The 144,179-nt window shown below is 39.1% G+C and overlaps 1 protein-coding gene and 1 long non-coding RNA gene across 2 annotated transcripts; both read left to right on the top strand.

Moving 5' to 3' along the window:
• Positions 1 to 35,851: 35,851 nt before the first annotated feature.
• LOC115265163 (uncharacterized) lies at positions 35,852 to 95,688 on the top strand. The gene is made up of 3 exons (XM_062847846.1): positions 35,852 to 37,338; positions 89,243 to 89,306; positions 93,772 to 95,688. The coding sequence occupies exons 1-3, from the start codon at positions 35,852 to 35,854 to the stop codon at positions 95,434 to 95,436; spliced, it is 3,216 nt and encodes a 1,071-aa protein (XP_062703830.1). The 3' UTR covers positions 95,437 to 95,688.
• A 38,505-nt stretch (positions 95,689 to 134,193) lies between these two features.
• On the top strand, positions 134,194 to 134,697 carry LOC134285942 (uncharacterized). Its single transcript, XR_009996823.1, has 2 exons — positions 134,194 to 134,332; positions 134,399 to 134,697. It is a non-coding gene; the product is annotated as an uncharacterized LOC134285942 (long non-coding RNA).
• Positions 134,698 to 144,179: the final 9,482 nt, after the last annotated feature.

The following is a 144,179-nucleotide window of genomic DNA, read 5'->3' as shown; positions in this document are numbered from 1 at the left end:
TACATATTGCCCATTTTAATGGCATTTTATCAGATTTGGTGGTATGTCTGAAGCATACTGGAAAAACTTGTAATTAGAAGGCACGAAATGTTGCTAATTGACAAATTGAGAGATGAAATTTGTGAAAAAAAATCGCGTTCTGGTGGGATACGAACCCACGACTCCGTATTCGCTAGACCGCGATTTTTTCATAAATTTCATCTCTCAATATGTCAATTAGCAACATTTCGTGCCTTCTAATTACAAGTTTTTCCAGTATCTGTATCACTCTTTTCAAAAATTTGTATCCCATACAACATTTCGGTGAAAAATCTGTATTCCATACAAAAATAAAATAGCCCCTCTACTTCAAAAGTCTGTATTGCATATAAAACGAAATCTGTACGGATGCTCTAAAATCTGTATGATACAGATAAATCAGTATATGTGGCATCCCCGGACGATAGTGGCGTAGTTCAGAGATTTTGTGTGCCCATGGGCCTTTTTGCTGCAGGGATGGGGCACAGGCATTTTCACTGTGTCCTGGCTAAAAAGCCCAGGCTTAAGCGCCATTATTCGCTCTCTGAAACGATAAGAAACACGTTTCTTATGTGGATGGGAAGGGATGATAGTAAGAGGGATGACAGGAAAGGATGATATCTATTTATCGAGATGCCAGCGACTTACCGACGCACCATCTGATAGCGGGTTAACTTTTCATAAATAAATGGAAATACGTTCATAAATAAATGGAAATACGTTGTTCCGCCTTTTTCAAATGTTGATCTAGAATTAATTCTTTATTTCTAAAATATGGTTCAGAGCTCGTCAAACTATAGCAGCGAGTAAAGAATGCCGGAGAAGGGGTGTCATAGTAATTGTGGTCTACAGAAGACAGTAGATGGCAGCGGAAGTGGAACCGGTTAGCGCAACTGAAGCTGACAAAGATTGAAAATGAACCAACATCTGATCCGCAAGCAGGGATGGCTTGGGGATGGCGTTCCGCACTGGAAATGTTCACAGTGAAGATCATTTTCATATTAAAACCTCGCACACTTGCACCCACACTGAGGAGCATGCCATGATGCAATCCCTCACAAGTACGCCATAACTCATACTGTTCGAACTGCTTCGTTTTCACTGCCGTTAGCTTTAGTTTCCAAAGTGTTCTGTTCAGAGCCAAAAACATCCTTTGCTGCGGGTTCATGATTAGCATTAGCATTAGCATTAGCATTAGCATTGAGCAAGTCGCACAAATTCGTAGGTGGTACAGTCCTGGATCGCTGTTATGAGGGTTGCATCCTTCCTATCCGTTACCAAAGCACAAAGATTTGGGACTAATCTCTGACTCTTAGACAAGACTGACGCAATCCTCCAACGGTCGAGTGCTGTCCTGGCCACGTCCTTGCGACAGCTGAGGGATGGGAAAGGAAGATTAGTTGGACACCTATGAAAGTACATAGAGACCTCTACATTCTTTCAGGCCTAGGCGTCACGGGAATTTGGGTGTTAGTTGAAGGGTAAAGTTCAAAGGAAACGTTTGGTCAACGTTCAGGTGCACATTTTTTTTTTTTGTTTGATGCCTGGTTCTTTTCCCAACTTGATCCTTGTTGGGTGTTCAATTTCAAATCTGAATCCTCCTGAAATAAAACGTTTGTAAAAGGTAAACTATGAAGTAAACTATAAAACAGAACGCGAGAATAGAGCAAATTATATGAAATATTGATCAAATAGGGAATCGCGCCACTTGGGCGGTGGCTTCTATATTCGTCTGTTTTCCACTATAACTCAGTCAATTTTGAACCAATTGACTTGAAATGTTGTACACGAGTAGATACTATACCTATCTCACAACATTCCAAAAGTTGTGTCAATTGGTTCAAATTTGACTGAGTTATAGTGGAAAACAGACGAATATAGAAGCCACCGCCCAAGTGGCGCGATTCCTTATATCCTTCTGGAAACAGCCAGATCGAAATTTAAGTTTGAATTCTATGATTTCCATAAATTACATGAAACATTCTGAAGGTTATCTAGGATACTCAACTGGTATGCCACTAAAAAGCTGCCCACGCCAGCGATAACAATGTACTACTGAATCAAACGCATGCTGTGAGATTTTGACTTTTACCTCGAGTACTGTGTTCAAAATCCCTGTGAGAATGAGCAGAACAGCACCAAAACAAAACTCGCAGTAAAAGTAAAGAAACGAAAGAATGTTGCCAACATACACTGGCTAATCACCACCTTAGAATTATTGCTGTAATTTACCTAGTTACATGCAACAATGCCACTCTGATCTGCCGGAGACAAGTTGCTGATGACCGAATTATCCCTTCCCCCATCATACGCATCGAACAGTCTTCAGAAGTGCCGTCGTCGAGCCCCGAGAGATGAAGAGATACTCTCCTCTCAACAAGTTCTTCATTATAACAAAGATTGGAAATTTCTCACCCGGATAGCGTTTACTTGTCGATGATCCACCAACCACACCGGTGCCGTATGCCGATGTTTCCCCGGTTCACCAGACACAGACAATGCACCCACAATTTATAGTAGCAAACACCATCCTATCAAACTGATGTCTGAACAAGCAACTTTATGAAAACGGAGGTATTGAATTGCATAACCATTAAAATCACTTTATTAGACGTTTTCCAAAAAAAAACGGATGCCGTAAGCTATTCCACTTTTTTCATGGGCCGAATTGAATTGTTCCAAGAAAACCTCACTAGGAAAACGTGTCACCTTGGAAAACACTACCGCCAGTCCCCGTTAGGCCGCAACTATGCTAACAGTTGACAATTCGCAAATTCTGCTCACTAAAAGCTTCTTAGGGACGCAATTTGAACTCCCATCACCCGAAATTCTTAAAAACGCCGATAATTTCAGCATGGGCAAAAACACGACGCGAGAAAATTGTTGACGTCCGTATTCGCGCGCGGCACACTGCGATCTCCTTTGCTGCGGGTTCATGATATACACTTAATACCAAGCTTAGTAGTGAGTGTGTTTACGCCAATAGCGAAAAGGCACAATATCAAAAAGAATCAGTGGAGTATGAAGAAATCTCGGGATACATTTTTGAACGAACTTCTGTGGAAGAATCTCTGGAGAAACCTCCAAAAAGCTCAAGAGCTCACAAAATTACCTGAGGAATTACAGAACCGAACGCATCAGGCATTCCTGATAACATCTATAAAGTTATTTCTCAATTATAGAGGAAATTCCGGAAAATCCCCCGAGTAATTTCTAAGCAAATTTATATTGCAGTTTTCGAAGGAATCCCTAGAAATCTATAGAAAAATCTTGGATAAAGCCCTTGAGCAATTCTTGTATTAATTGTTTGAACAATTCAGCTGAGAAATGTAGAATTTGAAACCCCTGCATTAATCCCCGGTACCATTTCGAGAAAAAGAAAATACAGCAGACATTTCTGAAAGAATCTCTAAGAAAATCCCTAGACATAATCCAAGGATAAATCCAACAAATAACTCTAGACGAGATTATTGGAGGAGCCCCTAGAAGAGTTTCTGAAGAAATTCCTGGAAAAAATATTGCAGAAATACCAGCAAGAATTCCTGGAGGAAGTTCTGCAAGAGCTTCTGAAGAAATCCCAAGGAAAACTTCTGAAGGAAAGTCTGCAAAAAATCTTAGGAAAATATCCAAAGAAATTATAAAAACCCCCGAAGAATTCCTGGAGGTAATTCCGAAGAAACTCTTGCAGGAACACCAACAGAAATTCCAGGACAAATCGCAGAAAGAATACCTGGAGGATTTCCAATAAACATTCTTGGAGAAATCCCATGGCAGCATCTCTTGAAATAGAAACCTCGAAGAAAATTTTGAAAAAATATCTGAATGTATTCCGGCAGCAATTCCTGCAGCAGTAAATTTACAGCTTAAATCTTAGTACAGCCATACTTCGATATAACTGTAGCCGCATGTTTATTTTCGTTTTATCGAAGTTACCTTTCGTTTTAAATGTATATTTTGAAAAGAAAATTACCCTGAAGATCATGATCGAATTCATAGCATGCCTCTTTATATCAAACTATTTCACCTATATCATAAATATCAAGATTCTTTTTCATTTTTGCATCTGGTTTGATAACCTCAAACATTATCTGCTGGTTCGATTATAAGTAAGAAATCTATGTGGCGCAGGGTGTCCGGCCATTTAACCGATTGCTGTTAAGACGAATGTCGTATGACCGAACGCCATTTGGCCGAATGCTATCTGACTGAAAGGGTTGTTTGGCCGAGTTATAATCAAAAGGATTAAAAGAGGCACAGACAAAGTCTGGATAACATTCAAGCTGTCAATGTAATCAGGCGCTGTCTATAAACTACGTAGGCTCGTTTTGGGAAATCTCACGACCCCCAAGTTTTACTGATATAGATCACAATGACATGATAACTTAACTACATCACTTTTCGGCCAAACGATATTCGGCTTAATGACCCGGAACCTTGGCGCAAGGGTTTACATCATGTCACTTAGGAGCCGTACACAAATTACGTCTCGCTTTTGTGAGGGGTGGGGGGGGGTGGGGGGTTGGGGAGTTGTTTGCAAAACATGATGAACATGATGAATCATCAGATTTTCACATGAGGCGCTGAATTTCGTAAAATTATGAGATTTATCCAAGGATCCTTCTATCTTCTATGATTCCACCATAATTTCTGTCTTACTGCTAGGATTTTTCTAGAAATGCATGCTGTTGTTGCTCCAGAAGCACTTGATATGATTTCTCTAGGAATTTCCTCTGTGGTTTCTTAAGAGATTTCTGTAGGATTCCCCAAAGAGATCTGTCCAAGATTTATCAAAGATTAATGCTATCGTTCCTCCAAAAAAATTTACTTACTTGTCTGAAATTACCTTGAAACGCTTCTAAAACCCCCTGAAAATTACTTAAACCTCATATGAGAGTCAATGACGCCCCCTGAATCCCCCTGAAACCTCCGCTCGAAGCGTCAAGAAACTCCCCGAAACGTTTAGAAAGGTTTAGATCTGGTCCGTTGTCGACCGGCCGTCGATGAAACCGGCTTGGTGACTTTCCACGATCTCATTTACTTTAGGTGACAGACAACGGCAGATGATCTGGGAAAGCACTTTGTAGGCGGCATTCAAAATGGTGATCGCTCGAAAGTTCTCACACATTAACTTGTCGCCTTTCTTGTGGATGGGACAGATTATCCCTTCCTTCCACTCCTCCGGTAGCTGTTCGGTTTCCCAGATCTTGACTACTAACTGGTGCAGACAGGTGGCCAACTTTTCCGGGCCCATCTTGATGAGTTCTGCTGCGATACCGTCCTTACCAGCCGCTTTGTTGTTTTTGAGCTGGTGGATGGCATCCTTAAGGCCTTTTCTTGTGTCATCACAAAATGGCTTCTTCAGAATCATCATCCAAATTCAACTTTACACAGTATTGCACTAATACATTTACGTAAGAAAATCGACGCTTAAGTTTTCTTTAAAATTTTCCACTTCACGCAAGATATTTTGAAAAGAAATATAGAACACACTATACCAATTAAAATTCTCATTCGAACTATCTATACCACAAAGAAATATTTTCACTCAAACTTGAAAATTATTCAAATTTGTCTCAACCGCACCAAGAGTTCGACGGGAATGTTTACCACCCACCACAGTACAACGACGACGGCAGCAGCGCGACGCGACAGTGCCGTCCGGCGCACAATCATCGATCATTGAACGCAGTGATGTCAATCTTGCGGGCCAATTCATCAATAAAATGAATCAAAATCATTGAAATGGTCAACTCCAATTTATCGATTATACGTCGTAAAATCGAAAACTATTTTTCGAATGATTATTGTTGTACTTTGAATTACATATGATAGTAATAAAAGCAAATAATTTTTATTTGTGAAATCTCCTCCGCACTGTCCGCCAACACTGCTACTGCTTGCAAACATCCACAGCGGAAGAGCATACTAAGAGCATAAGAGTATTCGATCATTTTTAGCTTAGTACACATAAAATTCGGTGTTTTTCGTAATATTGAGACATGTTTCATTGTTATTTAGCAAAACAGAGTAGTCTACTGCTTGAATTGCATTTAAATGATTAATAATCTTGAAATGTTTACTTTGGTAAAAGCGAGACAAAAAGGTGCTGTTTTTGTTTGTTTGTTTATAGAACAAATGTAAAAAGGCAACACCACTACTGTTGCGCTCGATGATTGTTAGATATAAGAATCGAAAAAGAAGTGCAGAAATAGGAGTGATACAGGGAGTCACCTTAACTTCCCTCGGCATGGGAGTTGGTTCGTTCCCGTCCTCTGCTGCACCAACATAGTCATTTCCTTCGCTGCCTTGGTCCTCCGTGCCTACTTTCTCTTCGCCATTCAGGTGCTCGTCGAAGTGCTGCTTCCACCTTTCGATCACCTCACGTTTGTTTGCAGATTTCGGCTTGCGGCACGTAGCCTTTGCGGGATGCGTTGAGCTTCTGGTGTTTCTTGTGAACGGCACAGCTGTTCCATTTCTTCACACTCCGCTTCTTCCAGGCGGCGCTTTTTCTCCCGGAAGAGACGGGTCTGCTGCTTCCGTTTCTGTCTGTATCGCTCCACATTCTGTCGGGTTCCATGCTGCAGCATTACCGCCCACGCTGCATCCTTCTCCTCCAGAACCGCTCTGCACTCCTCGTCGAACCAATCGTTTCGTCAACTCCGTTCTACGTACCCGATAGTGCTCTCGGCTGCGTTGTTGATGGATGTTTTGACTGTTCTCCAGCAGTCCTCTAGAGGGGCCACATCGAACACACCCTCGTCCGGTAACGCAGCCTCGAGATTCTGCGCGCATGCGGCGTTGCTTCAGTTGCTCTAGATCGTACCGGGGCGGCCGCCGGTACTGTACATTGTTAATAACGGAAAGTTTTGGGCGCAGTTTAACCATCACCAGGTAGTGATCAGAGTCGATATTAGCGCCACGATAGGTTCTGACGTCGATAATGTCGGAGAAGTGCCGTCCATCAATCAGAACGTGGTCGATTTGCGATTCTGTTTGTTGTGGTGATCTCCAGGTGTAACGATACGGGAGGCTGTGCTGGAAAAAGGTGCTAAGAATGACCATGTTCTTGGAGGTGGCGAAATCGATGAGGCGTAGGCCATTTTCGTTCGTCAGCTGGTGGGCGCTGAACTTTCCAATCGTCGCACATTGGAGTAAATCACATCAAAACCTGATCATAAGTGGAAAAACTCAAAATGAAGTAATTGGGTTTTCCGTTGTGTTTTTGCCAAGTGTAGTTATCGTGTAATCGTTTGACAGCTAAGCAGTGTACAAATGTTTTGTTTACCCTTATCAGAAGAGGTTAAGTGAAGCTGAAGTTTAGCCGTTTTCTTTGATATAACTTACAGCGCGTGCTAGTTTTGACCGTACAAAGTGAATGAAATTAATAGTCAATCAATTAAACAATGCAGTTTGTTAAAGAAGGTTAATGTTGTTATTCTGTTAATTTGAAATCCAAACAAATTGACGATGAATTTACCTACAATATATGAAAATATTGAAAAAAATATTTGATGGAATCCTTTACCGTACATTCAAAATGAAATAAGTTGATTTTCCGGCTGTTTCCGGAAAATCTGCGTTTAGTGTATGATAAAACTATTGTTCCTCTTTCAAATGCAGAAAGAAAACCTTCCGGATGTTTCCGATTTCAAAAGTTGCAACCTAGGTTGCAACACTTTGAAAAAATCGTGATAATTATATTATTATATGATATTATTTGCCTTAAAACACCATTTGGCCCTCTGAACGTATTTTTGGTGAAAACTAGAACTCAACAGCTTTCAAGCAAAAAAAGAAATTTAAAATCGGTCAACTGGTTCAAAAGTTGTGATTTTTTGAAAAAAAAAGTTTCGAAAAATCTTGACTTTTACAATCATAAAATTGGTCACCCTAATGACGAAATAAAAAAATACTAAAACTATGAAATACGTTTCATTACTAATTTGGGTTGCATTTGGGTTGTGAAAATGCGTCAAAATAATTTTGATCAGTTTTGATGTACTAGGTGCTCCACTGTGCGTCGGTCTGAATTCCTCCTCCTGGCCTACCTGAGCGTTCAAACCACCTATAATGATCTTGACGTCGTGCTTTGGGCAGCGGTCGTACTTGCGTTCGAGCTGCACGTAAAATGCGTCCTTGTCATCATCAGTGCTTCCGGAGTGAGGGCTGTGCACGTTTATTATGCTAATGTTAAAGTATCGGCCCTTGATTCTTAACCTGAACATTCTTTCGTCGATCGGCCACCAACCGATCATGCGCCTCTGCATGTCGTCCATCACTAAAAAGGCTGTTCCCAGCTCACGTGTGTTACCGCAACTCTGGTAGATAGTATGATTACCTCTAAACGTTCGTGGTCCCGTTCTCCCGAACCCGCGGTCCTTCAGTATATCGGCGAGTATGCGGGTGCTCCCGATGAAGTTAAGAGATCTGCAGTTCCACGTACCGAGCTTCCAATCGCAAGTCCCTTTTCGTCGCTGTGGTCGTCGCCATTGGTATCGGTTCGCATTCTTTTCTTTTTGGTGCTAGTCTTTTTTACGGCTGGCTCGCAGGGCCTGACACCAACCCACTAACCCAGGGAGCTGAGCTTACCTTCCCGGAAGCTACGGGTTCTGCATTGGCATTTCCTCCAACTACAGTGCTAAATAGCTAGGCTCAAGCACCATCAGTCTTCGCCGGGGGTGGTGCTTTTATTGGGCGCCCAGGAGATAATATTTTACCTGAGCTTCCACCCCCCAAAAAACATGCATTTTGGGATTTTTATAAGATTACTGAACGAACTTTTCAGATGAAATTATCATAACATCAAATTTAAAACATTTGCAAACATGTCAAGATAAAATTTTGAAATTGATTTGGTTTGTGCTGCAAAAACTGTAAAAATAAATGTATTGACAATTTTCGATGTATATAAGATATAATCATTTAAAACCAAGTTTTAGTGTCAATCTTGAAAAAAAGAACAAATTTACTAGCAAAAGCAAAAACTGTTGTGCAATGAATTTTATATACCTTAAAATAACTCCAGTAGTTTATGTGGAAATTTTAGTTTTCTTCTTCGGAGTCTTAATCAAACTTTAAAAATATTGAGCAGTCCTTAATAATAATAATATAATCCATCTTGATCTGCAACAACTCCCAACAAAGCTCATTGTACACTATCCAGCAGCTTTGCCTGGCTATGCACTAATCCTTTCAATCCCTGTCTCTATTAGATCATTGTTCCCATAATCATCAGACGAGAGAAGCTTATCTCATTCTTCTCTTCCGGGTGGTGTGTGCTAGCGGCAGCAGCCAAGTGGCAACATCAATCCATCTGTGTCTCCTGGAGCAATTTTCCTGTCACCAACATAGCCTTCCGGATCAGAGCCAAGGCACCCGGAGCAAATCTGTTCCCATCTTAGGAGGGCCCAACAACGAAGACAGGACGACATACCACGCACGTTTGCCGGATGCTGCTGTGCTGATGCTTGTATGTTATGAAAAATAATTTACCCATGTTTAAAACACCTGAGATCATTTACCGACGACGACGATGACGATGGAATGTTTGCACCAGGTTGGAGGCGATATCTAAGACATCCGTTATTGGAGGAAATTGCGAACGAGATTATTTTCAATGCATGTAATCCATCTTCCTGATCCGGTGAGACCCTGCTGGGACTGCAACCTATTGAGTGCGTCGTAATTGTCCTTCGGCCTCTGAACACCAATCTGCAACTTAAAAAAATGTGGGAATAAGCCAGTCACTTTTTAAAATTCGACTATAGTGGACTGCAATTCTTCAGATCAATTGTTCTATGGTTCATTAGAGCAGTACTACAATAGTTCATTGATTTAGTAGTTCGGTAGATCAAGAGATAATTGATTCAATTGATTCACAAGTGTTACATATTTAAAGTTCTTAACTTTTATTCACTTTGTTTTAAGCTTCTGTTCACTTGTTCACCTGTTCTACTGGCCACCTGTTTACATGTTCACCAGTTTTCTCCTGCTCACTTCTGTTTATCTGTTTTCTTCTGTTCATCATGTGCACAGAAAAAAAATATTCATGTAAAATTCAGCGAGAAATCATGCACATAAAGGAAATGCTAGAGTTAGTGCATATTTACATTAGATACCATTTTGAATTACGTTACAATCGTGTAAATTTCCGCTAATAGTCACGTAACCGGTTAGGGACCATGATGGTTTACGCGATGGTTGGCGGAAATTTACACGATGGTAATGTAATTTTGCATTATATCTCATGTAAAAGTGCACTAAATCTAGCATTCCCTTTATGTGCATGATTCCTCGCTGAATTTTAATTACATATTTTATTCTGTGTGGGCTTCGTGGCCGAGCGGTTAGCGGCGTCAGTTGTTTAAGTGTCTCGTAAGCCTCGGAGTGTGGGTTCAATTCCGGCTCCAGTCGGGGAAAACTTTTCGTCAAACGGAAAATTCTCCACTGGGCCACTGGGTGTTAAATGTGTTGTGCGTTGTCAAATGTTTGTAATTTTCAGTCTGTAGAGGCCGCAAGGTCGAAGACGGTGTAATTGTATTTTACAACAGAGGTGAACAGCGTTTAATACCTATATTTACCTGTTCATCTCTTGTCACCTGTTCATCTATTGTCATGTCTGTTCCCCTGTTCACTTTTGTTCATCCTTATTCCTCTGTTCAGTTCTTTAATTTTTTGAAACAAACACGTTTTCAATTTCACCAAAAACTATTTGCCATACAATCTATCTGAAATCAATTTAAACCTGCCCCAAGATTTCCTCTATCCCAAGCGGAAAGATAATCACACAACAGGACACCGAGAGATATACAGACTCGGTTTCGTCATCAAATGAATTTTAAATTAAGATTAAAGCGAATTAATTCACCGTGACGACAGATATTTGTCACACTTCAAAGGTTGCCAACCAACTTGGCGACGCTTGGCTGGCTCCTGGGAGGATCAGGTGGAATAATTTATCGCCTACCCCCACCCGTTCGATTATTGGCGTCGCCACGCCGTTGTTGGTTGCTCGGTCGGAAAAGCAATGTTCGCTTTTGTTGTACGATGGTGGCGCTTAATGGTCGCTTGGTTGGTTGGATGCACAAGAAGGATTTGCTACCAAGTGCCAACTGAAACAGACAGCCACACGAAAGCCACGGGTGGGAAAAGCGGAAATCCAGAACAGATGGTAAACTGCCCGAAGCAATTTCGGGAAAGTAATTAGACGCTCATTTGATGTGCAGCGAAATGAATCGATTAAATGCTTAGCTTGTGGGAAAATGTCGGGACACGTGATGAATAATTATCCGGTGGCAGAAGAGATAGGTACTGGTCGCATTGATGGTGTGTCATGGATCAGTGGAAAAGCGATTCATCAAGATGATTGGGCATTTTACATATGGAGAGGATTAATTGATAGCCTGTGGAATAAGAAATTAATTTACAAACATTCTTCGACTCAATACAATTATAAGCTTCAAGCTTAAAAGAAAACTATTTCTAAGCTCTAACATTAACTGATTTGAAATCATTTGTAATTATTTTGTTCGCATCTGTTCACCTATCTGTTCACTTCTTTGTTACCCTCTCTGTTCACTTCTCTGTTCATCTCTCTGTTCTCCTCTCTGTTCAACTCTCTGTTCGCCTCTCTGTTCACCTCTCTGTTCACCTCTCTGTTCACCTCTCTGTTCACCTCTCTGTTCGCCTCCCTGTTCACCTCTATTTACCTCTGTTCACCTTTTCACCTTTGTTTAGCTTTTTCGATTTGCGAGCACATGTGTTCAACTTTTTTCTCAGCTTCTTGGGTACGGCCAAGCGTTACGACTCATACACAAGTTTTGGGATTTTCAAAAAAACGCCGCGAAAGAAGGAGAACAGGTGAACAAATTAACTTCAGCGTGACATAAAATATGCCTTGTTCATCTACTTGTTCACTATATTAATATTCCTCGAATGAGTGTAATCAGTTTTGTACCTTTTAATTCCGCCCTATTTTGCTTATCCTTTGACAGATACGCGTATTTCGACTACCACTTGCAATCTTCCTCAGTGTCAGTTATTCATATTCTTGTTAAGCTTGTGCATCTTTTGGTTTTTCCCCATGATATCTTTATATGCTCCATAAAATTTGCAACAATTCAACAGAAGGTTTCTTTTTTATTTTTACTTTTTTTATTTATTCTAGCAAATTCTAGCTTAATGCTAATTCTTAACATGAACGCTTTTTTCACATTTTCACACTGACAATTGGCGACCAACTAAAAACACGATCAACCACTGCGATTTCAAGCAAATGTTTTTTTTTATTTTCCTTCTAATTCAATTCGACAATTCATATCACTATTCTTGTTAATCATGATCACGTTTTTATCTACGTTGTACCTTGTACTTGTTCATCATGTTCACCTTGCTTTATTTGGTTTATCTTTGTTAACCTTGTTTACCTTGTCTAACTTCTATTTTACATTTTCACCTTCTTATTCTCATTTTTCCTTCAATTTGACACTTTTGACTTCAGTGATCACTTAATTCACATCCTGGATCACTTACTACTTAACTTTGTTCACCTTTCGATATACTTTACCACCTCTCTTACCTTCTGATTCACTTTGTTCATCTTTGGTTCACTTTGTTAACCTTGTTTACATTGTTCACCTTCTTTATTACATTTTCCACCTTCTTATTCCCGTTTCTTATTCACATTTTTAACCTTTTGAATCATTTTGTTCACCTTTTGGTTCTGTTTGTTCACCTTCTGGTTCTTTTAGTTCACCTCTTAGTTCCCCATGTTCACCTTCTGTTGCAATTTGTACAACTTCTGATTATTCTACTTCATCTTCTGGTTCACTTTGGTCACCTTTAACTTTTTTGTGTTCATCTTCTGGTTTAATTTGTCCATCTATGGTTTTATGCTTACTTACTGGTTCCTTAAGTTCACCTTCTGGTTCTGTTTGTTGAACTTCTGGTTCACTTTGTTCATCTTTCAAGGTTTTTCTTCCTCGGATTATTTTCATTCATTTTCTGGTTCACTTTGTTTTCCTTTTGCTTCACTGTGTTCACCTTTTGCTTCACTTGGTTGAGGTTTTGGCTCACTTCGTTCACCTTCTGGTTGTTCTGCTCATTTTATAGTGTGATTTGTCACCTTTTGGTTCCTTTAGTTCATCTTCTGGTTACTTTGTTCACTTTCTAGTTTTTTTTGTTCATCTTTTGATTCTTTTTATTCATATTCTGGCTCTCTTCGGTTTCGTTTTCCACCTGGTTCATTTTGTTCACCTTTTGCTTCACTTGGTTGACCATCTGGCTCACTTGGTTCACCATCTTGTTCACTCTGCTCAACTTCTGCGTCACTAACAAAGTTAAGCAAAAGGAGAACAAAGGTAAATATAAGGTGAAGAAAGTGAAACAGAAGATGAAGACAGTAAACCAGAAGCTCAACATACTGAAGCAGAAGGGGAACGAAGTTAATCAAAAGGTGAACAAAGTGAAGCAGAAAGTGAACAATGTGAACGAGAACAAAAATCATGTGAAACAGAAGTTGATAGAAGTGTAGGAGAAGAAGAACAAAGTAAACTAGAACACCTTGTTCACCTTCTGGTTCATTTTGTTGAGCTTCGTGATGATTTTGTTCATCAATCACTTTTTTGAACTTTTGATTCACTTTGTTTTCCTCTTGATCCATTTTATTCACTTCATGGTTCACCTTCTGTTTTTTTGGTCATCTCTTGGTTTACTTTGTTCACCATCTGTATCACTTCGTTCACATTCTGGTTCTTTAAGTTCATCTTATGGTTAATTTTGTTGCTCATCTTTTGTTCGTTTTAGTTCACGTTATGGTTTACTTTGTTCACTTTTTGTTTAACATTGTTCATATTATGATTGTTTTAGTTCACGTTTTGATTGACTTTATTTACCTTATAGTTCTTAAAGTTTACCTTCAGGTTCACTTTGTGCACCTTCTGTTTTATTTTGATGATATTGATTTTTTTAGTTCATCTTCCGATCAACTTTATTCACTTTCTAATTCTTTTTGTTCATCCTATGGTTCATTTTGTTCACCTTCTGCTTCTCTTTGATCAGTTTCTGGCACTTCAAGTTCATCATGTGATTCACTTTGTTCAACAAAGTGAAACAGAAGATAAATAAAATCACAGAAACTTAACAAACTTACGCAGAAAGTGAACAAAATCTAACAGAAAGTGACCAAAGTAAACCAGAAGGTGATCAAAATGAACCAGAAGGTTAACAAGGGCCCATATAGCCGAGGCGGTAAACGCACGGGTATTCAGCATGACCATGCTGAGGGTGACAGGTTCGATTCCCGGTCGGTCCAGGATCTTTTCGTAAAAGGAAATTTCCTTGACTTCCTTGGGCATAGAGTATCTTCGTGCCTGCCACACGATATACGCATGCAAAATGGTCATTGGCAGAGGAAGCTCTCAGTTAATAACTGTGGAAGTGCTCATAGAACACTAAGCTGAGAAGCAGGCTTTGTCCCAGTGAGGACGTTACGCCAAGAAGAGAGAGAGAGAAGGTTAACAAGTGAAACAGAAGGTGAATAAAGTGAAGCAGAAAGTGAACAAAGTGAACCAGAATAAAAACTAAGTGAACCAAAAGGTGAAAGAAATGAAACAGATGGTGAACAAAGTGAACCATCTTTTCATCTTTTCCTTCTTGTGGTTCACCTTTTGATTCACTTTGTTAAACTTCTGGTTCATTGTTCTGTCTTCTAGATTTCTTCGTTCACCGTCTGGTCATTTTGTTTACCTTCTGCTTCACTTTGTTTTCTTTCTGATATTTTGTGTTGATCTACTGGTTCTTTTTTGTATATCTTTTGGTTCACATTGCTCACCTTCTGTTTCACTTTGCTGAGCTTCTGGCTCACCTTTTTTACCGTCTGGTAGCTCAACTTCTATTTCACTTGAGAAAGTGAGGCAGAAGAAGAGCAATGTTAAACAGAAGATGAACAATGTGAAACAGTTAATGAACTAAATCAACAAGAAGTTCAACATACTGAAGCAGAAAGTGATCAAACTGAGACAGAAAGTGAATAAAGTGAACCAGAACCCGCTCTGATTCACTTTGTTAAACTTCTGTTTCATTTGACAACAAAGTGAATGAAGGTGGACAAAGCAAACCAGTAGGAAAACAAAGTGAACCAGAAGATGAACAAAAAGAACCAAAAGATGGACAAAAAATTAGAAGATGGACAAAGTGAAGAAGAAATGGAACAATGTAAACCAGAATAAAAATAAGTTAACCAGAAGCTGAAAGAAGTGAAACAGTAGGTGAACATAATAAACCAGAACACCTTGTTTACCTTCTGGTTACCTTTGTTAAGTTTCGAGACAATTTGGTTCACCTTTCACTTTGTTGACCTCCTGATTCACTTTGTTTTTTTTATTCACTTTGCACACTTTATGATTCACTTTGATCACCTTCTGCCTCACTTTGTTGAGCTTCTGGTTCACTTTTTTCACCAGAAAGTGAGCGACAAAAACTTGTAGACGAACAAAGTGAACCAGAAGAAGAATAAAAAGAACAAGAAAGTTAACAAAGTGAAACTGAAGGTAAACAAAGTAAACAGGGAAATAAACAAGTAGAACCAGACGGTGAACCAGAAGGTGAACGAAGTACCCCAGAAGATGTACATAAAGAACGAAAAGTTAAACACAGTGAACCAGAAGGAAAACAAAGTACACCATAAGAAAACAAAATGAAAAAAGAAGGTTATCAAAGTGATCCAGATGGTGGACAAAGTGAAACAGAAAGTGAACAAAGCAAACCATAAGCATGTTCACCTTCTAATTCACTTTATTGAGCTTCTAGATCATTTTATTTACCTTCTGATTCATCATATTTTCCTTCTGGTTCATTGTGCTTACTTTCTGCTTCACTTTTCTCAACTTCTACTGCCTTTGCTGAGCTTCTGATTCATTTTGCTAAGCTTATCCTTCGCGTTGTTCACGTTCTAGTTCACTTGTTTTTTTTCTCCTAGTTTACCTTGCTGTTCATCTTGTTTTCTTACTTGTTCACTTTATTGTTCACCCTGTGTACATGTTCAAGGTCACATACTCAAATTTAGGTAAAAAGGTTTTAATTCACCACCAGATTTTTTTTCTTTAGTTTTAAATGTTAAGATTTTTTTAACTGTGATACCAGACCATTAAACATTGAAAAATGCCACCTAATATTTTGTTCATAAATGCTTGATGAGTCTTTGAATCTTGAATCTTTCTACAACTGCTAGACAAACTCGCCACTTCCTCATCCATGCATATCTCAACCACTCTCGTCCATTCTGAGCCTGTAATGGAGATGCCATGTCTCCTCCATTAACCCAGTTGTCCTCTCTTCCCGGTCGGTCAGTCATCACCACAATTGTTCACACACAGCCACACGTATATACATACACCCATACAAACACTCTCACATGGTGGCGCTCCGGTCTGATTAGTTTCCATTCCAGTGACCACCCGATAGCAGAAGCGTTAGCACAAGCTGTCACTCTTTGACCACAAACATGAACTCTCTCTCTCTCTCTCGCTTACTTGGTCTGCTGCATACAAACATGCAGTCTTGGTCAAAACATTCGCTACTTGGGGATTTTTTTTATTACCGTACGAGTTTGGGCCGAAGGGTCTCAGATTTTCATGAAACTTTTTCCACAGGCAGGGCTCATGGATATATGAACAAAAAATTGAGAAAAATTCAGGGTCGCCTATTTTCCCGAAAAAATCAGGTGGAAATTCTTTGTTTTCCCCTGAAACTACTTATTTTGAAAAATCATAACTCAAGAACGAAGCATCGTAAAAATAAAACTTTTTTTTAGAAAATGAAGAAAGCAAATTTTCTCAGAAATCCAAAAAAAATATGAGCTGGAAAAAGTTTTCCACAAAATTTTCCACAGTTGAGAAAATTCGTAAAGACAAGCCGAAAAAACTATGCACGAACTCGTGGAAAATTTTCGAAAAAATATTTTTGAGATGGTTATTTTATAAGCTTTAATCGCTGAAATTTTTGAAATGCACTATTTTTCGTTTTTGAGTTATGGCCAATTTTGTTGAAAAATGTCCAAACGTGCCATAACAGCCTTTTTTGAAAAATCATAACACAGGAACGAAGCATCGTAGAAACAAAGTTTTCAATGAAAATGAAAGCAAATTTTCACAGGAATAAAAAAAAATATGAAATGGAAAAAGTTTTCCACAAAATTGTTCACCGTTGAGAAAATTTATAAAGAAAAGCCGGATAAACTATGTCGGAACTCGTGGAAAATTTTTAATAAAATATTTTTGAGAAGGTAATTTCATAAGCTTTAATCGCTGAAATTTTTGGAATGCACTTTTCGTTTCGTTCCTGAGTTATTGCAAATTTTCTGAAAAATGACCATATAATATAGGCTTACATGGTCATTTTCACATAATTGACCATAACTCATTCACAAGAAAAAAAGAACATGCCAAAAATTTCAGCGATCAAAGCTTATAAAATTACGTTCCCAAAAATATTTTTTTGAAAATTTTCCACGAGTTCAGACATAGTTTTTCCGGCTTTTCTTTATGAATTTTCTCAACGGTGGAAATTTTTGTGGAAAACTTTTTCCATTTCATACTTTGTTTGGATTCCTGAGAAAATTTGCTTTCATTTTCATTATACAACTTTATTTCTACGATGCTTCGTTCTTGAGTTATGATTTTTCAAAGAAAAGGCTTTTATGGCACATTTGGACATTTTTCAATAAATATGGCCATAACTCAAAATCGAAATGAAAAACGCATCCCAAAAAAATCAGCGATTAAGGCTTATGAAATAACCTTCTCAGAAAAAATTTTTCGAAAATTTTCCACGAGTTCTGGCATAGTTTTTCCGGCTTTTCTTTACGAATTTTCTCAACTGTGGAAAATATTGTGGGAAACTTTTTCCAGTTTATATTTTTTTGGATTTCTAAGAAAAGTTGCTTTCATTTTCTAACAAAAATTTTGTTTCTACGATGCTTCGTTCTTGAGTTATGATTTTTCAAAGTAAGTAGTGTCAGGGGAAAACAAAAAAAAATACCACCTGAGTTTTCCGAGAAAATAGGCGACCCTAAATTTTCCTCATTTTTTTTTGTTCATATATCCATGAGCCCTGCCTGTGGAACAAGTTTCATGAAAATCTGAGACCCTTCGGCCCAATTTGTACGATAACTTAAAAAAATGCCCACTTGTATGATTATTTATTCAAAACTGTCAAAACTGTTCAAAACTGTTTAGGGTTACTTCAAGAATGAAAGCTCTTGAAATGTCGAAAATACACAAAAAATTAGATTAAATATATTTAAAAAAAGCTTTCTAAAGAAAAAAAAAAAATCATAACAGTATTAAATACCTAACTGTTTTACCTTATACAAAATTTAATCTAGTTCTTTTTATCTTTATTAGCGAGATTTTTACCCCGGGGCTACTTCATCTCGGGACCCACGCTTTATTTTCCTCCTCAAGGAAGAGCTTATATTTTTGCGAGTTAGTCGGGAGTGGAAATCGATCCCAGATCCTCGGCGTGATATTTACTTGCTTTAATCATCACTCCTGGTCCGCTCCACTTCTAGTTCTTTAAAATGGTCTGAATTTGTGGGTAAACTTTGAAACAATTTCTAAAGTGTCGACCCACACTGTCCCTGCTGGGATCGAATCGCACGCATGCTGCTTTTCCAGGATATGAATGGTATCCCACAATAACAAAAGTCGGAATCGTTCCATTTTCCCCAACTTCTGTTGGTCGGGTTTATTCTCCAGAATCTTGTGGGCAGCAAACTCCATTTGGATGCCGAAGGAAGTTAAACGTTAAACACAGATGTGCGTTTATGTGGAGAAGGAAGGATTGCAAGATCCAGACCTCCTTCCAGCTTGACCTCTCCGTTCTATTCAGTAGTCTACACTATAGCCTAGCTCTAGTGTATAGAGAACGGAAGGCGAACGCATTGACTTGAGGTAAGCTTGCGTAAGATGATAAAGGGAAAGGCATGAATTGGGTTGAATTTATAAATAATCGTTTGCTGCTCCGCAGAATGTGGCCATCTTGACCAATGAAATCATGCTGAAAGATTTCTTTGGGATTGAGTGAGAAAAGGAAAGCTCAACCGGCTAGCAAACATGTGCACTTCGTAAGTAGTGGAAGGGTGATTCTGCTCAATACCTAGCACTGGTTAGTTTAAGAGAATGATCTACGGTACAGACCTTTATTATCTAGAGGTTTATTTAATAAATCTCTAGGGACTCCTTAAGCGATTTCTTCAGGGATTCCCTCACTAGTACCTTTAAGAAATTCGGAAAAATGATCAAAGTCAAAGATTCCTCTGAAAATTTGCCTTAGGGATTCCATTGAAAATTCCCGCATGGATATGTCCAGAAATTTCTTCAGGAAAGCATCTAGAAAATCCTCCAGAGATTCTTACTTGCAGTGATTTAGGCAGTAATTTCCCCATAGATTTCACCAGGAGTTAATTCATCACGTTGCACAGTGGTCCACGAATCAGATTTACGAGGAAAGATGCATGCAGCGCCTTCAAATGATATTTTAGACAAATATGGTCTTCTACAAAGTTGTTCCTGAAAATAAGGCCATTTTATCAATATACATGAAAATTAGGGTGGTCCATATTTTCAAAGAAATTGGTAACCAAACTTTTTTATTTGCAAGAACAACTGTATACGTTCTTCGGGAAAGTTGTAGATTTATCAATTTTGAGCAAGTTTCCTGAAGACACTTTTTATGTAGCTTTAAAATTGACCGATCTAGAGGTATTTTTCTGAATAAGCTTAGGGTGGTTCAAGAAAAACCGGTTTTCTGGCGTTAACTTTTTCAGTTTCGATTTTTCATCAAAGTCGCCCAAGAAAATTTCAAATTTCTCTTCAAAGTTGTCTAAGAACCAGTTTTAGAGCTTTAAGGTGAATCGGGACGCTGTGTTATTTTTCCTATCTTCCCTCTCTTTCTAACAATTTGCCTCGCGATTTTGAAGATGGTAATCTCGATTTCTATCGCACAGATGAGGCTGAAAAACAATCAGCATATGCACTGCAAGTGAGCATACACAATGATAGATTTTTGTTCCATTATATGAAGTAGAATCTGAGATTACCATCTTAGTAGAAACAGAGCAATGGCGGATATTTCCTCGACCGTCCCGTCCGCCCTTAAAAAACGCACATTTTCGTACGCTGAAAATGTTGCTACGTCATTCCGTTCAAAAGATATTGATGATTTTCTAGAAAAAATAGGCACTTTTCAAGTATTTTTCACTTGAGTTACAAAAATAACACCCCTCTAATTTTTTGATATGTTTTATAACAACATTTCTTCTTTTGAATGCGGGCAAAAGATATTTTTTGTTTGCCCCAACCCGGCTTAACACCTTTTTAAAAAACTATGATTGTTTACGAAAAATGCCTATAACTTTTGAACCAAAAGAGATAACGATCATCTCAGCGCACGAAACGACGCGTCTTTAAATGCTCTACAAGTGTTTCTTGGGCGACTTTGATGAAAAATCAAAACTGAAAAAGTTAACGCCAGAAAACCGGTTTTTCTTGAACCACCCTAAGCTTATTCAGAAAAATGCCTCTAGATCGGTCAATTTTGAAGCTACATAAAAAGTGTCTTCGGCAAAGTTGCTCAAAATTGATAGATCTACAACTTTCCCGAAGAACGTATACAGTTGTTCTTGCAAATAAAAAAGTTTGATTACCAATTTCTTTGAAAATATGGACCACCCTAATTTTCATGTATATTGAAAAAAGGGCCTTATTTTTAGGAACAACTTTGTAGAAGACCATATTTGTCTAAAAAATCATTTGAAGGCGCTGCATGCATCTTTCCTCATAAATCTGGTTCGTGGACCATTGTGCGTTGGCAGCAGCTCGCTGACGTAGTGTACGGCTTGGGTCAAAAATGACCCTAATGCCAAAGGAGGGTTAAGAAATAATACAAGAGTTTTTTTTTTCTAGGGAACTTTTTAAATTCATATCATACCTATGCGTTTCTCCAGGTATTCAGGATTTTATTCAGAAATTCATACACAAATTTCCCCAAGAATACATTCAGAAATCCTCCAAGATTGTTACTGAAGGATTTCTACAGGAGTTTTCCTATTAATTCCTCAAGGATGTTGTGTCTGGAATTCCACCAGCAATTTCCCGTGAAATTTCTTTTAAAAAAATCTACCTGAGATTTCTCCAAGAATTTCACTGAGATTTCTTCGGATATTTCTCTAGAGATTCATGCAAGAATACTTCCTTAGATTTCTACTGGGATTCTACTGGAGTTTTCTTTAGCAATTCAGAAATTCACGCGGGACTGCTTCTGAAACTTTGTTGAGGGGACATTTTTAACTCCAGAGACTTCTTCAGAGTTTGAGTGTATAATTAACCCAAGTTAAAATACACTCAATTCTGTTTGTATACGACTTTTTTACGCGATTTTATTCTGCACGATTTTTTACGCAATTTTCTCGAAGTTACAAAACGGTTTTGACGCGATTTTGGTCATTTGTGGAGGACAAGCTAAAGTTACGTCTAAAAGAATAAGTAAAACGAAAATCGGATTAAGTACTGTTTCTTGTAATTCCACTAAGAATTTGCATCCTTTGACAGATAGAGGGGCTCGGTAGTCTAGTGGCTACCGCTTCTGATTCGCATGCAGAAGGTCATGGGTTCAATTCCTGGCTCGTCCCTTTCCTCCTACTTTGTATCTAACTATCTACTTGCTCTTTCTCTACATATACAACTCATGTATATATTCATAGCTAAAACCAGAATCGAATTTATTAAGTCGTTTCTCTTCCTTCCAACTTCCACAGCACAGTAACGCTTACAAATTATGTAACCAAAGCAAACTGTGCCGCTTGACCTTCATAGTATTCACCACACAATCTATCACTTTACAAACACTATAAATATCCCCTATCCATGGATCGCATCACCGACCCAACGGTGACTCCCAGATCTCCCAATCCTTTTCATTTAACAAATACCCCAGTCCGTGTTAGTTGTGGGGACGCGGAGGTGCTCTCGGTCTCTAGTAGCAACAACCAGCACACTCTAACATTCCTTTCCCTTCCCAGCTGACAATAAGGACTTGGCCGGCGCCGTTATTGATCAAAAAGGTATGAGCTTTGAGAATAAGTGGAGTGTCCCAGCCCTTATTCATTTAGATCTCAGTACAATTGGTACCAGCTCAGATAAATCACGGAGAAGCAACCATTGCATTGACATATATAGTCAGAATTGATACTTGGTAGTGATAGATAAAATTTACATCCTTTGACAAATACGTATTCCGAGATCTCAACTGTAAGGTCGTCTTCAGTGTCTCGTTCTTGAATCGACTTTCTTCCCTTTTTATTTACAGGTATTCCACTTACACGCCCAGGTTCATTATCATTATTCTAGAAGAATGTCTACAGGAATTCCGAGAGAAATTCCAAGCGAAATTCCTTAACCCATATCCGCCCAGCGTCCAATAAATAATACAATGGGTAACTCTCGCTGAGACCGTCCCACTATTTACACCATGTCTTCAAAAATGTTTAAGGTGGCGATTTTCTGAAAGTCCTCCTCAAAAAATTAAGGAAAATGCATTTGGTTAATCAAATTGGTGGACCCCCCGTTAGTTAGAGCAACAAGCATTTTGACGGACCCCTCGATTTTTGTCAATTGTTGGTTCATTTAAACTGTTATAACTCGAAAGTTTCACCAGAAACCACCTAAAAACTATAGGTTGTTGAAAAAAGAGAAGATAGGGCTACTATTTACAGTTAGAAAAAGTTGGGTCGGCCATATTGATTTTGGCCGCCATCTTGGATTTTTATACCTAAACTGTTTTTTCACCATATTGGCAACCACCGATTTTCAAAATTTTTGCGTCAATCGAAAGCGGGGACATTTTTACACAACATATCAAAAATTTAGAGATGTATCTTTTTCCTATCAAAAGTTATCTGCACTTTTGTGAATCATGCCACTTTTGCGTACTGGGCCAGGTGCCGATTGTTTACATAAATGCAGCGTTATTTCACAGTGTGTGTTTCACGAACATTTATTCTAAATCTGAATCCACTAATGAAAAGTTGAAAGTTTCAGCTTTTCAAAACACCAAAAAAGTTTAAAAAGCAATTCCCGCATCGTTGAGAAACCGTTAAAAATGAGAACGAACCTCCGATTTGCCCTAATTTTGCTGCAGGTGCGTTTGTGTATACAAGCAGGCGCCAACTTTGATGCTGTTGCGTGTCATTGCCGGTGCGCATGGAAATGTATGGAGAAAACGTGTCATGATTTACAAAAGTGCAGATAACTTTTGATAGGAAAAAGATACATCTCTAAATTTTTGATATGTTGTGTGAAAATGTCTCAGCTTTCGATTGACGCAAGAAATTTGAAAATCGGTGGTTGCCAACATGGTGAAAAAAATGTTTTGGTAGATAAATTCAAGATGGCGGCCGAAATCAATATGGCCGACCAAACTTTTTATAACTGAAAAGAGTACCTTTATCTTTTCTCTTTCCAACAACCTATAGTTTTCAAGAGGTTTCTGGCGAAACTTTCGAGTTATAACGGTTTAAATGAGCCAACAATTGAACAAAATCGAGGGGTTCACCAAAATGCTTGTGGCTCTAACTAACGGGGGGTCCACCAATTTGATTAACCAAATGTATTTTCTTTACTTTTTTGGGGAGGACTTTCAGAAAATCGCCACCTTAAACATTTTTGAAGACATTGTGTAAATAGTGGGACGGTCTCAGCGAGAGTTACCCAATCCTTTTGATGTGAATATCTCCAAAATTACGCAAAATATCAGAATACTTTCTTCAGAGAAGATGTTCTCCATACCCATACCTTGCTCATAATGGACAATATAGTTTGTGACTGGTTCACTAGGTGGCGTAAACGATGCTGCAAAGAATACATATTGCCACGATCTATGAGCTTCATTTTCAATTCGAAAAAAAAAATTCCATGGAATCTTGACAATGGGTTATAATTTACAGTTCATTTCTTCGGCAGAGTTGTTATTCAATATATATAAAAGTCGATGTGTATGTATGATTGCATGTTTTGCTTATATGCTTGTATGTTTATATGTTTGTATGTTTGTCTATTTGTATGTTTATATGAATGTACGTATTGATATATGTATGTATGCCGGAACATAGGCATAACTCTGGAATGCGTCAAGAAATTTCAATCAAATCTGGCATACACATTCCTGCAGATGTGAAGGTGGTAGTAGGGGTATTGGAATTCAAGATGGCCGCTTCAGTTCCAAGATGGCGGTCAAAACTCCAGAATACATGCTTTTAAACGGCAATGCTGCTTCGGATACTATGCAACATGGGTATCTATCGATCAGGCTTCATAAGTAGAACTCAAAAATAAATCTCCGACGCCATTTTGAAATCCAAGATGGCGGACCATATCAAAGATGGCGGACACGGAATAGTAGTTTGAACTAAGATACCATGCAATATGGGTATTAATCGATCGGGCTTGGGGGCCGTTCATAAACCACGTAGACTTTCGGGTGGAGGGGGTCTAGCCAAAGTCTACGCTCCATACAAATTTCAAAATTTTTGTATGGACAAAAGTCTACGAGGGGGGGGGGGAGGGGTGGTCTGAGATTGCCAAATTTTGGTCTACGTGGTTTATGAACAGCCCCTGGATGAGTAGAAGTCAAAAATCGATATTTGACCCTATTTCGAAATCCAAGATGGCGGACCATATCCAAGATGGCGGCCATGGAATGGTAGTTTAAGCTATAATACCGTACAATATGGGTATCAATCGATCGGGCTTGATGTGTAGAAGTCAAGAATCGATATTTTATGCCATTTTGAAATCCAAGATGGCGGACCATATCCTACAGTATGGTAGTTTGAGCAAGCATGCCATGCAAAACGGGTATCTATCGATCGGGTTTGGTAGTTGATAGGGTAGCGGGTAGAGTAAACGTGGCGCAGACGGTCGGTTAGAGGGTTTGGGTGAAGGATAGAGTAGAAGAGATGTAGTAGAAGGAGGAATAAAGGATAAGGTAGAGGATAGGGAAGAGGGTAGAAAAAAGGTTAGGGTAGAGAATAGGGTAGATGGTACGATTAAGCATTATATCCCTTTCGTGACGGAGCGCAAAAAATTGAAATCTCCATACAAATGGCTTAACTTTGACTCTCCAGAATTCTTAGATTTCCCAACAAAACAACAACTGTTTTACCTAATATGAAAGAACTACTCTTTATCTTTCGATTTCTTGCTTTGACTACCTAGACAAATCGAAAATGAAAATTATGCGACAGACAAAACTTTTTCATGTTTTACGGTTTTTGTCCACTTTTTGTTTACCTCGTTGTGATAAATCTCACAGGCAACGTAAACAAAAGTTTGCTTACACACAAATGAGTATAAGTAATGGCTGAATTATTGAAACAGTTTACATCACATAAAACAAAGTATAAACAGATGAAAAAATATGCAAAAATGCTACCGCTCAACAGCACAATTGTGCTGGTTCGTCACGAAAGGGATATTGACTAGAGAGTACGGTAAAAAATAGGGTAGTGATTTTGGTAAAGGATAGGGTAGATGGTAGGGCAGATGGTAGGGTTGAAGGTTATGATAGAGCGTAGGATAAAGGGTTAGAATAGAGGGCAAAAAAGACAGTAAGATAGAGGCTAGAGAGTAGGGTGCGAAATTGAGATGAGATTAGATGAGCTGAGGTTTTTCTTTCGAGATACATACCTTCAGGAATTTTTTCCAGGATTTCTTCATGCATTCCTTTCGAGAATCTTCCCAGATTTATTCCCAGGATTTCTCTGAATATTGCTTCCGAGATTGCTGTATGGATTGCTCCGAAGTTCTCTTAAGGGTTTTTTTTTTGCTGGGTTTGCTTTGGAAAACCCTGAAAAGATTCTTTTAGTTATTCTTTTCTGCATTCCTTCAGAGATTTGTGCTGGAATTCCTTCAGAGATTCCTTCCAGGATTCCTGCTGTGATTCCTTAAGGATTTCTTTCCGAAAAAAATATGAAAAAATATATATCTTCCGAGATTTTTTTTTCAGGTAATCCTAAATCATGGAGATATCTTTCATGGTTCATGGCAGAAATACGAGCTCAGCTTCTGGCCAGCATTCCTGTCAAGATTTCTCTAAGGGTTCCATCAGGTATTCTTCAGGGATTTCTGCCAGAGTTGTTTATAAAAATCCTGAAATAATTCGTTCAGAAATTTTAACAAGCATTCTTTCATGGATTTCTGCTGGAATAACTTCACAGATTCATTTTAGTATACTTTCAACTTGTTTTGTCAAAACATATTCAGAGAATCCTAATGGAATTCTTTCTACGAGCCAGGATCCTCGCTCGGGATTTTTTTTTTTTTACCCGCCACTTTCCCCCATACCAAAAGCCTCATTCCTGAGACTCCTGGTAATGGACGCTACTAATTCAGCTCTGCAACTGGCAACAATCGAAAATTTATTACGGAACAATAAACATAAGCTGAGTTATTATGATATTCGAAAAATAAATTACATATGGATGGGAAAATTGGTAAAGTAAATTAATTGGATGCCCAGTGGAGATTATCTCCTTTTAAGGGATCCATTAATAACTTCTACTAAATACAAAATACGAGAATAACAGAATTTCAACTATAAATTATAAAGTTAAAGTTATGGCTTGAACGGTTAGAGTAAGAAATCATTGATTTTTCCTTTGAGGTACTTTTTGATTTTAAATTTAAACAGGTTTGAATTTACGATAAGCTTCAAATCATTTGGTAAGGCATTATATTTCAGTGGTCCTACGTATGAGAAACGCCGTTGCCCTTGATTCGATGCGGCCCGAATAAGTGCCAGATTTCCAGCTTGCCTGGTAGTGCGAGTTTGTGGAATGGTGTTCAAAACAATGTTAGAATGTGTCCTACAGAATGTGTTATACAGCAATTCCTCCCGGGATTTCTTCTATGATTATTTCAGGGATTCCTACCACTAGATATGCTTCTTAGCATTCCTTCAGTAAATCCTCCCGGGATTTCTTCCTGGAATGTTCTTCCTCAGCAGCGTTATGTTTTTCAGACTTTTGTACGTAATTTTAAATTGCAATTCGTAGATCGAATAAAATTGAATTTTTGGGAGATTTATCATTTTTCATGTAGCCGAAAGACACATTAGGGTAATTGATCCGATCATGGAGGAGTTAAGCGCTGGGTTCATGTTTAAACCACAACTGTATCGCCTCAAGCAAACTTTTTACATGGATTGAATTGAAAATAATAAAATCCATCCTTAATCTACGGGAAAATAACGAAATATTTCCACTTTGATGTTGTTATGAGCATTTTATTCGTTTTTATCTGAAAGAACATTGTGTTCCTAATGTTGCGGTATGTGTTCCTAATGTTGCGGTATTTTGTTCCTATTGTTGCGGTATCCCATTGAAATCATATGGGATACCGCAACATTAGGAACACTACCGCAACAATAGGAACACAGCAGCAAACACATTTAGGAAAATATTTTTTTAAAATAGGTTTTTGGGCAAATCTTAACCAAACAAATGGTGCAATCTCATAATTTAAGCACCATACATCTATTAAAAATACCTTTTGGTAACATTTCAGTCGAAAAAGTGCTCAATTGCCATTACCGCAACAATAGGTACTACCACAACGATGGGAACAATTGCCCTATCTTTTCGATATAACTTTGATAGTGCCCAGAATAACACCATAAAACCCGCATATTGTACACGAATAAAAAATCATGGAGTAGTACAAACATAAGTGAAGAAGCCGTGTAGAGTGGTTGAAATGTTATATCAACATCATTGATGATGAACCAGGGCGTGTTGGAATACTTGTAAGTACGATACACTGAAGACGACCTTATAGTTATGGTCGAAATACGTATCTGTCTTCTAATTACTTTATTAGAAATCATTGTCTGTGTAAAATCTAACTTCTACAGTATTTCAACTCTCACTCTTTATTTGATTTGTTAAAAAAAATAAATTTGAGAAATGTTGAACACTGCAGTCGCAACTACTTGAAATTACAAGAACCATGCATTGCATACTTTTAGGCGTTTATCGGGTTATATTTCTGCCCCATTTTATAAGTCCTTTTTTTATTCTTTTTGAGTGGTTATCATCTCTCTCACTTGTTTTAGAGCTGTATTGTATTAATACGGAACAGAATATAACAATAGCGTAGAAGTTGTGCTGAAATAGAACTCGAGATACCGTCGATGGGGTGACAATGGGTCTGGGGGGTGAGATTGGGTCACAACGGAGAAACATCAAATTTGAAATAGCTCATCAACTATCGTTAATTTATATTTAAAACTTTATATTATTTCAAAGAGGAGATGTTTTTACACGTCATGATGCAGAATAAGATGTTTTGCAATAATCTTTTTTTGTTAAATTTGTGGCTGAACTTATATGATGAAACTACTAGAAAATCACTCTGAAAAAAATTCTCCTTCGTAATGTTTAACACAAGTACCTAACTATATATTTTCTTATAAGTGGTTTGCTGTAGGTATTACCTGATTGATGTAATGAAAAAAGCGGGCTATCATTGCTCTTTTTATTTAAAAACTCAATATTTTCGACCCCATGTCTAAATATTAAGAATGGGGGTGAGATTGGGTCAAGAAAGTTGTCGAGTGCACATAACCTTAACTAAAAATTCAACTTGTTATCCAGTCCCCATTTGACGTTAGAGTGGTGACATGTTCACCGTATCTTCATAAAATCACGCTTTCTTTCAAAAGTATGTCGAGAAGTGTCAAGCGAGTGTATTAATACGTTTAGTGCCTAAAATCATTTATAACAATACACCCAAGCGTTTGAACAGCTCCTCTAATCATCAGCTAATCTTTGGTGTACTGCAATATCGTAAGCTCACAAAATAATCTACATAATATTTGAACGACCCTCTATCTTGAGATGGAGTGATTTGCTTTAGCAATATAGAGGCTAAACAGGGCCCATATAGCCGAGGCGGTGAACGCACGGGTATTCAGCATGACCATGCTGAGGGTGACGGGTTCGATTCCCGGTCGGTCCAGGATCTTTTCGTAAAGGAAATTTCCTTGACTTCCTTGGGCATAGAGTATCTTCGTGCCTGCCACACGATATACACATGCAAAATGGTCATTGACAGAGGAAGCTCTCAGTTAAAAACTGTGGAAGTGCTCATAGAACACTAAGCTGAGAAGCAGGCTTTGTCCCAGTGAGGACGTTACGCCAAGAAGAGGAGAGAGGATATAGAGGCTAATGATCATGTAAGAGTTTATATCGGAGAGTTTGGTTAAACATTTCTTATGCAGTATACTAAAACTATCATGTTTTTTTTACAATTAATCTTTCAATGCGCTCCTCCATCATTGTAATCTCTCCTCCTCTAATGGAGGTTGAAACTCTTAATGAGGATGACTATGATGGCTAATAATGGTGATACAGTATACAAACGTTATTTTTTCAAATTTCAACCATTTTTTCGGTTGTATTAGCCCTTTTAGGTGGATTAATCATCTTTTAAAATTACCTAAGTTTTTATTCGTCATGATAACATTATGTTTTGAGTAGGTTTACTAGATATGATCAATAAAATTAGCTTATATTCTTAGATAGGTGATTTCGAATACTTTGACCTATTCTCACCCCCTCTAAGGGGTGAGATTGGGTCAATTTTCAATCATTTATAGTTTAGTAAGCAATTCATATAACGTGATACTTTCTTGCTAAACTATCATTACCACATAGGAGAGTATACATACCAAATAAAAAGTTATTCCGACTTCAATTACATTTGTTATTTAACAAACAATCTTTGAGTATCCTTTTTTGACCCATTCTCACCCCCAACGACGGTATTGAGAACTCAGATATTGAGGGCCTACAATGAAGAATTGTTTTGTAAATACACCATAGACTTTCAATTTTTTCGTCAAATCATACTTATTTTATTGGAACTTGACCTTTAAAAACAAATTTATTTAAAGATTCAAATTGTCAGACACCTTGGGCGATAACGGGTTAAGCAGGAAGACCACAAAGAAACCCTGGAGAAATGTCAATAAAATCCCATAGAAACCCAAAAGGCCTTTCGGAAAATCTGTAGAACAATTCTGGAGAAATAACCTTACCACTTGTTTTGGTGGGATTCGAACTCACGACTCTTATCGCTAGGCCGGCGCTTTAATTAACTATGTAATAGAACAAGTTACGATTCTGTGAAATAGAAAGTCAAACTGGATTCTGCGGCTGACTGAATTAATGAAGGCAATGCTGAGTGAAATACAATTTTATTTTCTTTGTTCAAAGAAGGTTAAAAAATCGATTCACCAGTGTATTAATATTGAAATATTTCAGAAAAATGGCATAGTATCAACTGAAACAACAGATCAAATATGAACCTGATAACAGATACGGTTCTGTACAAGCTGATTGCATGGATTAGCGTTAGCGTTAGCGTTAGCGTTAGCGTTAGCGTTAGCGTAGTTACGGTATACTTCGTAGATTGGATACTAACAACATTCATGTACCTTTTGCTAATCTTGCTCAGATTACTTTTCGGAACAAGGCTGGGGAGTTAACTTCGCTCCAATCTTATGCAAGAATACCAAAAGCACAAATGTCATTATTCCCGGCCACGCCCATCTTTACCGTAACTTGGGATAGGGGAAGGAAATGTTGATGTAGCACTTATATAAGAGGCCTCCGACTCAGTGACACTCCCATAAGTACTACGGAGTGGGTGGTTGGGAGATGTATTATGTAGGTCAAGGATTCGCCTGAAAAGCTGGCGATGGACCCACGGCATTGGTTGTTTAGTTGGTTAAAATTTAATCTCTTGAAAGCCGGCAATCAAAAGAGATTTTTTTTCTATTTATTGTTTAAATAATTATGTTCCTGCTCAGTAAGAGGCCCAAGCAGAACCGATCCCTCCAGGGTCATCGGAACATCACAGTAAATGTTTGAAACGCGTGAAAAAAAAACAAATTTGGCGATCCGAGAAAAAAAAAACGCGAAAACAAAGAAAAAAAAAACATTTCAATTTATTAAAAAAAAAAATACGTAAAACGAGTTGAACAAAATAAAATCAAAAGACATTTTTTCTATTTATTGTATAAATAAGTATGTTTCGGCTCAGTGCGAGGCACAAGCAGAACCGATCCCTCCAGGGTCATCGGAACTTTGCATTAAATGTTTAAAACGCAAGGAAAAAAAAAAAATGGTGACTCGAAAAATAACAAAAAAAAAAAAAAAAACAAGATCGCGTGAAACGAGTAAAAAAAACATGGTTGGCAATCCGAAAAAAAAAACACAATTTTTCTAAAAAAAAGAAACGCGTCCACACCCGCGACATTACGACACTTGGCTCGAAGAAAAACGACGCGGACAACGTGGTTGTACAAGCTGATTGCATGGATTCCCCATTTACTGATATTATTGCGGTGGTTGTTTAGTCAGAATAGTGGTGGCTCTATTTGGCTGCACGAACTGGTGGCGATCTTGTCTAGGGGAACAAAGCCCAAAATGCCAAGATGGGGTAAAATGGCCCAACTCATAAAATCATTCCTGAATGGGACTTGATCATTACTATAGGTGAATGGTGTCAAGATATGTTTGCATCGAACATTCTTCTAGATGCTAAGCCATCAAACCCACGGAAAATCTTTTGATTTCCCAATGAAAATTGGCAACTTCCGGTTTTTCGTGCTTGCAATTAAGGTTTTCTGGTTATTTTATTACCAGCCAAATGTTTCCAACGAGATTGAGGCACACATGGAGACGCATGGTTGTTGATGTCTACGTTTTCCATGTTAGGGGTCATTCAAATATTACGATCATCGTTTTGTGGAGAGGGGGGTAACACTCCATTTATTGAGTATACGAAAAAAGCGGGACAGAGGGGGGAAAAGGAGTCGGAAATGCCCGAAAACTGATGGACGTAATTTTTGAATGCTTTCATGAAGTGGCATCTTACCCCATGGCAGATGGTCGTTTTGCACCACTTCCGTTTTACGAACCAGTTTTTGGAATAGCTATAAATCGATGTAAATGAAATAGTTTAGTGAATATTTTTGCTGAAATATCGAGCAAATATTGTCTAGTTGCTGTTACCACTTTGAAAGCCTAACAAATCAGGCTAATTATCATTGAAAACGATGAAAGTTTGAAAAATGGCATTTTACCCCACTTGACCCTATAGCGATCCAGTTGGCGTAAACCTAGGCGTAAACTTATCACCTTAAGGCGAAACTGTATCCATTTCCTCATTCTTCCGTTTTTAATTTTTTTATTAAATAAAGAAACTCAGTTCATGTTGAGCAGCCGAAGATAGCAGTCGTTCTGTTTAACATCTCTGTGTCTGGAAGTTATTTCTATTTCCCTAGTGAAAGTAGAGCTACGCCTCCCGGCAAGAAACTCTTTAGCGCTACGCCCCGTGGCGGTAAAACCCGTGTTACACGTAACAGTGACTATCGCGTAACTATCGCGTCTCGAAGTGAGCCTGATACCAGGGTACCATACTTCAGAAGTGCGATTCCATTCGCGGTGCGTAATAGTGCGTCCCCATTTGACGGTATAAAGTAGCGAAAAGACTTGAGCTTACAAGTGACGAACCCTGCAGTTCGAAGAAAACAGTGATAAGTTAAGTAGTGAAATGGAAAACCGTGCGTCTCCATTGATTCAGTGAAAACACCGTTTGAACCAAGCTAGTATCCATCCCTAACTCCCTCTTCCACCGCACCCGGGGTAGGCAGCAGGTGACTGCTGCCACTACACGCGGTTAACATTAGCGTCTAGGGTGACCAGCCATATGTTCAGTGTGCACTGAGATAGCACAGCGGCATATGGCCTCCACAAGTGGGGGAGACCCAGGTGGGTCAAACGGTAGAACGTTTCCCGCGTATCTCGACCCAAGAAATGAGTTCGGAGCTATCACCACTTTGCTCATGACAGGAAAAGGTGGAGTAAGCCTACCAACCGAGCCTTTCATAATCGGAAAGAGTATTGAAGACCTTGTTGGACCAATCGAGTCAGCTAAAAGCGAAGCCCAGTGTAGTCGCTACGTGCTACGTACGAGAAAACCGCTTCAGGTGGAAAAACTGCTGAAGATGTCCAAACTCTGTGATGGTACGGAAATAGAAATCAAGCTTCACCCAACCCTTAATTCGAGTCGTTGTGTGATAATATCTCTTGATCTGATGAAGAAAAGCGAGGAGCACATCGTAGAACAGCTACATCCCCAAGGAGTTACTGCGGCACGACGAATCCTTAAGACGAACAAGGAACCAACCCGAGCAATAATCCTAACCTTCAACCGTCCGATCTTCCCCGAAACAGTCAAAGTTGGATTACTACGAGTAGAAACACGACCCTACTACCCGAACCCTCTGTTATGCTTCCAATGCTTCCAATACGGTCACGGGAGAACAAACTGTCCAAACCCGAAATTGTGTCACGTTTGCTCTAAAAATCACGAAGATATGCAAGCATGCAATGACGAACCGTTTTGCTGCAACTGTGAAGGACCACATCGACGAACAAGTCGGCAATGCGAGGTGTACAAATCGGAAGCTGACGTAATTCGCACCAGAATTGATTTCAACCTCTCATACGATGATGCACGAAAAAGGGTGGAAGCTGGCAACGGAAGCTACGCACAGGTAGCAGCCCAACCCAGGCTTGACCAAGCAAGATTCAATGCGCTGGCAAACCAAATGAAAGAGAAGCAGAATCAAATCGAAAGATTAGAGAAGGAACTTACAAAGAAGGAATCGATTGAGGACCAAGTCAGTAAGATCATCGAGCAGAACAATCGCAAAGAAGAAACAATCAACGAATTGTTAGGACGGATTCGAGAAAGAGATGAAACGATTTTAAAGCTGGAGACTCAAGTTGAAAACTTGAAAAAACTGTTCGATAATGATCGAAGACGTTCGGAATCGTTGCACAGCGAACCCGGAACAGAAGAAAGCCGAAGAAAATCGAAAAGAGCTACCAATCAACAACAACAACATCAACAAACCAGGATGTCACCACCACCCAAAAAGGCAACTACGAGTAGAAGAAGTCCGATTCAAACGAGGAGAATGACTAGCGAAAGTTCATCACAGGTTGTGGTTTTATCAGACTCTGAAATAGGGAACGATGGACGATTTCGCAACCACAATTCTGGATCACCACGACGACAATAACACGGCCAACCTTTCTCGCAATTTCACGACCAAGCAGACCTCGCACCAAAGCAATGTTCTAGACCGGTTTGAGGAGTGGGAAAGTGCAGTACCACCCTCACTTCTAGAAGAAGCGCAGCTGACTGGGGAAACTATCCAGGACGCAGTACCCCAACCTGTTGACGGTGTACCCATCTCTGCGGCCGGTCTGCCATCACAGAGTAATCTAAACATACCCTTGAATATACGCTATCCCTCCCCTATCCTTCAAAAGTTTCAAAAAAATTCTCCATGTAATATATATCCCAACACTAGCAACTACCAATTGGTAGAAGACGGTTCAATTACAACATCTACCATGGTTACGTTCACCTCCACAAGAAGTACTGTTTCCAACGAAGATAATACCGATACGTGCCAGACGCGCCCAAGACGACCTTCAGAGACTGACCGGCCATTACCTAGTCATCTATATCAACACTCCACAGCAAACTGTCATCAAAACGGAGTGGGGTCCGTAAACCCCTCGCAAGATCTCGCACCAGCCCTGACTATAGACGACTCCATTCCTATAGCGGCAGCTGGTGCGGGAAAACTTGCTTCTAAGGCAAGTATAAACCATTATCAAAATGAGCATCCCACTCCCGCCTCATCAAATTTCCCTCCAGATCGCATTCAACAACCAGATTCTGAAAGCTCGGCGTCTGAAACCTCATCTCTAGATAACAGAGAAACATTTGCCATCCAATGGAATGCCCGTAGCGTTTGGCAAAACTACAATGAATTTCGGAAAATTGTAGATGACCGCCAACCTATCGCAATATGCCTGCAAGAGATGATGACGTGTAAAACGGAAAAGCTCCTCAACAACTATCAATGGTTCATAACCAGCCGCCCAGAGAGCCTGGGCAATGGCATCGCCGGAATTGGTGTTCGCAAAGACGTCCCGTTTCAAGCTATACCACACAACTCAGGTTTACACGCCTGTATTATCCGAGTCGGTATGCCATGAAACATCACGGTAATCTCCATATACGTCCCACATACATTAAGCAATCGGGAGCTCATCGGTAAGTTAAACGATCTTATACTAACCCTTGAACCACCATACTTGCTGTGTGGTGACTTCAACGCTTCGCATGAGGTTTGGGGAAGCAGTAAATCCAATCTACGAGGTCAACTGTTACTAGAATGGGCAGTCAATAATAACATAGTCGCGCTGAACGATGGATCGCCAACTCACTACCACTGCAATTCAGGCTCCTTCACTGCTATAGACATCTCTTTCGCCTCACTCTCTCTCGCTTCCAAGTTTAATTGGATCTGCGAGGACGACTTTCACGGAAGTGATCATTTTCCAATACACATCAGGTCCCATTCCGTGCTCCCAACCATCCTCTCAAGAAAAAGATGGCTGTATAAGTATGCTGACTGGACCAAATTTGAAGAAATTGTAGCCCAGAAGATTCCAGTTGACTCCGAGATCTCCATGGACGACATAACCAGAGGAATCTTTGAGGCAGCCTTGGAATCGATTCCAAGAACAAAAGGCTTAACGGGAAGGAAAAAACAACTGTGGTGGAATCAGAATATCAGTGTTAAAATAAAACAACGAAGAAAAGCTCTACGAAAATTGCGAAAAATGAAAAACGACGATCCGAACAAGCAAGCAGCTAAGCTGGAATTCAACACGTTGAAGCACGAAACGAGAAAAGCTGTAGATGCAGCTAAAGCAGAATCCTGGGAAAATTTTCAACAACTGTTCACAAGTAGTTCCTCCACCTCTGAACTATGGCAAAACTATAATAGATTAAGTGGGAAAAGAAAGGCCAAAGGACGTGGACTCATCATTGACAACGTATACAACAGTGATCCCATGACCATAGCGAACCATCTTGCGGATTTCTTTGCAGAATCATCAGCGACAGCAGGGTATCCTGAAAGCTTTCTAGCAATCAAGGACCACCACGAGGCAAACGAACTAAATCTGGAGACAGCAGAGGATTCTATCCTCAACCTGGACTTCACCATCCATGAACTGTTTCAAGCACTTGATCACGCAACAGGAACATCAGAAGGTCCAGACCAAATAGGATATCCTATGCTCAAAAGGCTTCCTTTCTACTGCAAGAAAAAATTGTTGTCAGCATTCAATCAAATTTGGCACAGCGGGGTCGTTCCCAAAAAATGGAAGGAAAGCATCATAATACCTATCCAAAAAGGAGCAGGGCAGCCAAATGAAGCCAGCAGTTTCCGACCCATATCACTCACAAGCTGCGTCTGCAAAACGATGGAGAGAATGGTCAACCACCGCCTCATAACAGCATTAGAAAAACAAGGAAGCCTGCATCCTCGACAGTTCGCTTTTCGTAAGGGGAAAGGGATTACTAACTACTTTGCTGAATTTGATGACATAATTTCGAAGGCCGCTGTTAACGGAGAACACTGTGAAATAGTGACGCTAGACATTAAAAAGGCCTACGACAGAGTGTGGCACAGAAGCATAATGGAGGCAGTTTTAGACAGTAAAGTAGGAACCCGAATGAACAAATTCATTTCAAGCTTTCTGCAGCAGCGTTCAGCAAGAGTCAGCTTCGGCGGTCAGATGTCCCGATGTTTCGAACAAGAGAACGGAGTTCCTCAGGACTCAGTTATTTCTGTCACCCTTTTTCTGCTGGCCATGAATTCACTGTTTCAGGTCATCCCAAAAAATGTTAAAGTCTTCGTCTACGCCGATGACATTGTAATTATTGCAACGGGGAAACGAGTTGGATTTCTTCGGAAAAGACTTCAAAAGGCTGTAACCGCAATCGAGGAGTGGGCCAAAATTAAAGGCTTCCAAATGTCACCCACAAAGTCAACAACAATGCACTGCTGTAAGGTTCGACGGCATAAAAACTGGCACTTAGATGGAGCGAAGACCATCTTGGACGGTGCTGAAATACCTAAAGTTAAGACGACCAGAATACTGGGAATTCTCTTCGACAAAAAGTGCAAGTTTAATCAACACGTTAAGCAACTGAAGGACGATTGTAGGAGTCGACTGAACCTGTTAAAAGCCATTTCGAGGATGGCGGACAGGAAAACACTGCTATACATAGGGAATGCCACCATTACATCAAAACTGATGTATGGTATAGAACTATTAAGGAAAGAAAACATTGAAGTTTTAACTCCGGTCTACAATCAAATCATTCGGACAGCCTCAGGTGCACTAAAAACTAGTCCGGTTTTGCCCATGGTTGTTGAATCTGGATGTTTGCCTTTCAAATACGTCGCCGTTCTAACACTTGTGAGGAAGGCCTGCTCGGTTCTTGAAAAAAACGCGATTGGAACCAATTTTCCTGTGGGTAAAAGCTGAAAGAATCTTCAAAAGCTTGACAGGTGAAACTCTGCCCCAAGTCTGCAAACGAATTTCAAACGACAGTAGACCATGGTTTAAGAAGAGTCCAAAAATTGATTGGACAATTAAAGCAAAGCTAAAAGCTGGACAGTTTCCCCAGCTTGCGGTGAACACCTTCTGTGAACACGTCCACGACAAATATAAAAACCATGAAAAATGGTTTACCGATGGATCTTTTGCAAGTGGACAAATTGGATTTAGAGTCGTCGGGCCTACTTCAAGAAGTGGAGCCAGCCTTCCCATACAGTGTTCGGTATTTTCAGCGGAAGCTGCAGCGTTAGCCCAAGCCACTAGAGAAATAATTTGTAAATCCGTCATATTCAGCGATTCAGCCAGCTGTCTTCAAGCGCTAGAAGCAGGAAATTCAGCACATCCGTATATCCAAGCTATTGAAAGGGAAGCAGAAGGCAAAGTTTTTGTTGGATCCCGGGACATTCAGGAATATTTGGGAACGAGTTAGCAGATCGCCTAGCGAATAGCAACAGAAACGCGGAAAGAGCCACAAAATTTGTTCCAGCCCAGGATAGTGTACGTTGGAGCCGAGGGGAAATTTGGAAAACGCATCAGAAGACATGGGAAGCGTCGGAGAGGAAAATTACGAGAATAGTGAAACCGGAAGATGGAAAATGGTGTGATCAGCCGAAGAGAAAGGAGCAAATTATTTTGACCAGACTGCGTTTGTGGCACACTTGGTATACAAAACACCACATCTTCGAGAACAAATTACCAGAGTTCTGCCACCACTGTCGACGGAACCAAACAGTTCACCACATTCTCATCGGATGTGAACTTTACAAACTACAGCGACAAGAACTGAATTTGCCCAACACACTAGAAAATTTGCTAAGAAACGATAGAAAAACTGAAGTGCAAGTATTGAAATATCTGAAAAACATCGGATTGTACAATAAGATTTAGGAACTATTATTATTTCAAATAAAGCTATAGAGACGAATGCCGCACAGCGGTAAAGTCTCCCACAAAAAAAAAAAAAATAAAGAAACTATATTTTCAAAATCGGTTTTCGTACACCTGCACATGTATAATATGGATCAAGGTATCTCCCAAATTTTTCCCTGGTGGAAAAAGTTTTTCGTTTTTGCAGAAACCATTTTTTTGTGCAATTTTGTTTAAAAATGGTTTCTGCAAAAACGAAAAACTTTTTCCACTAGGGAAAAATTCAGGAGATTCGTTGATCCATACTATACATGTGCAGGTGTACGAAAATCGATTTTGAAAATATTGCTTCGTTATTTTATTAAAAATCAAAAACCAAAAGGTGAGGAAATGGATCCAGTTTCGCCTTAATAGGGTCTACCAGTATGCATTGACTGTGGCCTGAATATAAAAAAAAATGCGTATTTAATCTCCAGTCTCTGAGATAGTCGCACTTTGTACTTTATACTCATTCTCTATTGTAAGGTGGATGAAACTGAGAAGTTCAGTGAAAGATGAGTGAGAATGGGCGCAGCTTCAACACGGAATGTAATCCCTGTATAAATATCTGACCCAGTGACCCACCGGAATGACTCCGGCCATAGGGACCATTCCGACGTTCTCTATCAAGAAGTTCTCATGGATTTACACCGGACTTATAAAGAACGCGATGTACACTTACTAGCAGCCCCATTATATAAATAGTTGGAAAAATCACGAAAACACGTCAAAAATTAATAATATGCAATAACACTACGGATAGAGCACAAAAGACATAAATCCTGATTCTTTGCATGTCAACACCTTCTAAAGAAAAGATAAGCTCGGAAGATGTAAAGGAATTTCCAACTTTACATCAACAACAGTTGTCATGCTACCCACCCCCTTCTTTCCCCTTTTTTCAATCTATTCTCCACTGTGCAATCATATTTCACAGAAGAAATAAAGAATCTAAGTACAAAATGTCTTCGTTCCTTTCGAAGAAACTTTCAACAAGTTTTGCCTTCGTCTTGCTCTTTATCGTACTGAAATCCCTCACCTCTCTCGTACCTCTCAGTACCGCTATATCAAGTAAGTTTTACAGTCGAAGTCATGTACATGGAGCAGTTTTTCAATTCATGGTAATACTTTGCTCCTTTTGAAATCAGAACTGTCATTGATTCAAGAGAATGCCAACTACATCTCCCGGTCTATTGTTCTCCTTGAAACTAGCAGCATCCACCTACATGCCATAGGTATCCGAGCCAGCTACTAGTTGCACTCCCTCCCATGCATCACATACTTGAAGCTCCCACACGTGCAAAAACACCCACTTGAAGAAAAACGTATATGAATTTTTCATTTTATTTATGGACCAAAAAAGAAGCGGGAACCACGTGAAAGCACAAAGCGCCCGCCAGCAAAAAGGCCTTCGAGGCGAACTTGACACGCATAATGCGCCCTCCTCACCCCACCATTTAACCTTTCGCTTACGTATTGTCTTCGCTGCTTACCATTCATAGGAGGCTATTCGGCAAATAAGGACGGTGCGGTCCTCAAAAGTGTGTGCTTGCGATGGGATTCAATCGGAGGGCGACAACAATGACGACACGGAAAAACAACTTTCTTTTGTTCGGATGCTTTTCCCCATTCAAAATGTCAAACCCGTCGTCGTCGTCGTCGTCTTCGTTGTCGTCTCGTGAAAAGGATGAACCGAGGATTCACGCGCGCGTCCAGGAAAATGGGGTTAAGTGGTTCCCCCCTTTCGCTTGTCGCTGTCAGTCGAGTTTTGATTTTGAATTTCGTTGAGAGTTGAGATGTACCCTTCTCTGTGGATGGCGCACGTCCTTTTTTAGACGGTTGGTTCATGTTGAACCCTAACGCAAATGGGGGGCGTGCTAAAAGTGACACGGATTTATCGTCGCCCCACTTGGGTTGGAGCTGTGGCAACCAGTATCCACCATCCACGGTTTGTACTGACAACGAGGAAGACTACGACGTGGGAGCAAGGATTACGCGCTCAGAGTGACGGCTGACGAGCGAAGGGTGACAAAGGGCCTTAGGTGATTTGCACGGTGCTTCCTAGGGGATTACTTGATTGATATGGACCCAAGTGTGTGGCACTTGTATACGTGTGAAGGATTAGCGAAGATTTTGTAAACGTGTGTCTGTTAAAAGAAAGCATTAAAAAATCACGTGAAAAAGTGAAGTCACCTAATATATACACTTAGTAAAGTTTGATTGAACAGACTCGTTGTTATTACAACAGATAATGTGGTAAAATGCCTGGAAGAATGCAGAATTATTATTAGTAACTTCCTGTACATTCTCATCAAAATTTTAAGATGCTCCTTCTGGATCTTTTATAGGTGTAAGAAACCTTTGGTAAAATGTTGATAAGATTTCTATCGAAAACTTTGCACTAGCTCTAAGGAATTTCAGTGAAAAATTGAAGTACATCTGGCAGAACTCCAGAAGCATTTCTGGAAGAATTTCAGAAAAGGCATATGTAATGCACATCTAATTTCGGCACTGTATTCCTTGGGAATTAAAACGACAGTTTCAGATTTTTCGCAACGTTTTGACTTGGAGGTCTTCTTCGGAATCTGAGTCTGAGTCAAAGTCTGAAGAAAACTGTATTCGAGCTCGAGCCTAAACATTGAAAAAAGTCGTAAAGGTTCTTATTAATTCCTTAAGACTGCGGCGCAAAAATTAGTAGCTTTATGTATCGCTACAGTTGAACTCTGATTTGTATGCAGAAGGTCCTGGGTTCAATCCCTGGCCCGTCCCTTCCATTCTACTTTTTATTTTTCTATATACTTTCACCCTCCTCTCTAAACAGCTCATGTATATTCACATGTTCATAGCCATCGCTAGAACAAAAACGGGTTGAAAAAGCCATTTCTCTTCCTTCCAACATGCACAGCATAGTTTCAATCTATCATATAACGCCTACGAGTTATGCAAGCTTGCGAACTGAACCACAAAATCTTCAGAGAAATAAACACACTTATATTTCACCTTACGCCTGGCATGCAAGCACCAATGTGTGAACCCTGTGTCAATCATATCTCACCAACACTCCAATATCCACATGAATTTATGCAGACGCAGAGGTATATTCGATCTGCTGCGGCTACAAACGATTGCAATCATCACTTCTATCCCCTTTCCCTACAACCTGGCGTGGCAGATGCCATAGTCGTCTAAAAATAAAAGAAATCCTAGAGTAAGTGTAGCTGGTCTGGCGGTACTACTGGAGTAGGACGCACTAACCGCCCGAGCTCAAGCTCATTATTCTTGATAAACACGAAAAAGAGCAGGATGAAATAATTTTTCGGTTCCGGGTCATTTGGCCTATCGCCATTTGAGCGAACGTCATTTGGCCGAATACCATTTGGCCGAAAAAAATGAGGAACTTAAATGACCATGTTACTGTTTTCCACATCAGAATAAATCGAATGAACAACCTATGATTCAAAGAAAGAAAAATCTTTGATATAATATTTGCAGTTTGAACGCCAACTAATCCTTGAGTGGCAAAACTAGAAAGAGTAGCCTTTGAGTATAAAAAGGAAATATTCCTGGTGAGCACATTGGCAGTTACAATATCAAAAACTTCCTCTGGATTCTATTGATCTTAATTAGACCAAACGACCCATTTGGCCAGATGGCATTCGGCCAAATGGCCCGACACCAGAAGTGGCAAGTGCCTCTTTTTCATTCTTTTCTTTCTCGCATTTGTTTAGAAGAGCGACTAAAAAATAAATAAAACACTAGTGATTACAACTGAGACATGTATTTTTTCAAGGATAACTTCAGAAATTTTCTTAGATTGTCGCCAGTAATTCTTATTGAAAATCAACTTGATATTCCGTGTGACAAATTCTCGCTTCAAATGCACCTGGTATGCTGTTGGGATTTATTCTGAAGTGTCTGGTAGAATTCACCAGACAGTATTACTAGGATTTTTTAGGCAATTTCTGCTGGGAATCTTCCCGAAATTCTTGGAGGACTTCAAAGAGTATTTTTTGCAGAAATCCCAGCCGAAAATGCTTGAGAAATCCCAGCAAGAACTCCAGGAAAAATCCTAGTAGTGATATCTGCTGTCATTCCAAGAGAAATTCTCAAAGAAATCATACAATAAATCTCTGGAGGAATCGCAAGATGAATATCTATAGGAGTCCTTGGATAAATATCAAAAGCAATCTTCAGCAATATTCAATGGAATGCCTGGTGAGATACTCTAGCAATCCAAGATGGGATTTCAGAAGAAATCCCTTTAAGGATTCCTCCAGGAAGTCCTGTCCTCCTGATGTTCCATTGTGCTTAGTCCAGGGATTTCTCCAAGATTTTTTTTTCATGAATTCCTCCAGCGATTTTTTTTTTCTAAAAAAAAAATACACCTGCAATAATTCCTCCAATGATATCTTCAGATATTGCTCTCGAAATCCCTCCAAGAATGGCAGCTGTGATTTCTTCACGTCAAACTCTTCTTGAGATACCTCTAAAGATTTCCCCATGGATTCCTCCAGAAATTTCTTGTAGAGTCTAGAGTTTCTTCGGGAATACTGTCGTATGCAGCATAGTTGTCCCATGTTCCAAAACAGCAAATTGAGAAAAACACGTTTTAAGTTTCTGCATTGTTTCCATCTTTACGGATAAGTGTAATAAAAACACAACGTGAAATCATCAGCATAACGTTAGAATTGGTATTTATCATTGAGTATGAACAAAAAGTTTCATAAACATTCAATTTACTTAGATTTTTTAAAGAAAAACTCTGACGGGACTGTAATGTCAATAAATTTAGTATTTTTTGGGATTTTCTCGGCATTAGTTGTCCCATGTCATTTGAGGTGTTCAGCATTAGCTTTCCCATGTAGTAATTTTTATCATAAACTGTGCCATGTCGAGTTTTGCAGCATAAGCTGTCCAATGTTGAAGTTTATAAATGGCATCAGGATTTTCGGAGAATGTTCAGGATTCTGAGATGCTCGGATAGCTTTTTATGTGTATAAATTGAACACGGGATAGCTTTTGAGAAAAATAAATTAACATGGGACAGCTTATGATGATAAAACTGAACATGGGACAAATTGACTTGTTACCTACAAGGAATCTTCATGAGATTATTTTAGGAACTACTCCTGGGACTGCTACGGAGATTTGTCTAGACATTTCTAGTAGGAATTCTCTAAGGTTTTTTCTGGGGTTTTGATGCAATGCCTGCAGGGAATTCTCCAGGAATTTCTGGAGCACTCCCAAGAGCAATAATACATGAAACCCTGTAGTAGTTGCTGGATGTATTGCAAAAGGGATTTTTAGAGGAGTTCTGTACGGCATTTCTGAAGGGATCATAGCAGAAATATCTTAAAGAACTTCAAGAGGACCCCTTGAGAAACCCCAGGAGTAAAAGCCAGCACCAACCCTAACATGCATCTCCAGAAGAATTTCTGGTTAAATATATTGAGACATCCTCTCGAAATTCCTCCATGAACGCCTGATGGTATTCTGCTTGAAATTTCTACTTGGATTCCTCTAGGAATTTCTCAAAAGATTCCAGAATAACTTCAAATTCTTGCTCGGATTTCTTCAGGAACTCATGTCAGGATTTCTTAAGCATTTCCATATTGTATGTCTACAGTTATTGTTCTCAGGAGTTCTCCCGGAATTCCTGGAGGAATTTCAAAAGAAATTGAGTGAGGAACTCCGGCAAGACTTCTTGGAGAATTTCTCAATATTATGAATTCGTGGAAATATCCCAAAAAGATTTCAAGATTAATTTAAACAGAAATTCTCAAAGGAATCCGAAGAATTCTGAAGGGTTCCAGGATTTCCAGTAATAATACGAAGAAGAATTTCTCGAATCAGTTCTACCGCTACCACTGGTCGATACGGACGTAGGAATATGTGTGCTCTGTAAATCAGGTTGTTCTCGCCAGCTTGCGCTGGCTAAATTGACATTTAGCAAGCGCGCTTTGTATCTCGGTTTCGACTGTACACAATTGCTACAGTTATCGGTGGTATTTTTGTCGCTCAACGACATACACTGAAAAATATTTAAACCCAGGGATTAAGTTTTAAAAACTCAAGTTTGGCTAAACAGTAGACCGTCCCTTATTTTGCAAAAAATGGAAATGGTATAAGTTCGTTGGTGGAAAACGATCGTTTTACGACAATAAATACGCTATTGTACTAAAACCGATGATTTTAGGACCCTAAAGAACTAAAAATGTGCTTAGAATTGCGATATATCTACTCGTTTTCGAGTTATTGACAAAAAACAATCGAAAAATCAGAATTTTTGACCATTTTTTTAGATCCCGAGAGAAACTTACCCTATTTTGTTCAATAACTCAAAAACGACTAGAGATATCGCAATTCTACGCACATTTTTGGCCCTTCATGCTCCTAAAAACATCGGTTTTATTAGATTAGCGTATTTTTTTTGTCGAAAAAAAATTTCATGTTTTTTTAGTCCCATACATTTTTTGACAACTTTAGACCCCTTGAGGGACCACTTAGCCTTGAGATACGGACTTCACATTTTGACACGATCATTTCTTAGCTAAAGTGATCGTTTTCCACCAACGAACTTATAACATTTCCAGTTTTTGCGAAATAAAGGACGGCCTACTAAATAGCCTCTAGTTTTTACTCAGCATTCAGTTGTTCTCTCCCTCTCCCCACACGGATGTGGCAATATATCTAAAACTGTCGCCTTATTCCATCTATTGTGCACTGCAAATCGTTGTTCCTAAAGTCAGTGAAGTTTTGCATGCGAACTTTCCCTTTGGAGGGGCGGCTATGGAAGCTTTAAAACGTTTTTCGAAAACGTTCCAAAATTTGCCTTTTCAAAACAAACAGGGGCAAAACGCCCCATCAAAAGACAAACGTCCAGCCCCGTGATAAAAATGTACTAGGGGTTAATTCCACTACATGCTTATCCTAGGACGGTCTTTTAACAAGTGTTTAACTGCATAAAAGTTGCAAAATAACATAAGTGAACAGAACTAGCTTCTTTTGATATTTTTATTGCTTTTCTGTACCAATCAACTAACGGACCAGCTTGACGGCAATTATTCTTCAATATTTCAGATTTCTAATCGATCACACAGTACGAACAAAATCTGTAAATTTATGACGAACTGAATGTAACAAATTGACCTCCATCGTGTTCGATAGAAGTTTATATGTGATCTTAAAATTACACTGCTGATTGCTGAGAGAAAAGTGATAATTTAGCACCGACTTTTAAGAGAAACTTAAAAAAAAACTTTATACGGGAATCGAACTCAGATCTTCCGAGTGAGAGTTCACGCCTAACCCCTCCTGGCTGTCTCACCAAGCTGAAGAGAAGGCAATCAAAGATAAACATGTTCCACCCAGGCACGGGAAAATTCATTCACTCACATTCATCTTGCCAACTGCGCTCTTTGTTTTGATTGCTTTGTATCGTTCGCTCACGGTTGGATCAAACCGTTCCAATGAACTCCACCGAGTCTCAATACAAATGAACTGGAGAAAGAAAGATTGCAAAAAGAGAATGGATCGTGGTTCTTCGGTTGGGCCGTGATTCAATGAATCTTTACGCGAACGTTCACACACGAACCAAAGTTTAGATTCAGTGTGAATGAAAGATTGCATTCGCGTGATTGTTATGCCAATATTATTTTGCGGGTTTGGTGCGTTTTCTTAATTTATTGCTAGATGGGAAGGTGAAGCATGTCTATTCGTGTTATATTTCCTTGGTCGTGCGAGGGCAAAGGGGGAAAATGCGTTGACCTTGGCGGTGACATTGTGCAGATGGTGCGGCGCGGAAACGGTTGATTCGATAAAATATATCTACTATTGTACCATGTATCATGATGAGATGTGCTAGCTTTCTATCAGACAATATTTCTACATACTTATACCGTACTTGAATGCATGCATGTCTACCGCGCCGCCGGGACATTAATTAGGATTAAGTAGGATCAAACTCGCCGATTTGTGACTGATTTGCCTGAACGATGAATATTTGACCACTTTTGACAAATACATTGCGGCTTTTTCTTTGATTTGTTTTTTTGAGAGTGACAAATATTTTTGTTTGCCCTGTACTGCCCGCACTCGCATAACAGTCCCATCTTTGCTGGGTTTCCTATTCATATGGGACTGTTAAGCGAGTGGGGGCAGTGTACTCCTTGGCCAAAATGTAACTGTCAAAATTAGTGAAATAGTGAAATCTTTGGTTAACATTAAAAACATAAATAAACCAGAGTAATAATTCTCCTGATCTATTATAACACGGTACAATATAGCGGTAGTATTTTCTTTCCTTTGTCAAGTGTGTAAACTTGATAATTTATTGCCCTTTTCCGGTTATATTATAATATTGTTTTCCTAAATCAGAAATTAGCCCATCTTTGCTATAAGCCCAAATAAATAATGTACGTTTGGCGATGTTATCCACATCTGAGTTGTGCGAATAGAAACGGTTTTATTTTTCAAGCTAGCTAACACACACCTACACACTCCCGGCACACAGCTTGTAAACAAGCACGAGCGTTCAATTTTCTTGCAACCACCTCTCTCAGCGCGGTTGTCAAACACGCCGTCGCGACGCTGTTCGGAATAGGTATACATGATCAATCCACCATCATTCCAATTTTGTTCTCGTGTTAAAAGTTTATTATTTTTCATTCGCGATGGAAATTTTGATGGATAGTTGTTAAAAAATTAGCTGAATTAGGCTCAAAACAATGTTTATCCTTCTCCTCGCTTTCCAACGGCTTGACAGCGGCAAGTGGAGATATCGTGACAACAGTTTTGATTACATCCGCAGCACCTAGATAACAATACTCTTCAATCAATCACACAGGTTCAACAAGGTTTAACATAACCTCAATCTTCAATGTTTGGCTCCCGATGTTTGGCTCCCACTTAGAGAGCATATTGAGTCAGTCCGCGACACTCAGATCCACATGCACTAGTAAAATTGCCTGATTTCAAATTACGTGGAAATCGATAGACCCTTTCATATTTACCATCGATACTAGTTAATTTCCTAATTAGTGTTCGCAATTGTGCAATTGCTTAATACCCCCAACAAACGGGATAGATAAAACTAGCACCATTAGCATCAGCAGCAATACGACGAACGAAACGAAAGAATCGCCGCGATTGAAGGAATGCATTTACGTGTGATCCTTTCAAGACATTCGCCTTGCGATTGCAGTCCCGTACCGAATGAGTCAACGGTAGAACGTGGAGAACGATGAACGCTGCCCTAATTTTCGTGTATTTGCTTTTTCCCCTTTATTCGCCTGAGTGCGTAACACACTATATACAGGATTGCTGGGATTGTGTTTCGTTCCGCGAGAATGTTTGTGAGAGAGCTCGAAATGAATGAATCGTGAACGATTATTTCCATGCCTGGTTCCACCATAAAGGAACAAACTGTTGTACCGCTTCGGCCACAGAGGGCGAGAGAGCAGTCTCCGCAGCGAGGCAGACGACTGAGCGTAGCTGTCCTCGTTTACGTTACTGCATTAAATTTCAAGCGAATATGTCTCAAAAAATGTAAACAGTACGCATAATTGGCTGATTACTGAGCGGATAGTATCATCTCTCGGTAAATGGCTGTAATTTTGTAGCTTCTGTTATAATTTTCAGTCGATGCTTAGCTTAAGTGCTGTTTAATTTTCATGATTTCTTTCTGTGCACGCATGCGAAAAGCGCATGAATCGCTAGAAAATGAAGGGGGCGTTTTGCCCCGGTAGGGCGTATTATACCCTTTTACCCTACCGATACAGCCGTGGGGCTCCGTGGTGTCGAGTCGCTCCGGTTTACGTGCAGTTTTGGATGCTGCAGAAATTCCACATACCTCACTCAAGTTACGAACAGCGATTTATTAGTCACTCCGCTCCGACTTCTACTATTATTGTTTATTTTTTAGCGTCTCAATTTTCATAGACAAATAGACGACCAAAGCTTGAACCAAAGCTTCACAGACAATAGACATACAAATGACAAATATAATACAAATCTAATTACCGCAGGGTACATCAATAGTGTTTACATACTCTACACGTGGAAGAAGCCAAATTTGGGTTATCTTGATTAAACCCAAATTTGCGTTAAATAAGGCCTCCGCTGGGTGAAAATAACTTACCACTGGGTGAAATTTTTTGCAGCGATCAAACGAAAACTACCTAGTGACCACTATCGCTGTTTGACGCAAATTTGACTAATTCCACGGAGGTGCGGGATTGCGTCAAAAGAACTTAAATTTGGGTTGATTTGTAGTTCCATGTAGGTGAAATGGCTATTAAGGACAGACTTGTTAGAATCCCAAAATGGCCAACTTTGGCACCTACTCACGATTTAGAGGGCACAAATCTATTCGTAAACAAAACCAGCGCACCGGATTGGAAAAAAAAATCAAACACGTCGTCCGTGAAAAGTTCCCTGGAAACTTGGGACTCGATTATACACTGAAAGACGGCTTGCGGTTGAAATTACTATTCTGAGGGTCAACATAATAAATGCACAACGCCACTTGATTTGTGCAGACTAAGTTTCGTTTCAATTCAACAGATTTGTTTTCAATTTTACCATGGACCTGATTTACAATTAAAAAAAGTTTCTTTTGGCAACCGGATTCGAACCGAGAACCTTGATATCACCAGGCTCGCACGGTACCACTCGGCTATCGAACCGATTGTTACGGGAGAAAACAAAACGCATACAAGAAGCGTTTGTTGGTCGATGATCATGTTTTGCCATGGTAAATTTGAAATCATTTTTATGCTTATCATTACCACAACCCGTCGTTTAGTGTATGTATTACCTAATGTCTGGTTTAGACTGTTCAAGTGAAATGAGCATTTGACTTGCAAACATTCAATTCAATTGAACGGATGTGTTGAGACTGACCAAACAAATTAATTGTCTACCTGGATGCACTTGAATGCATTTCAGTTGAAACATTTGTTTATATTGTTCATCTCGTGCGGTTCGTGAGCAAACTTAATCCATGTCGCTTGACAGATGACTTGAATTCCACTCACATGAATCGCGGGATGATTTCGATTGACTTGAATGAAATAGTTCAACATTGCCAACTTTCGTTCAAGTCAAGTGAGATAAATGAAGGAATCCATAGAAAAGTAACAGTAGGGATTGCTGGATATAGCCCATCAAGAATAATTGGAGGAATCCCGGCAAGTATTTCTAGAGGTTATCTCAGAGGAGATCTTGAGCAAATTCCAAAGGAATTGTGGAGGAAGCTTTAAAAAAAAACCCTCTACAAATCACAGAAGGAATTTCTGCAGGAATCCCAAAGGATATTCCTATAAAATTTCCAAGAGAAATCCGTGCGACTATTAGAAGGCTAGTGGAAAAAATAAGTTTTAAAAAAATTTGTTAAACTTAGTTACAAAAAATATTGTAAATGCTAAACAAAAATTTGCGAAAATTTCTCGAATGTGTTTATTGGACAATTTCCTTGATATCAAAATTATATATTCCAAGATTAAGTTTGACACGATTCTTTGGGGAAACCCTGACAGAAATCGTAAGTAATTTTCTGAATAATTCTTGGGAAAAATAGGATGAAAATTTTACGATTATTTTGTGACCAAATTCAAGCAAAATTTTTTACTAACTAACTGTATTTTTTGGTTTACTTTGTGAGTTTCATTTTAGAAACTTCCTTGATAAGTTTTTTTGCTGTGCTGCTGAATAAATAGATTTCAGACATAATTACTACTGTTCTGTTGGATTAAAATATAAAAAAAAAATCTATAAGAAATAATCCCAGAGAGCTTTTTTGGGATTATTTCTGAAAAAAAAATAAGAAAGTTTCAAACTAACTATCGGCGATTTCATAAACATGTCACGCGATTTTGTTTGACATACCTTTTTATGTCCGCAGTACACATATGGAATGTTCAGAGACTTTTTCTCGTTGTTATGAAACCTATCAGATAAGATATGAGTCATTAGTGTACATGGGATGAACCGAATGTGCGCATTCTACTTTTACATTTTTAAGACTATAAAAATCTTGAAATATGATTTCCAGAATTAATGAAACGGCTCCTGCAGAAAAGCTATAGCAGTTTCTTAACATATACGTCGTTGATTCAACAAGTAATTATCCTAGAATTTCCACGAAAAATTTGAGCAGTGATTGCTCGAGAATCACGCAAGTAGTAATTTAATCAATTCAACAATTTTTTTTTTCAAGAATTTCTATGAAAACCTTTTAAAATGTATCTACATAAAAACAAAAATACAACATTGTGCAAGTTTTCCGTTATAAGTATTCCAATGGTTTGTATCGTAAGGATCTCTTTCAAGATATTCCAAACACAGTTATTATTCAGAACATGTTGTAGAACTGAACTCGATTCCACAATCGCACATGGCCTGCTGGCGACGGAGATAGTCGAGTGACTCCGTAGCTTGAAGGAATAGAAGCGCCCGTCTAGCGAATTGGGAGTCGTGAGTTCGAGTCTCACCGGAGTACGTGGATTTCTTTTCATAATTTCAAATCTCAATTTGTTCATCGAGCACGTGTTCTGTTGTGCACATGGATGTCAAAGCATTTTCAACAGTGTAATTTCCCACATGGCTTGGTCAGCCAAAGCAACATCAAGAAATTGACATTCAATTATGGAAAAATCACTATTTGTATGGAAAAATCGCCGATTATTATTTAGGTACTGTCATACCTGATGTCATTATGCACGTGCTGTGCACAGAATACACACCAGTTATTATTTTAGGTATTTTACCCCTTATGCAGGACTTGTTAATAACTCGTTCAGGTAGTAGGTATTCGGTTTTCCATGCCTGAGATTGTTATTCTTCAGCTATTTCCTCCTGCTCGGGTTGTCACTCGAATGAGCAGCTGGGCACGAAACACGAGAAAACCCTGCAAAACTCCGCTGGACTGAAAAAAATATCGAATGTCGGGTCAATTTTTATCGAATGTTGGGCCACTGTTGGACTCACTGGGCATAGTGTATCATTGTGCTAGCCTCACAAGGTACAAAATTCATGCAATGGCAGGCAAAGAAAGCCCTCTAATTAATAACTGTGGAAGTGCTCGAAGAACACTAAGTTGGAGAGAGGCAGGCCAAGTTCCAGTGAGAACGTAGAGCCATACAGAAGAAGAAGAAGCATATGAAAACATCTTCAATGAAAAGTTTTCATGAATTCTTCATAACGGCAGCCCATTGTTTGCCCCATTAAACTTATGAAACGATCCAAGAAAAATATTGCAAGGATGCGTGCCAGAAGCTATAAAGTAGTCATTTGGATCCATGAAGCATTGTTGAATGGTCCCTTCTTTTCGTAAAATTTAGCAATTAGAAGTTCCAGTAGTTTATAAACTGCTCCATAAAATTGCTAAAATGATCCATAGAATGCTCCACAAAAAATAGGAAACGATCGATAGAAAATTAGAAAACATTCCATAAAATATGAAAAATGATCCATAGAAAATAAGAGAATGGTCCATATCCATAAAGCAACAGTAGAAATTAACGAAAAAAATCTTCCCTGGTCTTAAAGGTTCCATTGTTTATGAGTCATTTATTGGATCTTTAAAAAATATATGACCCATTTTCAAAATGTATACCTTCAAGTGCCATTCACCGTGTGCCTTTGAATATTTTCTCATTATTTCCATATTATGATTGAATGATATGACAATTTCCCTTCAATTTCACCAATACAACACTAAATGTATTGTTACCATGTCAAAACGCTCATCAAAAACATTTAAAAGTATCATTTTGACACTAAAGTGTGTTTACATGAAGCGGGTTTCTGCTCGTCCATTACATTCATAGTGAAATAACGAAAACTGCGCTAAGGTGATTTAAGCGATAAACTAAATGTAGTAACGTTTTTATTCCACCAAGAAGCAGTTGAATTCACATATCAGGTATGTATTTTGCATTACAGAAGTAAGTTTAACAAGAAAGTACGATCATTCGTATTTTTTAATTGAAACAAAAATGCACGGTAAATGGGTCCTAAAAATCAATGGTCCATTCTCCGTGCCACATATGGTCCCATATATCTAGAAAAAAAAAAAATGAAAATTTGAACATTCGTTTTTCTAATAAAATCTTGCAAGTTATTACTTGAAATGAATTTAAACGAAGAAAATTCACTTGGCTGGGTTGTTTTGATCGTTTTTAAGCAAAATAGAATAAAATTTCTCATACACGGTGAATGGGTCCCTACTACCACGGTGAATGGTGACCTACCACGGAATTAGGCGACCTTACTACCCTCTACTAATTGTACTATCATCAAATTTTGTGAAAAATGTTCTACTTCTGTGGATATTGCTTTAATTTTAACCTATAATAAACACACTAAAAAAATCTCAATTTTAATAGTGACACAATTGATTGAACTGCCTGAAAAAGCTTTGACATAAACATAAATGTGCCACATTTTTACACTTTTTGTGACGTACGTATTAAGTTTATATTGTTTGAGTTCTTCCAGCCATAATTTTCAATCACAGAACTGATAATTTAGTTCTCTATGCTGTAAATTTACGCGATATGTTACAGAAACATAATGATTACTGATGTTGAACTGTCAAACAGCACCTTACAGAATCAGATGAAGACTGCAGTCGATTGGAAATTTGTTTATTACGAAGGTGAAACAGCATGAAAACCGCTCATAAATTTAACCCCGGAGTGAGCCAGAAACTTGGAAATGACAATCCGTTGCCATCAGCCGATGCAGTGGTAAACGAAAACAGCCACGCTCAGTCAATCAGAAGGCGGCTTTGTCTGTTTGGCTGCGATGACGGCTGTCTCAGTACACACATACACGCCAGCAGTGACGACGCGACAGCCGAACTGGCAAGTTTGTTTATGGTAGAAGTTGTTCCTCTTCAACTGCCATCTCTTCAACGTGGTGAGTCAGCCGAGAGAGCAAGATCGAAAACTGACACTCTGAGGATCAAAGTTCGATTCCCGAATAGAACTTTTTTTTTTTTGTTTCAGTATTCGGTGCTATAAATAACACAGTTTTCAATCATGTATACAAGCAGCCGACGCGCTGAGCTGTTGTGGTAAAATTACATGAGTCAAACGTTTTCCGTTTCGTGTAAAAATAAGATCGCACACAATTTTGCGTCATATGTGTTGCTTTTATATGTCGGACTTATATGACACAAAATTACAAGATTTTTTCGAAGTGTGAAGGCAATTAAAAGCGGCACCAACAATGTTTATAAGACTGGTGTCAAATGACAACCCTTATCTGCCCGAATCCTCTTAGATCCACGATGAATGGTGCCTTGACGGTACTTTTTTTTCTATTTTTAAGGGATTATATCCTATTTTGTATGGATCAATCTATGGATCGCTTCAACAATTTCATAAAAAATAACATACTTTAGGAAAATCTTGATCTTTTATTGTAAAATTTTACAAAAAGAAAGCACCACTCGAAATTTTCTCAATAATCCAAAATACTGCTATATAAATTTCTGGTATACATCTGTGGAATATAGAAAAGCTATCAACTGATGATTCGTTGCTTTTTATATGCGGCAAATTATTACTAGAACGCCAATGCTTAAAACTGGCATTCCAAGAGACAGAAATCCGAATAAATTACAATAATGTCAATGAAGCTTTCAATCGAAACTTATTCCATTTTAAAGTTACCATCAAGTGTCGTAATTTCCAAAGTACCGACATTTCTTTTAATCATTAAAACTTTCGCCACTGCCGTCGCTTCAAGAAGCAACAATTCAACCCCACCCCCACCGCAAGGTCGAGTGTCCTCTTTGGGCCATTTTCCAGCCTCATTCAATCTGCTACCAATCCGATAAATCTCCCGTTAAACTTGTACCCTCTTTCTTACCGCACCTCCGCTGGCCGACCGGCCACGTGGAGGCAAGATGCACGTACTTTACTGGGAGGTATTTTTCTTTCACATTGGACCTTACGGAAAGAGACACGAGGTGGCGGTGGTAATCCCAGGTGCAAATAAGGATAAATGGATTCCGAGCAATAAATGGCGCAACCCGTGAAGTTGAGATGGGTGAAAGCAGGAGGTGGAAAGTACCCGGAGATCCTTACTTGCTTGCTTGCACAGAAAAACCGGATGCCATTTTTCTTGGTCATCGAATTCGAATTTCGGGTTGACACTGAGGAAGTGAGCTCTTTTCTACGATTCGATTAAACCATTCTCACCAACGCGACGACGAAGGTATCTAATCCTTCCGTCGAAGAGTTGGAAGAAAATAACGAGGATCCCAATAACGAAAATAAGTTTGGAGGAATCGGTACAAAATTCGGCACTGGGGTTGAACGATCCTCTTTGATTTTAGTTAATTTATACACACTGATCTCTTTTTACATTCATTTGCGGGAGAGGCTTTGAAATAATCGTAAAAAAATAGTAACCTTTTCTGTAGCATGTTTCCTTCTCAAGTTGGTACACATGACCCCACTCTCCCCACACTCTTTTTATGTATACCGATCCGGTCGAGACATTGACTCCTCCAGAACCCCATACCGGAAGGATTTGCCAAATGGCTTTGCTTTGGCGGGCGAACGAATGGAAAGTCACATCCAGTCAGAACGACCCGCAGGCGGAAGCGCGCGAGGATTGAGCGTGGCAATTTCAATCAGTGTTACATTTATTTTTCAATTAAAAAATCAACCCCCTCTTCTTCTTCTGCTTCTCTCGCTGTCTACTGAACGATTTTTCGTCCAATTTCCGACAGAGCTTTAACCCATCGCCGCACCGACGCGTCGGCCGTCACCCCAAAGTTGGATCATTGCAACCCCCGATAAATGGTTCTTGTTCAGTGACAGATTCGCTGGGGGTCCTGGAGCAGGGGGAGCACAACAGTTTCCGAATCCGGTTTTTAAATGGGATTATGGATTGGAAAATTTTCTGCTTTGTGAGTTTTATGGTGCAATAATAGTGGTGGCGGTGGCAGGATGGTGTTTAATCAATTTATTCTCAATTTAGTTGAAAATCGGAGTTTTTGACTAGCGAAGTTGGATTTTTCTCCAAATCCGTGCGTCGGACCTAGCTTCGGAAGTGGTGCGCTGTATAGTAAACCTGGTCCGCTATACAGCGCACCACTTCCGAAGTTAGGTCCGACGCACGGATTTGGAGAAAAATCCAACTTCGCTAGTCGAAAATTCCGTGATTCAACTGCACGGACAATATTTGGATTTCTCTGTGCAATCGCGTCGAAGCCGAAGGATGCCGCCGTCAGCCATCGCATCGGAACGGTAATCATGGTCGATTGTGAATCTTTAACGAGTATAGCGGCGCTTCAGCGTCGAAAAGTGATGGAGTCGTTAATTGAGTGAATTTATTAAATTTGCTGTGTGAACTTATCTTCTGTTGGCGTTATGCATGGATATGATAGAGATAAATGTTTATTTGCAACACTATTATCCTTTATGACATTCTTGGGCTACGAAACGGTTGTCCTTCTGAATTTAGCTTTTCACCTAGGATGTGCGGCTCAAACAGCGTCTGTTCTGGCATCCAGCGGCAGAGTATGAAATGCTCCTCTAGGTATAAAGCTATACCTAAGATGGCAACCCCACCACGGTGGATAGGCGACCTTAGGCCAACAACCTACTGTTCTCGAAACCCAAATTCTGCTATATATACGTTCCTCGCCACCGTGGAGTTGATTTCCTGCTCAGCGCTCACGCCCACGCTGCGCTCACGAAGTGGGAACCTATTAATGAGAGGATACATTATATCATTATATGAGAGGATACATTATATCAGGTATCAGGTATCAGAAGGCTAGCTCCAGAGGCACGTTATCCTCCATTTGGGACATTTGTGCCATCGCCAAAATAACAGCCTATTTCATCATCTACCTGAGGGAAAAGGAAGGAAAAAGGATTTGGATGGGGATAACGACAGGTAGGGAAATAGGAAAAATGCCCTGGAAGAGAGTACTAACGCACAAGCGTACCACAATGGGTTCAAACAGCAGCGCCCTGAAAGGGGCACTGTAATAACGCATAAAGCGAAAGAGAGCCTATAGCTCTTTACCACAGCGGGTTAAGAACAACAGAATATCCTGAAGATTCAGGTTTCTGAAGTCAGTTTCACTTAATAAGTGTTAACCGAATACTCGGAAACGTAGTTGCGCAAAAACTGGGCAGTTACATATCAAATGATACGAGGTTCCATAATCGGATTCACAGCTATCAAATGAATCAGCTTGCTGAATACTCGCCATATGATAGCTGAGTCGGCAGTGGCCAGTGTTTTGACCAGAATGCTGCAATTCTGCTTTGACAGATTAGTTAGATACTTCGCCACCCTTGGAGATGACTCAGTACAATACAATTTTGTTTGACGACATGACTCCAAACTATTCCAGTATTGTCTGTGTTGAGTGGCAGCCCAGGTGTGCATGTGAAGCTTTACCCAACACTTCGATATCGGAATAGCTGGCTCAGGGCCAATGCAATCATGTGATGCTCCAGTGCGATCTAACTTATCAGCCAATTCATTTCCAGCGATGGAAGAATGGCCAGGTACCCATACAAGGTGAACAGCGTTTGCTGAATTCAGCTCCTCGATTTGAGTTCGACAAGTGATAACTATCTTCGACCTGGAGTTGGCCGAAGCAAGTGCTTTACTAGCAGCCTGGCTATCTGAATAGAAGTATATTACTTTGCCCATTACGTGCTGCTGAAGTGCTGATTGCACTCCGCACATAAGAGCAAAGATTTCGGCCTGAAAAACGGTGCAGTGTCTACCAAGTGAATAAGACTGATACAGCATTAGCTCACGAGAATAAACACCAGCACCTGCTCGACCTTCGAGAAGGGAGCCATCAGTGTAACATACGATGCCGTCTGAAATACTTCTTTCCAGATATCCAGATGTCCACTCTTCCCGAGAAGGGAATTTCGTGGAAAATGTTCTATATGGAAAATTACAATCAATTGTAAGATCACTTGGAGCAAGCACAATTTTGTCCCAATTCACCAAAAGTGGAAACAACGAGGTGTGTGTTGATGTACGGTTCACAGGAGTTTCCTCTAGTAGACCGAGTACCCATAGACGGTAAGTGCAAGAAAGTGCTTCTTGTTTGAGATGAATGTGTAGTGGAGCAACGTCAAAGAGAACTTCGAGCGCTGCCGTGGGAGTTGAAGAGAACGCTCCAGACATAGCCATTAAGCACATCCTTTGGAGATGGCCTAACTTTGATTGGACCGTTCTCATTTCGCCCTTTTGCCCGAAGGCCATACAAGCTTTCTTGATTCTGAATTCAATGTGAAGTATCCACGAAAGCTTGGAATCAAGAATGACTCCAACGTACTTTACCTGTTCAGTCACATTGATTTCAGAATCGAAGAGACGCAAAGGTCGAACGCCATAACGGTTTCGCCTTTCCGTAAAAAGAACAATAGATGTTTTACTCGGATTTACCGAAAGGCCATATTGGCGACACCAACCCTCAACTACCTGAAGGGCGCTTTGCATCAGGTCGAAAAGAGTGGTGATACACATACCAACTAACAATGCTAGGTAGTCGTCGGCAAAACCATAAGTAGGAAAACCGCTATTATTGAGTTGCATCAATAGCGTATCTGCTACGAGATTCCACAAAAGCGGTGACAAGACTCTCCCTGGGGGCATCCACGAGCACTCAATTTCCTAATCCCTGCTAGACGCGATGTCGAGAAGAGATATCGGTTTTTGAGCATTTGATGAATCCAATTGGAAATCATTGGAGATATACCATGACTCAGTGCGGCTTCCAATTAGACGTGTGCGCCGCCGCGCCGCGCCGCCGTCGCCGACGATTTTTTCACGCCGCCGCCGCCAGTCAAATTGACTCGGCGCGCCGCTGTTCATATTTTTCCACGCCGCCGAACAAAATTTCCCACGCCGATGAGAAAACGAAAAAGATTTTTTTCTCGCCAACACTTTACGAATTACCTATTTAAACCTGATAGCAATTTTTAAATAGTTTCTATTGTTTTGTTTTTCTTCTGCACATTAGGTGTATTTTTCTGAAGTTCTTTTTGTATATCTCTTGTATCAATTTTATGTGATTTACTTTAGTGATTGCATACAGCAATACTATGAAGATCCTGAGTTATCAATACTTAGCGCATCTCTTTTGTAAACCATAACAAATTATAAACAAAATTCTTAGGTTAATTTGGTTCACAAACACCTCCTCCGTTATATTCTTTGTTTATCTCTTGGAAGATTTTCATGGCAATTTACGAATGATATTCTTGAAGGCATATTGCATGCAATCTTCAGAAAATTCAGTGTTCATTTTTTCAGGGATTCTTTGAAAACTATGTTCATGAATTTATTCGGAAATTCTTTCCGAACATCCTTCATGAATTTTATTGAAAGATTTGTCTTGGAATTTTTCTAAATAATTATTTATAAATCCTTGTAGGAATTCCACATAAAGTTTCTGAGGAAAAGATTCCAGAAATTTCTTTGAAAACTTTTTCTAGAATTATTTCAGAAAATTCCTTGGAATTCTTTCACATAATCTTTAGGAATTAGATAAACAATTTATTCCAAAATTCCTCCCAGGATTCTTTCATAAATTCCTCCATGGATTCCATCTAAAGCTTACTAAAGAATTCCATCTGAAAGATCACTTAAGACTCCTTCAATTGTTTAACGATTTTTCATGAATGTCAGTAAGAGATTACCTCAAACATTTTTCCATGATTTTCTTCCCTTGGAAAATATCGTCAGAGGTTACCGAAGAAATACCTAGACGGTTTCTCTTTGGAATACCTCCTGCGGTTCTTTCGGGAATATTTTCTGGGATTTCTTTGGACATTCCTCCGGGAATTCTTTGAGATATTATTTTTACAGAAGTATTCTATGAAATTACATAAAACTTGTACGAGTTATTCTTGGAGGGTTATCAAAAAGAATTTCTATATAAATGTTTAAAATTTTCTGATGAGATTTAATTTTATTGAATCAATTTCAGAAAAAAATCGTTGGAGAAGCTCCTGGAAAAGTCCTTGGGGGATCCTGATATTCGCCACAAAAGGCATTTTTAAAGAACATCCTTGAGGAATTTCTGAATTAAACATGAAGAAGTTTCTGAAGGAGTCCCTGAGAACAATTCATCGGGAATGAGCCATTTTACGAGACGTTTCGGATCAGCTGATCGCTCATTTCATGAATGAAAATTTGACAGGAGGTTGCGCCCAAGCCCGTGAGTGTTAATATCAATATCAACACTGTTGTCGTTTCGTAAAATAGACTATTCGAGCAAAAATTGCGACAGAGGTACTAAAAGAATTCTTGAATAAATCCCCTAATGAATTATTGACATGGGTGTAGCCAGAGGGGGGCAGGGGGGCGTGTCCCCCTTCCTGGCCGCCAGATGTATTTTTTAATATCGAAGACTATCAATAATTCAGAGTTCCAGGAAAAAAAAATTCTCAAAAAAATTAATATTTTAATACTTTGGCTTTGGGTCAATTATCAACCCTTTTTTACTCGAGAACCACAGGAAATTTCGCCAAATATTTCTCCAAGAGAACCACTTCAATCTTATCTTAGATTTGTTACCAAATAACAAGCTTGATTGAAAGGCTAAATTTTGTAATGGCAAAACAAAAACAGCGTACCAAATTTTCCAGATATGCCGGAACCGGTTCCGGTAGGGAAAAGGAAGGACTTTGTAGAACCTTATGCTGCTATAGAGTGCAGTTTTGTGCTACTGCAACACGAATTTTTACTGGTATTCAATTTGAACAAACGTCATGCTAAGAGCAAAATGCCTGGGATTTCTTTAAGAATACTTTCAAGGACGCCTTCAAAAATTCCTTGATTCAATTATTCAGGAACTTCTTCAGGGATTCTTTCCAGGAGTTTCTCCTTCGTGAATTCAGATTTTTTTTTATAAAAAACTTCTCTAAGGATTCCTCCAGGTTTTATTTTTCCATAGCTGCCTTTAGTGAGTCCCTCATTGATTGCTCCAGAGAATTTTTCAAGAGATCCTCTATAGGTTACACCAGACATTCCTCCGGGAAATTATCCTGGGATATCTATAGAGATTCCCCCAGTGATTGTTCCAGTGCTTTCTCCAGGAATTTCTTCAATGATTCGCATAGAAATGTCAACAGAAATTCTTTTAGGTATTTCTACAAATGTTCTTCAGAGATTTCTTCAGGAATTTCTACATATATTCCTTCAAAAATTCCACTAGAGCAGTGATGCCGAGTTCTCTATGTTGCCATAGAATTTCATGCAATAATTCTTATGGAGGTTGTTCTACTCCCAAAATAACCTAGAATAACGTGTTGAATGTTTCACAATTGGATCTAGAAAGTGCAATACAAACAGTTGAAAAAATAGGCCTGAGGATCGCTGCACTAGAGATATATTGTAATGTTTATTAATTCGAAGTATTTCAGCAGGAATATCTTCCAGAAACCCGTACAGGAAATTTTATCAGAGACGTGCTAAAAAAAATCCAAGAGTTCCTTTAAACATTGTACAAAACATTATTTTTTGAGTCCATCCAAAGATTCCAACAATAATTCGACCAAAAATCATTGCAGACATGCATTTCTCCATATTTTTTTCCAACATATTTTTTTCCAACATATTTTTTTCCAGTAATTTGTTAAGAAAGTTTTCCTGGGATTTCCTAAGGAATTTCTTGTGGGATTGCTTCCTAGATTCCATGGAGTTTTTCAGGGATTCCTCCATGTTTTCCTTCAAGAAGAGATTTATTTTCAATTTTTTTTCGAGATATTCCTCCCAGAATTCCTCCAGGAATTTCTCCAGATCTTCCTCCAAGGAATCCTCCAGAAATTTATCTAGAATTGCTTAGAGGACTTCCTCGTGAGATCTCTTCAGATATTTCTCTAGGTATTCGTCCCATAATTTATACAGAAATTCTTCCAGGTATACTTTCAGCAATTCTGCCAGGGATTCTTCCAGGAATTCCTCTAGAGATTCTATAGGGCTTCCTCCAGGCATTCCTGTAGGAACTGCTCCAGGGATTTATCCAGGAAGTCTTCCAGGGATTGCTCCGGGAATTCCTCAAATTGTTTCTTCAGAAATACCTCTCGGGCTCTCTTCAAAAATTTATTCAGGATTTCTTTCGGAAATATTAGAAATCCTTCAATCTACTTTTCAGACATGTACCCAAAAACTTCTCCAGGTTTACCTAATGGTTTATTTTTAATTATTTCAAGAATTTCTGGACGAATTCCTGCAGCTAATACTATTGGATAATTTAAAAAGGACTCATACAGGAACCAGGAAAGTCTGATGCCTCATTTATTTAGTTAACATCAAATTCATGATAATACTGAATCAACAATTTGCCGCCAAATCTCCGCCAAAAAGTCTGATCCCTAAAAATCCTTAATCTTCCAGAAATTGTTCACCGCTACCAGCACCACCTTGAATCATGTAGATCAGGCGAGTTTTTTTTAACGTATTGTACAAAATACAACAGCGTGACTGCTGAAGGGTTAAATAATGCTTTTTGAATATAATGTTATTGAGCTAGTAGGCACAAATTTGCTAAGGGTGCTTGCCCCAACCCCCGACCGAAAAGTTGGCTACGCCCTTGATTATTAAAGGATGATTTGGAACAAACCCCGGAGGAACTCCTGGGCATACTTGTGGATTCTTGAAAGAATTTCTTGCACAATGTCTGATACAATTTTCCTAGAAGAACTTGTGAAGTATTCATAAAAGAATCGCGAAAAGAAATATCATGGAAAACTGGAGAATGCTGTGCAGTAATTCCAAGAAGAGATATTCTTGAGATATTCCTGGAGAAAGGTCAAAATATAAATCCTGAAGTGATTTCTAAAGGAACTACTGAAAAAATCTTTGGAGGGATTTTTCAAGGATCGCCGTAAAAAAATCTGAAAGAATCCATGGAAGGTTTCTATAAACCACTAGAGAAGTTTGCGATCCCACCCGTGGAGGAATATCTAAGGGTCTTCCAGGAAGCCCCCTGGAGATGAGCCTGGAGAGTTCTCCAAAAAAAATCTATTGAGAATTTTCTGGAGGAATTCCTGAAGAAACGCATGTAAAAATCCTTTAGGAATTCCTGAAAAGAACCCTAACAGAACTCCAACAAAAATCAGATTTTACCATGACAGCACTGGACTAAAATGAGTTTTAGGAGAGAATATCCTAAGAAGATACGTGCGACGTTGTGAATTTCTATCGAGAGGAATCCTTTATAAATTTCCTGGTAATCGTCCTTAAGGATTTCTAAAAAAAATGTATTGCATAATTCTTGCAAGGTAGTTTTTATTGCAATCTCCGATTTACATATGTGTACGTACACCTTTCACGCAAAATAGAAGAAAATTATACTGTAGTACAGGAAACAAATTAATACAAATTAATACGTTAATACACGTTTTTTAGCATTTCACTAAAAAAATAAGGTCACGCCGATTACGCCGCCGCCGCCACCGCCGAATAAGACGAACGGCGTGGCGCCGGCGTCGCCGCCGCCGCTGCCTCAAATTACTATAAACGCCGCCGCCGGTGAAAACTGCTTCGGCGCACACGTCTACTTCCAATATGGCATCGAAAGGCACATTGTCAAAGGCACATTGTCAAAGGCACCCTCGATACCTAAGAAAACACCCAAACAAGATTGCTTTTGAGCGAATGCTTTCTCGATATCGTAAACATCCTTGCGTAAAAAAATCACAGTGGACTTACCAGATTGGTAGGCATGTTGGTTCACATGAAGAGGCACGTTGGCCAGATGAACATCACGGATGTGATGATCCACAATGCGTTCTAAGCACTTCAGAAGAAAAGAGGTCAAACTGATAGGTCTGAAACTCTTTGCTTCTTCATACGACGCACGACCCACTTACGGAATAAACTTCACAGTAATATCCCGCCAGAATTTGGGAATATACCCTGTAGGCTGTAGCAAAACTGCAAACAATTTTTTTTTTCAAAACATGTTTGAAATGATCAAATCCCTTCTGAAGCAAAATAGGATAAATCCCATCTGCCCCAGGAGATTTGAAAGGAGCAAAGCTATAAAGTGCCCACTCAATCGATTCTATAGTTACAATACTCCGAGCCGAAGCCAGGGAATCGTAGCTACAAGAAAAGACATCAGGTTCATCCAAAGATGTGATAACCACACATCCAGGGAAGTGTGTGCTGAATAAACATTCCAGAACTTCCTCATCAGAGGAAGTCAGATCGCCATTTGGCAAACGAAGTTCGTTCACTCGGCAATCCTTAGATTTTGCAAGGATTTTATTTAACCGACTGACTTCACTCAAACTGGAAACATTTGTACAATGCTTTTTCCAGCCGGATCGTTCAGCAGACCGGAGAGCTTTCCTGTAGGCCTTGCGAGCCGACCCGAAAACCTCCGAACCAGCCGAACGTCATCTGTTCCAACTCTTTCTACATTGTTTCCTGAGCTTCGCCAGATCAGAGTTCTACCAAGGGGTTCCTCTTGTGATCTTCACAGACCATAGAGGGCATGCTTCTTCAAAAGCTTCCATGATGAAGGTCGTTGTAGTATCAACGGCATCATCTAAATCACTTGGAGTGTCAATGGATGGTGAGTATACATGAAATTTGGCCGCAACCAAATCAGTGAAAATATCCCAGTTTGTTGACCGGGGATTCCTGAAACGCAATGTTTGCGAAGTAGCATTTAAATGTTCAAAAAAGATGTAGCGATGGTCAGATAAAGATTCTTCATCTGACACATGCCAATTGATCAGCTCGTGACTAATTCTACTAGAGCAAAGCGTTATGTCTAACACTTCCTCTCTACCAGATACCATGAAGGTTGGGCGGTTGCCTATGTTGAGTAATGCAAGATTTGTACTATTTTAGTACTCCATCAAACTGGAGCCTCTCAAGTTAATGTCTGAGCTGCTCCAGATGATATGGTGAGCATTAGCATCACTGCCAACAATTAGCGGAAGGTCTTTTGAAGTACAGCATGCGATGACTTGTTTGAAAGCATCCGTAGGGGATGGTTCATCATGTGGTAAATAAACCGAACAATAGATGTTTTCCTGTTGAGGTTTCTAACAGATACATCAATTGTGATAGCACATACATCTCTGGTAGTTAATTCAGAGATGAGTGTAGCAACTATTGCGTTGTTGACAAGCACACAGGCTCGAGGCATGACACGCGAGTTTGCCATTTCATGTTTACTGAAAGTAGCAAACACCGGGTTCACAAGGTTTCCTAGATAGAAACTCCCCTTAGGCCTGGTACACAAATTACGTAACGCTAAAATCAGCGATTTCAGACTCACCCCCTCCCCCATGTAACGCTTTTTGTATGAAAACCAAAAATATTTTGTATGGCTCGTAACACTAAGCAAGACTCCCCCCCTCCCCCTATAGCGTTACGTAATTTGTGTACGATGCCTTACGGAAGTAAGGTTCTTGGACCAAGGCCACTTGGGCTGAACCATGTTGCATAAGTCTGCAAAGATTGATTGTTGCTGTTCTTTTATGCTGAAAATTGATCTAAGCTATCCTAACCGTAGCCACTACCCAAACTAGGCAAGATTGAACTCTTCGCAACAACAGCACAGCAAAGAACAGCAGCAACAAAACCAGATTGGTATCGATTGGAAAACGCCAAAGGTGATAATACACAGAATACACTGTGTAAATCGCATAATGCGAAACCACATACAGGGGATGGCCAAAATGTTTGAGATAGGCAACTTTTTTTTCTCACAAAAAAGTTCAACATGCTATAACTTTTCATAGAATGCATCAAAAAATCTCAAATTTTGACTGTTTGTCAACCTATTATATGTGCATCATTGGTACAAATTTGGGCTCGATTGATTAATGTTTCGCAAAGTTAGAACCGTTCGGGTAAAACACTATTTTTTAGACAACTCATTTTTGAGCTGTCATAACTCGGAAACCAGTGAACCGAATTGAATAAAATTTTGAACGTACACTAACACTATGTAAATGCTTCACAACCTATTAAAACATAGGTACTTTTCAAACGTTGAAAAAAGGTATCATGGATTGACATTTTTGGATTTTTTTTCGAAAAAATGTTTTTTTTACATCAATTTAAATAAATTTTAGTGTTAATATCCAAAGTTTTTTCCAATTCTGTTCTCAAGTTATCTCTAATCAGATATATTAGAGCCTATTTAGATTGAAGGAAGAACATATATAGTAATTTTTGTGTGGTATTGTAAATTTGACTTTTTTTCCTCTATATGAGTAAAAATTTCAACCCGGTGTAACTTAATTCGCCGTGAGAAATTATTACATTTTATGACGTCGTATTAAGTACCAATATAATGTTGATAAACGTTAAAAAATTCATTAAATTCGGTTCACTGGATTCCGAGATATGACAGTTCAAAAACTAGTTGTCTCAATAATAGTGTTTTACCCGAACGGTTCTTACTTCGCGAAAAATTATTCAATCGAGCCCAAATTTGTACCAAAGATGCACATATAATAGGTTGACAAACAGTCAAAATTTGTCAAGATTTTTTGATGCACTCTATGAAAAGTTACAGCATGTTGAATTTTGTTGTTGGAGAAAAAAAGTTGCCTATCTCAAACATTTTGGCCATCCCCTGTAGGTGAAAATTTATGCTAATTAACAACATCTTTATAATCCCGCCCTTATTTAGCCTCAAGTGATACTAAAGAAGGGCAGCCGATTGTCTCGGAGAAACACAAGGTCCGATGCACCATTGCTCCGGTTAGCGCAGTAAGGGCAACATACTGTGGAGGGCGCTCTAGTAGGCTCCGTTTGCGGTTAGGTTTTTATTGGACCCCCCTAGCCATTCATTCCTAGGCACGGTAAGCATGAAGCCGCATCACACCATGAGTTAGGGGTCACCTGTTGGTGGATTCTCACCACCGGAACAGGCGGTCCGTAGTGTTATTCTTAGCCAACTGAGACAATCGCTACCGACACTACACAGCTATCTAGGCTGATCGAGAAAAGAAGTTAATATTGATGATCAACTTCATACGGGCCCGAACAGCTGAAAACTGGCATACGTGGTGAACACCTTTCTCGCCACCGTGGAGTTGGTTTCCTGCTCAGCGCTCACGCCCGCGCTGCTCTCACGAAGTGGGAACATATCAATGAGAGGATACACAGTTATGGAACACACACGGTTACGGATCACAGCATGACATAACATAACATAGGGTAGAAGCTTCAGTTTTGGCCAGCCCGGAGTTTTGGCCATAGTGCGGTATTCAACCTGTAATGATCTAAATTGGCATAAATTTATTTTTTACTAGTAGATTCTAATATAATAATATGATTGCAGCTGTTAAAACCATACATTTTGATTAAAAACTGGAAAAAAAAATTAATTTCCTTAAAAAATCAACTCCCATATATCTATTTTGGCCAGGGTGCTTCTAATTTGGCCACTCCCATAAGAAATACACGTGATTGGCCAAAATAGAAACCAATGCTGAGAATATGGCCAAAACTGCGGCAAGACTTCTATTTTGGCCAGTGCCACTTTTAATACAAAAATCAAGTATTAGCTTGATTTCTGCATTTTTCCTATAAAGTATAGATATGAACCTTTCATTTAACACATTGGTAGTTTTCATTGGATTATTGGTTATTTTTTTTAAAATGATTTCCCTTAGACTGGCCAAAACCGGTGCCCGCACCCTAGTCTTCATAGCATAAACACTATACTGTGCCACTCCATGCCATGCTAAGCTGCAACATTCGATCGTAATCATCGAATTGCTCCGTAACCGTGTGTTATCTATAACTGTGTATCCACGGTAATTGTAGCCAGATTCAGAACACGGGTTCGAAACCTTACCATGATCCAATGTTACGCGCCAACAGATGCTGCCGAATTGCAAGACAAAGAGAACTTTTACAGTTAACTGAATGCTGTCGTGGACAAGATTTCGAAAGATGATATCGAGATCCAAATGGGCGACTTCAACGCGAAGATTAGTTCCGACAACTCGGACTATTAGCACGTCATGGGACGCCATGGTCTCGGAGAAATGAGCGAGAACCGAGAGCTGTTTGCAGAGTTGCGTGGAAACAATGACATGATGATTGGAATCGCTCTTTCCTAAACGACCAGCGAACAAAGTGACATGGGTTTCCCGTGATGGCGTCACGGAAAATCAAATCAACCACATCTGCATCAGTCAAAAAAGGAGCGGAGCCTTCATGATGTGGGAACAAGCGTAGCGCCGACATTGCGTCCGACCATCATCTCCTAATCGGTGAGATCCGACTGCGCATTGCGAGGATCCATCGACAGGAGGAGGAAATCGGGCGCCGGTCCAACACACGCCGACTGGAAGACGCTGCGGTGAAAAGGTCCTTCGTCGAGGAGCTAGAGAACCGTGCTGCGGATATCCCAGCAAGTGGAAGCGTAGAAGACCAATGGAGCGCCATCAAAAACGCCTTCATCGCCACCGGCGAGAATAATTTGGGTGTGATACGCACCCGAAGAAAGCTTTTAAGGATTACAGATGATACCTGGAGGAAGATAGAGAAGCGAAGAAACGCCAAACCGTGACAGAGTGAGCGAAAACACGAGGAGCCAAAGCCGTAGCGCATCAGCGCTATTCGGCTCTTGAGAAGGAAGTGAAACGCTCATGTACACGGGGCAAAAGAGCGTGGGCGGAATTCCTGGCCGACGATGGACAGAAAGCCGCAAACACCGGCAACATCCGTCTCCTCTACGATGTCTCACGTCGCCTTAGTGGGACCAAGATGAATGCTACGATGCCCGTGAAATACACGTCTGGACAATTATTGACCGATCCGGCTGACCAGTTAAATCGCTGGCGCTGGTTCAAGCACTTCTTCAAGTGTCGGTCACGCCACCAACATCTTAGCATGATCCGCCAAGGGTTCGAGGGATTATTCGTGTCAACACCGAAGCTCCTTCATTGCAGGAGATAAAAACAGCCATCCGTAGCATAAAATCGATCAGGGACCCGGGGGTCTATCGCATATCAGCTGAGATGCTCAAAGCTGACCCCGTAGTATCCGCACACCTGCTGCATCAATTATGCTGCAACCTATGAGAAATTGCGACATTTCCGGTCGACTGGATACAAGGTATCTTAGTAAAGGTGCCCAAAAAGGGTGACCTGTCTGTATGCGATAATTGGCGGGGCATCCTGTTACTGTGTATCGTTCTCAAAGTCTCAAAGTTCTCAAAGCAGGATTCCGTTCCGGACGATCCTGTGTTGACCATATTGTCACGCTCCGTATCATTCTGGAGCAAATCAATGAATCCCAAGAGTCTCTCTACCTGGTGTTCATTGATTATGAAAAAGCTTTCAACCGTCTCAATCACGAAAACATGTGGGAAGCCCTCCGGCGCAAGGGTCTCTTTGAGAAAATCATCGGCCTCATTGAAGCACAGTGCAGGGCATTTTCGTGCAGAGTACTGCACAACGGTGTTTTGTCTGATCCCCGGGTCGTTGTTGGAGTGAGGCCAAGATGTATACTATCACCGCTACTGTTCCTCATCGTAATCGACGAGATCCTGGTGGATGCGACTGACCAAATCGTGGATTGCTGTGGCAGCCCATTACCATGGAGCACCTAATTGACTTCGAACTGGTTGATGACGTTGCTCTCCTAGCTCAACGGCGCTCTGATATGCAGAGCAAGCTCGATGATCATGCCAATCGCTCCTCAGCGGCAGGTCTTGCCGTCAACGTCAACAAGATCAAATCGATGGATGTAAACAATGTCAACCATTCCAACTTTACGGTAGCTGGGCAATCAGTGGAGAATGTTGAAAGCTTCCAATATCTTGGTAGCCAAATGGCGGCCGATGGCCGGCACCAATATCGACATAGGTGCACGGATCAAGAATGTGAGGGCTGTTTTTGCGAGTTTAAGAAATGTTCGGAAAAACAACCAGATCTCGACGCATCAAAACCCGATTTTTTTTTTAACTAGAACGTGAAATCTGTGCTGCTATTCGCCAGCGCCAGATGTATGCGGTATAATTCATGCATGGTGGCCTCACAACTGGATCTCCAACGTGGAGCTCCACCATCGATGCCATCAAAAGCCGAAAGCGACCGAAATTCGGGAGCGAAAGTGGAGGGAACGAAATCTGCAAGCAAGCGTTAGACTGGAACCCAGCAGGTCATCGCAGCAGACACAGACTCAGAGGCTCATGGCGGTGCAGCCTTAACAACGAAATCAAGCAAGTCGACAGAAATTTGACCTGCTCACAGGCAAAGATGTCCGATTAACAAGATGGCCATGTGAGTGGGTTTTCTATACAAATCATAGGAAACATGTCCTTTTTGTGATTGTGCTGCCACGTAGGGGACCAATATAGAACTGCGGACAACTTTTTCACAAAGCATACTAAGATTATTCGTGGGGAAAATTGACAACTGATTTGTTTTGAATCGGTCGATGTAAATTTTCAGGCTCTGGGCGATCCGAGCCTTTTTCTGCAAGTTGCAAGTGCGGTTGATTTTTCGTTCAAAGAAATTCAGATTCAGATCGCTTTGGCAATGACATCGAGTTGGTGATCGCCCGAATTCATATAATGTCCGGCGTTCGACAGCAACGCCGAACATGGTGGTCTTCAAATGGTTTAGTCCTTCCCCATCCAGAGCATCGTGGAGTTTACTGCAGCGAATAAGAGCAGCTTTCTCATGAGCGTAATTTCGATCAATTGCACCGTCGGACCAGTGAGATGATGGTGCTCGCCGGTTACTAGCAATTTATTGAATAACATTTTAAAAAGGGAATAGAAGTAGGTGGTTAGTCGAAGCCATTAGTGTAATGGCACAATTATTAAAATGCTACATATCTCCCGACAGATTTTGAGCTTTTTGAATAGTGGTCGAATATAAAGGTTTCATATATGTTCATAACATGGATAATATGTGGCAGATAATAAATTTATAAATGTAAACGCAATGATTCTACGTATTTAATAGCTTTATTCGGAGTTCCACAACATCAGTAAAGCGCAATTATTCTTACAAAATAGAAAGCACCCGACGGATCTGATTGCAAGCTGAGCCCGACGTCTTCGAAAGTCTCGAATGGATCTTAGTTTTGCCCTCTTAAGGTGCAACTCTCTGAAATGTCCGGACAAATCGTTTCCTCGGGCGTAGCAGACACGGTGAAAAGGCACTTGATAGGCACCGATTCTGTTACAGAACCTAATTCCACGTCACGCCATTTTAACCGGCATCTTCACTAAGGTCATCACGACTGGATCCTCCTTGGCCTTCTTCCCAGGCTCAACGTAGCCGAAATAATCTGGAAAAAAGCTAAGGAAAAGTTATAATTGCTCAAAATTAAAGCAAATTCGTACCTTACGTACCAGAGCTCTGATCCTACCAAGTGACACGCAAGTAAATAACAACCACAACAACCAAAAGCAAAGCATACTTGTACCACTATTTTAGTTCTATCTTTTCCCGCAAGCTTGATGATGGTGCTGTTTTTCTGCTTCCAAGAAAATGATGAAGTTGAGGGGGTCTGTCACAGGTCAAGGCGATGGCTGGCAATCGCCCAGGATGGAAATTTTTCAATTTGGCCCTCTGCACCTCTGTGGGTGCCCAGGACTGAAAGTAAGTAAAGTATAGTAGTGACTAAGTTCAAATAAAATTACTCAGATAATACATATAAACTTCAGTACAACCATTTCAGATAACTCTCTTATAATCTGAATGTTGGTGGAAACCATATCTATTCAACGAAATTTCTCAGACTCCATCGCATTACATGATGAACTCGTGGTTTTAATCTGAGCTCTGAGCAGAGCATAAACGTTTTCTGCATTACCGATGGCGTATTACATTGCACCAAGCGTACATTGTCACTTAATCCCACTAATCCTGTCGGTGTTCTGTTACTGTAGCTTGTTAGAGATTTTCCCAGAAAACCACCCATTCCATCCGAAGAAATGGTTACATTTACACATCTTCCCTCAAATGTAGGTTGCTTTACTGCTCTACAAGCAGCTATCCTAGCAAGCGAAAGACAGAGCTTTCTCTTCCCTGAGGCACCAACATCCAGCAGAAAGCTCCTTCCCTTCCCTGAATCCAAGCGCAACATCACATTCAACCGCAAAATGAATATTCAATTCCGCGCCGAATAGACGAAAGTGCTTCAACTTAACCACCCACCATCGCCGCTTGGCGCTGGTACTGTTATCCAACGATGACGACGACGACGCCGCCGACGGTTCCGATCCCAGTGATTACGGACGGCACGTGACATATCCCAGCATGTTCCTTCCTCGGCCAGTCAGCCCAGCAGCAGAGCGTTTAACAATGTCGCCTTTCAAAATGCGACGCCTTTTATAGCGGACGACTAGCGCTAGTTCTCCCAACACCGACCCCCCTCCCAATCCTCGAAGATCTATGTCGGATTTGGGGACACTGAATGGAGGAGGACGTTCGTGTATATATTCATACACCATTATTGTCGTTTTCCTTTTCTTCTGGAATTCCCTTCAAAGCTACAATCATGGTCCTCACTATTGAGTCGGCGTGGCGTACACACACACAGTCCATTACGATTGTAGTTCAGTAAACGGGAATGGAACACGATTTTGGAGCAGCCGACATAGGGATGTGCATTGATTGTGCGGTATTTTTATGGTTCTCCAAAGGTGTATTATAGTAGCACTAACTAAAGGATCGTTACTGCTCTATTATCGATATGATGGAAATAGTTACAGTTAGAATGAGAGACTGGAATAAATTGGAATACTTTGGTAGAGTTGCTTCTTCTTCTTCTTCTTCTTCATGACTACATATCCCCACAGGGACTTGGCCTACCTCGCTCCAACTAAGTGTTCTTTGAGCACTTCCAGAGTTATTAATTGAAGGGCTTTCTTTGCCTGTCATTGCATACATTTTTGTACATTGTGAGGCAAGCACAATGATACACTTTGCCCAAGGAGTCGAGAAAATTTTCCCAACCGGAAGGGGAATCGAACACGCCGTCTCCCCTAAGGGACCGTTCATAAACCACATAGACTTTTTGGGGGAGGAGGGGGTCTAGCCAAAGTCTACGCTCCATACAAATTTCAAAGTTTTTGTATTGACTAAAGTCTACGAGGGGGGAGGGCGGGGTGGGTCTGAGATGGCCAAACTTTGGTCTACGTGATTTATGGAAAGCCACTAATATGCAAATTCATGTAATTAATAACTGAGAAGAGTTATTAGAGTCGGCCAAATTCGTCCAGGGATTCCCTCAGAAATTCGTTCTGGTATTTCTTCAGGAAGTCTAACAGAGATTTGTTCAGGAATCGGTCTAGGAATTCCATTGAGAATTACCGTACCTATAATTTGGTCCAGGAACTTTCCCAGGGATTCATCTAGGAAATCTTGCAGAAATTCATATAGCAGTTCATACAGATACTCCATCTATATCCCTGGAGATTTATCCAGCATTTTCTGTAAGGATAATTGCACTGAAATCCTCGCGCATTTTTTCAAGAAATTTATTTAAAATGATTTAATATTCGATATTTTTTTGTTTAGAGAGACTTTACCTCTAGGGCATTCGTCTCTGAGCATATATTTCAAGATTTTTTCTAGGGATCATTGCAAACGTTTATTTTTGCGTTTTTCCAGATTGCTACATTCCATTTTAGTTTTTTTTTTTTCAAATATGCGTCCACAGATTTCACTAGAAATACTTTGATAAAGTATTCCACAAATGTTATTACAGCATACTTCCAGAATATACCTATAACTTCAGTATTTTTTTTCGTGAATTACACTAAGAGTTTTCCGAGAAGTATTTCCACAGGAAGTTCTCAAAAAACACTCCCTAGATTCCTCCTTGATTATTCCTAGGATTTTTTTCAAATATTCCTTCCTACATTTTAAAGTTCTTTCTAAAACTTCTATAAAGATACTACTGAAAATTTGTTCAGAATTCCCATTCATGAATTCTTCTAAAACACCTTTGAGGAGGTACTTTTATTTCCAGAGTCTTTTTCAGGAATCAAGCGATTTCGTCAGAAGTTTCAGCAATGGATTCTTCTCAAAACCTCTGTACAAATTCTGCAGGGATTTCTCCCGTAATTCTCCCCAGGTTTTCTCCAAGAAGTTTCAGAGAAATTTCCGGAGGAATTTCTAGACTAAAAATTCTATGGCAAATTCTGAAGCTACCTCTTCAGCAATTAATGGATGAATGCCTAGCCTAATATCCAGGGAAATACCAGGAAAGACACCTTCAGATACCCCCCTAAATTCTCATGAAAAAGGTTCATGAGAGATATCTGTAAGTAATTCCGAGGAAAAAATGTTCGAGAAATTCCTGGAAAAATCCGTGGAATTTCCGAAGAAATACCTAGAAAATTAAATTGCATAAATTTCAGACAAAGGTATCAATAGAAGTCCCTTCTTAAAATTATAAGGGATTCCTGGCGGATTTTCTGATGAAATCCTCGGAAGAACCCTTGAAGATATCTCTGAAAGCAATCTAAAACAATCTTATAAATTTTCTGAGAGGATTTGTATACACAAACTCTTTATACTTAGAGAAATTACTAAAAGAAATTTGGGAAAAACAAAAAAATAATCATAGAAAATTCTTTAGAGAAAAAAGAGAAAAAAAAATAGTATAAGAAATCTTTAAAGCAATACCTGGAAGATCTGGACAACTATCTTTATAGAAACATTTCTTGAATAATTTCTTGCAAAACGCTTAGGAATAGATTCTGGAGTGATTCTGCAAAAAATATTGAAAGAATTTTTGGAAAAAAATGAAATAAACTTTGAAGGAACGTTTAAATACATCTAAATTAAAACCTGGAGGAATACCAGAAAGAGCTATTGAAGAAACTTTTAGAGGACTTCTAGACAAATATCTTAGAAATTTTCTAGAGGAATTTCCAAAAAAAAAAAATGTCCGAGAAAATCTCTGAATAAAGGGAGTTACACCTGAAGAAACCTCTGGCTTAAAGCTATAATTTCTGAAAAAGTTTCTGAATTCCTAAAGGAGGGTTTTCCATAAAGATTTTTTTTAAATCTCCGAATCTTTGGGAAAAAAATTCTGCCGGAATACCATCTGTTAAGGAATTCCTGGAGAAACATCTTGAGAAATTTCCAGCAGAATCTTTTCAAAAATTTCTAAAAGTGTATTCAGAGAAATTCTATGAAAAGTTTCTGGAAAAAATCCTACAATATTTCTGGAGCAATTCATTCAGATATGTTTGAAGAAATGCATGAAGGAATGCATGCATGAACTAATGAAGCAATCCTTGAAGAAATTTACAATAGAATTCCATGAGACATTTATGAATTTCTGGGGAAACCCGTAGACCCGTTTCAAGATGAAGAAATTTCTGGAGGATATTATGGATGAATTCTTGAAGCAATTTCTTTAAAAAATCATTGGAGTTATTTCTGAGGTAATTCCTGAAGGGATTTTTGAAGGAATTCTTGGCAGAAGTATTAGAAGGAACCCTGGTGAAATTATTGGGGAAATTTCTGTAGATATTATATTCCGGAGCAATTTCTAATCCTGGCGAAATTCCAAGAAGGTTTTGTTAAGGAATTCCTGAAAGATTACCTGGAGTAATGAGGAGTTTTTGGCGTAGTTCCTCAAGATTTTTTTGAAGGAATGTCTGAGGAAATCTCTAAAGGAATTTTCAACGATTTCTTTGAATAATTCCGCGAGTATTTTTTTGGGGAATTTTTAAAGGTTTCCTGAAGGATCCTGAAGGTATTCATAAAGAAATTTTAGGGAAATTCTTCGAGGAATTCCTGGAAAAGGTTCTGGAGCATTTCCTGAAGTAATTTCTGCAGGAATTCCTTGAAAAATTTCTTGATGAATTGCTGTAGCAATTTCTGAAGAAATGCCGGAAACAAATCCCGGAAGAATCCCTGGAGTATTTTTTTAGAAGAATTTCTGAAGGATTTCTTGCAGGTTTCTGAAGACATTTTCGAAGATTTTTTGGAGAAATTCCTTAAGGGATTCTTGAAAACATTCCCAGAGGAATTCTTGGAGAAATTCTTGGAGGAAATCCTGGATGAATGCTTGGAAAATATCTTGGCAGTAGTTTTGGAGAACTTTTTTGAGAAATTCTTGGAGCAATACCTAGAATGATTCTTTGGGGAATTCTTGGCACAAGTTTTAGAGAAATATCAAAAGAAATTCCTGGTGGAATTCTTAAAGCAATTTCTGGAAGGAAACTTGTAGTCGTTTTTTTGCAGAATTTCCGGAGGAATTCCTGTAATAACTTTCGAGGAATTTCTTGAGAAATTCCTGGAGGAATTCTTGGACGAATTATTGGCAGAATTTCTCGGAGAAATGCCTGGAGGGATTATTTGAGGAACTCTTAGCGAAAATCTTGATGGAATTCCTGAAGGATTTATTGGAGGAATTCTTTGAGCAATTCCTGGAGCAATCCCTGGAGGAATTCCTGTGGGATTTTTTGGAAGAATTTCTGGATAATTGCGTGGAAGAATTCCTGAAGGAATTCTTAAAGGAATTCCAGGAGGGTTTCCTTTAGTCATTTCTGGATTGATATTGATAATACAACGACCGTCTTTGATAATTTGATAGCGATTACTGGCGTATTTTCTGTCCTCGGGTTGCTTATTAAACAACTATTTTAATTAAAGCCGACGTTTCGAGCTAAACGCTCATCTTCAGGGCAAACTACAATTTACATACAAAGTTGGAGTAGTCAAGTCATTTGTTATACAAAAAATACTCACATCAAAAATTGTTTTTAAGTCAACTGATTTCTGGAGGAATTCCTTGAGAACTTTCCTGAAAAAATCGAAAAAATCTCCGGAGGAATTCACGGAGCAAAGTGTAGAATAAGCCTAAGTTAAAACACGTAAATAAAAATTTAAAAAAGATCTTGAAGCAATCCCGAGATTAATTCTTGAAATAATTCCTGGAATAACCCCTGGTATAATTCCTGAAGTAATTTTTGAGGATTTCCTAGATAAATTTATAAAATAATTTATTCCCGGAGGATCTTTCAAAGAATTCCCGGAAAAACTTTTGGTGTAATACCAGGAAAAATATCTGGACAAATTTCTTGAGAAAATTCTAAAGAATTCCCTGGAGGTATTCTCGGAGCAATTTCAAAAGGAGTTCCTGCAGCAATCCCTGGTGCAATTTTTGAAGGAATTTGTGGGGCAATTTCTGTGGGAATTCCTTAAGGACTTAATGCAGTAATCATTGTAGAAATTTCTGGGGGGATTCTTGGAGAATTTCCAGAGGAATACTTGAAGGAATTCTTGGAAGAATTCTTTAAGGATTTTTTTAGGATATTTTGGAAAACTTTCTGGAGGAATTTCTTAGGAAATCTAGGAGGAATTCCTAGAGGAATTTCTTGAGAAACTTTTGGGAGTATTCGTGGATGAATTTTTGAAGGAATTTCTTGGGAAATTTCTGGAGGAATTCCTAGAGAAATACCTGAAAGAATTCGCGGAGGCATCCCTGGAGCGATGCCAGGAGTAATTGCTGGAAAAAATTTTAAAACAATATCCTGCCGATATTCCTGAGAGATTGCCCAGAAGATTTATGGAAGGAGTTCCTTGAACAATTCCTGAAGGAATTTCTGAAGGATTTCCTGGAGCAACTTAACAACTAAAAATAATATATACCAGCAAGCCTATTTCTATGTTCTCATAATATTATGCATAATCTCATGAGATGCAACAGAAATAATCGTGAAAGATACACACCGATAAAGTAAAGAGATACAGGAGTCGAGCTAGAAGAGCTTGAAGGTCTCAATTCCAGAATTGTTTGGATGACCTAGTTCACCAAGTGAATGTTGCTAAATTACACAAGTTTACAAAATAAAACGAAAGTTATGAACTTCTGTCAACTACCAAAAATTGTGAATCACATTTTAGTGCTGATTTCGAAACCGACCTTCAAAAAATTTTAAGTAGAACAGTTTTTGAGTTTTAGATCAATATCGAGTTTTGCAATTTTTCAAAATATGTAATTTACTAAAATCCAAATATATCGCGTTTTGTTCAACCAATTTTAAATCTTTTTCCATAAATTAGAAGCTGAATACAATACCATTCGATCATCTGAATACAGGTTTTGCGTCAGATTGATGAAAATTCAAGATATTGGCGAGTTTTAGGGACGATCTTCTTAAATTTTGGCAAAATTTCCAATTTTTTTTGAAGAAATGTATTTTTTTCAATAAGAAAAAACCAACTTAAAAATTCTTTCTCGACGTTTCTTTGACATATCATATGTAGGCGTGTTACAGTAAAAATTTCAGCTCAATCGGAGCATTTATTATGGAGAATGAGATGTTTGAAATGAGCGACTTTGCTTAAAAATAGAACAAAAATCGATTTCAAATCATCAACCTTGTATGGAAAGTCGAAAAAATTTCCGCTCTACTGTAATTTTTTTCTTTCGCGTTTTTGAACTCAGGGCTTGATTCTACACCAAAAATGATCATCAGCTTACCGAGTTCAAAAATGCTGTAAACTAGTGTTATCAGAAACATCTTATGAGAAAATTCCAGAACAGTTTGGAAAGCCTGGATTAACCCATGAATGTACCAAAAGCAATATAGTTGTGCACTGAGGCTCCATAAGCAGTATAGACTACATTCCACGAATATTTTTTACAATTAAAGCATGATATCGTAACACAAACTTCAAAGTGTATTGGAGGCAATTTGTATTTCACGTAATATCCAACTACCACAATATCGAGTTGCTCGTAGAATTGCGAGGTGTTATGAACTCCAGAGTAGTTTGGATGACCTAAATCATCTATTTCATGTGCCATGAATTTTCTAGGGACACTTTGAGGCTTTTCCAGTACCGTAAACCGGGGTCAAATTGATTTCCGAAATTGATCAGACGTTTTTCAGTTAGTTTAAGCATACTCTATATAGTTTCCTTCCAAATATCGTGATGTAGGAATCCTATACTAAACGATACATATATGGAAACTATTTAAAACATACTTTATCTGACAGAAAATCGTCTGATCAATTTCAACCCGGAGATCAATTTGACCCCGGTTTACGGTACCGTAGATTATGTTCTGTGCTCATTAATCGTGTATAAAATTTGGGTTAGAATGTTGGATTTGTGACACAAACTTCGGAATACTATGGAGGCCTTAGAATAGCTCTGGGATGATAATCTTCAACAGACTATGATGAGTAGTGATACATTGCATGTCAAGGATCAGTATTGATGAAATATATAAAAAAGGCCACTTGTTTATACGAGTTATAGTTTTTTGAAGTAGAAATTAGGTTATTTCTTATATTCCTTGTAAAAGTAAAGTGTGGAAAAATGGTATGTGCTGATGCAAAAGTAAATTATTCACAAAATCAAGCGCATGAACGAAAACTCATTTAAATTGAAAAATTTCGAGTCAAAAATGTCATATTTTTTTCGTGTTTCTCAGCTATAGCCCATAGCCCTGCCATTCACCTTTTCTTCCACTCAAACTGTTTACTTTTTTATTTAATATCAATAGCAGAAAGAGCATAAAATTGGAGCTGTCAATTATTATCGGTGGAGCTGGAGCTATAAATTACTCGCCATCAGATTGCTTCATTATTGGCAACCTATTAAGCCAACCCTTGAAGCGCACACGAATGCTGTACGTCACGAGGAATTTGGGAATATTTAAATAATTTCGTATTGCAATTTACGACTGCTACGCTTTAGGGTGATCATTATGCAATTTATTCATTATAGAAAGTGTAGACAGTTTGGTACTGAGCTGATATCATTTTATACAATTAGTTTCAACATAACTTGGTTTATCACATCGTTTACATTTCTTGCAACAGATTAACAATGCATTTTATGGTGCACCCCTAACTATAACAAACCAATATCACGCATCATGAGTGCGTCAGTATCACGCACTTCCAGTGTACCATCATCTGCGTTGACAATAAATGACACTCTTCATCGGTGGGTCCTTTCTCCAACTGCTCCTTACACAGAGCATCCCCCAGTCCTCACCCATTCGAACTACCATTAGCATGGCAGAAAAGCTCATTTCCTGTTGTTCTGCCCTATTTGATCCGAGCTGATGTGTGCTGATGATGATGAACTGAACGGGCACGGGATTCAAACGGACCAGATGATCTATCGGAGCAACGATGAGAACTTTGCGATACGATGACGGATGATGGAAGTCATATCAATTGCCATTCCTCGAGCCATCTCCCAAATTGAATCCTCGTCAAAATGAGATAATGGCTTTTCAACTTTCCTCCGTTAGTGGAGCAGTCATCTTTAATCCGCCCTAATGGCCACTCGGGGGCACCACTTCTTCAGTCCATTCAACCGACACGCTGGCAGTTAATATTCCATCAGCGTTAAAATTTATGCATTTTCGAAAGATAAACAAGATTTAAACCCATATCGGATAGCGCGAGTGTTCTGCATAATGCGATGAGCGCTTCCACCGAACAATCAACGACTCCCGCCGACCGCTAATGGATATGACGGCACCCTACATACACCTACTAAATAGTAAAGTACACGTTTTAAGCGCTCAACATAATAATAATCATCATAACCTTCCCGCCTGCCCCCAACAGCGTCAGCGTCCTAGATAATCGTTCGATATGAACGCTGCCGCCGTGCAAAAACGGAAATCCTACCAGGATGGTAAGGCGTTCGCTCAGGCATCGATAAAACCAGACCGGAGTCGGAGTGAATAGCGCTCCAGCGTGCCATCGTCATCGTCGTCGTCGGTTGTCGTTTTTGTGCGAGTTTTCAGCGATAGAAAATTCGGTTGGCCGTAATTTCGTTGTCAGCAAAGAATAGGAAAGGAAAAGATTAGCCACTCTGTTGTATTATAGAATGTTTTTGAAGTATCGTAACTCTTCAGGTATCAGAAGGCCAGCTCCAGAGGCACGTTATCCTCCATTTGGGACATTTGTGCCATCGCCAAAATAACAGCCTATTTCATCATCTACCTGAGGGAAAAGGAAGGAAAAAGGATTTGGATGGGGATAGGGACAGGTAGGGAAATAGGAAAAGTACCCTGGAAGAGGGTACTAACGCACAAGCGTACCACAATGGGTTCAAACAGCGCCCTGAAAAGGGCACTGTAATAACGCATAAAGCGAAAGAGAGCCTATAGCTCTTTACCACAACGGGATAGGAATAACAGAATATCCTGAAGATTCAGATTTCTGAAGTCAGTTTCACTTAACCCTCTAATACCCAAATTTTTGATTTTGATCTAAATATCATTTTTCGTCATCTAAAATCGATTTAAACATGTTTTGGAAGGTCTTCTTCTTCTTCTTCTTTGTGGCTCAACGTTCGCATTGGAACTTGGCCTGCCTCGCTTCAACTTAGTGTTCTCAGAGCACTTCCACAGTTATTAATTGAAGGGCTTTCTTTGCCTGCCATTGCATGAATTTGTATATTGTGAGGCAAATACAATAATACACTATGCCCAGGGACTCGAGAAAAATTTCCCGATTGGAACGGGAATCGAACCCGCCGTCTCCGGAATGGCGATCCATAGCCTTAACCACTAGGCTAATTGGAGACCCATGTTTTGGAAGGTGATTCTTTTTAATTCTCGATTTCGTGAATTTCAGTTTTTGATTTTTCTAATTTTTTTTGAACATCCTCACAGTTTTATATTTTCGCTGGAAGCCTATTTGGGGTCCGGATTTTTTGAGATGAAAACATTTTGAGATTTTATGATTATTGTTGAAATATGTTTATTTTAAATTTTTTTCATAGCAAATTTTATTTTCCGTGTAATTTTAAAGAAAATAATTTTGGAGTGTATTCGATTCCCTTAAACTATAAAACTACGATAGAATGATTTGGGAAAATTTAAAACATGTTAATTGTAGCGATTCAATACAAAATGAACAATGACTTCTAGTAGGTGACTAAAACATCATTTTTTCAATGATTTTTAAAAAATGTAAATACGCTTTATAATACACCAAATACCATTTTGAGATATACAAAACAGGCCTAAATATCAGTAAAAAATATAAAAATTTTGATTTTCCACGAAACAAAAATTACAAAAATGCTCAAACTATACCCTGTCTAAAGGCGGGCTTGGGTATTAGAGGGTTAATAAGTGTTTACCGAATACTCGGAAACGCGGTTGCGCAAAAACTGGACAGTTACATATCAAATGATACGAAGCTTCATAATCGGATTCACAGCTATCACATGCAAATGAATCAGCTTGCTGAATATTCGCCATGTGATAGCTGAGTCGGCAGTGGCCAGTCAATGCTTTGACCAGCATGCTGCAATTTTGCTTTGACAGATTTGTAAGATACTTCACCACCCTTGGAGATGGCTCAGTACAATACAATTTTGTTTGACGACATGACTCCAAACTATACCAGCATTGTCTGTGTTGAGTAGCAGCCCCGGTGTGAATCTGAAGCTTTACCCAACACTTCGATATCGGAATAGCTGGCTCAGAGCCAATGAAGTCATGTGATGCTCCAGTGCGAGCTAACTCATCAGCCAATTCATTTCCAGCGATGGAAGAATGGCCAGGTGCCCATACAAGGTGAACAGCGTTTGCTGAATTTAGCTCCTCAATTTGAGTTCGACAAGCGATAACTATCTTCGACCTGGAGTTGGCCGAAGCAAGTGCTTTAATAGCAGCCTGGCTATCTGAACAGAAGTATATTACTTTGCCCATTACGTGCTGCTGAAGTGCTGATTGCACTCCGCACATAAGAGCAAAGATTTCGGCCTGAAAAACGGTGCAGTGTCTGCCAAGTGAATAAGACTGATACAGCTTTAGCTCACGAGAATAAACACCAGCACCTGCTCGACCTTCTAGAAGGGAGCCATCAGTGTAACATACGATGCCGTCTGAAATACTTCTCTCCAGATAACCAGATGTCCACTCTTCCCGGGAAGGGAATTTCGTGGAAAATGTCCTATATGGAAAATTACAAGCAATTGTAAGATCACTTGGAGCAAGGACAACTTTGTCCCAATTCACCAAAAGTGGAAACAACGAGGTGTGTGTTGAACTGCGATTCACAGGAGTTTCCTCTAGTAAACCGAGTACCCATAGACGGTAAGTGCAAGAAAGTGCTTCTTGTTTGAGATGAATGTGTAGTGGGACAACGTCAAAGAGAACTTCGAGCGCTGCCGTGGGAGTTGAAGAGAACGCTCCAGACATCGCCATTAAGCACATCCTTTGGAGATGGCCTAACTTTTAATGGACCGTTCTCACTTCGCCCTTTTGCCACCACACAAGACATCCATAAGCCAATATTGGCCGAACAACAGTTGTGTAAATCCATTTGATATACTTGGGTTTTAGACCCCAAGTTGTACCAAAAGTACGCCGGCATTGCCCGAAGGCCATACAAGCTTTCTTGATTCTGAACTCAATGTGAGGTGTCCAGGAAAGCTTGGAATCAAGAATGACTCCAACGTACTTTACCTGTTCAATCACATCGATTTCAGAATCAAAGAGACGCAAAGGTCGAACGCCATTACGGTTTCGCCTTTCCGTGAAAAGCACAATAGATGTTTTACTCGGATTAATTGAAAGGTCATATTGGCGACACCAACCCTCAACTACCTGAAGGGCGCTTTGCATCAGGTCGAAAATAGCGCATCTGCTACGAGATTCCACAAAAGCGGTGATAACACTCCCCCTTGGGGGCATCCACCAACACTCAATTTCCTAATCCCTGCTAGACGCAATGTCGAGAAGAGATATCGGTTTTTGAGCATTTGGTGAATCCAATTGGAAATCATTGGAGATATACCATGACTCCGTGCGGCTTCCAATATGGCATCGAAAGGCACATTGTCAAAGGCACCCTCGATATCTAAGAAAACACCCAGACAAGACTGCTTTTGAGCGAATGCTTTCTCAATATCGTAAACAACCTTGTGTAAAAGAGTCACAATAGACTTACCAGATTGGTAGGCATGTTGGTTCACATGAAGAGGCACGTTGGCCAGATGAACATCACGGATGTGATGATCCACAATGCGTTCTAAGCATTTCAGAAGAAAAGAGGTCAAACTGATAGGTCTGAAACTCTTTGCTTCTTCATACGACGCACGACCCACTTTTGGAATAAACTTTACAGTAATATCCCGCCAGGATTTGGGAATATACCCTGTAGCAAAACTGCAAACAAGTAGTTTTTTTGAAACATGTTTGAAATAATCAAATCCCTTCTGAAGCAAAATAGGATAAATCCCATCTGCCCCAGGAGATTTGAAAGGAGCAAAGCTATTAAGAGCCCACTCAATCGATTCTATAGTTACAATACTCCGAGCGAAAGCTAAAGAATCATAACTACAAGAGAAGACATCAGGTTCATCCGAAGATGTAATATCCACACATCCAGGGAAGTGTGTGCTGAATAAGCATTCCAGAACTTCCTTATCAGAGGAAGTCAGATCGCTATTTGGCAAACGAAGATCGTTCACTCGGAAATCCTTAGATTTCGCAAGGATTTTATATAACCGACTGACTTCACTCAAACTGGAAACATTTGTACAAAGGTTTTTCCAGCCGGATCGTTCAGCAGACCGGAGAGCTTTCCTGTAGGCCTTGCGAGCCGACCTGAAAGCCTCCGAACCAGCCGAACGTCATCTGTTTCAACTCTTTCTGCATTGTTTCCTGAGTTTCGCCAGATCAGAGTTCCACCAAGGGGTTCCTCTTGTGATCTTCACAGACCGTAGAGGGCATGCTTCTTCAAAAGCTTCCATGATGAAGGTCGTTGTAGTATCAACGGCATCATCTAAATCACTTGGAGTGTCAATGGATGGTGAGTATCCATGAAATTTGGCCGCAACCAAATCAGTAAAAAGATCCCAGTTTGTTGACCGGGGATTTCTGAAACGCAATGTTTGCGAAGTAACATTTAAATGTTCAAAAAAGATGTAGCGATGGTCAGATAAAGATTCTTCATCTGACACATGCCAATTGGTCAACTCGTGACTAATTCTACTTGAGCAAAGCGTTATGTCTAACACTTCCTCTCTAGCAGATACCATGAAGGTTGGGCGGCTGCCTATGTTAAGTAATGAAAGATCTGTACTACTTAAGTACTCCATCAAACTGGAGCCTCTCAAGTTAATGTTTGAGCTGCCCCAGATGATATGGTGAGCATTAGCATCACTGCCAACAATAAGCGGAAGGCCTTTTGAAGTGCAGTATGCGATGACTTGTTTGAAAGCATCCGTAGGGGATGGTTCATCATGCGGTAAATACACCGAACAATAGACGTATTTCCTGTTGAGGTTTCCAACAGATACATTAATTGTGATAGCACATACATCTCTGGTGGTTAGTTCAGAGATGAGTGTAGCAACTATTGCGTTGTTGACAAGCACACAGGCTCGAGGCATGACACGCGAGTTTGCCATTTCATGTTTACTGAAAGTGGCAAACACTGGGTTCACAAGGTTTCCTAGATAGAAATTTCCCTTACGAAAGTAAGATTCTTGTACCAAGGCCACTTGGGCTGTACCATTTTGCATAAGTCTGCAAAGATTGATCGTTGCTGTTCTTTTATGCTGAAGATTGATCTGAGCTATCCTAACCTAATGTCGTTGTCAGCAAAGCATATGGAAGGAAAAGATTAGCCACTCTGTTGTATTATAGAATGTTTTTGAAGTATCGTAACTCTTGCTCCATAACAAGATATGCTCAAGGGGTATTTCGGGAGGTCCCAAGGGATTTCAGTTACACCGAGATCTCGGACGTTTCAAGGGGGTCCCAGGGAATGTTTGCGGGTACCAGGAGGTCTCAAGGGTGATTAAGAGGGTCTCAGGAGGTTTCTGGGAGTTTCAGAGACGCTCCAGGGAGTCTCAGGTGAGTTCAAGGAAGCCTCAGGGGTGCATCAAAGGGTGTTTCATTGGGTTTCATGGAATCTCAGGAGCGTTTCAGAAGGTCCCAAGGATGTTTAAATGTTTTCAGGGGCGTTTTAGGGGGTATCAAGGGCGTTTCAGGAAGTCCCAAGGGGTCTCATGGGGGCTCCAGGAGGCCTCAGAGGCGCTTCAGGGGGTCTCAAGAGCGTTCCAGAGGGCCTCTGAAACGTTTTAGGGGTCTCAGGGCGATTCAAGGAGTACCCGGACGACTCAGGAGTATTTCAAGGGGTTTCAGAGAATACCTTTCAATACCCAAACTCAAGTTCAATTGCATGCATCACGATATTAAGCATGCAGCACATCAGCAATTCTCTAAATTTGTATTCTTTGCACATTCAGAAGCTTGCTAGCAATTGCTTTCCACAGCACACACCATTTCCACTTTGCTTTCTGTTTTAGATCACAAGAGCTGCACAATTCACTAGGTTTCAGGCACTGCTGTCTTGCACACCACATCATTCCAAGACCATCAGCCGCACCGCAAAACTTTCTGTCAGCCAACCAGTAGGTAGCAACACGCTGGCTGGCTGGCTGCTTTATGGAGCGAGAATTTTGCTATGCCACCATCGTGGGACGTGCTCTCGGTCTCTTATCCAGATCCGAAAATCGACAAAACCACATACTAGCCAGTCATACCACAACGAACGTGAACGAACAACGAGTTATGGGTGCTGCAGGATTAGAATTGAAGCGACTACTGGAGACAAGCGTAATACCCGTCCGCTACTAGGCAGGTCCTGGCGAGTGGCGGCGGTTTATTCGTTCGCTCGCCGATTCACGGTTTACCGTTTTCTAGCTTTTTGGGAAAACATGACAAACCTCCCGTTGTAGACAAGGACTACAAACCCACCACCGTCTAATCCCGTCTGTGCGCTCAGAATTCCACCAACGCAATGTCCATTCATTACGAAATGATATAGTTTCACCGAACATACATAACATGCATTTAATCCTTTCAAGGTTCGCTTTCTGAAGCTTTGGGTGTTGAATGGTGAAAACGTGAAGTGGTAACGTCGATGCTGAACTAAATTTTCATTTGTTAAGTGACGGCGCCGTTGGACACATGGGTGAAGCAAGGAGTTTCTTTCTGGGATGCTCGAAATTTTTTATGGGGTACACCGGAGCAAATTAAAACGCCAAGTTTTGAAAAAGATTTCAATGCAATTAGTAAAGTTATGGTTTACCAAAAAACCCCTGTAAGCAAACAGACGGTAAGCTCGTTCCATGCTCTGTCTATTTGTTTCATTTTACTAAATCTACCTTATTCCAGTGACCTTTGTGGAGAATCAAAAATATTTTTTTTTGAAAACAAAAATAAACTGTATTTTTTAATAAGGCTATTTTATTCAAAAACAATCAGATTTCTTATACTAGTTGGCAGAGCGAAATGATAGTAATTTGAATATACAGGAAGTTCCAACAAACCTTGTCGAGTTGGATAAATGTGACACATGTAAAATTTAGAAAAGAAAATTTAATTCAATGTGTTTTCATTATGAGAATTACACAAAACTGTGAGAGGAGCGGACCTGGTGTGATGGTTAGAACACTTGACTATCACGCCGAGGACCTGGGATCGAATCCCACTCCCGACATACTCACAAAATGTGGGTTCTTCCTTCGGAAGGGAAGTAAAGCGTGGGTCCCGAGATGAACTAGCCTAGGGCTAAAAATCTCGTTAATACAGATAAAAAATAATGAAAAAAAAAATAAAAAAAAAAAAAAAACAAACATAAAACTGTTCAATAGACAGAGTCCGATTAGTGTCATTCACTGCTCGTGATGGTTACGCTCATGACAATGAGAAGATCATCGTCATCCAACCATATGCATCAGTTCGGTGGTGCGGCGCATTTAAATCATAGTCGGACAGAAGCCACAACTGTATGCGGTGGGTTTCTACATCTAGGTACATGCAGTGCTACACCACAGGACATCGATAAGTTATGAAATTTTCGGTTGTGCCAGTACCACCATACCAGTACTCTTGATGCGATTTGCGGATGTGAGGAAAAAGAGGGGTATGTGGAAGCTTAACTCATTTACATTTTCATTTTCATCTGTGAACTGGAGATTACAAGTCTGGTGATGGTCAGTACTGACGAGAAGCAACACTGTACATTGCATTGCGATAGCGAGATGGTTTTTATTACATTGTAATATTTTGAAGAGCAAAGCAATTGCGAATTCTTTAGACTCTAGAGTGTCCATCTCTGAACGGTCCAGATAAAAAAATTCAGGGACCTAGGTAACAACTAAGTGAGAGAACCAGAATCGAAACTTTACTCCCTCAACGTAGCGATTGGGTTGAACTCACAGCAAGCATGGGAAACACTCACTTAAATATTGCTGTTTTAACAGTCATTCAAATACAAAATTAAAAGCGAGCTCACTTCTCCCCTTTCAATCATAATCTCTCCCCTTCCATACAGTTAAGCGAGCTTACTCACCTCTCTCTCTTCTTGGCGTAACGTCCTCACTGGGACAAAGCCTGCTTCTCAGCTTAGTGTTCTATGAGCACTTCCACAGTTATTAACTGAGAGCTTCCTCTGCCAATGACCATTTTGCATGCGTATATCGTGTGGCAGGCACGAAGATACTCTATGCCCAAGGAAGTCAAGGAAACTTTACGAAAAGATCCTGGACCGACCGGGAATCGAACCCGTCACCCTCAGCATGGTCATGCTGAATACCCGTGCGTTTACCGCCTCGGCTATATGGGCCCTACAGCTTACTCACCTACTCTCAGCGAAAATGTTTTCGGTATAAATTCGGATTTCCGTTCTACACCTGACGTTTTGATCACATACATATATTGTGCTCGGAACCATAGCTGTATAACGGAAATTTGTTAATGATTACATAAAGACTGGAGCCGAAAACCACATAGCCACAATCACTGTCGGTGTTCATGCATCGTTAGATACAAAGTAAAAGGGACGGTCTAGGAATCGAACCCAGAAACTTTCGCAAAAAAAATAGTTGCTTTATCCGTTAGACCACCAAGCCCGTCAAAGTGCTGACAGAAATAAGTAGATTTCGAGAATACCTGGAAAGTCCATCCAGGTGGAATAGCGCGCTTGTGTTTACCTGAAATGAGAAGAAAAACATAAACTATGAGCATCACGGTCAACCATAAGAAATCATTGATACAAGGCAGAGACCCCTAAATATCACTTGTTAGACAAGTCCCATTATGGATGATTACGTAGTTTAGCTTTATGCTTATGCAAGTTAGCTGCCGAGCTAGCCGGACGTTGACCAGTATCGACGACGGTGATTGCTGACCATTCATATGTTGCTAGGTGGCAACAAAAACATAAGAACCGGGGCAACGTGAATTGCTGACGGCACGCGTGGAGCGGATGACGACAACGACGACATCGACGACGGTGATAAGTGCAATTAAGCAGTTTGAATTGTAGTTAAAGCTGTTAGGAAAATAAAGTTCAGTTCTTTTTAGACTAGCGAGTAGAGTAGTTGTATTTTTTAAAAAGGCATATCACTGCCCGAATTGTTTACTGGAGGCTCCGGCGAGATCCACTGTGTGATTGGGAAGTGTATAATTGTCATCAGTGTATAAAAATCTTAAATTTGGTCCCTAGAGCCAAGTACAAAAGTACCAAAATCTAAACAGTGCAAAGTGGTTCAAAGAGCCACATACAACGAAGTGACAAAAAGCGAGGAGCAGGACACCGAGGATAAATTCATCCCGATCGATACTAGGGTCCAGAGTAGCGGAAGCATCGGCAGAGCAAAACGGATCAACCCAACGTATCTGCCTCTTCTCCCCCAACCTCAGTGGACTGCCAACAAAAGACCGGATTAAATCAAATGCCGGCCGTACCCAGGACACGGTCCTTTATGTAAGTAAATAAAAAAAGTCCAAATTAATTGGCAATTGTGACCACACGGTCCTATATCTAAGTAAACAAAAGAAGTCCAATTTAATTGGCAATTGTGAATTGTGAATTGTGAGTTGTGAGGAATTGTGTAAGTGAAAGTGAAGTGATTAAGAAAAAACGAAAATGACAGAACCAACGTATACCGATGCAGAACAACATGCGATCGCGAATTTTGCCACCGTAGGCAAATTATCAGACTTCGTAAAAGGTTTGAACACCTTTAACGGAAAACCAACTGACTTAGTCAGTTGGATCACAGATGTGGAAGGCATCTTTGACCTTTTTAAAGACCTTCCCAGAACATCAGCGGAATATGGAATTTTAATTCGGAGCATTCGAAGAAAAATAATTAATGAAGCTGCAGACGTACTTAATGCCAATAACGTATTTTACGAATGGGCCGATATTAAGAATACACTCTTACTCTACTACAGAGATAAAAGAGATGTACAAACATTAGATTACGAATTGACAACAATTCGCAAACTAACAAATGAAAGTCTTAACTCTTACTATAGTAGAGTTAATGAATTACTCTCAGCCATCATTGTCCAAATCCAAATCGACGAGGAGATGCAGGAAAATGCTGCCTCACACTCCGACTATTTCAGGAAGAAGGCACTAGATTCCTTCACGAGGGGACTGGAGAAGCCTTTAAACGTCTTGTTAAAAACAGCGGACGTGAAAAATCTTAGCAAAGCATATCAGTTTTGCATGGATTATTATAATATGGACATGAGAACAGCCCCGTTCAGGAACGAGCATGCAAATCATGCGATTCCTAAACCAAGGGATTTGAATGTCCCCAATATACCTTTTTCTAGAAAACCCATACCACCTCCGAGGAATTACCCTCCTTTACCTCCAAAACCGTTACCAAGACATTTTATGCAACCACCCCCTCCACGATTTCAACAACAATTTAAATCACAGTTTCAATCACCATTCCAACCTCAATACCAACCTCCGTTTCAACCGCTATTTCAACAAACACAGTTTGCACCCCAAGCTTCAATAAGAAATGTAAAGGCAGAACCTATGGAGACTGATGCTAGTATGCAGTCTAAGCTGATCAATTATGGGAACAGGCCGCCCATGCAGATTAAACGGCCAGCATCCCAGCAATATCCACAAAGTTTCAAAAGAGTGGCTCACCCACTCGAATATGTTGAAATAGAATACCCAACAAGCTATTACCCAGACACTACCTATGACGACTACGATGAACAATTCGAGGACCAACCAAATGATGAAATTTTACCGGAAGAACAAGAGGGAATTGATCCGCAACCCTCAAGTTCTGGAACCGTACCAACAAACGCACCAGAAACTAATTTTTTAGAGTGGAACCCGAGTTGGTAATTCCAACTCTTCCATACATCTACCTTAAGACAAACATTGGGGAATTCCCATTTCTTATAGATACAGGGGCAAACGTCAACATGATTGACCCGAAGCTGGCATACAGTTATAAAATTTCACGTCCCTATGAGTTTAAAGCAAATAATATATCTAGTGCGAACGGAAACTTCAATGCGACGTCCGCTATAGATATAAATTTTTTTCACCCTAAGATCAACCATAGCGCTCAATTTTTACTTCATAAATTCCACCCATTTTTTAAAGGCATTATAGGAACAGGTATTTTAACTGCATTAAATGCCCAAATCGATATGGAAAACAATTTCATTTGTTTAAAGAAAGGAGCAGGGAAACTGAAAATTCCACTTTTAGTACATGCCCCTGAAACTAATCGAACATTGAACTCCCTATTTAGAACCGACCATCTACCAACCGAAAAATCCAAAAAACTTCATGATATGCTCAACACTCACAGTGATATTTTTCATCAACCAGATCAAAAATTGACATGTTCCACAAATGTTGAATGTACCATTAACACAAAAGACGACATTCCAGTGCATCAAAAAGTGTATCCCTACCCAGCTGCCTATGCAGATGAAGTGAAGAAGCAAATTGATAAATTACTTGCAGACGGAATTATTAGACCGTCCCGCTCAGCGTGGACTGCACCTGTCTGGATTGTGCCCAAGAAGTCTGATGCTTCTGGGGTAAAAAAGTTTCGGATGGTGATCGATTATCGAAAGATCAACGAAAAAACCGTACCGGACAAATACCCTATGCCTGAGATCAGTTACGTTTTGGACCAACTTAAGGGCCAAAAATATTTTTCTACCCTTGACTTAGCATCTGGATTTCACCAGATTAAGATGAGAGACAAGGACATAGAAAAGACAGCTTTTGCAATCAATAATGGAAAATATGAATTTACCCGGATGCCGTTCGGATTGAAGAACGCCCCCGCAATTTTCCAAAGGGCTATCGATGACGTACTTCGTGAACACATAGGTAAAATATGCTATGTGTACATAGATGATGTTATTGTGTTCGGTAGAACGTTCGAAGAACACTTGAGAAATTTAAACACCGTCCTTGAAACATTGAAAAAGGCAAACTTAAGGATTCAAGTAGACAAATCAGAATTTCTTCATTCTGAACTTGAATTTTTAGGATATATCATAACCGAAAACGGCATTAAACCAAATATTAAGAAAATAGAGGTCATCAATAAATACCCAGAACCTAAGAACCTCAAAGAACTCCGTTCATTCTTAGGTATGATGAGCTATTACCGCAGATTTGTGAAGGATTTTGCGAAAATCGCAAAACCACCTACAAATCTTCTGCGAGGGGAGAGAACACCTACGTCTAATAGAAGAATTACTTTATCAGATTCTGAAAAACGCTGCTTTGAAAAACTAAAAAACATATTATCCTCAGAAGATATTCTTATTTACCCTGATTATAAACAGCCATTTATTCTCACAACAGATGCTTCCGACTTCGCAATCGGAGCTGTCCTTTCTCAAGGAGAAGTGGGCAAAGATCGTCCAATCCATTTTGCTTCCCGTACTCTTTCTAGAACAGAAGAAAAATACTCTGTACCGGAAAAAGAGATGCTCGCCATATATTGGTCTTTACATGTTTTCAGAAACTACTTATATGGTGCAAAATTCCAAATTCTAACAGATCACCAACCATTAACATTTGCTTTGTCCCCCAAAAACACTAATTCCAAACTTAAAAGAATGAAGGCTTACCTGGAAGAACATGACTATACAATAGTATACAAACCTGGAAAAGCCAACGTAGTGGCAGACGCACTTAGTAGAATCGTTTGTTCTATGACCGGAACAAAACATTCTGCAGATAATAGTGACTGCTTTTACATAGAGGCTACCGAGTCCCCTATCAATATTTTCAAATACCAGGTTATCCTGAAAGAAGGTCCAGATAATATTACTGTCACTAAACCATTCCCAAGCTATACTAGACTAGATATATCATTGACATATATTAATGAAAATTCACTTTTGCAGGTGTTGAAAGATCATTTTGACCATTCCAGGATTAACGGGTTGTATACCACGGAAATTATAATGGGTAAACTTCAAGAAGTTTACCGAAAACATTTCGGCCAAAACAAAATTTTGAAAATCCGTTTCTCCCAACGAATGTTGGAAGACGTGAGCAACGAGGACCAGCAATGGAATATTATACGTGACGAGCACTACAAGGCTCACAGAGGTGCTGACGAAAACAAACAAAAAATCTTTCGGACTTTCTTCTTTCCAAAACTCAGTCAAAAAGTTAAAGACTTTGTCACAAACTGTCAAATTTGCAACGAGTGCAAATATGACAGACACCCGATAAATTACCCTATTCAAAAAACACCAATACCCAAATCGCCTTTCGAAATCGCTCATATAGACGTTATGTTTCTAGAAAATAATTGCTTTTTGACATACATTGATAAATTTTCGAAATTTGCTCAAATAAAACATATTGAGTCGCGAGCAGCAGTTGACCTCATACCAGCTATAAAGGATATTTTGTTTAAGTATAAAACACCCAGCACACTTGTGATGGACGGCGAGAAATCCTTTATGACGGGAGAACTAGTTAACTTCTATAACATGCATAAAATTACTCCATACGTAACCGCCACGGGACGAAGTGAGATGAACGGAACCGTTGAACGGCTCCATTCAACGCTTCTTGAACTCTATAGGATAACCAGAACCGAACATCCAAACCTATCAGTTCCCGATGCACTCCAACTATCTCTCCAAAAATATAATACATCAATTCATTCATCCACAAAATTCACCCCTACGGAGGTAATACTTCCGTCCTCTCGAACGCCCGAAATAATTGAAACCGTCTTTAAAAACTTGCAGAAATCTCAAGAAAAATCCATAGAATACCATAACAAGAACAAAAAGAATATCATAATCCAGGAAAACCAAGACGCTTACGAAACTACTCGACAAAGACTGAAACATAAGAAAAGATTTAAGAAAATAAAAATATCGAAAGTAAACAAAAGCACTGTAACTACTGACGATGGACGAAAGCTGCACAAAGACAACTTGAAATTAAGGAAAATCTAAAACCAATCTTCCTTTTACGTTTCAGACTCTTGTTATTACTTTCCACTGGACCGGAGTTACTTTATTCGAAACAAGACGCAAAAATCGACCTACGAGACATAGGACGACAACCCATTTTAATATTTCATCATGGCGAAGCACGAATCAGACTAGACTACAAATACTACATACATCATTTCAATCTCACCTCAATCAGATTCCATGTCAGAAGCCTCAAAGATCAGTTTGAAAATCTAAGTAAAAACCAGTTCACAGATTTGATTGTAGAAAAATTCAACGAAATTGATTTTGCATTGAAAAGTATTGACCCAGTCAAACGTCAAAAACGATGGGATAGGTTAGGCAGTGCTTGGAAATTTTTAGCTGGCAATCCCGATGCCAATGATTTAAGAATAATCAACTCTTCGATTAATAACCTAATTATAAATAATAATGAGCAGATCAAGATAAATAGAGAGCTTAATTTACAATTAAAAGAGGCTATCTTTAAAACCAAAAAGGCCATAAGCCTATTCAATGTGGGGTCTATTGAAATATATTGTACACGAATTTTGTTTCATTTAAATTTTTTATCTGAAAGACTTAACCAAATTATTGAAACAATAACGTTGGCAAAGTTAGGGATCGTTAACGAAAAGGTTCTTAGTCAACAAGAAATTGAAATTTTGATTGCGGATTTAGATAAGGAAAATGTGACAGTTCATACAGCCATCGAAGCCACATCCTATGCTTCTACCGCAGTAATGTCAAACAAACTAGAAATCGCACTTATCATCAAGATGCCCAAGCTGGACCCAAGGATCTTCAACAAGGTGCACATATATCCAATTGTGCAGGACCGAAAGCAAATTCACCTACCCAATCCATTCTTTCTCACCCACGGAAAAGACATATACCAGGTAAATTCCATTGAACCCATCATATACGACGAAAGCGAAACACACGTGGATAACTCAACTTGCGTACCCCATCTACTGAGAGGAAATCCCGCAACATGCAATTTTACCATTAACCCCATATCAGAACAAATCAGTTATCTGGACGACCAACACCTTCTCATCAATTCAGTAACAAATTTCACACTATCGTCAAACTGTGGCCTAACCGACAGAAATCTGTCCGGATCATTCGTCATACACTTTCACGACTGTCATCTGATCATCAACAACATCTCATATTATCAACGCTCACAAAAGTTACCGGGAAATCCGATCCAACTACCGCTGGATGGCATCGAAGTCAAGAAACATCAAGAGGTTCTTAACATCAGTCTAGAGCACCTTCACAAGCTACACTTGGACACAAGAAAGGAGTTGGAAATTATTCGTCTCTCAGCCAAAAGTATCAGCTGGCCGCATTGGACATTAATCGGAGGAATTTCGTTTTCTCCGCTCATAATTGGTTCAATTATTTTGAGTTGTTTCAGAGCAAAAACCATCAAGGTGAAATTCAACAATCCCAGGAAGACCGGAAACAGTACAACGACAGGCAATCAACATAATACCTCTCCATCAACAAATGTGGAAAATCCAAATAGTACCACAGCGAAACATCATCATAACATCTTCAGAAATCCTTCTCCAGCGAGTTTGATTCGAATGGAACCTCATCTCTAAAGGAGGGACGAGTTAGCTGCCGAGCTAGCCGGACGTTGACCAGTATCGACGACGGTGATTGCTGACCATTCATATGTTGCTAGGTGGCAACAAAAACATAAGAACCGGGGCAACGTGAATTGCTGACGGCACGCGTGGAGCGGATGACGACAACGACGACATCGACGACGGTGATAAGTGCAATTAAGCAGTTTGAATTGTAGTTAAAGCTGTTAGGAAAATAAAGTTCAGTTCTTTTTAGACTAGCGAGTAGAGTAGTTGTATTTTTTAAAAAGGCATATCACTGCCCGAATTGTTTACTTGCAGAACAAATTATGTATGTATGTCACATTCAGTCAAACAAAAAAAATGGGAAAAGAGGCACCTTACAAACATGATCAACAACGGTACGCCATAAGACTCGGTTTGTGTAGCTCTCCATCCTCGGTAGTGCTGCCATGATAAAATCAGATTGATTGATTGATTTGTCTTTATTTGAGAGACTTTCAGCCCTTGGCTGGTTCGTCTCTTGATAAAATTAGAGCTAGTTACTCATGGTATCAAAATTTAAGTACCCCTTATAATGGCAGGTCATCAATAAAATGCTTCATTATTGCGATTTATTACGAATTATTTCGGGAAAACTTTCATGCATTATTATTCCACGAACATTTCCTGGACTGGACATTCTTGCTTTAGTTTATTTTATCAAATCAGCGAAAATTTTCTTAAGGCTCCTAAAAATACTTCATGGTTAGATCCAGCGACACCACCAGGAATTACTTCCGGATTTATCTTTTTTTTTTTTAATTTTTACAGAAATAAGTTTCTTGGATTTCCAAGAATGCCCCAGTAACCATTAGCACTATATTTCGCCACTTTTGGCTCACAGGGCTATTAAGCGACCGTTATAGAGCATGTCTGCCCCTAATAGCATTATATTCGCCACCAGGTGAGGTATCGTGCTTCGTGATACTTGGGTGTTTTCAGCAATAATTCCCTTCAGGTATCCCTTTAGAATGCATTCCTGTCAATGCATTCCTTCGAACATTTTTCGAAAGATTTCTCCAGAGATTCTCTCACGAGTTATTCTAGTATTTCTTCATCGGACTTCTTCAGGAGTACCTCAAGAAACTTCTCGAAATATTTATCTTGAAACCAGTCAACGGGTTTCTTCAGGAATTCCCCCTGGAATTCCTTAAAGAATTCTTCAGGAAATTTCTTCAAGGACTGCTTCATAATGTATCACACTAAATTCATACGTCTCTTCAAACATTTCTGCAGGAATTGTTCCAGAAACATTGTCAGAATTTCCTCCAGGTTTTGTCTTTTGGGATTTCTTTCAAAAATCTTCGAAATTTAAAAAAAAATATTCTAGGAATCTATCTAGGAACCACTCCAAACGTTACTTCTACTGTGAAAGATTCAATTTCCGGGGTTTTTTTTTTCCCGAAGCTTCGGAAATGTTGTAAGAGATTATTGCATTTCTCCGAGATTCCTTCAGGAATCACTCCATTTATTCAAATATTTTCTAGAGCATTCAACTAGAAAACTTGCAAAAGATTTTTCTGGAAGTTTTTCCAGTAATCTCTCCAAATAATTCTTCCACGTATGCCTACGAGGTTTAAAGATTGCTTTGGATTTATCCAGACCATCTTCGAAGAATTCTTTCAGATTTTATTTTCCAAAGGTTCTCTCAAGCATTCTTCTAGAAATTACATTTTTCCATGAATTTTTCAAGAAATGTTTCTAACAATACATTCAAAGGGTTCTACAGTTGTTTCAAGTATTCTTTCAAGGAATAATTCCTCCAGGTTCAAGAAAAAAAATCCTGAGAATTCCCGAAGGCATCTTCAGGAGTTTTTAAGGATTTGTTTAGATTTTGTTTCAAAGATTTCTTAAAGAATTGTTTAGTAATTTTTGTGCAATTTTTGGAAGAACTTTTACGAAATCACTTATCAAGTTCTTTATGGACTTATTTCTTATAAAACCGCAGGAACAATTTCTTTTTAAAAAAATCTCTGTATGAAATAATGCAGGAGTCACTGGTGGAATTTCTCAAGAAGTTCTTGTGGAAATCCTTGAAAGAATTTCAAGAGAAATCCCTGAAGGATTTTTAATCACCCTGAGAAAGTCTTGGCGCACCACGACAGCGTAATGCACGTTCAGCAACATCTGGGAGATTTTTGCAAAAAAAGGAATCTGAAATAGTCCATGGAACTTTCAAAGAAACCCCTGGATGGAATTTTGAAAATAATCCCATAAATTCTGAGGAAGTCCCTGGAGAAACTTCTCGGCAATACCTTGGTGAAATTCTTAGAGAAGTTTATTGAGGGGTTTTAAGGAAAAACCCCGAAAAAAAATGCATCAATAAAATGCCTCCAAGGTTTTCAGTAGGTGTTCCTGTAGCAATCTGATCATAAATATCTGGAGAAACGCCTAAATGTCGGCGTTCAGCCACTCAGCCAGACCGGACCATCTATTTTTCAATGATTTTGGGGAAATGTCCTGCAAGCACTTGGGATATCAAATCAAGCGCATTATTTTCTGAAAAACTGAAGTTCTTTTATGTAATGACCCATCTACATCAAAGAAACGTCGAAAAGTTCAGAGTTATCGAATTCCTTCACTTATCTTTACCAGCCCGAAAAATCACCTAGTCCACTCTGACTTAACGCCGACCAAATAAGCGTCGGTACTGATGTTTAGGAAAATTGATATGTGTCTTTATTGAAATTCTTTAGCATGTTCTAGGAAATATTCCAGATTTTTTTTTTTAAATAATCCGTGAATAAATTCTTGGAGTAATATTTAGAGATAGTGCCAGATGAATTTCTCGAGAAATACATGGAGGAATATCTGAACGAAATCTTCAAGTAATCTCTGTATGAACTGCGGGATTCTCTGGATCATTTCCTGCATATATATCCGAAGCAAATAGCTCAAGAAACTCTGGAGGAATTCCTGCTGGATTTTCTGGATGAATCTTTGACGAAATTCCTGTAATTTTAGAATGGAATCCCTAGAGCAATTCTTGAACACATTTTGGGTGGACATCCTTAAGCCATACTTGAATGAGTTTCTGGAGAATCTCTGGAAAATTTTATGGAATCAATGAAAGAATTTTTGAAAACAGTCTAAATCGATCCCTGTAGCAATATTTCCAAAGATTTTTCAAACGAATCCCTAACAGAATATCTGAAGTAAGTCCTGGTGGAATTATAGAAGGAACCCATAGAAATCTACCAGGAAGTATTCTTTGAGATATTTTTTGGATAAATTCATGAGAAGAAATTATTTCAAGAATCATTGGAAGAATTTAAAAAAACAAAACACTTCTTCAAAAGAAACCTTGGTAGATTTTAAGACCAAATTGCTCGAATTATTTCCGAAGGATTTCATTCCTCGGACTTGAAATCTTAGAGCAAATTCATGGAGACCTTTTTGAAGGAATTTTCAGAAAACTTCCCAGAAGAATCTTTGGGAGAGTTTCTGAAGGAACGTTGGAAGACTATTTGAAGTAGTTAGTGAAAAATTTTCAAAAAAGAAACCTTGGCTAAATTTCTGAAGAATTTTTAGATTTCTTTAAAGAAACGCGCTTTTAAGGAACCTCATGAAAGCTTTTCTAGAGGGCCTTTTGGATAAATTTCTGAAGGATCCTTGTACGGTAATTCTTAAAGAAATTCTTACGAAAGATGTTCTTGAAGATGTTCTTGAATAATTTTGAAAAGAAATCTGTGGAAGGTGATCCACACGAAATTTCTAGAGGACTTTCTAAACAAAATCCATGTAGCAATATCAGAAAACGTCCAGGGATGGTTCTATACAAAAAAAAACGTAATTAATTTTTGGGGTATTCTCTAGAAAATTATGGAGGGAATTTCTACAGGAAACTCGAAATTTTCATGGGTAATCATAAAAGGATTCCCAAAGGAAATCTCCAAGAAATCTCTGAAAGTATTACGGGCAGATTTTTTTAAAAAATTCTTGAAAGAATTTCGAATGAGTCACTTGATTAATATCTGTAAAAAATATCTGAAGGTCCGCATTGTTTTTAATGTGTTGTAAAATGTTTAATGCGCTCTCGCCTAGGCTTTACACATACAATAGAGGCGTTGTGTGGATCTGCATCTAATCCATTCGAAAGAGGTGCAGTTTGTGAAAAGGATAACCTCAGAATTTCGAGTTGAACTTGAATTCAGGTTAGTCACTACGTCTTCGAGTCTTCTCGTAGCGTAGCGGCAACGCGCCTGTCTAGTGAGTAGGAGTCGTGAGTTCGAGTCTCACCGAGAGGACGAGTAACTTTGTCGCAGATTTCACCTCAATTTGTCCATTTCTCACTCACGCCAATATTTATAAAGTCTAGCTTTTGGAATTAAGGCGAAACTGGAAGCATTTCCTCATTTTTTTGGTTTTTGATTTTTTATTAAATATCGAAGCAATATTTTCAAAATCGGTTTTCGTGCACATGTAGAGCATGGATCAAGGTATCTTCTGATTTTTTTGTGGTGGAAAAAGTTTTCCATTTTTGCAGAAACCATTTTTTTTTGTGAAATTATATTCAAAAATGGTTTCTGCAAAAACGAAAAACATTTTCCGCCACGAAAAAAAATCAGGAGATATCTTAATCCATACTCTACATGGGCACGAAAACCGATTTTGAAAATATTGCTTCGTTATTTTATAAAAAATCAAAAACCAAAAAGTGAGGAAATGGATTTAGTTTCGCCTTAAGTAAAACTTCCATTCGGCTGGTTAAGCAAAAATCGATTATTAATTAATTTGATTATTTAAATGATGTTTTGGAACTGAGATTGTTAAGCTTTTTCAAGCAGTAGGCTTATTGGCATACGTACAATCTAAATTTTGGTGTTCTAAGTGATTTCTCGAGTACCTTCCAGATTTTTTGACCGAAAGCTTGTTATTATATTTAAGATCTGAACAAGAGATCTATTATCTTTCCACCTGCGGCTTTTTAATAATGTATGAAGAGAGACTTAAACATCCATGAATGAGCGTTACTAAGATAAGCTGAACAAAAGCTGCCCAAAAAGTAGAATTAAGATCTATGCATCAAGATAATCAGCTTTTTTTGTATCGCTTAACACGACGGTTGAATAATCCTCGTTTCAGACTAGTATTCAGCTTGTTTCAGCTGGTGTACAGCTATTGAAACCATTGACCAAACAATGTTCAGCTAATACTCTCACTGTTCAGCAATAATTGTTATTTGCACAGCAAAGCCGGCTCGAAAAGCAAGGCTGAAACCTGCGAAAAGGCGTGACCCCCGTAGGTTCTAGAAGCGCCCGGCAGAGGTATGTAAGTGTACAATCGAAGAGGAAGGGGACGGCCACTGCAATCAACCAGGCCCCAAAGCCGGTTGCAAAACGCGTAAGGGGTTGGGAAACAAAGCCTTGAGAGGCTAATCCGAAGAAAGTTAGGAGCCAACCGAGCCAAAGGAAGGAAAAGCCAGAAAAAAAAGGTTATGAGAAAAGAGAGTACCAAACCAGTCCGAATGAAGAGACGCGCTCGTCTTAAAACCGAGGCAGATGCGTACGCTGAGCTTGGCGAAATACCCCGATTGCTTTTGAGGCAGGAATTTAATTAAACATCTGTCTACATTATTACATAATAACCGGGCGTTGGTATCGTAAGTACTTGTTTCTTAATGACCTAACATCTGATGCCGCAAATAATTTCACAATAAATTATGGCTTCATATGTATACCATAACTCTTTGTGAAAATTGAAGCCCATCAGAATATTCATTAGTTAAACACGATGCGACAAACAATATTAAACAGATGCTTCACTTCTATTGTAACAGGTAATTTGTTGCATGCAATTAGCTGCTAGAAATCAAATCAAATAAGCATTGCGTATAAATACAAATACAAATGTAATACAAATTCTATAAATACATCATTTACCTCATTGTAACAAATGTCCTGTGAAATTATATCGAGCTCCTATTAAAACGGGAATCATTTGTTCCCACCGAAGTAAACAACTGAATAAACACGTAACTAGCTGTTAACAGGTCCCATCAATAGGGCAAATTTGTCCGCGCACACACAACAATGATTTGGCAGGTAATTTGCAACTCCCGGTGCAAATGCAACCCACTCCACACCTTCCCCAAAAGCACCAAATCACTAGCACTCTCCATGATGGGTGTAATAATACATGCACCCGAACTCCGGCCGCCTACGGGCACCGGAAGCTGCAAAAGCCAAACCGTGTACACGTGTATCGGGGTTGGTTTTGCACACAGGCCATTGTCGAAATGTAAATTTATGAGTATTGAAACTAGGCCCCTTTGTGGGTCGAACCGATTTCCGGGCAGAAGGTAGCATATGTATTGCCTTTGACCGCATATTACAGTTCTATTCAATCCGTTCACCCACCGAGTTCTATGGCCATTCTAATTCATGTAGGTACAACGGTACTACCGTGGGTTAGGTATGTGCTTTCATCCGAACAATGTCTATTAAATTCATAACTGTATGCTTTGGTGGGATCACAGGGATGCCAAAATGATTTGTTTGAACCCTTTCAAGCCGGATTTTCCCAAGCGTTATTATGAAGTTTTTTTTTTCTATGTTTTACTGTAGTTTTGTTGTAGTTTATGTTATAAAGTGGTAGCATATTATGCAGAATACTTTTTCTGGATATCCTAGGTCATTCAAACTATTCTTGAGTTTATATTCTTAAGTCTACGGGTGTAACGGTAACTTCTTTCATTATACAAAGCTACGATTTGTAATCTATTATGCCCAGTAAGTCTTCTGAAAGTTCAACAGACAGTATCAGATCAGTCGGGATGTCCTAGGTCATCTAAACTGTTGCTGAGTGTAGATCCTAAAGCCTACGGGTGTAACGGTAACTTCTTTCATCATACAAAGCTACGATTGGTAATCTATCACGTCCAGTTAGTCTTCTGAAAGATTAATGGACAGTATCAGATCAGTTGGGATATCCTAGGTCATCCAAACTATTTTTAAGTTTAGATCCTAAAGTCTACAGCTGTAACGGTAACTTCTTTCATTATGCAAAGCTCAGTTGGGAAAGGTTAATAGACAATATCCGATCAGTCGGGATATCCAAGATCATCCAAACTGTTCTTGTGTTTAGATCCTAATGTCTACGGCTGTGACGGTAACTTCTTTCATTACACAAAGCTACGTTTTGTAATCTATCATGCCCAGTAAGTCTTTAAAAAGATCAATAAGCAGTATCAGATCCGTCGGGATATCCTAGGTCATCCAAAATGTTCCTGAGTTTAGATCCTAAAGTCTATGGGTGTAACGGTAACTTCTTTCATTATACAAAGCTACAATTTGTAATCTATCATGTCCAGTAAGTCTTCTGAATGGTTAATAGACAGTATCAGATAGGTGGAGATATGCTAGGTCATTCAAACTGTTCTTAAGTTTAGATCCTAAAGTCTACGGGTGTAACGGTAACTTCTTTTATTATACAAAGCTACTATTTGTAATCTATCATGTCCAGTAAGGCTCTGAAAGCTTAATAAACAATATCAGATCAGTCGGGATACCTTTGGTCATCCAAACTGTTCATGAGTTTAGATCCTTAAGTCTACGGATGTAACGGTAAGCTACGATTTATAATCTATCATGTTCAGTTAGTCTTATGAAAGGTTAATAGAGTATATTAAATCAATCGGAATATCCTAGGTCATTCACACTGTTCTTGAGTTTAGATACCAAGTCTGCGGGTGTAACGGTAACTTCTTTCATTATACAAAGCTACGATTTGTAATCTATCATGTCTAGTAAGTCTTCTAAAAGTTACAGTGGTAGTTTTTACTGACTAAGCATCATAACAGTAAGGAAGTCCATTATATCCCAAAATTATATAACAACGCTTATTGCTCCTCTAACTACTTTAGTAAGTACAGTGGTTAATCAGTATCCGAAGCATTTGCTGGAGGCGTAGTGAAATAAATAAATAAATTATGCAACACTACTTAACATAGTGCCAAAAACTTTGATCTAAAATATCTCAAAACTATCTTGAAATGACTCATGATAGTTTAAAGTTCATTATGGGAATAACTACTGTAACTACCAAAGCTGAACTTCAGGATAGTTTGAACGACCCTCAATGTCCCAAAGATTCATAATAATATATAGTAGACTTCAGGTTGGTCCAGTCACCGCGATTGATTGTGCAGCGTTACTCAGTATGTCAGATATAGCTGATATTACGAGTGTAGACTTGAGGTTCTGAGCTCAGAGATAGTTTGGCTGACCTGGAACATTCCCATAGTGTCTCTGAATTACATTTTAGATTTCAAGAGCTTCACGGATCTCACCAGATTATGCTATGCTATTATTTATGGTGAAAACACATAAAGTTTTCCTTGTAGATTTGAAGGACTTCATTCTAGAACAGTTTGGGCGAACCTGAATCTCCCAAAGGTTTTTAATGAAAAAGTAGACTTCAGATTGGTCCAGTAACCACGGATAAATATGCAACATTACTCAGTATAGCAGATATGCCTGTTGTTACGAGTGTAGACTTGAAGTCCTGAACTCCAATGTAGTTTGTCTGACCTGGAATATCCCTATAGTGTCTATAAATGATATTTGAGATTTCAGGAGCCTCGCGGATCCCAGCAGATTATGCAATACTTTTATTTGTGGCGAAAACCATAAAGTTATTCTTGTAGATTTGAAGGACTTCATTATAGAACAGTTTGGACGAATCTGAATGTCTCAATGGTTTTCAATAAAAAAAAGTAGATTTCAGATTGGTCCAGTAACTGTGGTTGATAATACAACATTACTCAGTAGAACAGATATGGCTACTGTTACGAGTGTAGACCTGAAGTTCTGAACTCCAATGTAGTTTGGCTGACCTGGAGTATATATATAGTATCTATAGATGATATTTGAGATTTCAAGAGCCTCGCAGATCCCATCAGATTATGCAATACTATTATGTGTTGCGAAATACATAAAGCTATTCTTGTAGAATGAAGGACTTCATTATAGTACAGTTTGGGCGGTCCTGAATGTCCCAAAGGTTAATAATAAGCTAGTAGACTTCAGATTGCTCCAGTTACTGCGGTTGATTATGCAGCGTTACTCAGTTTAACAGATATGGATTCTGTTACGAGTGTAGACCTGAAGTTCTGAACTCCAAGGTAGTTTGGCTGACCTGGACTATTCCTGTAGTGTCTCTTAATGACATTTTAGATTTCAAGAGCTTCACGGATCTCAGCAGATTATGCTTTGCTATTATTTATGGTGAAAAAATTTGAAGTTTTTCTTGTAGATTTGAAGGACTTCATTGTAGAACAGTTCAGTTTAGACAAACCTGAATGTCCTAAAGGTTTTAAATTAAAAAAATAGACTTCAGATTAGTCTGGTAACCACGAATAAATATGCAACATTACTCTGTATAGCAGATATGGATGTTGTTACAAGTGTAGACCAGAAGTCCTGAACTCAAAGGTAGTTTGGCTGACCTGGAATATCGCTGTAGTGTCTCTTAATGACATTTGAGATTTCAGGAGCCTCGCAGATCCCAGCAGATTATGCAATACTATTATATACAATTATTTGGGGCGAAATACATAAAGTTTTTCTAGCAGATTTGTAGGACTTCATTATAGAACAGTTTGGACTCCAAAGGTTTTTAATAAAAAAAAAAAGTAGACTTCAAATTGCTCCAGTAACTGCGGTTGGTTATACAACGTTACTCAGTAGAACAGATATGGCTACTGTTACGAGTGAAGACCTGAAGTTTTGAACTCCAAGGTAGTTTGGCTGACCTGAAATATTCCTATAGTGTCTATAAATGGCATTGTACATGTAGAAACTCTTTATTGGTCTTATGTAAGAGACTTCTGTCTCTTCTATAAGTTATTAATTTCATTCATTTGGAATAATCAAGTTTGACAGTAGTCTTATTTTTTGTTCTATTTCAAGTAATTTTCTTATTTTTGTATTGCAGTATTGTTGGTTAAAGTCCCCTGACATAAACACATCTTCGAATCTGGCACCCCTGACGCGTAAGCCTGTGCATCCTGATTATGGCAGTCGAGCACGGAACCGTTGACTTTCAGCTCAGGTGAAATGGAGTTCTATTCCGGGAGGGTACCAGTTAGCTGGTAGGTACTCTAGCTTAGCCAATGAACCCCGGCGCAACTATTCACTGAACTAATACACTTTTGTCCATTCAGTGCAGTGCGGAGCGGAGGTTGTGTGTAGCAGATTTGAACAATGCCGCTTCGAAGCCACTCAATCAATGGACCGAAAGGTTGTGTCGGATGGAGCTCGCCATAGCTAAGCGAACCGATCGACCGAGGAAAATTTTGCCAGCCAGTCAGTCAGGCCAGTAATTGTGCAATCAAGCGTGTGAATGTACACCCCTTGGCGGATTGCTATCGGCGGTGGGCGAATGCACTCGGACTTTTGCTGCGCTAGGTTTTAGCGAGGAGGTCCTTATGGAAACAGTGGGCATCCTGTGTGCCAGTCGAAGTGAGTGGTGACTATTTCCGATGGAGCATAATGATGATGGTGATGATGGGTTGGGATGGTAATTTTGAGAACATGGTACGATGGTTTGATGATGATGGAAGACATTAAAATGGAAACTATCATACCATCTACTTGCAACGTGTAGAACATTATAGTACCTTTTGAAAAATGACCAGCAGCAGTACGACGAATATGCAATATTGAACATTTTTAATGATCTGCGTTCAGTTTGTTGTACGTAAAAGTTTTGTTAGTTATATTGCTAATGTTTACAGACAATTATTACAGTACATGTAATAGCTGTATTGTAAAAGCTATACCCAACGCAGATACCAGTGCTTACAAAAATTAAACACTTTAAGACAAGTAAGGCATAAATAGATCTCATCAGACTCCACCAGATTTTTTTCGCAATTTTTCCACTTAATTTATCCGTTTTTCAACAAATATTGTGCCTTTGAACTTCAGGTATTACGTAAATTTCGGTTATTCTGTACCCTCCTAAATATCTATAAGAAAACATTAATTTGCACTTCCACACTTGTAAGTAAGAAGCATCTTCGTGAAATTGTTTTTTTCGCTCTCCTGAACAAATAAGTACATTATTTTTCGAAAATCTTGCCCCCTTAAGGATATGTATATTTCACTTCATAAGTGGATGGTCATGGGCTCGATCCCAGCCCCGGCACTTGCAATTTTTCGTCAGTCGCTCTTCCCCTCTTCAGCGCATATGCTCCAACGGACCCGGAATCCAGGATATCGGCTAACGGCAACTCATAATGGACCCCCAATTGGACTGGAAAAGGAACAAGAGCCACACATCAACATCCTCGTACTCATCATTCTACCATGGACAGGGTAGGAAAGTGACAGCAGCGCAAAGGCAACCAGTTCGATAGTAGATAGTAGAATAAGAACAGAATACATTTGGGTGCTGCACAAAGAGTAAGTGCCAATTGGAATCGCTCACGCAGTGCCCTAGTGGGCAAAAGAGCTGTAAGTTAGGTCAAGAATTAAAAAAAATCTGTATATTGTTTTGAATGCGAAAAAAGAGTCCTTTGGGAATGTTTCTTCCACTCTTTCGGTTTTAAAAAATCAATTGGGCTCAGTGTACGAGTTATTACCTCAAATTCGCCATAGTTGATTTTCAACCTTCAATGATGAAAGTCAACAAGAAAAAAACTGTGAACAACAGATCACGTTCACAAAAGATGGTTGCAATCATTCAAACTTCACAGTTTGCTCAAATAATGATAGAAATAAATCATTTTCCATAACTTTTTGGCATAGTGTACCAGTTATGGCTAATCTCACAAGGAATGCATGTAAATAGTGTGAAGTGGAACAAATGTGTCCATAACTGGTACAGGGTTCCTACCATTCGCACACGCCGTAATAAATACTTAAAGTAGATTTGGCTCAGTTTCTATATTTTTCCTGTAAAGCTTGACAACTAATCCATCATTTGACATATCGATGACATTCGTCGATCTTCTTCCTATTTTTGTAGAAATAGTTTTCCTTGGGTATTGCGATAACTGGCACCCTATGTGATTTTTCCGATTTTTTGCACCAATATAAAAAACACCTCTGTCATTATTCATTTATATTTGTTTATTATTTTACGCCAATTGTATGCCAAAGTTACCCCAAATAGGGCAAATTGCCAATTGTTGCACGGCTAAAAATTCGCCAATTGTTGCACACTCCATAAGAAAAACATGGAGTGTGCAACAATAGGCGAGTTTTTAGCTGTGCAACAATTGGAAAATTACCCTATGTGTTTTTGAAGATTTATTCTTATTTTTTTTTATTTTTACAAAAAAAAAACTTTAGAGCCTGATAATTTTTTAATCGTTTGATCAATTTCGAATCTTTCAGTGTGTTTTCGAAGATATTTCTGTTGCCTATCTTTGTCCTGAACCTTGTCGTTAAATTTGTCCTGAACATTCTCGTCAAAGTATTCATTTTTTAATACTGTTCATCAAAAACTGCCAAAACAGGCCTTAAAACTTGATTTTTTTAAAGAAAAAAAAATGGAGTTTAGGACGATTTTTTGCAAGGCTTTACTCCAAACCAGATAATAAGTGTCATATTAGGGGATATGCAACACAGTGGAGGATTTTTTTTCTTTTTAATTTCCTTGCATTTAGAATATGAAAATATTTCTTTTTTATCTTTATTAACGAGATTTTTAGCCCTAGGCAACAATTTTTAAGCCCTAGGCAACAATTTTTTTCATAATCCAGAACACTCACAAAATTGAAATTTCATGCTTCCATATGATTATTTAGACTAAATTATTTATTTTAAGCCTGTATAAACTAAGTAAAGTATAAAAACAATAAAAAACTAGCCAAAACTCAAATGTTTCTTCTTAAATATGTGTTTTTGAACGATTTTTGATATTATTTCATTATGAAATCATTTTTTAAAGGTTCAGTCTATTCACAGCATTCTTAAGCAACAAAAATATCCACAAAAACAAACTTATAGATTTGAAATTGGTCAAACGGTTTAAAAGTTATCGGGCCATGAAGTTTTTTTTTGTAAAAAAAAAAGACAAAAAATAAAATCTTTCGGAAAATTTAAAGTTTTACAAGTTTATTCAAAAATTAATTTGTGAAGAGATTCGTAAAAAAAGATTGAAAAACGCTGGAAAATTTAAAAAGGTATGGCTCTTACTTGAAGTAAAGACCCCTTTTTTTACTCAAAAATTCAACTTTGGACGCTTGTGCTTAATAGTGGCGCAGCATCTTTGACTCAAACTCACACGTTTCCCTTTTTATGTTATTTAAATACAAAACAACTTACGTATTCCAGGTTTCAACATCTATTAAAAATAAGCCGCAGCCTAGCGGGGCATCCATTGGTTTTAGTTTGAAACATACAGTTTGAAGCCTGAAACTTCAATTTAAAATGAATAAATTTCACAATAAACACAATAACACAATGACAATTTTTACAATAAATAGTCGAAACAATATTGAAAATTTACACAAGAGCTCGAATAAAACCAAAATTAAATTTAAACATAAGTGAAAGCTATGTATCCTGGGGTGTAAAGTGTTGTTTCCTAACTAACATTTTCAGTGGTATAAGGTTCAGTCATTTGCTTTCTGTTGTGTAACCATCGAGTTGAAACAGTCAAAGCTGAATAAAAGGGAAGCTAGTCAAATATAAACCATAAGCTAATACACGACTGCAAAACAAGCACCATACAGCTACCAAACTCGGTTTTCAAAAATCAATCACTTGTCACTGGGGCTGCCTTTACTGCACTCTGTTCCAACTCCGGGAGATCTCCCGGAGGATGTGAAAACTTGAACAAATCGAATAGGAGTCCCCACTAACAAAACAGCTGCTACTATACAGTACAATTCGTAATACTGACAAATCCACAAACCAGAAGCGCTTTGAAGGCCGTCATGCGATATCATTACAGCTATAAGCTGTAATAAAGAAATTGTTGGTATACCAACATGGCTTGTCGGATGTAAACATTATTGTCAAAACAAACTTCGAAGCGTGATATACAGCTACTACACAAATACTTTACAGCTAGCTATCCCTGTGCTGTGATATTATTTCGGTTGCTTATATTGCACTTTAATCCAACTCCGGAAGATTTGCCGGAAGATGTACAAATCGAGTAAGAGTCTTATCCAACAAAACAGCTGCTTTTATATAGTACATTCTGTAATGTTGCCAAATACACACAACAGCAGCGCTTAGTAGTTGTTTAAAGAACACTCTTTCAACTAGAAGCAGTGACGGAAAACCTGTTGGCGCAACCACACAGCTTCTTCAATGTAAACATTGCGTTTGACGTTTCACAAGCTTTTGCAACAATATGAAGTTGGGTAAGGTTTCTTGTGGCACAATTATGAAGCCTTGTCTGGAGTAAAACAAAACGGGCTATTTTCAATGCTATTTATATATAGCAGTGTGGCAGCGAGGACATCATCGGAACCAGTGGATACGGAGATCGGGAGTTCGATTCCAAGTAGCGGCAAGTACTTTAAAAATTCAATTTTAAAAGCATTAATTCCAGTTCCACAAGTATTGCGTCACGGTATCCATAACCTAATTATATTTGTTTGATTAATTTTGGGATGCCGTATAACTATTATTTAACAATTGTGAAAAGGCTGAAAAAGCGCCTTCTCAAGAGGTTATTCCGTTAGTGGTTGCATAGGAGCCAAGAAATGAGCTATGGCTAGGTGGCATAGAAGCTGATCGCACAGCATGTACAAGTGGATTAAGTTCGCCAGATTCATTAATATAGGGCTTGCATAGAAGCTTTCGTCCATATGTACAACACAGTAACTCAGCATCAAGCCTTTTGAGGAGATACTAGAATAGTATATCTTTCAAATGCCGGGTGCCATTTTGGTGGACATTTTTATTTGTTAATAACGGTTTTTGGCACACCGTGAGCAATAACCCTCCTAAGATGCTACGCTAGACGCACCACGTTCAGCGAGACTATCTGGGTTATTTTGATCGCAATAAAAATAGATGAGACGGTTAGAAGCAAAGGGGTGTAAGTGACAAAAACTTACTTTCGAGACAATGAGGTTTAAAGTTTTTCACCAATTTTTCATTCCATACAAAATGTATGGATTTTCAAAATCGACCAAATATTCTCCGATTTATTGTAATTTTTCTAATCATCGTAAAAATGATCCTAAAAAAGTGCCTAAAAGCTTGAAAGCTAAAGAATTTTTCGATATTATCAGCTTAAAACCAACAAAATGGTCATTACATCCCTTTGCATTTGGTCCCCTCAAATATAAACCACTTTCAATTTTGTTACATTCCGGTTGAAATTAACACATAAATTGGATAAAGTTTTAGAGAAAACAAAAAATCTTTATTTACGGTATTGTGGATGAAATATTGGCATGGGGCCTAGCCTAGAGGTTAAGGGTATGGATCGCCAATCCGGAGACGGCGGGTTCGATTCCCGTTCCGGTCGGAAAAATTTTCTCGATTCTCTGGACATAGTGTATCATTGTACTTGCTCACAATATAACAAATTCATGCAATGGAAGGCAAAGAAAGCCCTTAAATTAATAACTGTAAAAGTGCTCAAAGAACACTAAGTTGAAGCAAGGCAGGCCCAAGTCCCAGTGGGAGCGTCAAGCCATAAAGAAGAAGAAGAAGTGGACGAAATATGACTTTTAAAAATTTCGCTTGTCATAAATTTCAGACAATGCTAAGACATTGAAGGTAATTGACAAAAACTAAACATGCAAGTATCACATAACGAATGGAAGAATAACCTAATGAAGATAATAAAAACAATAAAATATGCATTGATAGAATAAGATTTTGAATGAAAAGGCACTTTGTAAGTAAGTAGCACTTTGCATTTCTTCCTGCAGCACCATGTACATATATAAAAAGTCTCCTTTATGTAATTTGAAATACGAAGATTTTTTTTTGTAGAAATTCATCTTGAAATTCCTAAAAAAAATTCCTTCATATATTTCTCCAGGGATTCCTTTGCAAAATCCTTTGGAAATTCCTTTAAAATGTTTTCTTGAATCGCCTTCAGATATTCCTACAGAAATTTCTTATGAAATTTTTCGATGCGTTCCCCCCAGTATTTTTTTAAAGAACTGCTTCACGACTTTTTTTCAAAAATTTCTACAAGAATTCATTTTGAAATTTTCTTTAAGTATTGCTTTAGAAAATCCTGCAGAGATTTTATCAAAAAAAAATTGCTTGGAATTTCTCCAGAAATTTTAAAACAAATCTTTTCAAAATATTGCACAGCTTGACTCAAAATTTTTTCGAAGAACCCCTTTAGAAAATCATTCATGGTTTGGATTGGATTGGATTGGAGATTTCTAACAATCATACTTGGATATCTTCAAAAATTTCTCCAAGAAGTACACAAAGTTATTTGTTTAAGAAATTTGCCTAAAGATTTCTACAAGAAATCTTGAATCCATGGATTCCTAGAAAAAAAAATGTCCTGAAACATGCCTCCAGGAATTGTTTTGAAAAACCTTCAACAAATAGGGTAATGGTTCCCTTGTTAAGCATGTGGCTCCCATTTTCATCCTACAAAAAACAAAGGATTGAAGCGCTGTTTGTTTTGTTTCTTATTTTAGTATTTTTTGTTAGAAGTGAGCACCCATGAAAACAAAACCTTCATGGAATGCTTCCAAGTTCACTACTTTGGTTCCACCAGAAAACCTTACAGGAATTCCTTACAGAAATACCCACCTGGTTCATCAAAAAGCTTCTTTAAAATTTCCTTTAGAAGTCCATCTAATAATTTTTCCGAGGATTCCTCTAGAAAGCCTTTTTTAAATTCCTTTTTTCATGAATTCCTTTAGATTTTCTTCAGAAACTTATCCAAAAATACCTTTGAAAGTCTTCCGTGAATTCCACCCGCTGAAAGAAGTTTGTCAAGTGTTCACCACATCGGCTATTTGGGCCTACTCTTACATACCAGGACATCAATGCGATTATCACAGACTGATTCTTGGAAAACCATAAATTTCACTAGAAACAAAAACATGCCGACTACCAGTTAATGGTAATCCTTCCTGCTACCAGGCCACTTTTTTCAGTACCTACCTTCTTCCAGAGAATCCCATCAAATAGCCCAAGCGATTACCCAATAATTTTCGCATCGCTAATTTTCCGGCAAAGCCCAACGGCTAGCAGCAACAGCAACTAGCTAGGTACATGGTCCCCACTCATGGACGATAAATCCCGCGTAAATCCTTATACATTGGCCGGCACTGTCTATAGGCACTTGAGCTCTATATCGTTAGCTGGTTGGAGGCCATTTGCACCCACCACAAGTCAACTACTCTGTGTAGCGCTGCCCCAGGAACTTCAACAGCTTCAACGCACGCCACACTCCTTTTCCGAGGCTCTCCGGCTAACGCATCCGCTTCGTACCTAGCCATGTGTCGACGTTGACGTTGTCGTCGTCGTCGTCCTAGTCCGTCCGTCCGGCCATGTAGACAGGCAAACACGGCAAAATGACGGCATAATTAAATAACGATCATAATAATCTGCATAATAACACGAAAAGGCGGTGAAAAACAAGCCCGTCAGAATAAAGTTTCAAGTTGTTGAGGTGGTGGGGGGGAGAGGAACTCGCCAAGGTAGTTCACCGCAGCAGCGCCAGTCGCGATCCGAACGGAAGATTCTAGCAAAATGGTGACAATTTCTGTTATTTTATTGCTAAGACAGCTAAAATTATGTAAAATTCTAGGAATAGAAAACGCTTACAATTCTGCGAGTGTAGTAGAGTACAAGGGTTCACGATGGCAAAACTAGGAGTGAATCAAATCCACCACAACAAGATGCAGCACTACTCACACCATCGATTGCTGAAGTGCATGAAAGTATGGATCGGAATGATATGCGGAAGTTTTATGCATGCGTCAATGGTGCGCCACACAAGGCTTTCCCGAGCAGGAATGAATAACTGCCACATAACTGGAGTATACCAAAGTGAGGTATCATACCAAAACCAGGTATTGGTCGGTTGTCCAGGTATTGAAAATAACTTATTTTGGTATTTTGTAGGTATTAAAAGAATGCCTCAACGAGTTATTATTTTGGTTTTGAGGACTGATTGAGGTATTACACTGTCCGACAAAAAAAAACTTTTGCCGTGATCAGAGACTCCATTAGTTGGGCATAAAAGCGCATGGAAAATGTAGAAAAATGCCATTTTCAAATCTGTTGGAGCACCCCTAGAAACTTTTTGAGATGAGTTTGAATTTTATTCATTTTTGAAGGTTTGACAAGAGCTTTAGAAATCATTATAAACACTTTTGAAATACAATATCTTCGAAATGCAATTTTGTGCACCACTGAAATTTTCACAGATCTGAGAAGTAACTTTGATAAATAACCAGTCAAAATTTCAGCCAATTACGACATTCCATTTCATTGTTACATGTCCGGGAAGAATCAAATATGACTTATATAATACAAATCCTTGAAGTTTTCTATTAATTCAATCACAAAAAGTAAGCACCCTATCCTTATCTAATCATAACAAAATAACTAGTTGAATTTAATTTGACTACGAAATGCTACACTCATGATCTAAATAATTGAATTCAAATTTTCGAGAAGAAAAACCGGTCGAATTTTCAAATTACTAACGTGGTAAGCCTGTGTAAAAATAAAAAAAATCTAATACATTTATATTTTGCGATCAGTACAAAAAAAAAACGTTTCCAGTGTTTTCGTGGGTTGTCTATATTCACTTAATTTTTCGAAGAACCTCCTAGCCATACCAAGGTGGTAAAATTGATAACTTTATTGAATAAAACAAACCTATTTCAATACAATGAATTGAAGCTGGCATTGCGCAGAAAACATGGTTTAAGTTCACGACTGTTCAAAACAATGCAACACTAAAAAAATGCAAGCCAAAAAAACATTCTCCATTTACTATTAGTAATCGTACAAGCACTGTTGTTTTCATCACATTTTAGTTAGTTTCACAATAAAGAATGTGTATGTTGGGGCATTACCATTGATGACACTTTAATGAAATCAATTGAATTTGTCATGTAGTAAAATATTTCCAATCTTAATTTCAAGCTCAATAATGTCCTCCACGATTGTAAATGCTTTATAAGTTCCAGCGGCACAGGGTTTGGAACCATTTGGGCAGGATCACCTATTTTGGGCACTTGTGTCTATAACTCAGTCAATTTAGAACCGATTGACTTGATTTTTAAGAAACAATCAGATGCGCACAGTATCTAGCTATGTGCAACAATTCAAGTCAATCTATTTGGAATTGACTGAGCTATAGCAGCAAGTGCCCAAAATAGGTGCTCCTGCCTAAATGGTCCTAGACCCTATTTGTTAATATAGTGTTTAATACTATCGGTCCAGAAGCACTAAGACGAATTAATAAAATGTATTTACTTAAGTCCAAATTTGTTTCAATGCAGAGGTCGTTGGAGTTTGAATTAATATATTTTCCGCATTGTATTTAAATTTTTAAGAAAATGGAACTGCTTGATATCCACCAGGTCAAGCAATCTAGGACGGTTACTTAGGTTCACACCAAATCATTGAAAAGCATTCTCATCCATATGCGATATATGGATATTTAAATTTGGGTACGACTCGAAATTCGATCAAAACAAAATACTTCCTTGAATTAAGTGGACGTAGTGTATTTGGCCTGAATTGTGATCCTTACCCATCGCATTCAAAATCGCAGTTTATTGGTATTTAAACATGATTATGAAAGTAACATTTGATGTCAAATGTTACAATAAACTTTGTTCATTTTCATAAGCGACAAAAAAGTTTTTGAAAACTGCAATTGGAACATTAAATTTATTTGGAAAAGTTTTTCCTTAAAACACTCATGCTGACCTCAATGAATTAATCAAACTTTTATCTTGTGGATCTTTGTAAACATATCCTAAAATTTCTCGTATAGCTTTCCAGAATCATACTTAGCTAAACCAGATGCTTGAATTACAATTTTCATCTTCTTCAGTCAGAGACTGAAAAATATATTAACACTAGAAAACGAACGTCACATCTAGTGTCCTAGTGGAGAACTTGTAAAGAAAAGTTTTCTCCTACTGGAGCGGAAATCCATCCATTATTCGGAGGCGTTCGAAGTATCCGAAAGACTGACGCTGCACGGCATTGACGCATAGAAGTTCTTTAAGTGGATATGAATATGGGCGTGCTTTATGGGATTAGATTAAAAAAACATCAAAGATTTTCAATATATGAGTCAGAGTTAAGCCTTCGCGGATATGTATCAATGAAACGGAATGTCGTAATAGGTAGAAATTTTGACTAGTTATTTATCAAAGTTGCTTCTCAGATCTGTAAAAATCTCAGCGGTGCACAAAACTGCATTTCAAAGATATTGTATTTCAAATGTATTTATGAAGATTTCTAAAGCTCTTGTCGAACCTTCAAAACTGAATAAAATTCAAACTCATCTCAAAAAGTTTCTAGGGGTGCTTCAACAGATTTGAAAATGGCATTTTTCTACATTTTCCATGCGCTCTTATGCCCTACTAATGGGGTCTCTGATCACGGCAAAAGTTTTTTTTTGTCGAACAGTGTTATTCAATTATGGAAAAATCACTATTTGTATGGAAAAATCGCCGATTATTATTTAGGTATTACCATACCTGAAGTCATTATTCGCGTGTTATACACAAGAAACACATTAGTTATTATTTTAGGTATTTTACCTCTTATGCAGGGCTTCTTAATACCTCATTCAGGTTGTAGGTATTCGGTTTTCCATACCTGGGTTTGTTATTCTTCAGCTATTTTCTCCTGCTCGGGTTGTCAGCGTACGTTTTTTGTAATGGTCAGGTTCACCTACGTTTATTTTGTTACCATACATATCTGTTTAGGGGTCTCCAGTTAGTCTAGTGGTTAAGGACAAACGTCTTGAAATCCCGTCTCAACAGTGCATCAGAACTTCAGAGGCACAAATCTTAAGAAGCAAGCTTCAAACAACAGTGAATTTTATTATTCTGTCCTTGTTCACTTGTAATAAGCCTAAAATAAAAAGATCAGGTGCGCTGGTTTTGTTAACGAAGAGATTTGTGCCCTCGAAATCGTGAGTAGATCCCAAAGTCGGCCATTGTGGCGGCCATTTTGGGATTCTAACAAGTCTGTCCTTAAGGCTACGGATCGCTATTCCGGAAACGGCGGGTTCGATTCCCGTTCCAGCCGGGAAAATTTTCCCGACTCCCTGGGCATAGTGTATCATTGAACTTGCCTCACAATCTACAAATTCATGCAGGCAAAGAAAGTCCTTCAACTAGCTGTGGAAGTGCTCGAAGAACATTAAGTTGAAGCGATGCAGGCCAAGTCCCAGCGGGGACGTCGAGCCACAAAGAAGAAGAAGAAGACGTCTGTTTTCCCTTCACGTTCGGGATAGCAGTTGAGCCTAGGCTCTGAACTATATTCGCTAGAAAAGTAGAATCAGAATTCCCCCAACCAGTAGACTCAGGCGAAGAAGACGGAAGGGGGGTGTTGGCATTGTGCAGATGTGTTCTGCTGAAATTACTGCTTGGTGATTCCGCGCGTTCACTATGCGCGTTGTTGGCTGCAAAATATGTCAGATGGCATGGTGGCGTGGGTTAGGTAGGTGTGCTGGCAGTGCACGGTGCGAAACGGAAAGAAACCAACGGGCAATTATTTAAATGAGATAATTACGGGAACTTTCACAGTGAAAGATAGCATCATTAAGATCAGGTCAACACGAGAGTGTGTGGGTTGGTGGGTGACGCAGGGAGTGACCCCGGGAGCAATGTCGTGTTTATCACTGTTAATCCGTCTAAAGGCTGTACATATCCTGAGAGAAGGTGGGCCTTTCTTGGCGTTAGTTGGTAAACATAATGACCTGTAGAAGTGGACACTTCGGACAATGCAGAATAACAGCGATGAATTCATGGAACCGTATACTTGGATAACTTTTATACTCTCAGCACATTTAAATTATCTTTGGTCATATATTCACAGCCCTAATGGGAAACAAATTCCGCTCACAGGATGACCAGCAGTGCTGTTATGGTGAAATCAAAGCTGTTTACTCAAAGTTTCCAAATATCAGCGCCCCTATAACTGGTACTGGTTAACCCAGCCCCCCCTCCTACCGATGTTCTATACACTATTTAGGCGCCCCTCCGCCTTTTGCCGAAATTAAGGAAAACCCCTCCTTTGGCGCCATTTCTGTGCACGGGCCTACCGCCAGAAATTCCTTTAGAGGTTCTTTTAGGAACATGAACATATTTTTGAAATGTTAACAGAAAGAAGATTTTTGCAGGATTCCTCAGCATGATTTTACCAAGAATGCATCTAATTTCAGCAATTCGTTTAGGATTTTTTTTTCTGGATTTCCCCCGAATAAAATTCCAAGAATTTCTTCGCAAAATTTGAAATGTATCTCCAGGAATTTTCCAAAGGATTTCTTGAAACAATCATCCAGGGTTTTATTAGAAATTCCTTAAAGGATTCCTTAAAGAATCTTTCAGTGATTTTTGTGATATTTCTGGAAGAGCTTCTGAAAAACCCCAGGAAATATTGAACAAATTGAGCAGGAATCTTTAAGAGATATTTCTGATGGAACTACAAGAAAAATGTAAAAAAAAATCCTTTCTAGGAATTTCTGCACGATTCATCGAAGGAATTTACCAACGAATCCTTGGAGAAACCCTTAAATGAATGAGAATGATGAGAAATGAGAAGAAAAGGAAGAACCTGAAGGATTCACCCTCCTCACATTGTTAACAGAATTTTCAAATCGCAAAGCATATACCTACAGTATTTTTTTTAAATGTTTTTTGAAGAATTTATGGAAAATTCCGTGGAAATACTTTTGAAGAAATTCCTTGCTTATATTTATCAAGATCTTAAAATTTTGAAGAAATTTCTAGAAATAAAAATATTTTCTCAAAGGAATTTCATAACGAATCCCAGCGGGAATTACTGAGGGAAACCCTGGATGAACTTCTTATGAAATTGTAAGCGCGAGGGTCCGAAAAACCGCGAGGAAACGGGTTCACAAGGCTGGCAAACTACCGGCGAACGGGGGGGGGGAACCGGGATCGAATTAAAAGACGCGTGTTACTATAACAATTCAATTCGTACAACTACTATATTTGACTATTTATATGGATGTTATAGATAATTCGACCATACAAAAGAAAAGTCTCTATACAATTCAAATGGAGGAGAGAGACAGAGATTTGGGATGCTGCAATCGGCGGTTGCCTTATTCAGTGGGCAAATTAGATACATTTTTTCTGCTGCTGCTGCGAATGGGGTAGCGCTGCTCATTATCGCCCAACAGAAGAGTAGAGTCCATGTAGAAATCTTGGGAAGTACTTTCCACTGAATCTTTCGAAGGATATCAGAAGAATCCTCAGAGAATTTCTTGGAAGAACTTCTTAAGAACATCTCGGGAAACCTGTGGTGGAATTCCTAGAAAAAATATTGGATTCCTGTAGAAGTTCTTAAAAAACTTCTTGCATGATTGTCAAAATTATTCCTGTAGAAATTTGAAAAATAATTTCTAAAAAAAATCCTGTAGAAATACCTGGAGAAACGAATAGATAAACGTAAGCCCCAGAAAAAAATTGTTGAAATTGTTCGATTATTGGAGTTTTCCTTTGAGGAGATGCTGGATAAACTTCCTTTTTCGAAAGAATATATAAAAAAATCCTTCTAAAAAAATCCAAAGGAATCCCTGGAGAAATTCTCGATGATTTTTTTAAACGAATCTCTAGAAGAATTTCTAAAGTAATTCCTGGTGAAGTTTCAGAAATCTACCTAAAAAAATCCTGCAGAAATTTCTGGTTGAATTCATCAGGAAGCCCACGATTCTTATTTTTTTCAAAGAATCCCTGGAAGAATTTTCTAAAAAAAAATTCTAAGAAAAGTATCTGAAGTACACCTTAATAGATTTCAAATCAGAATTTCTGAAGTTATTTCTGAAAGATTCTATGGATTTATTTGGGAAAAATCCATAGAAGATTTCTATGGAATTCACAGACAAATTTATGGAACAATCTCACAAGGAGGTATTCCGGGAAGAATTTCTCAAGAAATCCTTGTATGAATCGCTGGAATACTTTGTGGGAATGAATTAACTACATCGGCTGTTTTCCTACTCTCCGCATCGACCAATGTGGCGCTAGCTTCTATGTGTGAAAAATCGCTAAAAGTAAATCGCAAAAATATTGTATGGCGAATACCATCTAAAGGCAAATTCTTCAAAGTGGAACACATTAGGCCGTTACAAATATTTATTTCACTTTTTGTCCGACTACTCTTTGGCTGGTCGAGGGGGGGGATAAAAATAATAAAGCATTTAATTTGAAAAATATTAAAAAGTCATCGAATTTGTTAAAGAATTTTGAGCAAGACCCGAAATTTTGATAAATATTTTTTTATCTGCCCCCTCAAAATGCAAAATCCAGCCAAAATTTTTTGAAGAGGGGGGGGAGACAAAAAGTCAAAATAAAATTTGTATCAGCCTTATTCGAAAAAATATTTGGTAGTGGTTGTGCACAATGGTGACCACTATTAAGCCTACCAAATATTTTTTCGGGAAAAGCTTTGTATTTCAAGTAATTCAAGTTTAGATGCATTTCGCCATACAAAATTAAATTGATATACTCCTGCTGATCAACTGTGGCTGCGCGCAAAACGGGTAGTCCGTTGTGGAATTTTTCTAGAGAATTTTTCAACGATATATCTGGAAGCACGTTTGATTGTCTATTCTCGGGAAGCATTACTGAAGGAGTCCATGGGTTATTCCGAAAATAATTTTCGTACGGATTCCAGAAAAATCAATGGAGCAATTTAAGAATGTCTACGGGAGCTTTTCTAGATGAGTTTTTAGAGAAATTTCTGGAGGATAATCTAACGACAATTCTGAAATGATACATGGAAGATTTTTTAAAAAAATCAAAAGAAACCCGCGGAAGACTTTATGAAAGGAATCCCTGAAAGACATTCTAATGGAAATCATGCAGAAATGTCGGGAGGAATCCAGGGAAGGTTTTTTTAGGAAAGTTTCTAGATTAATTTTTGGCGTAATCTCTAGAAAACTTTGGAGATAATTCTAAAGGTATCTAAGAATTTTATAAAGGTATCATAAGAAGTATTCCTGAGGATTTCTCAAAGAAATCTTCGAAGGCATATTTGTTTTAATTCCTTGGAATTTATTAAAGGATGAGCTCGAGAAATTTTTGAAAAAATACCTGGATGAATTTCTAAAGAAATCCATGGAGAATAATAATTATAAAAAAATGGTTGTTTTTCTTATATTTGCCAGGGCGCTCTTACTGGGAGTTTAATTTGTTTTAGTTTGACCACGAGAACTGGTTACTCAGAGAGTAACTTGGAGTAACTTCGATGGCTCATAGCCTTCTTGTTCACAGTCATTTGTTATGTGTTCCTAGCTCGATTTTGTTTAGAAATACTAAACCTAATTAGGCCACCTCAAATCGGGTTTGAATACAAAACGGCTGCATTTTGATAATCTTAATATGTTATGTACAACATATTTAGAGGAACCATACCACATGGCAACAGTTTGCCAGGAATTCCTCTCGAGGCTCCATCTGAGATTCCTGTATTGATTCTCCGGGATTCCTTGAGGAGTTCCTTAGATTTTTTTCCTACAATCTATCTTAGATTCCTTCAGAGATTTTTCTCGGGATTTTTTCAGGGATTTCGCCCAGACTTCCTCCTGAAATTTCTTCCAGAATTCTTCAGGGATTCCTCAAGGGATCCTCTCGAGATTCCTTCAAAGATTTCTCCTGGAGTTCCTTCCTATTCCTATTCGTATTCCAATTCCTCTTACTATTCCTATTCCTATTCTTTTAGGGATTTTTCCCAAGATTTTCATGGAAATTCTTTCAGGAATATCTTCAGGGATACCTCCCAAACTCGTTTGACGATTTTTTTCCTGGATTCATTCACGGCATTTGAATTTATTGGAATTGATATAGAGATTCCTTCCAAAATTCCACTCGAGATTCCATCTGTGATTCCTTCTAGGATCTTACAGGGATTCCTCATAGGATTAAATTATTGATCCTCTCTAGTATACCTTTCGGAATTTCTGCCAAAAATGCTATTAGAAATTACTCCTGGGATTCTTCCAAAGCTATTTTGGTAATGCTTTCTGGGATTGCTTCCGAAATTTCTATCGGGATTTTTCCCAGGGTTTCATTCAGGGGTTTTTCCGGGATATCCTCTAGGAAATTTTCCGGGATTCCATCAGGAATTTCTCTTTTCTGGGATTCCTTCGGGGACCCTTTAAGGAATTTCTCTCGGGATTCTTCCAGAGACTGCTTCCAGGATACATCAGGAATTCCTCATGGGATTCCAACATTGATCCTCTTTCCGGGATTTATTTATTATATTTGTCCATATTCCTTCAAAGAAATTCATTTAGGGATTTGTTATAAGATTTGTTCAAAGCATTCGCTCGGAATTTATTCAGGAACTCCACCCAAAATTTTCCTTTTGAAATTTTCCATAGAATTTCTTGCACGATCTTTCAGTGATTGCACATGGGATACCTTAATTGATTCCTTCGAGATTGCTTTGAAGATTTCTCCTGTAATTCCTTCTGGGATTCCTGCAGTGATTCTCCGGGATTTCATTAGGGTTTCCTTCCAGATTGTTTAACAGATTATTTGTGAGATTCTTTCAGGAATTTTTCAAGGATTCTTCCAGGTTTTTTTTCTTCAAATTCCTTTAGAGATTTTTTTTTCGGAATTCATTCATTCAAGGCGTTTGAATTTATTGGAATTCATTCCAGAACTCCGCTCAAGAATTCCATCGGAGATTCCTTCTAGTTATTTTTAAATATTGATAAGTAAATGACACAAACCCATTTTCGAAAAAAAAAAACGAGGTCTAAAGCTCTTAAGGAGTTCTTAAATCAACTAAATTTTCTTCAAATTCGAAACGCCACTGAGACCTCCTGACAACTCTTCAAACACCCTGGAAAATACCCTGAACCCCCTAAAAATCCACTAAGTTTCCTGAAACACACCTTAAAAGCCCTGAGGTGAACCAGCCAAGGGTTGGAAGCCTTGTTAATAAAGCTAATAATAATAAGGAGCCATTCATAAACCACGTGCACACTTAGAAAAAATCACCGACTTCGGTAATGTTTTACCGAAATCTCAACCGTTAAGTTTGTGTTACAGAAAAAATTTGGTAAAGGTAGCAACTTTTACCGAAGTTCGTTAGAGTTTGACAGATAAACGATAACATTGTACCGAAATTTGGTAGTTTTTTTTACAGAATTTCGTTTAAAATCCATTACCGAACGCTCAGCGGTTGAGATTTCGGTAAAAATTACCGAACGCGATTAGCTGTGTGGACTTCCTAAGGGGGGGGGGGTGTCTAGCCAAAGTCTACGCTCCATCTAAGTTCCAAATTATTTGTATGGACTAAAGTCTATGAGAGGGGAGGGGGGGGGGTCTGAGATGGCCAAAATATGGTCTACGTGGCTTCTGAACAGCCCCTAATATTCAACCCAGAAAGCATCTGAAACCCCTCAGATCTCCAGACACTCCCTCGAAACCCTTAAAACCACCTGAAATGCACTTGAATCCTAAGGGAACATCCTTGAAACCCCAGAGACCCATTCTTTGATCCCCTGAGACCATTTGGAACGTCCCTGAAATACCCTCGAAATCCCCTGTGACTTTTTAAAACTCCCCTGAACTGCCTCTGAATTCCTTTTGAAACACCCCTGCCGGAGACCTTCTGGTAGTTATGCAACTACCCTGGAATCATTGAAACAGCTCTAAAATTCTTCTAAAGCTCCCTGACCCTCTCTTTCCCGAGACTTCCTGAGGCCCCTGATATGCCACTGAAGCCTCCTGAAACAGCTTTGAAACACCGACACCCCGTTATTACTCCTCCTGTAATTCGCTTATGTGCTCCTCCTTCCTCATTAGATCTTCCGAAAACCTCCTTTTGCTTTCCGTTACTACAGGGCACTGCAAGCAATGGTTGCTAAGGAAAATTTTCCTAAATTTTTGTTTTTTCGTGGTCTTATTGTTTATGATTCGAACTTCTGCGATTGAGATTAATCCAAGGGTTATTGGATTCCTGCAGATTTTTTATTCCGAATGGTCTCTAGAAGTCTAGCTACAAGTTCGTTTCGAGAATCCTCCAGGAATTCTTTGCAGCACTCCTCCAGAAATTGCTTCTATGATTATTCTTGTAATTTTTCCTAGGATTTCTTCGGGCAATCCTCCACGTAATAGCTCCGGAATTTTTATTTTTATTTGTGAATTTTCCTAATAGCCAGTTCTTTACAGGTGATTTCATACATTTGTTCCAGGATTCCTTTAGGAGTTCTTTCTATGAATCTACAGGAAGCTTTAACTGAGATTCTTCTAGGGATTCCTTCCGAAGTTTCCTCTGGAATTCTTCCTAGATTCCTTCTGATATTTTTGTTTCTGTGACTTCAAAGGACTCCTTCCGGGATTTCTCCAAAACTTTCGGGAATCTTCCAGGAGTTATTTCCAAGATTGTTTCTGGAATTCCTTCCGATATTCTTTTATTGGTTTAATAAGGGTGTTGAAACACGTCTTTGAAATTATTAGTTGATTGACTGATATAACTAGCATTGAAACTAGTCAAGTTAAAACTGTTCTAGTTTGAAAAATCCTGGAAAATGGATTCCTGGAAATAACTATTGCTATATATGAAAGAACTCTAAGCAGAACTCCTTACAAAACTGATGGAGGAATTCCTTGTTGGAGAAATTCCTCTAGAAACTCATCTAGAAACTACCTATGGAACTCCTTAATTCCATAAAAAAAATGCCACAAAATACTTCTGGAGAAATTTTGTAATAAACACCTGGGAAAAATTTTATCCCAGGTACATCTGGGAGATTTCCAAAATGGACTTTCGGAGGAATTCCAGAAGAATCTGCAGGAAATCAAGAAGTAACTCTTGGAGGAATTCAGAAAAGAGAAACCCTGGATGGAATTTCTAAAAAAAATCACGATGCTGTTTCTGAAAGAATCCCGGAAAGAGTTACCGAAAAAATCTTGGGAGATGTTCCGGGAGGATTCCCGGAGAAAGTTTTTGGAAGAATCTCGGAATGAGTTCCCAAGTTCCAGAAAAAGATTCTTTGAGAAATTTACCAAAGAAATTTCCAAAGAAATCCCAGAAAAAGTTCTTGTCTCTATTTCGGCAGTAGTTTCTGAATAAATTCAGGTTCTTACTCCTGGAGAAATTCCGGGTAAAGTTCTTGGAAAAAACACCGAGAGTAGTTTTTGAAGGATTCTCGGAATAAGTTCCCAGAGGAATTCCAGAAGGAGTTTTCAAAGGAATCCCGGAAGAAGTTCCAAGAGCAATTCAAAAAGAAGTTGATAAACAAATCCTGGAACAAGTTTTGGAGCAATCGTGGAAGGAGTTTCCATAGGAATTTCGAAAGAGGTTTCCGAAAGAATACCGGTAGAATTTTCTGAATGAATTCCGGAATCCTGAAGAAATCTTGGAAAGAGAACCTGCCATAATCCCGGAATGAATTCCTGGTAGAATACCAGAATAAATTCTTGTTATTCCTGGGGAAGTCCTGAACGAATCCCGCTCGAGTTTTGGAAGAAGTTCCTAAAGCAATCCCGGAATGAATTCATAACACAATCCAGGAAAACTTGTGGAGGAATCTCTGGTGAAATTCTTGAAAAGATTCCAGAAGGAACACCTCGGAAGAAAATTCTTGAGAACTCCCACAAAGAACAATGAACCTGGTTGAATCCTATGACGAGTTTCAGGTGGAATTTCAGGAAAAAAAATCCTTTAGACCCCGGAATAACATCTAGAGTAATCCCAGATCAAACCAGTTAAGAAATCTCAGAAGATATTGGTTTGATATATACAGTCTCGGACATATGTTAATATTAAAATTCACTAAAGCTTAAGTATTTATGAGATGAATTACAAAACATTTCAGTTATAGAAAACTATTGAAACAATAAGATTATAAGTATCGCAAAAAGAAAATGAACCCGTTTTCCGAAGTCAAATCATGTTGGTTTCTTCAACACATTTATTCGTCATTACACAAGAAACATATTTACCGAAAACGATTTTATGATATGACGTAAACATTTTTTGCAATTCAATTTTTTTTTGTTGGTGCTTTTTCAATAGCGAACTTCAATAGTTTTAAAAATTTTAATGTATTTTGTAGTTCGTCGCAGAAAAATAAAAGCAATCGATTAAGAAATGGCTGGGATAAGGTAATCTAAAGTTGACTAGTTTGTATGGGTAAAGGGCTTTGATACATTTTCATTGTCTGATACTGTAACTTCAAGAAAAATCTTTTCTTAAGAATACATATGTATCATCGCACAGAGGTCCAATTTTGAGAAAAGCTAGCAGAAACTCAATTTTTGAACATATATTATATGGAATACAGTATATTGACCATTTATCCATAATACCAGGAGCTCTAACTGACATTTAAAAAAATTGGAAATATTGGTTTTGTATCTTGTTACTGCACTGAATAGCTGCTGATGGAGAAAGTGCTGAATTTTTGATAAATAACACAAAGAAATTCAACCACTACAAAAGTCTATTAATATAAGTATAAGTAATACAATAGTTTATTTGTATATTCTTGTGTAAATCAGACATCTGCAATGGAGCAAGAGATCGAAATAACACTTTTGGCTTCAAAATTGACATTACATGTCATTAGTACGTGAAATTCTTACAGTTCGACTTCAAAGTGTCTTACTAATCGCTCCCCGCGGGGAGATTCCGTTCAAATGTTCGTTCATGTATGCAGAATCGGTTAAAGAAAAATGCAACTGCCTAGAGCTGCCAAAACAATAGCACCATGATGATATGTGTATAGTAAAATTGTATGAAAAACATCAATTTTTTTCGGATTTTGTTAGAAGAAATCGACAAAAAATGAAAATGCCTTTCAATGAAATTGAGCGCTAAATCATGTTCCAATACATTCATATAGGCTAAAACTAGCAGACTACTATGATTTGGAAATTTTTGCCGGGTATTTTCAAATCTGGATCACTGTGCATCGGCATAACACTAAAAGTTATTGCTGTAATAAATCCCTATTAAAATTCAAACAAAACCAACCAGTAATCGAATTGTTACTTGGAGAGTTTGGTATTGATGTGGTATTTGCTAGTTTTGCAGTGAAAATAACCGAAGAACAAGATTTGCTGTTACATCATGAAGTCATCGAACATATGAAACATTTAATAACAAGAAATGTTATTAGTTTGTTATTCAATAACTTGAGAATAACAAATAGGGTAACCGATATAATTTGGACCCCCATATATTTTGGACCCCCTGTGTCCTATTATCACAACTTACACAGGTTTAATGATGAGATGGCGGAAATTTTTAGAATCATTCGCCAAATAAGATTGCTCTGCAGGGCAGCAATAATTTCTTCACTGGAAATATCCTTATTTGCCATGAAATTATTTTTTGCCAATCTCGTCATCCGTGCGAGTGCCGCATCATGTTTACAAAAAGAGATTGCGGTGCTGAGGAAACTTGCAGATGTAAACAAAAACGTTTATTCTAGCGCATTAAATTCGCAAAGTTCGTCTAATCAGCCTTTGTCAATCAAGTAATTAGGATGTGATCCAGCATATTCAAGCGACAAATTCTTCCAAAATAGTTTCAAACCAGTTTAAACACCGGGTGTCCAAAATATATACTGAAGAGGGTCCAAAATATATTGGGGTGTCCAAAACAGTGAAAACTGAAGCTTCTGACATCAGTTATTTTCATAAAATTTTCAGCCAGAAATGACCTTGTGGGTATTTTTAACGTACAGTGGAGGCTTTTACGAACATACTTACATCATCATTATGTGTAAATACCCTCTGATTCGGTTTGATTTGAATTAAATTCAAATCAATGTCCTCTAGGGGTCCAAAATTCAACCGTTACCCTACAGCAATTGAAATTTTAGGTATGCATTCATTATTGAAATAACAAGACTTGTTATTTTGTAGGTGTTATTTATACAAAATTTTGGTATTCATTTTTGTTATTTTGCCTCTTATTACCACCTAATGAAGGGCATATCAAGGTATGGTAGTATTTAAGATAAATACCTTGATATGTTATTCACTTGTTATTTTCTTCTGCTTGGGTACCAAAAAACCTCGCTCGTCGTATGCAGTTTCAGCTGCTTGATGGCGCGCGTCCTGAAAGGCTAAGTGATATCCATCGCTCGTTTGACGGCTATTTTTTTTTATTTCTGCTTTCTTATCATCAGCGTTGTCCATTTTATATGCTTATACTCTGCACGTATGATCTGGGCATATATGCTTATTTTACCTGAAAAGAGAAGAACAATGAGAAATATAATTAATTATTAAAAAAAAAAATGGGGAATCGAACGACTGAAACAAATTTATTTATATCTTGTTTTCAATCTCAATTCCATGATTTTTTTTGTTTTTCCATCTATAGACATATTGAACTAAACTAAAACAAAAAATCACATCATGAAACTTTGTAGTCAAAATGAAAGGCACCTCATTACCAACCGAATTCGAAATCCCACAATCACCCATCTCGTTTCGCGAATCACGGAAACATCAAAGCGCAACCCTTGACGTGCGCTGCCCGCCTATCACTCGACACGAGTTTGCATTAACCATCGAAACAACCAAATTATTCCTTTGAAATACGACCCATTTCCGCAGCCGTGCATGTAACCTTCCCCGAAAAAAAATAACAAGCAGGACATTTTTTTGGCCTTCTAGTACGTGTTTCCTGTGCCAGGTCGTGTTTTTCCAACCCGAGCGGAAACCCTCCGCAGAGGTACTTTACGACTCCGCGATCCACCACGCCATAAACCACCCCCACCTCTATGCTATACTAGGCTCAAAAAGGGATTTACCCGAACTCGGATTTAGCCTCTCCCCCTTTTTTTACTGGTATTACCATGGATCACATTTAATTGCCGGGTGGCACGTGATGTTTCAATCTAATAAGGGCTAAATCTGAATTTCGGTCGCTTATTTTTGGTTTCCTCATCCGTCGTCGTCATCGTTGTTCGCCGGTCGGTCCTCTGTGATTCGGTCGCTGTGCTATACCAGGACGGCGATGTACGCCGCCGGCTGACATTCGAGCAGGAATAATGATGGCTACTGATGAGTTGCAGCCTATTCCTGGCATTTCAGACTGAAATAGCACGCAAGGTTTCATTTTTTTGGCAAAAAAAGAATTTGTGTAATTAAGGACGACCGCCATGTGCTGTGCTTAGCATGTCAAGGTACAGTACTGGTTAACATTTTTGAAACTTTTACTATGCTTAGTATATATACGAATTTTATGTAAAGTGCAAGAAAAGTTGTCTTAATCTTTTTTTTTTTTAATGTTTGGATCGTTTTGTCATCCATTTTGTACAACAACAACACGTGTACGATAAATAAATTGAAATTTAAATTGCAAAAAGAAACCCACGTGCTCCGAGGGACTCGAACTCACTACTTCCAAATCGCTAGACGGGCGCGTCTATTCCTCCAGGCTACGGAGCCACGTATTACGATTTTATTAATAACATTTGAAAAAGTTCAAATTATTAAGACAAATACTGTAAATGTTGATATGATCCTCTCATTTAAGCTTTGAGATTGGTAACCACCTCTCCGCACCGACGACGTCCAACTGAAACTGAACGAAAGCCAAACGGCCAGTTCTCCTACGTTCGCATTAGCCAGACCAGCAGCAGCCAACAGCAGCAGTGCCGTTAGTGAATATAAGCCAAATTAGCTTTCGGCCGGCCGGTGGGAAGGTAGGTTTCGAATTGGATTTCCGATTGTCAGCACCAGGGCAACCGTCGTTGTCGTCGTCATCATCATTTATCGATTGGCCGGTTTTGTTTCTGGCAATCTTCCCACATGCGGCGCGCAAGGAGGATTGAGCTTGTGCGTCAACAGGATTCTTCGAAATTAGTTTTGGGTCATTCGAAGTGACGTTGACCAGATCTCGACTTATCGAGTTTCACGGATTTGGATCATTATTTAGTAGCATATGCTATTCAAACAGCTAAATGAAAAAAAAGTTTACCTTCAATCCAATCATCCAAAGCTAAAAAGCTGAACCAGATCGAAACTGTCGTGACCATGACAATCTCACAACCAAGTTGCAGACAAATTTTTCTCCACTAGCAGTGTCACGGGATTTACAATACGAAAATGAACAACTTTAGAGAAACTTACTTACCTTACTTACTGATCAGGCTAAGGCCGGGGTGGCCTCTGCTGTACATAGTAGCCGCCTCCATTCCACTCGGTCCATGGCTGTTTGTCTCCAGTTCCGCACTCTGCGTAGGGTCCGCAGATCGTCCTCCACTTGGTCGACCCACCTAGCTCGCTGCGCTCCACGTCTTATTGTACCGGTCGGATGACTCTCGAGAACCATTTTAGTCGGGTTGTTATCCGACATCCTGATGACGTGACCCGCCCCAGCCAGCAATTTGGTTTCTATATCGAATTTGCAATTGAAATATGCACACATATATAGCTACAAAGAACTCGTATTCAATGCACGAAACAGGAATATACATACTAAAGTGGAGGCCATATCGAAACATATATACGATTACTGCGATTTCATCCAACATGATTTACGATTTCTCGAAAAAAAATCTACGATTTCGCCGATTTTCTCCGTCTAAATATACGATTTGCATGATCTTATTACGATTGAGTGTACCGATATACGACTCAAGATTTTCAAGTAAAAAAGAAAACAATTGGTGTTCGATGGGAATTGAACTTAGGTCCTTTGATTGATAACTGCGCGTTATCTGTATTGGCTATATTGCCAAGTTGGAAACAGAGAGTTCAAAGTGAATGACATGAAACGAAAAAAAAAATCACATGATACGGTGCGAGACTTGTGGTGGGAGCGTTGTTGTTGTGCATTGAGTGGCACCAAAAGTGGTGCCGTGCAAGAGGCCCGGAATTGACATCGTTGTTGGAATCTATACATCACTTATTATAAGTCATCTGCTGTATATACACAGATAAAAATAATTAGATTTACACGTCATGTAAACTTCAGTTTAGTCATGTGAAGTTAATGTTATGATGGTTTACATGATATATCATGTAAATTTGTGTTATATGTCATGTAAACACACAGAGTCATGCTAAATTACATGACATATAATGGAAGTTTACATGATAGTTTATGACTTTTACATGATATGTCATGTAAACTTCTCACGCTCCAATCATGTGCATCATATGTCACATAATCATGTGCATCATATGTCACATAATTTTACATTCTTTTTTCGATCTGTGTAAATAGTATGAAAACCTATATATTTGGTTGAAATTATTGCTACCATGATTGGAATGTGTCAACAACAACAAAAATACAAATTTGTGATGAATACCATTTTTTTCTTTTTCTCCATCATACAAATATGTAAACAAAACCATTTACGATTTCCGAGATTAAGATTCGACTATTAAAAGTGCAATAACAATCATATGCGACTGTAAAAATCAATATACGATTTCTACGATTTCGTTCACTTCGTATACGACGCAAGTGTGACGCAAACGATCAATATACAACATTGTTATGGTTGTATACGATTTCACCGATTTTGATCATACCTTTAGGTAGCAAGCTCGATTTAGCCGATTCTCATACGATGTGAAGCGACGATTTCCTCGATTCAAAGAAATCATATATACGATGCTAGCGAACTTGCAGCTTGACACTAAGAATGTATGTTTTTTTCACGATTCTATCCGACTCTGTGCGATCCTACCGATAGTATCTCGCACCTTTTATGATCGGAGACAAAATCGCAAATTATATTTAATTTGGCATGAAATGCGATTTGACGCAATCATTGTCAACAAATATACATATTATTATACGATTCTGATTCAATATATGAAAATATACGATTTTTTCCACACAATGGTTTACGATATGTGGTTGACTGGGGCCCACCGTAGCCTCCCGATTTTCGCGGTGTGGACGATGGTTGGTTCTCTCAGCAGCTAATGCAGCTCGTGGTTCGTTCGCCTTCTCCAAGTCCCGTCTTCCATCTGCACTCCGACGGAGATGGTACGCAACACCTTCCGTTCGAAAACTCCAAGGGCGCGTTGGTCCTCTGCACGTTTCGTGCCCATAGAGGACGACCGGTCTAATCAGCGTTTTGTAAATAGTTAACTTCGTGTTACGGTGAACTTTATTCGATCGTAGAGTTCTGCGGAGTACAAAGTAAGCACGATTTCCTGCCACAATGCGCCTCTGAATTTCTCTGCTGGTGTCGTTGTCGGCGGTCACCAGTGAGCCCAAGTACACGAATTCTTCAACCGCCTCGATTTCATCACCGTCGATATAAATTCGGGGTGGCGGGCGCGGTGATTCCTCCCTGGAGCATCATGGCAACATCATGTACTTTGTCTTCGACACATTATTGACTAATCCGATTCGCCTGGCTTCACTCTTTAGTCAAATGTACGAGCAATAACATCAATATCAACAGCGAAACCAAGCAGCTGAACGGACTTCGTGAAAATCGTACCACTCGTGTTAATCCCCGCTCTCCTTATTACAGTTTCTAACGCAATGTTGAACAGCAAGCACGAAAAACCATCACCTTCCGTAACCCTCTGCGAGATTCGAAGGGACTCGAGAGTGTCCCTGATACTCGAACTACGCACATCACTCGATCCATCGTCACCTTGATCAACCGTGTCAGTTTATCCGGGAATCCGTATTCGTGCATAATCTGCCATAGCTGTTCTCGATCGATTGTATCATACGCCGATTTGGAATCGATGAACAAGTGATGTGTGGGTACGTTGTCCTCCTCTTCTCTTCTTGGCGTAACGTCCTCATTGGGACTTAGTGGGGCAGCGTGGGGACGGGGCAGCTTAGTGTTCTATGAGCACTTCCACAGTTATTAACTGAGAGCTTCCTCTGCCAATGACCATTTTGCATGTGTATATCGTGTGGCAGGCACGAAGATACTCTATGCCCAAGGAAGTCAAGGAAATTTCCTTTACGAAAAGATCCTGGACCGACCGGGAATCGAACCCGTCATCCTCAGCATGGTCATGCTGAATACCCGTGCGTTTACCGCCTCGGCTATATGGGCCCATATGGGCACGTTGTATTCGCGGCATTTCTGCAACACCTGGCGGATGGCGAACATCTGGTCCGTTGTAGCGCGTTCACCCAGAAATCCAGCCTGATATTGCCCCACGAACTCTCTTGCAATCGGTGATAGTCGGCGGCATAAAATTTGAGAGAGTATCTTGTAGGCAGCGCTCAGTAGTGTAATCGCGCGGTAGTTTCCGCAATCCAACTTGTCGCCTTTTTTGTAGATGGGACACACGATACCTTCCATCCATTCCTCCGGTAATACTTCCTCCTCCCAAATCTTGGTAAAGACCCAGTGTAGTGCTCTCACCAGTGCTTCTCCACCGTATTTTAGAAGCTCGCTTGGTAGTTGATCTGCTCCAGCGCCAGCGGCTTTGTTGTTTTTCAACCAGCCAACCTCCTCCTCAATCTCTTGGAGGTCAGGGGCCGGAAGTCTTTCGTCTTGTGCAAATACTCCTAGATCTGTTACCACGCCACCTTCGGTACCTGCAACGTCGCCATTGAGGTGCTCATCGTAATGCTGCCGCCACCTGTCGACCACCTCACGCTCGCTCGTGAGAATATTCCCGTGATTATCTCGGCACATGTCGGCTTGTGGCACAAAGCCTCTGCGCGAGCGGTTCAGCTTCTCGTAGAACTTTCGTGTGTCCTTAGCGTGGTACAGCTCTTCCATCGCTTCGCGATCTCGTTCTTCCTGCTGGCGCTTCTTTATCCGGAAGACTGAGTTCTGCCTGTTCCGCGCCTGTCTGTAACGTGCCTCATTCGCTCTCGTACGGTGTTGCAGCATTCTCGCCCATGCTGCATTCTTCTCGTTTTTTAACTGTTCACATTCTCCGTCGTACCAGTCGCTTCTGTGATTCGGAGTCGCGAAGCCTAGTGCTGTAGCCGAGGTACTACATAAGGCGGATCGGATGTCCCTCCAGCCATCTTCAAGTGTAGCTGTGCCAAGCTGCTCTTCCGTTGGTAGGGCCACTGCTAACTGCTGCGCGTAGTCATCACCACGCGTCGAAGTCGAACGCCGCGACTCAACATCGAGCAGCTGCGTAACGTAGAAGTGGCTCAACTACGTTACGCAGCTGCTCGATGTTGAACCGCGGCGTTCGACTTCGACGCGTGGTGATAACTGTCGAAAGTTTTGAGCGCATGCATACAGCGACTAAGTAGTGATCCGAATCTACATTCGCACTGCGGTATGTGCGGACATTGGTTATATCCGAGAAGAATTTACCGTCAATTAGAATGTGGTTGATTTGGTTTTCTGTTTGATGGTCGGGTGATCTCCAGGTGGCTTTGTGGATATCTTTGCGGGGGACCCGGATAAAAACTAACCATAGGGTATTTGGTAAAAACCATTCCTGTACCATACAGTGTACCAGCTACAATATAGTGTATTGTAATGGAATGGTTCGCTAAAAGCTTTGCACATTGGTAGCTACTATACATTTACATCCGATCTTTTTGTAACAATATTGTTCACACCACTGTGCAGTAGTCGGTATAAAAGCCGAACCCCCGAGAAGTGACAGTAGTCCGAGAATGGAAGACGGAAGCAATCTGCGAGAAGTGTAGAGTGAAGAAGAAACTAACCAAAACAGAAAATTACAATTGTGCTGGTGAGTTAAATTAGTTTATTCCAAAAATTATCTGTGTTAGCGAACGGAAGGTTGCGCTAAATTAGACGTAGGTGTAGTTAACTGCGTCGGTGACCTGTAAGTAGAAAAAGAAACCTGAAATTATTAATGAAAATGTATAAATAATCAAGAAAACTTACCTAGTTTGTACCACACGGAAGACGGAGCATTGGATGAAACCGTAAGCTAGCGTTGCTTTGTACGGTGTAGTTGTAAGTATTTCATTGAAGACAGTGAACGTTCGTAGTTTAATGAGTTGTTTGAATAGCAGGAGTGAAGTTAAAGAAGGAGAAAGCAAGAGGGAGAGCGAGTAAGATCAAGGAAGAAGGTGGATTCGTAAGAAAGGAGGAAACTATTTGAGTGAGTAGTGGGAAGAATTTCAAATGTAAACATATTTGTTAACGCTAATAAATTAAATTTCAGTTTTTGAGCTGCTCCGAAAAGCTGCTGCAAAATAGATAGTGTACCCAAACAAATATATTATACTGTTTTTCTTACGTTTGAACCATTCACTATTCCGAAACAATCTTTTTCCGTGCATTTTTAATTATTTATTCAGTTTATGATTTTTTTCCGTGCTTTGTTTTGTTGATGTTCGTGACATTTTTGTTGCAAAGGAAATGAAAGAGAAAAAAGTGAATAAGTTGAAACGTCTATTTAAAGTCAATAAAATGTTTAAATAAAGTGGTAAACCAGGTGTCCTAAGGACTGCATATCCAAGAGATATGGTGGGCTAGGTATGTAGAGTGCGATGAGAGGAATACGAATGTAGGTCAACCCGGAAAGACGCAGGCCAGATTACTGTAAATCAGTGGATGAGTTCAACACTATTCTTTCTCTTCTTCTCTCATGTGAAATTGCCTTGTACAACAACCGAATTAAATGCGATTTATCTTTGACATTTTTAACATAAGGACTGGAATGAACATTGAAACGACTTCTGATATAAGTTCGTCTTCGCTTTTTAACCTAACTTATAGTTGAATCGAACTTGACAGTTTTCTCATTAGTTGTTATGTACATATTTCATAGTTCAGTCAAACTGGAGCCTCAATATTTAACGGTTAAGTACGCTGTAATGATACTTATGTACCTCGTCACCCACTTCATGCAACTACATTAGTGGTCTAATAACACTTAGCGCGCTAGGCATAGTTCCTTCATGCCGCTCAAAGTGTTGCCACAAATAATGCTTAGTTTGCAAAACCCAGTTATCTGGCTGGTGGGGCATGGGAGCCTAAGCTTCAACTGTTAATGCAATCAGAGGTTACTCAGACTTAGACGAGTTTAGGTTAGTTTGGCTAGAGCTGCCATTATCGAAGGAACATGACGAGATAATATAACATTATATGGTTTATCTAATGTAAAACAATACAACATAACAAAAGAGAACCATTCCAAAACCATGATTAAATTTATAACCAGTAGTGAAATTACAATTAAAAACAATATATTTACGGTACATTTTATTATTTGAAACCATACGTGTACCATACAATGTACGGTATATTAAAGCCCACGTATCAGTATTTCGATCAATTCATTTACAATAAAATGTATGGTTTTGTAAAAAATATATATGGAGAAAAATATTTGTTTTTATATTGTTACGATAGTTAACAACCCGTATAGCATATTGTAAAAATCTTATTTACAATTCACTGTATGGTGTCTACATTACTTCTTATTGTTTTTGTATTTTTTATTTCTACCGTGGTGTTTATTGTAACAATATGGTTCTAAATAGTACTGTTACAATACAACATTCGGTTTTTCTACTGTATTTTTTATTCGGGGAAGAAGGTGCTTCGGACTACCATACCACGGGAGGCTGCAAAGTTTACGCATCGCTGGCCGTTATCATTCGATACGGCGTGCAGGCTGTTTCGCCCGATTACCGGTCTGTACGTTTCTTCCCTTCCTACCTGCACGTCCATTCGACGACAACGATTTTCACGTCACGCGGCGAGCAACCATCGTATGTTTGCTCTAACTGCGCGTTTCTCTTCGCTTCGCTTCTCGTCATCAGGTCTCCCTTCGTGTGGGCAGTGGACGTTGATGATGCTGTAGTTGAAGAAACGGTCCTTAACTCTTAACATGCACATCCTTGCGTTGATCGGCTGCCACCCGATCACACGTTGTCGCATCTTGCCCAACACTATAAATCCTGTTCCTAGTTCATTGGTGGTGCCACAGCTTTGATAGAAGGTAGCCGCTCGATGCCCGCTTTTCCACACTTTCTGTCCAGTCTAACAAAGTTTCTGCAACGCCACGATGTCGAAGTTGCGGGGATGTAGTTCGTCGTAAATTATCCTGTCACATCCTGCGGGACCTAGTGACTTGCAATTCCATGTTCCAAGTTTCCAATCGTAGTCTTTATTTCGTCGCGTGGGTCTTTGCCGATTGTATCGAGTCGTACTTTCTCCTATGTTATTCGCAATGGGGATTTTTACGGATGACTTATTGGGCCTACGCCAACACTCCTGTCTCGCCGGAGGGCCATCATGCCAGTCCTGTTTAACGTCCCAACCAACACTGGGACGACCACGCTGATGGGGCTACCACCTTGGATTAAGCTGAGCGTGGTGCAGCGTTTCTTACTCAGCCGTTGGATGCCAGAACAGACGCTGTTTGAGCCGCACCTCCTTGGTGAACAGACGCTCGGATCGTACCTCCTCAATCTAGCTGAAGTCAGAAGGACAACAGTGCCCAGGCTGCACTACCAGCTAAGCACACAACTCTTAGCTGGCGGTCTTTGTCATCGCTTGACCCGTGGTAGCATGAGGTAGGACCAGAGCTATGTTGGACGCTCTCCTTATCGTCTCAGCGTTTTGCAGCCCAATACAATAGATAACCTACATAATGTACATATCATTTATAACTCATCTAAAAGATATTTCATCCAGGCTATTCTGGTCGCTACAGCCAAGCTTCCGCCAAACATCTTGATTAAATTCCGCGATCGCATTTCTAATAAAACATTATTTTTTCTTATCCTTTCAATAAAAAGAAAAAAATGTTTTCCTTCGTCGCCTTTATTCTTTATGCTGCATACCCTCAAGCAGATGGCAGAACAAGAAATAGTGTATTCCTAGAACTGGAAAGGCGCCACTACCATTTCCTGGCGTTGACATTCCGTCAGTATTACGGAACGCGGACCGACTGAAAGAACGAGCGCTGCTGCAGCCCTGAACATGATACTGTCATGTTTGTTTCAGCAAAGAAGACTACTGCTCAGGGTGACGAACGGATGGCTTGACGGACGGACGTGGAAATGTGTGACACAAGTAAAAGGAGTAAAAGGAAATCAAGCTTGTTTTTCTCTTCGTGTACCTTACCTCTTGCTTTGTGTGCGCCAATGTGCTATTCTTGGATAGGGAAGAAGCGAGGTGTTATATTATTTTTCTCCCGAACGTGCACGGTCCCAGAATAAACAATTGTCAGCCAACAGCGGCGGCGACGCTACGGTGAGGTCATGAAATATCCACCTGATTTTTCCGGGATACCTACACCATGAGCATATACTATACATACACGATAAGGTCTCCTATTACATGATACTATAAATTTCACGCCTTCCGTAGTTGCTGACTTGTCTTTCAATCTCTTCTGAAGATTTTTAGTAGACAAAGCTTATGCAAGGATCTAACCACAATAAAGAATCATATCTACACGCAAAAAAATCCATTCCGATATACGTGCACTAATAGTCACGGCTATGGGAACTATGCACAGCAACCATAACAACAATAAGAAATGTACACCGTGAACTAGATGTCACGTTCTCTAGAACGCCCATATTGACAGCTGGAACTAGTTCCAGTTCACGTTGTATTTTAGTTTGTTCACGTTTATCAGAACGGATTTTTTTTGCGTGTATTAGTTGTTAAACAGTCGAAAAAATGCGATTGGCAAAACGTGGTCGGCATCGTCTAATAGGAGACCCAACTGTATTATTGTACTAACTAATGCATCACGGTGAAATCTGTCAGCCAGTCAGAAAGAAGGATGAATTTATTTTGCTGTGCTCCGTTCCGTCATACGTAACGTTGTATTGTTGTTTTACTGTGCTTGTGCTGTTCAACGAACATGACTTCAGGTAGAAGAGGGCAGCATAATAGAAAGACAGAATATCTGTAGTCTGATATCGAATGTTCCGTAAAAGATTCAATCAAGAACTTCCCCCAAAGTATAATGCCCATATTCGCATAGTTGACGTAAGTTCTATGTATGTAAGTTTTCAACACACTTATGAAATTTCAACAATGAACACGTTTACATCTAGTTAGTGATTGGATCTTAGGCTCTATTGAGAAAAACTGGTCACAATTAGGCACATATGATAGATATTAGTTTGTGAATGCTGACATTGTAAATGGTGATTACGTCAACTATGCAATCATGGGCAGTAACGTCAACAGTGATTGTAGAAATTGTTTAGGTGTAAAATGCAGGATTAAAAGTGAATGATCCACCGCGGCTAGTACGCGTCAGTATGATAAATTATGACAGCAATACCACATGTTGGCATGTGAATCGGAGCAATATGCGGAGATTTTATTCAACAATCGGCGTTGTATGACACAAGGATACTTCTTATTTTTACCTCTTTTTCTGAAGTTGGCTAATGCATTCTGTTTTGCAAGTTGGGAAGACGTAGGTACAAATCCCACGAGAATTACGTGTATTTTTTGACGAATTTTCAATTCATTTTGTCTATCATTCAACACATTGAACTTCAGGCTTAACGTAAGTCTAACATATTATTTCGATTATTATCGCATAACTAATCAACATTCGAGTTCACATTTTTATGTTCTAAATTACTCCGTGTCGTCAAACAATTATCCTCTCAAAGACATAGTCCCTTTCTCACCAGCCAACTGGCAGTGACTGATGCCAATCAAGAAACTCCTCGATTAACCTGAAATTGACCCCGCCATACCGTGCTAGGTAATACAATGTTTGCTGTTTAGCTTTTCTCTGCTCCTGTCCTGCTCCCCATCTTTATCATCATCACCAGAAGTAGCAGTGAGAAAAGAAAGCAATCGTCAAGTTGTTGGCAGCACTCTGATCTGTAGGCGACGGCAACTGGGGGACTGGGTGGCGCCAAACAGATTGCCGTTTGTGATTCGCATTTTTCTTTACTTTATTTCAGTTCTCCCATGGTATCGATCGATTCAATTTGGAATGTGCCAAGTATGACAGCTTACCCTACGTCTCCACTAGACAGAAGTGTCTTGCCATTTTGCTGCCAGAAAGAGAAAACGTAACAGAAATGATCAACACCGCTGCTTTCCATGCAAACAGCGAGAGAACATTTCTGTCATGACACATCTGTCCAGCAAAATGGCAAGACATTTCTGTCTAGTGGAGACGTCGGGTTAAGCAACAGAGCCGAGTATCATTGTCATCAGCATTGCGAACCAAAAAAAAAGTCATGGTCTGTGGAATTGCTCACAATGATCGGTTGTTTCTTACGACTATGAATCGTGGACGTTAGGGGGAGTTGATCGAAGAGCCTTTGGAGTTTTTGAACGTACAGGGGATAGACAAAATTTTCACTCTTCAAAAAATGTTCAACTAGCTGTAACTTTTTGAAAAGGGCATCATATATTCTCAAATTTTCACTGTAAGTTGATCAACTAGTTATGTATCAGTGATCAAAATTTGCAAAAGATCGGGCTATTTTGCACGAAGTTCTAAAGATTCTAGGAAAAGGTACGATTATACGATAGCCAACTTTGAGCTGTTATATCTCCAGATTCAATGAAACGAAGGCAATGAAATTTTGACCATTTACGTCTTATATAATGAGCTCTGAAAAACGTTTAACTTAACTTGAAATTATTAACTAGGGAAAAAGTTATAGCGATTTTATTTATTTTATGATTTTTTAGTAAATTTTTCTATTTTTAATATGCATCCCATTACTTTTTCAATTTATTGCCGGCTTTGTTGTTAGTTTCCATCAACACATATTTATATACAAGTAAATTGGAGGGAATTTAAATGATCTATAATTAACATCTTGAATGTTGAACCGAAGATGAAATATTGGATAATTTGGTGTTTCATTTGAAAAATAATCCAATTGCTGTAATTTTCTTCCGTATTAACAATTTTAATTTAAGCCAAAAGTTTTTATAGCTCATTATATAAGTTATGAATGCCCAAAATTTCATTGCATTCGACTCATTGAATCCGGAGATATAACAGCTTAAAATTAGCTATCGGATAATTATACCTTTTTCTAGAATTTTTATAACTACGTGCAGAAAAGCCCGAACTTTTACATGTTTTGACCACTAATACACAACTACTTGACCTACTTACAGTGAAAAATTGAGAATATATGATGCCCTTTTCAAAAAGTTACAGCTAGTTGAACATTTTTTGAAAAGTGAAAATTTTGCCTGTCCCGATCATTTTGTAAAAGGCAGCGAACAATACTCGACATTATAATGAAGGACGGCATCTGGCGGCGTCGCATAAACTACAAATTGTACCAAGTATATCCTTTCAGGACGCGCGCTATTGTAAAAAGTACAACACCATCAAAAAATCTCGCTCGTCGTATACTGCGTGAGCGCGATGCAGTTTAAGGCTTAAACAGGCGCGTGTCCTGAAAGAATATAAATAGAGAGATAATGAAGCGAATAAAACACGGCAGCCTGCGATGGACTGAGCACGTAGCTTGTATGCCAGTGGAACAACAAGCTAAAACCATATTCAGGTTGGAACCAGGAAGGAACCGTCGTCGTCATCGTGCAAGGCTGGGAAGGACCTAATGACTGTGAACGTTCAGGGCGACTGGAATCGATTGACTCACGGCTACGAGCCCATTAAGTAACAAGTATGTTTCAAGTTTTGAGCGTTTTCAGATTCACCCAAAATCACGATAGTTCGCAATAATTTCAGCAATTCCATTGAAGATTTCTTTGTTATTTTCTTTGGCAATTTCATTAGTATTTTTTTTTCAAATATCATTATTTTTTTAAAATTTGCAATGATTTTTTTTTCGACCACATCTCTGAATTTTTTTGGGCTTTTTGTTTGGAAATTTCTCAGGCAATTATTTTAAAAATTGTTTTTATGATTCATTCGGCATATTCCTCAGCCATCTCTTTGTGAATTCGGTCACGCTTTTGGAAATTTCTCAGATAATTTTTTGTGATAATGGTGGTTTTCCAAACGAAATTGATGCAAAATTTCAGAAGGAGTTGCCGATTTCCAAAAGAATTGCCAAATAAATTCTCAAAAGAATTTTCGAAGAAATTACCAAAGGAATTGGAAATGTAAATCTCCTAAGAAGTATCTCACGAAAACTCTAAAGAAGTTACCGTAACTCAAAAAAGCAAATTGCCAAAATAATTCCTAAAATATACCAAAAAACTAGCAAGTAAGTTTGAAGAGATCAAAAAAATCCTAAAGAAATTATAGAAACATTTACAGAGGAATGGGGCAAAACAATTCCCAACTATGCAGGCATCTTCAGTGTGCGAGTGTCGGTCATCTTCTATTTTGGGCGACAATGGCGCCTGCTACGTCAGGCTGCAGGTCAATGAAATGTGGGGAAGGGAAGGAAAAAGATATGGCAATCGTTTGTAACCACTGCAGACCGAATATACTTCTGCGTCTTCACAAATCCATGCGGATTTGTGCTCACACATTGGTGCGTGGATGCCAGGCGTAAAGATGATAGAAAAAAAATTTCCAGAGAAATATTCGAAGAAGTTTCCGAAAGAATTGCCTGAGATAAGAATTGAAAAGATTTTTTTCCAAATTTCATAGTGTTATAACCGAATCAATTTCCCCCCGAGGAATCGCCGAAGCAGTTAACAAAGTACTTGCCAAAGATATTCCCAAAGAAACTGTGGAAATTTTTAAAGAGAGTTCCAACTATATTGCTCAGGAACTCTTTATAGCAATGTTGAAAAATTCACAAAGAGATTGTCCTAAGAATTCTAATAAGGAATTTACAAAAGTAATGCTCAATGATGCTAATTATCCCCTCACGAATGATCAATCAACTTCTCAATTGTATTTTTATCGCTTGCGATTAAACTGTACACTGCTCAGGGATGACCAGATGCAAAGAGGTGGCAAAACGAACATGATGTAACTCACGAACGATTTTGCACGCATCTGTTAGTGCCGCCACATACTCACCCGAACAGCCGAACAACCCCGAATGGGTTGGGTTTAGAAACTACGGCACGAACGCTCGACACGCACACAAAAGCAACATTCGTATGTACCGACACCACACCAATAACGTTTCCAGCCTACGATGCTTCGCGATAAGCTGATCGAACAGCATCGAAAGCGATGAAAAGACAGGCTTGGCTGGAACGCAACAGCTCAACGGCGAAAAGGAGCAGCCAACAATGCTGATCAGCGTCGAGTCTGTTCGTGTGCTTTTCGTACGGAAGGTTGGTTTGATAAAGCGAGGAAGGGTGAAAACGTATTCGTTGTCGAAAGCGAATCGCATCATTTCGCGAATGTTTTCACTAAATAGCAAGCTTGGCAATGCTGAAGGACTTTGTGAAGCACTTGCCGGAAGATTCCTGAAAGAAATTTACAAAGAAATTACCGAAGGCGCTCCACAAAAATACCAAAAAACTCAGTTTCGTGCTTTGCCTTGTCCTTATGGAGGATGCCTCGCTTTAATGGGCTGAAGCAGTGCTTCCCAAACTGTGCGCCGCGGCGCCCTGGTGCGCCGCGAACCTTTCCCAGGTGCGCCGCAGGATTTTTGCTTTTGTGACGGAACAAAAAAACAAACTCTTTATTTGTATTGCGGAACACTTTTAATTTTTTTTATTAGTAGAACTAGTGTCGCTCACATTTTTTTTTTGAAATCTTTCCTGACTCTTCGATTGTTCCATAGGATTTCTTGTATCCTATTTAAAAATATCAATTTAAACCACATTTTAAAATTTCAAGTTTTTGAAATTGTTTTTGGAATTCTTAAGCATAAGCTTAGCTTTTGATGTTACTATATCTTGTCCAAAGTTTTAATTTCATGAACATTATTTACGTTCTTTTCAGAATAATTACAAGGTCTTCGGAACAGCTAAGCGGCATGCAGTTTTTCCGATCTGGTAGTGTGAAGAGCTAGCTTTGACCTTTTTTAACCGGACTGTTTCATCAGTATTGCCGCAACCTCGCTGAACTCGTTAAGCTCGGTTTCATAAATGGGGTTATATATGGCCAATCCAGGACCAAAGGGTTAAGTTGAAATTTATGAAAATAAGTTCAATCAAAGCCCACCTGGCAGGTCTTTACAATCCCTTCATGTGTCCCAGTTTGCCGAAATTTTCCAAAATAATAAAAGTGTTGCTTTGCAATTTCCGCAAATAGTTGAAGCTTTGGTCAAGCTCTGTGTAGTCATTTTCATTCAATAAGAATTCTTTAATTATGGCAAACGCTTTAGAATTTTTGACTGAATTTTGGAAATTCAGCAGCTTGCTTTACCTGTACATCTGAGTTTCTTCTTTTTTTAAACTTCTATGATGAAATGAATATGATTTTTGGAATCTTACAAATATTTAAACTATCTTTGATTAATTTAAAAAATAGTTTTCCAAATATTGAATTCTGAAAACATGATATTAGAGAAGTGTTTCATGATTTTGTCTTGCACACCGTAAAGTGAAAGTTGCCCAAAATAAAAAAAATGTTAAAAACTTTGGTGCGCCGCGACATTTTTGGAAATGTCAGAGGGCGCCGCGATAGCATAAAGTTTGGGAACCTCTGGGCTGAAGCATTGGTTCTAGCGCTATAATCTATATAAAATTTGGAATCTGTATTGTCTAGCTAGTACACTTTTAAATTATGCAATAAAAAAGGTTTGTTTTTTTTTATCACCACAAGGTACCCGATCAGAAAGGCATAACAAAAATGTAACAAATTTATATCAGCG

This window comes from Aedes albopictus, chromosome 2, assembly GCF_035046485.1.
Source record: "Aedes albopictus strain Foshan chromosome 2, AalbF5, whole genome shotgun sequence".
NCBI classification, from domain to species: Eukaryota; Metazoa; Arthropoda; class Insecta; order Diptera; family Culicidae; genus Aedes; species Aedes albopictus.
The sequence above is the reverse complement of the archived record's forward strand: the minus strand, read 5'-3'. Positions and strand labels throughout refer to the sequence as shown.

What these genes read in the sequence shown, in the direction of transcription:
- LOC115265163 (XM_062847846.1), top strand. Translation starts at nt 35,852, where the DNA reads ATGAAAAACGACGATCCGAACAAGCAAGCAGCTAAGCTGGAATTCAAC. An exon ending in ACCATTACATCAAAACTGAT is followed by an intron (nt 37,339 to 89,242) that starts GTATGGTATAGA and finishes CCCCAACCTCAG; the next exon opens with TGGACTGCCAACAAAAGACC. An exon ending in CCCAGGACACGGTCCTTTAT is followed by an intron (nt 89,307 to 93,771) that starts GTAAGTAAATAA and finishes TGTAACTACTGA; the next exon opens with CGATGGACGAAAGCTGCACA.